Source organism: Teleopsis dalmanni, chromosome X (genome assembly GCF_002237135.1).
Source record: "Teleopsis dalmanni isolate 2A chromosome X, ASM223713v2, whole genome shotgun sequence".
Classification (NCBI taxonomy): Eukaryota; Metazoa; Arthropoda; class Insecta; order Diptera; family Diopsidae; genus Teleopsis; species Teleopsis dalmanni.
The window spans coordinates 41,702,965-41,847,143 of record NC_051848.1 but is presented as its reverse complement, the minus strand read 5'-3'; the positions used below and the strand labels follow the sequence as shown (position 1 = coordinate 41,847,143).

At 27.4% G+C, this 144,179-nt stretch overlaps 3 protein-coding genes and 1 long non-coding RNA gene across 10 annotated transcripts in view; 2 read left to right on the top strand and 2 right to left on the bottom strand.

Moving 5' to 3' along the window:
• Nucleotides 1-17,177, bottom strand: part of LOC119687208 (glycogen phosphorylase) — a 22,016-nt gene extending 4,839 nt beyond the window's left edge. Inside the window, exon 1 of the mRNA XM_038101460.1 lies at nucleotides 16,559-17,177. Coding sequence (XP_037957388.1) covers nucleotides 16,559-16,801 — 243 coding nt within the window. The 5' untranslated portion in view covers nucleotides 16,802-17,177. The remainder of the gene's footprint in view (nucleotides 1-16,558) is intronic.
• A 6,316-nt stretch (nucleotides 17,178-23,493) lies between these two features.
• On the top strand, nucleotides 23,494-24,441 carry LOC119690230. Its single transcript, XR_005253576.1, has 3 exons — nucleotides 23,494-23,517; nucleotides 23,601-23,732; nucleotides 23,790-24,441. It is a non-coding gene; the product is annotated as an uncharacterized LOC119690230 (long non-coding RNA).
• A 4,536-nt stretch (nucleotides 24,442-28,977) lies between these two features.
• Nucleotides 28,978-97,888, bottom strand: LOC119687047 (reticulon-1-A). Of its 7 annotated transcripts, none has more exons than XM_038101196.1 (6): nucleotides 96,209-97,888; nucleotides 81,922-81,957; nucleotides 31,488-31,695; nucleotides 31,219-31,427; nucleotides 29,396-29,501; nucleotides 28,978-29,334 (listed from the first exon to the last, which is right to left on the bottom strand). In XM_038101196.1, exons 1-6 carry the CDS (start codon nucleotides 97,431-97,433, stop codon nucleotides 29,268-29,270), a joined length of 1,851 nt encoding a protein of 616 aa, XP_037957124.1. In that variant the 5' UTR covers nucleotides 97,434-97,888; the 3' UTR covers nucleotides 28,978-29,267. The 7 variants fall into 7 exon arrangements, with proteins under 7 accessions (XP_037957124.1, XP_037957125.1, XP_037957126.1 ...); XM_038101198.1 differs by lacking the exon at nucleotides 96,209-97,888 and adding an exon at nucleotides 82,357-82,478 and having other exon boundaries at nucleotides 28,981-29,334; XM_038101199.1 differs by lacking the exons at nucleotides 81,922-81,957; nucleotides 96,209-97,888 and adding exons at nucleotides 59,532-59,756; nucleotides 60,846-61,033 and having other exon boundaries at nucleotides 28,982-29,334.
• A 5,930-nt stretch (nucleotides 97,889-103,818) lies between these two features.
• On the top strand, nucleotides 103,819-129,125 carry LOC119689426 (serine palmitoyltransferase 2). Its single transcript, XM_038104256.1, has 4 exons — nucleotides 103,819-104,191; nucleotides 127,217-128,323; nucleotides 128,391-128,653; nucleotides 128,719-129,125. The coding sequence occupies exons 1-4, from the start codon at nucleotides 103,886-103,888 to the stop codon at nucleotides 128,933-128,935; spliced, it is 1,893 nt and encodes a 630-aa protein (XP_037960184.1). The 5' UTR covers nucleotides 103,819-103,885; the 3' UTR covers nucleotides 128,936-129,125.
• The last annotated feature ends 15,054 nt before the right edge of the window (nucleotides 129,126-144,179 follow it).

The following is a 144,179-nucleotide window of genomic DNA, read 5'->3' as shown; positions in this document are numbered from 1 at the left end:
CGCCACAATCGATGAAATACTTCAGCTTTTAATGTTTTAAAATTGATAACGAATTTCTAATATAATTTTAATTTTTTTTTAATTTCGTGTTTTTTCTTGTTTTTGCTAAGAAAAGGGGTCAAATTATTGATGTTATTAGTTATTTTTATTGGTCGGCAATGTTTAGATTATATATTGTTTGCTTATCAATTTCGTTGTCAATTAAAATCCCATAAAAAACGTTTTGTAAACAATCAAGGAAAACTTAAATAAACAGAATTATAGCATAGAAACCTACAACTATTTTATGGAGAAATATTGTACAATCAATTTCTTTATATAGATGACCTTACTTTTACAATAATTCGAGAGATTCAAGTTGCCATGAAACAATTTTTTCAATAAAACTTCAACATTTAAGTGGATTGACTGGATTCGACTCATCTCGTTCAACTAATCACAAAGCGTTGGCAATCTTCAATATTAAAAAATTATTCAAAGAATAATAGTTTAACAGTTCAAAAGTTAAAAATAAAAAATTTTATTTTTACATCAAAGGTTTTTTTGCTAAAAATAAAACAAAAATAATATAAATTTCTTATTTTACAATTTTGCATTTCAATTACCATCGCAACAAAATTTTATTCTTTGCATACTAATGAGTTTTGTTGAACGTTCTGAACATTCGAGTAGATAGATAGATACGAAGAATAAAAAGGTTAAAAGGATAAAAAATCCAATTATTTCAAGATATTTAATCCTTAATTCATTAAACTTAAATCACCCTTTCTGCACACACCATAAAGGATACGAATCTATTTTGCGAAATAATAAAGGAATTATGGAAAAAAAACCTCATTAATATAAGTATCTTTTAAACTCAATTACTGCGTAAAAACATAGATATAAGATATACTACTTTTGAGAAATTAAAATTAAAAAAAAAACCAATGATGTTAGTTTTGGTTGCGCTGAAGCGAAGATACCCCTTCCACCAAACTTTGAATCTATATTGAAGTCTCAAGTATATTTAGTCCTAAGTATATTTACTAGTAATACTAATACAAAAAAAATTTGTATTATTAAATATATAATATAACATATAAAAACATATAATAGAATTTTTTTTATTTTATTATAATTAATTACAAAATATAAAATCTCATAACTAAGATAGTAAGAACGAGCGCTAGCTACCAGGACCTTCAGCTCGATAATAGAATATGTAAAACCAAATATATTTTTGAATATACAATAATTAAAAAAATAAATTAGAATATATAATAACATCTATTAAATACAATATAATAATATTATATATGTAGGATAAATCTGAAGAACTATATACTATATCCTTCTATATTCAAATCTGAACCGATCGATATAATTTTTATGACAAATATTTGGAAAAATTTAATAGATTTTTTAAGAAAAAAAAAACACATGCTAACTATAAACACAGATTGATTGCATTACACAAATTAAGTTTAAGTTCCCAATATAAAATGCATATATCAGAAAATGAAACAGTGTTTCTAACAAAAACATATATCTGAACCGACAGGTATCTACATAGTAACTTTATCTTAATCTGAACTGATGTAAATGTTTGACATTGCATTATATGAATATAAGTACATTTTATACATTATACTTTTATTTAAATATTTTAACGCGATCACACCCAATTGATCGGTTTATATGACAACTATAGGATATAATCAGATTTCGACCTATCAGACAAATAATCAAGACTCATTCCTGACATAAATATGTTCAAAGTTTCATTCGAATAGCTTAACAAGTGAGGGACTAGAATGAAGTGAAAAAAAAAGACGAACAGGGATAAATAAACTCAATTCGTCGAACTGATCAAGAATATATACACTTTAAGGAGTTTCCTTCAATATGTTACAAAAGCCTTAACAAAACTAATATGCCATTTTACTTTTTTTAAAAAAATGGATATAATTAATAAAGAATAACTTACACATTTAAGAGAAAATGTCTTTAAGGAACTAATTCAATGCAGAAATGAAGATATATAAATTAAGGGAAACGTTAAAGAATTCTTTATGGGATTTAATTTTTTAAAAAGTTGATTAATATTTCAATATAAAATATTAAACAAATTAATAGGTTATTATATATATAATATAGGACAATAAAAATATAATATAAAAATAAAAAAAATTTTTTTAAGATTATAGAAGTATATATAATACAACCGTTTACATAAAAACTAAGGAACAGTTTGCCACCAAATATTTTTACAAATAGATTTTTAAAACTTCTTCTTTCAGTTACACGACAATAAAATTATCATAAGATATAGATTCGACCTGACAATAATTTAATCGTTGAAAGTTAATGACTATAGTTCTTTTCTAAAACATTTTTTCCTTAGGAAATATTGATAATCATTCCCATTCACAAAATCAACAAAAAATTTACTACAGACAATTCTTTCAAGACAGATCTTGTAAATCGGGTTATAACTTATGAAAAAAAATGTCTCACCATTTATACAGCCTACTGAAAGATAAGTAACGAGATAGGCAGTAGAAAGTTTCTTTAAACTATTGAATATCTTTAAAGATTATAGGTTTTCTAAGCACTACAGTTTCTTTCTGGCAGAATCATTGTTATTAGAGAAGCTATAGTTCAACTTAAAGTCGGTTTTTTTTTTTAACTTAAAGTCGGTAACATATTGAATAGAACTATATGTATAATTTCAGACACACAATCTACTTTGGAATTTTTAAGTTTAGTTCAAACTATATTTTGAACAGTTTTTCTATGGTTCCCACTTCAGAAGCAGATACAGACGCAGTTCAACATTTTTTTTCTTCATAGCCGGTCATAAAAATAACAACGCAAATGACATAGCTAAACACAGGACCTTAGAAACATATTCAAATTATCTACAAGATCTGGTCCACTGCTGCATCGTGCAATTAGTTATTGTAATCTTTGCGTATAGAACAATTAAATACAAAGATAAATAAAACCAGATATCCCGTAATAAAACTATGTTATTGCGAATGGATTACTGACTAGGGTTTTACATATTCTTTAAATAATTCTTACCACATCTGTGAAGATGAAGAAAACGTTAAAGTTAATGTAAATACCATCTTCACTTAAAAGCATGGAACATAAATTGTTTGCGTACGATTGTTAGGTCTATATCAAAGACCTCAAGCAATCCAACCTCTCATTTGAGTCAACAATGAAAATGTTGATAAGTTTCTTAATCTAAAAAAAACTTTACTTCAGATTAATCCTTCGTGTCTTAACTGGATTAGTGTCGGTTCACCACAACCTTTTAAAAATAAAATTAAGGCTGATTGATGACACCTGCAGATTCTGTAAAATATAAAGTCCACCCAACTATTCTCAAAAAAATTAAGCAAAGATGAAAAAGATGCATAAGGACAATAAAATGATTAGGGAAGAATAGAAAAATTCAAAAAGTTATAAAAAAAAAAAAATTAATTAAAAGAGTAAAATTCAAATGTTTAAGCTCGTGAGGCACAATAGACATAAGTAAAAGAATTTAATTAATAGAACTAATTACACCTCTAACAGCACTGCTAATTAATGTCTTACATGAAATGAGACACGTGGACGGACAGACAAATAGACAATTAAGAAAAAAATTTACTATATATCCCAGTGTTGCCAAATACCCAGCATCAGTACCATTTGGAAATATTTGTTGGTTTTATTAGTTTCTTTATAATTATATTATACAGTAAGTAATAAGTAATTAATTTTTTTAATAGTTAAATTATATCTTTCTTTTGATTATTTTATAATACTAATTTATTTTTAATTGGTTCCAATTTTTAATAATAAGAATCTGTGTCAATTAATTAAATTTATGCAGTTTAAATATATTTTACTATTTTTTAATATCAATATATAGGAAAATGAAAGTTCTTGTCAGACTTCAAGATTTACTTGATCAAAATTAAAGGGAAATCCAACCAGTACTAACGGTGTCGATGCTGACAGATCACTGTGTGGTTAGAAACACACGCAATGAGTCTTGATCTATCCTATAATAACTTTTATCGCAGTTGTAGTTCTACAAAGGAAGAGAAAAGTGTATATCATCTTATATGTCAGTGCACGAACTTGGCCAGTAGAGGATTAAAATTGACTACTTGACTTGATATAACTATCGTACTTATCAACTAGAGATATAGCGAAATTAATAAACTTGTCTGGTTGATTCACTTTCACTTAAATAGGGCAGTTATGCTTTTGGAGACATAAGACATGCCCTGAGCACGTCGGTGTTTATACTTTAGTGATTATCCAGGTCTGTTGTATGATTGCCATTTGTTCAAGATATTACAATAGGCCATTTTTACACTCAAGTGGATTTTGTTGAGTAAGGCTAAACTAAAATTTTAAAATACTACTAGATACAGTTTGAGTATTTAGAGTATATAATCTTTATTCAAAACAAAAGCTAATTAATAAGAAGTGCTATGAATTTTTATCTGCTTCATAATTAATATTTTCAACCAGAGTAACAAATAACACCCTTTAGGTCAAAATTTTTGGATCGAACTGAAATTTTAGATATCAGGAATCAAAATTCGATTATTACACCAATTATTTATAATAGTAGAAATAATAATACAGTAAAAACTAACGCTCTTATAAACGTATATCCATCTTAATCCTGAAAATTTCTTAATTTCTGTTAATGTCAATGTCCGCTTTAAATAGAGTTTACTGTACTATAGTGTTACTAATTTTAGTATAGTTAATGGTTACAAATTAGAACTATTAAAAACTAGAACTTGCATTGATTAAACTAGAACTTCTACTTCTAATGTCAGCAAGTTTTCTTTTTTTTTTGTTTAAGTTACACGTGCGTTAGTGCTAAATAAAAAAATAGAAACGGGGAATCACAAGCACATGACTAATCTTGCTGTCCTACATATGTTTTGTATAAACAAAATGAAAATTAAAGTTAATTTTACGCCTTTTTTATTTTTTATGAGAAAAACGAAATGTCTTGAAATTAGATATACTAGAAAAACAAAGTGGCTTATACCAGTAAGCCTTAAAGTAATAAATAATATATATAACAATAAACATTTATATTGTTTATATATAATATTAAAAAAAAACTGTAATATGAGCGTCTACTGCATTATAAAAACAATTACTTAATAAACATAATTAAATAATGTATCAAATAAATTTTAATGGAAAAGAGAAATGTGTTTCATAAATAATCGGAAAGCAATAAATAATAAAAATACAAAAACAAAAAGGATTAAATATCTATGAAATACCTCAACAGTTATATATAAGAATAAAACAATTAAAATAATATTTAACTGTTTGAATATTAATCATATTTTTTCATTATTCATTATTATTATTTTAACATTATTCATTATTGTTTTTTTCATTATTAAATTTTTAATAAAAATTTATAAAATTAAAATTAAACATAGTAAGTATTAATTGATATAGTTATTATTCAGGATCTCTATTAATAATGTTTACATTTTTATATAAATTTAAGTGGTATTTCACTTTATATGTGTGTCATTTTAATATGTTTATAAGATTTATACTTTGTTTATATGTTAATGACATTTATTTGAAATCTCAGTGATGTTAGGGGCACTCGAAACATTGATGGCACTCGGAACATCAAACCGTTTTGACAACTGCCGAAAAAGGTCTTTATTTTAATATAATAAAATATTATGTATTATATTTTATTTTAATATAATAAAATATTATGTATTATATTTTATTTTAATATAATAAAATATTATGTATTATATTTGATTTTAATATATTATTACATTAAATAATATATGGAATAATATAATTTTAGGTTTCATTTAGTGCCCTTTTGCAAGTCCACCTAAGGCATAGTAGACCCTCTTGCGCTCTCTGGCTATGCCACACTAAATTTGCCGACTGTATATTACATTTTATTGTAATATATTAAAATATGTATTATATTTTATTTTAATATAATAAAATATTATGTATTATATTTGATTTTAATATAATAAATCATAACTCAATACATACAATAATATAGTTTTGGGTATTAATTGCTGTTCAATTCTATCTTGAAATCGGCGTTTGGAAAAAAACATATTTTAATATAATATAATATTATACTAATATATTATATTTTAAACACATTTAATAAAATATGATTATTTCAATATTTTATTATATTTATCATATATATTTACAAATAATTATATATAAGAAATAATTCCAAGACAACTGATGATGGGTATTTATGGTAGTAATACTCGAAACAGCTGTATGGTCAGTTAAAAATTCAATTAATTAAAATTAATTAATTAAAATAATATAAAAAGAATTTTGTTGTTGTAGTTCACTCTACTTTTCGAAACATCTCTATTTTATTATATACTATAATATATAGAATTATCTAGTTATAGGTAATATTTGATGCCGGTTTGTAAGTCCATCTAGGACATGATAAATCCTCTTTCGGTCTCTGACTATCCCACCCTAAAATCGGTGTTTGCCAAAAAACATATTTTAATAAAATATAATATTATACTAGTATATAATATTTTATATTAATTTAATAAAATATGATAACAAAGTTTATATTATTTCAATATTTTATTATATACTATAATATATAGAATTATCTAGTATTAGGTAACATTTATTGCCCTTTTGTAAGTCCACCTAGGGTATGGTAGAACCTGTTACGCTCTCTGTGGCTACACCAATAAAAATTTCAAACAAATTTATTTTGTTTTATACAAAATGACTTTGTTGTGATAATAAAAATTAAATTATTTAATTTAATTTAAATTATTTATTTAATAATAACAATAATATAGTACTAATAATATAATATTAATAATATAATAATATTATATTATCGGCAGGCGGCTAAAAAATGCTATAGCTTTAAGCTTTACACATATAATAAAATTGTTATTAATTTTTATGTAATAATATAATATATATAATGTAATTTAAAATGAAATAAAAATAAAGCTAATAATACTACTACTTATATATTATCATATATTATTATTATATGTTATATTATTATTATTAATTACAATTTACATTAAATTAATAATTATACCATATAATAATAATGATACAATAATATAATAATCATAATAATAATATATATAATAATAATAATAATAATATTATAATAATAATATAATAATAATAATATAAATAATAATATAATAATAATAATAATATAATAACAGAAATGTTACGTTTCATTTGTTATAAAACAATTTCCAAAATTCGAACTATTTTTAGTAGAAATGAAAAACACTGAAATATTTCAGTTTCGGACGGATAATTCAGTAGAGCAAATTGAGGGCATCTTTTCAGATAAATGCTCCAAAAATATCAAAAAACAAAAAAAAAACAAAAAAAACAAAAAAAACAAAAAAAAAACAAAAAAAACAAAAACGCAAAAGAAGAGAAAATCTCAACGAAATTCTAAAGTTCTATTCATTTTCACTTAATTTTCCACTACCCGGCAATAACCTTTTATTGACCTTGACAAATTAACAGAAAAAAAATTTAATATACAAATATTCTTAATAAAAAAAATTTTATAAATTTTATAATTTAAACAATATTAAAAAAATTTTTAAATAAATTAGTAGATATAATAGAATTTCAAGAAATGTATCTTTTTTTCTTCACTTTCTATTGTTGCGCTCGGTGAAAATTATGCATTTTTCATTGCTATCGTGAATTTACAGCCAAAATACACTAATTAAACTATATATTTATAAATAAATATAAACATATACAAATACATATGTATAAAGAAAGATACATACATAAAGACATTATTATGTATTATATATGTTAAATGAAAATTGATGTTATTGTTCAGTTGGCAACTTAATAAAAAAAATTTTACATCTACAAATGCACAATAACAAAATTAAGATACAAAAGCGCTTTACATACGAGTTTAATAATTCGAGATACTTTATTAATTGTTTAAATTTGTGTGATATCTAGAATAGAAATAAATTCATAGATAAGTTTGAATAAGTTTGAATAAGTTTGAATAAGTTTGAATTTTGACGTAGATGACGTCTTGAAATCAAAAGTGAAATAGAATTAATAAAATTTTAAATTGACTTTCAACTAAGGACAAATTTCGCAAAGAGAATCAATACTCAATATAAGCAAAAAGCAAAAAGTAAATTTAAATATTTAACACACTATCGCAAATAGTTGTATCTAACATATATAACATATGTACTCATATTGTCGATACACATGGGCAATTATTTGACAAGCGCGTGCCTTAAATACTATTTACATTCAATTCATTTACAAAAATAATAAGAAAATATTTTTTGTTAAATTACATTTTTATATCAAATTTGCTCCACACGTGAATAATAACAAAAATAAAAAAAAATTTATATATATATACATACATACTTATATATATACACACACCCACAAAATTGTGTAGGTTTTTGGCGGTGTATCTAGGAGGTGTATCTATGTATCTATGTATCTAGTACGGTGTTTACACACGTTTTGTGTATTTGAAGGGATAAAAACACAACTGTTACATAACAAAATAAAAACAAAATATTTCACAGATACACATATTTCACCTTTTGTCTATGGTACATTCTGCTCTGGCTCTGGCAAATATTTGATGTGCAATCAATTTTTATAACCGGGAAGAGTAGAACATAAATAACTCAATTTGGGTAATGTTATGATAAAGTTAAGGTAATAAAATTAGATTCGAACCATTAACAGATTGTGACTATATATATTTAACTACCACCAATAAATAGATAGATAAATAGATAAATTGATAAAAGGACAAGCTGAAATTTATTTCCATTATTCTTATCTATAAAAAAATATAGAATAATTTGATATGATTTGAAAAACTTCTGGGTATAATTACTGATTATCAGATTTTTATTTCTCATTACTTCGTATGTTGAAAACAGCAAATTATGGTTAAAGATATTTGAACTGGCACTGAAACATCTGTTTCGCGGAATTCTAAATAATTTGCAGTGCAGTTACACTTAAATCTAAATTGCAATTGTGGGTACGTACTTTATAAGGCCTCGTGCCTATGTTTATAAAGTGTTTGTGGTGGCCGAAGCGCATATCCATACAATACCGATCTATGGAAAACACTTGAGACAAATACAAGTTGCCACAGAAATGAAAAAAAAAGAAAATGGAAATGGTTTGGTCACACGTTTAGGACAGCAACATTCTGTATAACTTATATACATTATGTATATAAGTTCGAATCGAGAAGCCCCAGCTAAGATATAGCGAAGAACAGTGAACCAGAAGCTTAAAGATGCAGAATACTTCTGAAATCATATTACGAGAGAAGCACACAACAGAGTTAAAGCTCAGTTAGTCGGTACGTGTACCGTAGGAACTTTAACCAAGGCGAATTGCACAACCTACCACACCTGTGTATTTGATAGGAACGAAATAGACAGCTATGGTTGGTTGTGCATTTCGCCTTGGCGAAAGTTCGCTTAAGTTCTTATGATACGTACCGACTAATTGTGCCTTTAGATTTAGAGTAATCGTTAAGGTCCTATGCTCCCCACTAGAAAAGAAGAACAGCAGTAAATAAGTAAGTGATCAACTTTCTTTAGGTTGTTGCTGTTGTATCGAATAAACAACTTTTAACAAGAAAAAACAATGACGTAACAAACATTTAAAATAATATACAAAATAGAAAAATGTTCATAATAAAATAGACTATAACTAGACAACTATAAACAAACCATCAGACCATCTTCATTGTATAGTTGTGTCGCTTTTAGTAAGGCAGCTAAATCCAATCTTGAGGATGTACTAAATCTTAAAAGATCTAATTTTAAATTTTAAAAGTTGCCAAATTCTCATAGTATCGATTAAATGAGAAATTCTCATAGAAAGTAGTAATAGTTCTATTTGTGACCAACTCCATTTAATTATAATTCACTAAGAAGACTAGAGAAAAAGTCGAACGTCTGACGCCCTATATCTTTATTAATATTTTGTTTCATTTCAAAACTTCAGTCAGCTGACTAAACTAGCACCTGAAATAGAATGATTATTTCAGGTGCGACTGAATTTCCTGTGAATGACTAAAGAGACCTCGTTACGGTTTATATTATAGTAAATTATTAGAGAAATCAACAAGTTATAACAAAAAAAAATTTTCGATGACTATAACGTTCATCTCAAGTAGTAACACTTGAATCTTAATCTTAAGATTCACAGCTGAAATAACATTTATTATGGAAGTATTTTGATGTTAATGGCCTTTGTTGGTCTGTGTTATATTGTGAAGATTGAAGGTTTAAACTTAAATCTCTGAAACGTTTATGTTACAGCTAAATAGCCAAAATTATTTCTAATCATCAAAATTTTATTATTATATATAGAATAAAAAAAACATTTGCCTCATGTCAGCTTTTTAGTACTATAATGTACGATGTCTCTTTATTTATCTGGTTAGAATCATAAGCCCAATCATATAATATAGGGGTCAGCGTTTTAGGTGGTAAAGCCATGCAGCCCTTTTATATAATATAGGGTTCAACGTTTAAGATGGCAAACGTATGTACTCGTATAAAGAATCTACTACAAACAAGTGGCAAAATAAGTACATGGAAGAGTATCAATTGGACTGCGTGATAGAGGTACGCCGTTGATAAGATAAATGGATGATATAATAGATGTTTTTACAAAATTAGGAGTATGCGATTGTCTAAACTAATCTGAGTTTAGTTTTACAAAGAAAGTTTATTTTTATGTTGAAGGTCTTTGAGCCTCAACATAGGTATTTTCAAAACCTCTCTTTACGCCTTGACTGGATTAATGTTTATCACTTCATCAGACTAAGCAATAATTGACATCAAATATGCAAGATAGTTTATATCTTTATATGATTGGTACATAAGGTATACTAAAATTCTTACTAAACATGTTTACACTAAATAATAAAACTATAATTGAACAATCATATCATTGTGGATAAAGTTTATTGGTGATTAATTTCCATATCTCGTATAACTGTTGAATATCACTTCTTAAAGTATCTTTATGCAAAATTTCACGGGAGTAACTGGAAAACTTGAAATCATATATAATATATGATGTAAAATGTAATATATAAGTGGGTGTATTTGTATTAACTTATTTGATGTATATGATTACATATATAAAGGATATATAAAAGAGTTCTAATAAAAGATGTTCTAATTATTTACAACAATTTTTTTTATTTTGAAAAATATTTTGTATGAGATATGTTAAAAATTATATATTCAACATATACTAATTGTATACTAATTAACTAATAAATTATATTCACAAAGATGATGAATCTTTCTCAATTAAGAGACACCAAAACCATAAAGAATGACGAAACTTCTATTAATTTTCAAGAAAAAAAACTCGAATTTCGCAATGTCATCATTTGTCTAGTGATTAAAAAGTAAAATTGATATTTAATAGGAGTGTAAATTGAAATTCAGATTGAAGTATCTCAAATAATATTCAGAAATGAACGGATTGTAATCTAAAGTAAAAAGTTTGAAATCAGAAGTGACTGACATTGACTCCAATTTATTTAGATTATTTCATTGCATCGTGCGTATATAATATATTGAATTTATTTCATACATTGGAGATAATGCTCAAGAGTAATTATTCGGAATAAAAGAGTTTTATGTCATTAAGTGATTAAAAATAAACTAGAATAATATTAATAATTTTAATAATTATTTGCTTAAGCAACAACAACTACAGTTTAAACTATCCAAAATAGTATCGGATAACTTTTCTTAGGGATTAATATGTTCTATAGTTAAATTAAAAAAGTTTAAACATCTTCTTAAAAATAATCTATGGAATATAAAATTTTAAGATAAAATTTTTTAAATTTAATAAATAAAAAAGTTTATTTATTTTCTAACAAAAATTAAAACAAAAGAGATTAAAATTTATTTTTAATTAAATTGATTTTTATGTAATTTAAAAGAATTAATTTTAATTAACATCAAGTATTACCATTTTGTTTATTCTATATAGAATTGGTTTTATAGTATAAATTATTTTGTAAATAAAAATTGGCCTAGGCAATATAATATTATGTTTCTATAGATCTTTGCTTCGCTTAACCGACCTTAGATTTCAGCTATATACAAATCCCTTTAATAAAACTTGCAGAATGGAGGCTATCTAAAGCAGAAATGCAGAAATGTTTTCCGTAAACAATAGGAAACAAAAAAAAAACTATAATAGTAAAGTAAAAATATATAGCTGTGGTTTATGCGTTCAGTCTTAAAATTGCACAGCAAGTGCAATTATGGTTCAACAGTGAACAACAAAAACTGAATGAAGTATTCGTTGGCTATGGATGTTAACACGTGAGTCTATGACACAAATTTGGCAGGGTTCACTGCCTTAAATTTGCAGCCCAAAACATTATATACGTTCACTTGACACAAATTTGTCAGGGTTCACTTCCTTAAATTTGCAGCCCAAAACATTATATATGTTCACTTAAACCAATATATGTTTCCAAAATCGACTGATGATGGATATATGGAAACAGTTGATTATGAATTCATTTAATTTATAATTGAATTTTTTAAAAATTTATTTCTTTTTAACTCATCGTTTGCTTATTTCAAACTTATTATTTTTAATTAAATTAACTATCACACTATGAGTTAATTAACAAAGTTAATTGAGAAATATAAAAAAATAATTAGTTCTGAACTTAATTAAATAAAAAATTAAAATTATTTCAAGTATTTAAATTTAAAAAGTAAATTATATTTGTTTTATTTTTATATTTCAATTGGAAAAATATGAAATGTTTTATAGCTGCATTTGCTATGTAATTAAAGTGATTTTTTGATAACAGACCTGATATGGATCTGAAGTAAACGCTAGAAATATGTTCACTTCAAATAATTTAATAAGCAACAAAATAGTTTTTTTTTGTTTTTTGTTGAATATAAATATATTTTTAATAGCGTGAAATAGATTTGATAAGAACTAACCGAAATTGAAATAAGAGAGTCTTTAGTGACTCATAAATACATTTTAAAAATAAAAATAATAAAAATGTTCATTAATAATAAATTGAAAACAATTTCTCTAAAATTTATTCCAATTCCACAAATGAGTGTCAGATGCATGTAAGTAAATAGGTCGGAACGGTCGTTTCCAAGGTCAAACAAATGTTAGCACACAACATAATTATATATATGTAGTTCAAAAATATTTAGGGTCAAAAGTACTTGAGAAGTAATTATTAGTTAAAATCAGAAACATAAAGACAAGGGAATAATTTTTGAAATCAATTGTAAAATATGTGACATTTTTATTAAAAACTATATTTATTTTTCCAGTCGTTTTTTTTTTAACTTGACAGTCACATTATTATGAATAATTGTAAAAATGACGATAGTAACTAAAGTTGATGTAAAAGTGACTTAACATAGAAATATAATATAATATGATATAATATAATATATTGAGAACTCAGTCATAAGTGCTTCTCTCATAGAAACCATACATTCACTATATTAAATGTGGATTGGGATAGACTATTTTAAAATTTTTGGTAGTTGATTTGATTATATGATTGTAAAGCATCCACTTCTGTCCAAGTAGCGTCAGTGAGAAAAGAAATATTTATTAAATTAGACAATAATGAAGTTGGTCTATTCTGTGCAATGAATTCTATATTTTAGTAGTTATAGTCAATGAATAATCTAACACGTTTGATTATTACAATAAAAAAAAATATAGTTCTTAGAATCGAATGAAGTACTATAATCAAATGTTTAACAATACATTTTTCTTTTAATCAACAGAAGCTGGTTAGCAGAATATGTTTCAATGAATCATTCATTCATAACACATTATGCCCTATGTTTGATTAGAGGGACAGTTGCAATTTAGAAAATTTCTGTAAGCAAGCCCAAGTCTCTGTAGCCTATTCAGCTATCTATATTTGATGTTTAGTTATTAGAATAATTATAATATATATTATTATAATTATAATTAATATAATTATATAATAATTATAATTATAATACGGTCCAACCCGTTTAAGGGTGGATTCATTGATCATTTGATCTTCTAAACTGCAGCTGTCTCTCTAATCAAAACTAAGGCATTAAAGCATTATAAATAGAATAGTCTCTTGTTTAAGAGTTTTTCAATATCCTACAAACCGAACAAAATGTATTAAGGTTTATGAATGAAATAATGTTCCCCACTTTAATGATTACAAAAAACAATAGGACGAGTGTTATAAAAATCTAATAAATCGAATAACACAAGAACACATTGATTGATAAATAAAATATTATACTTTGGGTTTAACAAAGTATAATATTTAGCATTTTTGTATAAAGATTTAGCATCTTTGGGTTAGAGAAGACATGCCGTCTTACGTATGAAGGCCTATCTCACGTTTAACAGTATGTCTAATGCTTTCTCTCTAAACGAACAGAACCGAATTTGTCTTAACAATGTAGGAATATTTCTCGTTAAGGGGTTTCTTTAAGTCCCGATTAACCGAATAAGAAACATTTTAATTTACGAATGAAGGACTTTGAGAGTTTCTCTAACTTTTTAATTTACGAATAAAATACTGCGTTTCCTTTTGGAAGTTTCTGTAATTCTCACTAATCGAATAGTAGAAATTTTGACTTATGATTGAAGAGCTATACCTTATTTAGGAGTTTCTGGTATAAGAAGGAAGTATGATTTCCTGACCTAGAACCCTGCATACTGGCGCAAAGCCAAACCGCGTTACAAATTATGGAAAATATTTGTATGGTGCATAGCTAACAAGTGATTAAACCAAATTATAAAATACAGGCTATGCATACAGATTTAAATCTGGTTGTAACTGTAAATGCAAAATATATCCAAACTTTCATAACTCAGAGTACCATTTTACAAAGAAAAAGTTCGACTTATGGTGACTTCAAGTTAAAAAATTTTTTGTGATTGTATATAATTTGCTCTCTAAACCCTGTTGCACTCTATTTAGTTCGAAGTTTAACTGTATTACTTAAAAAACATATTAAATATAATTATAGCCTTAAATGCAATATTTCTACTATTAATAAATTACTTTTTATTAAAATATAATTTTGAATTATATGAAGCCTCTTTAAATATCAGCTGAAAAGTGGAGAGAGATGGGGAGAGATGTTTTGATTCATTTTGCTTTGGTTTTCGCCTACAATGGATGTAACTCACTTAAAATGCTTACATCATTTATAAAAATGCATTCAAGATATTTTATTTGTTGTTTTTTTTTTTTTGTCTATTTACTACTTTTCGTCTCAAGACTGCATATATGTGTGTATTGACAATGATGGATCGCAAGTACATAGGCCACTCACACTGACTGCATTTATCTAATTAAATCATATGGGCAAGTTTATTGGCATTGCTCCCATTTTCGGGTTGTCTATTTAACGTCTATTTGTTTAAACAACTCGAAATAGAAAAAACCAAAAACAAAAATAATAACGAAAATAAAAATAAAAACAAAAAAAAAAGAAACAAAATCGCAACAGAGTCGGCGAAGCATCAGATTTGAAAGTGCAACATGTGCAAGGTGACAATCCTTTTTTTAACTCAATTTTTTTATTTTTTTTTTTGTTCTGCATGCTCAACACAAACAACCTCGTAAATAAATTATTTGTATAAATAAAAAAAAGGTTGAAACAGTTGTGAGTTAGTTAAAATAAACAATTTATTAAGTAATAAGTTAAGAATAGATATAATTTTTTTTTAAAATAAGTAAATAAAAATTTTTAAAATAGTTTTAAAATTTAAAATTTTGAACTTGAACTACTTTTAGGTTAACTCTACGCATTTTCTGTTATAAAAAATGTAAGAGAACAGAAATTAAAAATCAATAACACCCGCCCGCATACGGCTGCTCCCATTTAAAGCTACGCTACTGTTAACTTGACTGATAAGAGTAACAGGAAATTTCTTTGCTTTAGGCCATACGTCACAGGTTACAAAAGCCATAACGAGAATAACACCTCAAAGCACTTGGCAAGAGCATTCAATGTCATTGCAGTGGGCCTCTAACATATACAGACTTATATTTACTAAATAACATACTTGTGTGTGTGTACGTATTATGCTAGAACATAATTGACTAACATAATTATGTTAAGAGCATGTCAAAAACTATTTAGCTGGTGGATGTGATAACAAACGTAGTGTAAATTGCACATCAACTATCAACTGCAAGCCTAACTCAAACTCATGAAATAACACTGCACTCTCACGTGCAATTCAACCGCAAATAACCTTAGAAATTGTTTTTTTTTGTTTTTTATTTGTGCCATTGAATTAGTTTTACTAACTGTAAAAAGGTGGCGCTATTGTGTTACACTTGTGCTCTGTTTGATTACGTTTAACAGTGGCGTTACGTTCTTAGAAGCTGAATTGAAGGGTTGGAAGGGTTGGAAGGGAATGGAACAATACTTACTTTTGGATCCTTCTCATAGTAATGTTGTTGCGTGCGTATCCACCTGCCGACCATGTTGTCCTTAACAGTGTTGGCCAAAGCGAAGTAGTAGTCGCGCAAAGTGGCTACATTACGATCCTTAACCAAGGTGTAATGCAAGTGACGATTGAAGTTCTTTTTCACTTCAGTTACGTTGCCCACCTCAGCAATGCCGCGCACACTGATTTGCTTACGACGATCTGCATCTGATTGCGGTTTCGACATTTTGATTTCGATTTATTTTTTTTATACTTTAACAACGTTAATCAAAATATGTGATTCAAAAATTTTTTTTTTTTTTATTTGAATTGTTTTTTGCCTTATAAAAGGAAATTTAAAAATTGCACTTAATTTGAATTCTTGGCTGTGCGCTTTTCGAATTTGAATTTTACGAACGAATTTATGCAATTTGTTAAATCTTTTCTTTTATTGTTGTTGCGTTGTTGCCTATTAAACTTCAACAATTCCAGAGCTCACTATTAAAAGACGAAGACGAAAAACAATAACCGACTGACTGCGACGACCGCCGTTTGCGAACTCTGGAGTACTTCTCAGCGCTTGAGCCAACTGCAAGCGTTGATATTGTGCCGCAACGACCGCACACTAAATATAAAATTTTCTACAAAAATTGAGTGTCACAGCTTTTTTTATTCGATTTTTTTCTTATTCGTTTTTGAGTATTTTCGTTTTGTGCTTTACGTGTTTTGATTTTCGGCTCTCCAAATCGAAGCGAATCGCTCCGTCCCTTGCCCTCCCTGCCAGAAGTTTCATTAACATTGATACTACAGAGCGTGCAATGCAAAATTTTTCATACAAATCCAAATACTTTCTGCATGATTTGCTTACTGATAAGCTACATAGTAAATTCACAAGATTTCAGGGTTTAGGGTTTGGGTTTTGTGGGTTTTTATGTTATGGGGCTTCGTTGCTGCTCTTCAATGCACACAAAAACTTAATATTTACTTAATATAATATTAATTAAACTGGATTAGCAGAGTTTCTCAGTCTTATAAACAATTTTACTGAGCAACTCTCGTTGTCCATAAGTTTGTGTGCTTTTCTATTGGATTGCTGTTATCAGAGCATTTTGGGTGGCATACACAGCTTCACACACTCCTACTCACACATTGCTCTCCTCAGAATTACGGTCACCTTGTCAAAAAGCAGAAGGTCATACATGCGTATACAAAGCAAGATGTTGTTTTTATGCTTTTGCTTTATTTTTACTTATGCAGCTGTTCGAACAGTTTTACTTGCACTGTAGTCCACAAATTGTGTAATTTGTATTAATTTGAACATTATTCTGTGCTGAGTGGTGCGCACTCTAACGTGTAATATTAGCAAAACATGTACAAGTGCTGCAACCAAAGTTTGGAATAGTACATATATAATTATATATGTATATAAAATAAACACGTTTTTCAAATAGTAGTGAATTACAACAATAAAAATTCTTTTTTTTTATTATTTTAATTAATTAAATTTTTGGCTGACCATGCAACTGTTTCGAATATTGCCAAATATCCATTATCAGTGGTCTTGGAAATAATTCTTGTATTCAATTATTCGTAAATAATATTTTGAGACTGCAAGTACCAGGAATCGAATTTGTGTCCTGCCAAATTTGAAGCTCAACTTAACCAACTTACCCAAAACCGTACTTGACTTTTAAGAACTTTATATGAAATAAACTTATTTTATATATATAGTAGAATAATATAAAATATATTAAATTATAATTATTACTGTGCCGATAACAACCAGATACAGAGATAGGGCAAGAATATGATGCGATGCGAACATGTATGGTGATGTAATAAAGATTGGAGTACTGAACTGGAAGAGAGTAACAGGAGATCGGGGCAGATGGAGGCAAATCGCGAGGGAGGCCAAGGTTCACACTGCACTGTAGTGTCAAAAATAATTATTATGAAAAATCCCAATAAACAAAAAATATATGGATAAAAAAGTTATTTAAGAAAAGTTATATATGAGTATATAAAATTTCATGAGTTATATATATGAAATAAATATATTTCGGATATATTGTAGAATCACATAAAATAAAATTTTATTTATTTATTTATTTTTTAAGTTAACACTAAAATTAATTTTAAAGTCTACTAGGTCCGTCGCCCTGTTTAAATAAATTAAATTATACTTATTTATGAAAAATGTCAATAAATGTAAATAGAAAATTTTGATATAAAAAAGTTATACAATAAAACTATAATTAATTATAAAAATACTAATAAACAAGAATAAAAAATAGTTGATTAAAAAAGTTATATGAGTATATATATGAAATAAATTTATTATGTATATATTGTAATATAAAATAAAAAAAATTAAATAATAATTATTTATGAAAAATGCCAATAACCATGAATAAAAACTATACGACTGACACAATTTAATAAGTGTAAATTTTTTATTTAAAAAAAAACATTTATAATTTTATTTATTAAATAAACGACTTAAGCCCAGTAACAATAAAAAAAAACTAATTGAATAATGGTCCTAATAATAATTTATTAAATAATATAAAATAAAATAAAAAAAAAAATAAATAATAAATATTTCTGAAAAAAATGAATTGTATTCTGTCACTTCGTAGTCTGACAAGTCTCTTACTAAAGTCTCTAATTTGTACGTATTCTCTTGCTCTAACAAACTAGTCAAAAAGTCTCTAATCCTTTAAAAAAGTCCAGAAAAAAAATGTTACCAAAGTCATAACCAGTCTAAATCTGTGCTTATAAACACACATCACGCGCATCGATCTCTATACTTACTCCCCCTCACTCATACTATCATCACCTAACCATATCTTAACCCTCTTAACCCAAGTTTTTATTACACATTCCCCGTAATTTTGAGCAGAAGACTAGGTGTTTCACAAATACAACTACTCAGCCGATATTTATGTTAAGAAAGTTGCGGAGTGAATTAAAGGATGAAGCAACCATATGCTTAAGCCTGAACCTGCATAATTTTGGACAGTGACACAATAGGTGTTCCGCCGTCACTTTCTTGAATGTCAGCGAACGCAAACCACGAAGTTATGCTAGAGCAGATCCAGTCCGCCTCACTGTCATCCTATAGTCCTCCTATAACTGTAACTATTTTTAGTATTTAAAATTTTAGATACTTCGATATTGTTCCTATGAATTAAGTCAGAAGTGCTGGATTTAGTTTATTTACGATTATATAAAAAACGATTATTATACACTAAAGTTTAATATACCTTTATTATATGAGAGGTGGTTCTATTCTTTTTTAATGGAATTAATTTCAATAAATATAATTAACAGGTATGTTTACAATTGTATGTATGGTATTGTTAATTTCGTAGAATATAGAATTTCTCTTATCACGTCCTTTAATAAATTTTTTATACTTGAAAATGAATAAAACACAATTTTGTTCCGTCTCAATCCATATATATCAGTAGTATCTTCACTGCATAAAAATATATCGGCGTTCAATTAAAAAATCAAAGGGGTCTAATAAGTAGAGATAATTGTTATGACCGCGAGTTCAAGTACAAGAAATTTCTTGAAGCGAATACCCTCTCTAAGTCAAAAATCTTAGAGTTTGACATGAAAGAAGAGAATTTCGTGTTTTCAATTGAATAAATTCTATTTTTTAGGGTTTCTTATCATAAAGTAAAAAAAAAACAGTGCTCTTAAAACGAAATAACAATAGTCTTATTAATCTTATCATCAAATAGATAAAAACATAATGAACAAGTTTTTCAATACACTTCGTTTTTAATTAAAGGATTTTACAGATTGTACAGAACTCAAGCAAAAGTTAGAAAATAAGTGGAATGATTTTACAGACCTCGCCGAATCAAGGACTTAAACCAATTCAATGATATTATACGGGTTGCAAAGCAACTGAATGATAATCAAAACATGGCTTTATAATCAATAGCAGGGCTTCGAACCGAAACCGAACCGAAAACCGAAAAGAACCAATATTTCTGTCAGAGCGAAAACAGAAACCGAACCGGTATTTTTGTTGGAGTGAAAACCGGAACTGAACTAAAATATATTTTGTTTTAAACCGGAATAAAAACCGGAACGAAAAAAATTCCGGCTGGAAGCCCTGATAAATTAAATAATCATAGACCACTCATTTAGAGTTTGAAAATAAACTGGGTGTTCCTAAAGGACTCACTAATACCTTGAGAACTACTTCAGTAATCCCAAAGAACTTTCTTCGTGTCTGGAAGTGAATTAAATGATTCTATGAACTTCACTTGGAGATTTAGAATCTATTGAATAATTCTACAGGGCTTATTCAGAAGTTTTAAATCAATGAAATGATTCTATTGGACTCACTAATGGTTGGGAAGTCAAGTAAACAACTCTACAGCAATATTTGAGTCAGTATAAACTGAGCCTAAGTATATTGACTTAAAAATCGGCAAAGACAAAAAACGATTCGCTGACGATTCGGAAAACATCTCAAATAACTGCTGTCGATAAATTACAGATGTTGATAACTGGTGGAAGATTATGCAAGAAATTAAGATTCACAAAGAACTGTAGTGTTATCAATAATAAAAATATGAATATGATATATTAATATCTATGACAATCATATGTGTCTATCAGATATTCAGAAGCCATGTATCAAATAACAAATACTGATGATTTAAAAATGATTAAATTAATGTGTAACTTTTGTACAATGATTTTTCTTGAAACTCTTAAAAGTGTTCCTGATTCTTCTACAATTCGGAATATTCTAAGCATTGCTTAGGACGGACAGACTGAAGACATTCGTTTAAAGAATTTTTGTTTATTTCACTTTTAAGAAAATGTAAATACCATGGCATATCTTCGTAATCATATAACGTTTATATTAATATTAATGATTTATATATAGATACATTATATATATATATTAATCATAGCCATATTTAAAAGCCTAATTCATTAAATAATAAGAGTTCTTTATATTCTCTTTCTATTTTTGACACTACTCTAGTATTTATTTAACAATATTCGACTATCTCCAATACTATCGGCTATAGTACTTTTATAATAGATTTCTTTTAAAGTTATTAATTGAACGATTGACAGACAGTTTTATATCTGTCTATATCTAGATATCTGGATAAAGATATATACGTAAGCAAACGCTGCAATCGTTATTACGATAAACACAGATCAATGCTATCTCCTGATAAAAACCTAGGTAAAGTTTTTATCCAAATTGGTATTCTGGAGAAAAATCCAATTAAATGGATATACTCGTTAATGATTCTAATTAACCATTTCAACGTTTAATAATAATATATAAAAATGCTTAAGATAGGAGATATAGTTTTAATTATCAACTTTTTAATTAAAAAAAATTTCATTTGCATTGCTATATTCATACATATTTATACCATATTATCCATATGAGGAACTTATAGAAAAAATTAGTCAATTTATGAATGACATTTTCACCTTCAAGAATGCAGCATACTTTTTGTGTATACTTTTTCTTCGGAAGAAGCTTTCAAAACAGCTTTCTCAGTTTAATGCATATATATATATATATATATATATATATATTTATATATAAATTTACATATTTAAATATATCCACATATATGTATATATATTTTACGATTATGCCAGTAAATAGCAAATAAAAAATTTATCAATTAAATCATTTAAAACATAAATTTATTTTGAAAATTAAAAAAAAAGAAATATGCTCCCTCTAGCGTGTAAAATTTTAACCATTAAAATCTACGGCTCAATGCTTAAACAACTTTCAAAATTTTTTATTATTTCTTATATGAGATATATGAAATAGCTAACGACTGACTTCTTTAAATATTTAAGCAATATATTTAATTAAAGTATTAATAAAAAAAATTATCCTTTTTAAATTAATACCAATATTAATAACAAAAATCTAACTAAATAAATGAGCTTTCTCCTAATCTAATTTAATTAGAAAGTATTAGAATGTCTGTTTACCAATTGGCTGGTGGTTCTTTTTAAGAAATTTAAGTATATTTTGCTTAGCACATAATTTTATTTAAATGATTATAAAAATATAAACAAAAGACAATTACATTATGTTGTTTTTTGAAATCTGAGCATTGATTATCATACCTATACCCCTTCCGTTGTGAGGTAAACAAGGTAAACAAATGATAATTAATAGGTGTATTTCTTTGTCATGAATGCTCAAAAAAAACAATTTTTGGTGCTTAAGAATAACTTGGCATCACTGCATAAACCAGTAAACATATATCAAGCTGGCTGCAGCTTTCCATTTTTTTCCAAAAATCATTCACAATAAATCAGTTCTATGATTTGGTACCATTGTAGTGCGCGAGAGGCTTATTCGTTAAGCACTTTTAGGAAAGTGAGCTTATTTTAGTGCATTTTGTTTTTTTTTGTATGTTAATTTTTGAGCACTGTGTTTTATTGGAGCGATCATGTCAAAAGAATACACCTAATAAGTATGAAAATAATGAAGTAGATAACATGTCAGAGACTGTGTGAACAATTTAATAATGATACGAAATATCAAATCATTTGAGTGGGACATAGTATTTCTTGTATATATAAGTAAAATAATAATTGTTTTTAGTAAAAAAAAAAATACTATGTAAATGCAAATAATCTTTGCATATGTATTTAATTAATAAAAATTGATTATTTAAATTAAATACATGATTATCAAAGAAAACTTTATTGTTTGCTAATTCTTTTATTGCGTTTATTGTGAATTCTAACAAACGTCAAAATTGATAAAATAAAACAATTGTGAATGACATTTTGAATCTACCGCTCTAAAAGTCAGGTTGCGCCGGCGCTTTTATTAATTTTGTTATAAATATTGTATAAAAGGTTTAAATATTTTACTTCCTCACATTTAGCAACAATATATTTCATGGAATTTTATTGAATTTTATTGAAACCGTAAGATTTCATTCAAATGCAAAATTGAGTGGAAAGATATAAACGAATAAAATATTAAATTATTAATCTTTTTTATTTCCTAGGTATTATTTTAATATTTGCTGTTTAACATCCGATTTTTATACAACATCGATATTAGAGTTATTCAAAATGTCCAGTTGTATTTTGGCTAACGAATTCAACGAAGACGCAGAACTTTATTCTGCTATGGAAATGTAAGTATATTAAAATATGCAATTGATTATAATAATAAAAACGATTTTTTTTATTAGTAAAAATTGAGGGTAATGAAATATACGGCAGTCAAGGAAAAATAATACTGAACCCAAGTAATTGAAAAAAAATTGCTATAGAATTTGATGACATTATTGACTTCATCACCTAACTTCGGTGTTTCTATATGTATTCAAGTACTACACATGGGTTAGGATATGTGTATGTAACAATGGATTAAAGAAAGATGGGATTTTAATTGAAATTCATTTGACTCAATGCAGAAAAACCTAGATATTTCAATGCGTCCGATCCAAAGATCAATTGGATTCGAGTTAATGTGTGCATTAAGACATAGTTTTATGACGGCCGGAGTACGACAAACAAGTGCTGTGCAACCATCAGCAGGCATTTCTAGCAATTGTTGTGATAGCCTGCGAAGATAGCATTTATAGTAGAAATGAGCATTTTTAAAAATCTTAACATATTTATAAACTTGTTTTGAAAAGGCACTTGACAAAAGGAAGGAACAATTCCGTCAATTATCCGTCAATTCTGCATAAAAGTTAATAATTTCTATTTTCGAAAAATTAAATACCTTGTGATGGTTGGCATCTATGTGGTCATCCTATCAAGTTAATTATAAGTATTCCTAACAGTAATTGTATTAATTATTCTGTAATAATAATAAAATTTAACATTATTTCCTTACTTTGCTGTCGTTGGATTTCTTAGATGTCCACATTTTAAATGCTGAATATGTAATTCATACCATCGATCTTTATAAATGAGATTTGTATTAATGAAAGAATGTATTGTAGACATTGGTTTCCTAAACTTCAAATAGTTAACGTCAACAAACAGTGACAATTAAAATTCTGGATCTTCATGTCCCTATCTACTTTCACACTTTCTTTACCTAATCATATTGTAAAACCCACGTATTCATATTTGAAATTCCTTTTATGTTATCTGCTAGTATATTTCTTGTACAACTACGTTGTTACAGTCCTTAAACATTTCTTGACGAAAACTGTAATCACAATCTATAAAAGTATCTCTACCACAGCAATAACGAATAGAAAGCCCGTTACAGTTCAAGCTTATCATAAATAGTGGGTTTCAGATATAAGAGCACGGTACATACTTACGACAACAAAAAAACGTTTTGCCCCACCAGTCTGCTGCATGAGCGCAATTGCGGAGCTAGACCAATTCTGGACGTCAGCGACATCAAAATTGCGAGGCCCCTTTTAATACCCAGTTATAAAAGTAAATAAGTTACATTCACTTCAAATTGAAATAAATGAATTTTCCTACTTTTAGTCTTAGTCAATTTTTTTTTAAATTATATCTGTTTATAGAATTGTCAATGAAGATAGTCTCTCTTGGATCATCATACTTCTCAAGTACGTCTTAATCAATTTTAACTTTGAGAAGCTTCTTTCTGTAGAAGTTATACTAACTGGAACTGTGAACATGATTCTGGTTACTATATAAACATTCGGATATACTTCGGATATGATTAATGTCATAAATGAAACCAAATGCGAGGCCCTTGTGGACACGAGGCCGTCGGAGGTCGCAGTTATCGCTGATGACAGTTGAGGCGCGTTATTTGCTGTGAATATTTGCTCGAACCTAAATACGTAACCACTTTGCCAAAATTAAAAACTTTTACGTTATTAAGAGTTTAATTTTATTTAAATATTGTTTTGTATTTTATTAATAAGTAATACAGAAATCTTTTCAATTACCCATTGTTTCTTTACATGTTAATTTAATTTTTTTCCATAATTTTCCTGCTGCAGATAAATTTTTATAAATACTTGAATTCGTGTTGTTGTTTTTTTTTTTGCATTTTTCTGTGTAAATTTATATAAATGTAAAATTTTAAATTATAATTTTTATTATGTCTCACTTTTACAACTAATGAATATAGAAAAAAATGTATTTTCTTCAAACACGTCATATGCCTAATAAATAATAAATTTTGAATTAATAAAATTACATGCACATATATTTTTTTATTTATTCATTTCTTTTTTTTTTTTTGTTGAATGCTGTAAAAAGTTAATATATCTTCAATGCTTATAGTAATAATAAAATTTACTAAAATAAGTATCAATTTTTAAATATTATAAATGATAATATTTATTAATTTATTACGCCATTTGTTTATTTACTATGTAATAATTAAATAAAATTTTTTTTATATTTAATGTTTATTTATCTTTTCATATGCTAGTTAAAAGCTTTGAGAACGCAAAAAATACTTATAACAATCTTGCAACATATATAAAATAATTTAACTTAAATAATATATTAATAAAATCTAACATAGTAGATAGTAAAAATAATATTTATATATATTATTTTACTTATACATATATAAAAAATAAACTACATAAATTTTTTTATAATTAATATATATGTTAAAACAAAGCTCAACATTAAGAATCTTATACAATATTTTTAATTATATTTAATTACGAATGAATTGTGTATAAGAAAAAAATAAATATTTGATAGTAAATTAAATAAAAGGAGAAGACAATTTAAATTTTTCTTTTATTTTGTAATTATTTTTTTTTTTAAAACAAATATAAAGTTCATAAATATAATGATTTAATAATCAAAAATAATTGAATTTTACAATGATGCCTGTGACTCCTTTATTAGTAAGTAGGCGTTGTTTACGAAGGACGAAAAGCGTTTGCAAATATATATTTAATAAAAATGTCTGCTTAAATTCTAATATAATTATTTTCTATTTCTTTATAAGCACACATTAAAAATGTTATCATTTAATTTATAAAATACCATTTATATTTTATTGATTTTTATTTTTTTTTTTAATTTAATGCCTAATTTATTTGTTGTGATAATTACTGTAGTTCTCTGTCAATGTCCAATGTCGGTAGAAATATACGATTTCTATATAATCTTTTTTTTTTGGTGTAACAGGAAAATTTTATTATTAAGCAATTGAAAAAGTAAAGTAAATTCTTACGATATTCTTTATAAATAATGTCAATGTTTTAAATGAAGAAAATTTCTAGAGACATTTCCTTCTGCATTAATAAAATATTTAATGCTTAATTGTTTTCACTCGTTCTACACTCTAAAATTTTGCAATTCTTCTATATTTAGCAATTTCACTGCAACAAAAGTAAAATTAACAACATTTTTATAAAAATAAAATTATTTATAATATAATTATAATAATTTAATTTTATAGAATAACAAAGATGTAGTAATAAAATATATAATTATAAATTGTTCTAGAAGGCATTGGGTTTAAATAACAAAGTGCAATATATCGGCATTGGCTTTGTAAATGGTATATTCTGGTAAAGTCCAAAACATAGGATTTATTAATAACTTCTGACATTAATAACTATAATCACCAAAACAAAACTTCTATCGATCTTTAATAAAATTATAAAAATAATATTTGCGGTCAGCTTATATAGAATGAGTTACAAAAAAAATTTATGTTGGCTTATTAACTATAAAAAATAAACAAGTAAATAAATAACGTTTATTGTATTTTAATAATTGTTTGCGATACTTTGATTTATCATTACTATATAATTATAAAAAAAAATACTTTAGAAATATTTTACCAATGCATGCACTCTTAGTTCAAATAATTATTATATTGAATTATTTATATAAAAAAAAATTTTTTTTTTAATAATAGAATTTTCTCTTATGATAAGAGACTAGCTAGAAGTTATTTATTAAAGTCACTAATTTAGTTAAATTTAAAAAGTTAACTTATTCATCCATTTTAAGACAACTATAACCAATTTAAATTTTTAATAAAAATTTATATTAAAATAAAATAAGTTTTTCTATTCTTGGTCAATGTTAAATAAAACACGAATTTTGAAATTATTTTAAAAAATATATTTAATTTGTACCAATATTTTAACTATTGTTTATTTTAGAATATACTCAAGTATATCAGTGCAAATGAAATATATTTTTTGGCACTAATTTAAAAAGTTGTATATTAATTAACCATTGACTAATTAGCCCATTCAAATGTATATAAATAGAAATTTGGAAATCAAAACAATAAATAATAAAATAACAAAGTAACATTTAAATAAAATACCTCCTTAAAGTTAAAAATTATTATAAAATATTAGTTAAAAATAATAATAATCAATAGGGAAAGGCTGATTTGTTGCATATAATAATATGGATATTAATTAATAATAATATTAATATTATTATTAATTAATATTATTAATTAATTAATAATTAATATTATTAATTAATTAATAATTAATATCATATTAATTAATTAATATTATTTGTATTATTTTAATATATAATACATACTTAACATATGTATATTAATGTATATTAGATATATATATTAAATATGTATATATAATAATATATAATTAGTATTATTTTCATTAATATTAATATTATTATTAATTAATATTAATATATATATAATAATATATAATTAATATTATTTTAATTAATATTAATGTTATTATTAATTAATATTACTATTAATATTAATTAAAATAATTTATTATTATTAATTAATATTACTATTAATATTAATTAAAATAATATTAATTACATATTATTATACAAATATATTCAATATATATATCTAATATATATATCTAATATATATATCTAATATATATTATTATACATATATTAAGTATATATTATATATTAAAATAATACATATTTATACATACAAATGTATAACATAAAAATATTATATATTATTATATATATTACATAATATTATATACTATTAAAAATATTACAATACATTATATATTATAATATATATTATATACAAATAATTAAAATTTATTGAAAATAAAAAACAAAAGCTTAATTTTTTTTATTTCATATTTTATTGAAATTTAAAGTTTTTGTTGTACAGAAAAATCAACAAAAATTAAAATCTAAAATAAAAAACTATTGTTATATTTAAAAATTCAATACACATATATTGGTATTTGTATATATGTAATTATTTCATACTCATTGCATATTTTATAAAAGGTTTCAAAATTTTTATTCAATTCATATCGTTCGTTTAAAAAAAATTCATATAAATATTCCAATCATATAATTCTTAAACTATAGTTATTAATTTAAACACATAATAAAATTAACTAAAAAATTTATTTAAATAAAAGCATATAAGAATCAAATTTGGATATATTTTTGATTAAATAAAAACAAACATTGAATAATTAAAGAAAATATTAAACTTCGTTCGTTTGATATAAAATATAATTATAATTGCAGTGTCTTGCTCCAGCTATCTGTGTCAAAATTTCTTTTTGTATTTTAATCTTTAAGAGTTACGATTATTCTATTTAATTTTTTTTTCTGTTTGTTGTTGTTGATATTAAAGTTTGTTGTCATTACTTAATTTTTTGTATATATGTTTTCATTTTTTTGCAAATATAACATTAATAAATTGTTCTTGTTTTTATTATATAATTATTAATCTTTTTAGTGTTATTTTTACAAATAATCTACTTGTCCTTATCTGTCTCTGCTGCGATTGGTTTCTTATTGACAATCGGTATGGCCACCTTAATTCTGAAAGAAAAGAGATATATTAATAATTTTCATATAAGTATAATAAAATTAATATACTAACTTGTCAGTCACTTCCGTCAGCTTGCTTCGTACCAAATCCAAATAAGCATCTATTGATTGTTTGTTATTTTCGTATACCTTTGGCAAAGTGAACAGTGTGACGAAAGCTAGAGGGAGAATATAAAATATATGAAAATAATTATTAATTTATTTAATAATAATGATAAAAAAAAATAGATTTAAAAAGATATTTATTAATAACTAGCTGTAGCCTGCTTGCTTTGTTACGTCTCACAGCTAATATATGATATCATTTTTGATCTCTTTTAAACATTATAATTTAAGACTTGAAATAAGGTCCATGATAGAGGAAAATTTTTATTTTATATAAAGAATGCTATCACTTGAAAAACGGTGCAGTGCATGATAGAGGAGAACTTTTATTTTCATAGAAATATTTCCAGAGTTTATAAAAGTTCTCATATTTAAAAATTAAAGTTAAATTAATTTTAAAATTAAATAAATAAGAATATTATAATATAATTCTCATAATTAATTAAATGAGAATTAAATAATTGTCATATTATAAGAATGATAAAAAATAGCCTTTGAACTTTTTATACTACTAATAAAAGGACTTTTAGATATACCTTAATAAGTATATATATATATATATTAATAAGCAGGCAAACACAATAAGGAAGTAATATATATAAGCCTTATGATTAGGTTTAATAAAGATATATTAAACAGTTCCGTTAGATAAAAAATGGTAATCTATAGCTACAAATAAGAAATTGTCACCAAATAATGATAGATGTAAAGACATGATATTAGCAAAAGTTCAAAGCACAATTTGTAATAAGATGTACTACAATCAAGTTTTTTTTTTTTGACTAAACATGGTGTTTAGAAGTCTAATGTGAACTCATTTAGAACTATACAAGGTGTATTTTTGAACATAAAATTTTTACTTAATATCTTTTTGTGTATCTATTTTATGTAAAACAATAAGCTAACTAATACAACTCATGCCATTTTCGATTGGTAAGACTGGGGTAACTTTTTCAATCTATATTTACTTTTACTTCAATTTTCATTTTTAATTGGTAAATCTCGAGCAAAATGTATATAACTTTAGATATTTTACCAGAGTAGCAAGATTACTCTGAAACACACAGCTGTTTTATATGTGATTTGATTCGATATATATATTTATGAATAATACAAATATCTACGAACATGACTAAAATAAACGTTAGATTACTCTAAAAATGTTTGATTGAACAACAAAATTTGACAGATTGAGAGTAAATCTATAGATTAAATACAAATTTACCAATCGAAAATAGCATAAATAGATCTAAAATTTTTGATATCTCCGTTTGTCTTAATCTTACACATATCGTATAAATACCTATTGAACACAGAATTATATTGATATAAAAATATAAGAACACTTCTCGGTTGGTATTTTAATCTTATTTAACACCTAGTCAAAGGACTCATAATGCATTCGATTAAACATTAAGAATTCAATTAAATCAATGTATTTCAAAATACGAAAGGATATTCTTATTAGCCAGTCAAAAGAATTATGTGTAAAGTATGTACTGTATACATTTATTTTATGTAAAAGTCTTACTACTTAGTTTAAGATACTATTGATTAGCAACGAAAACATTGCTGTATTGAAAATAAGAGTTTTTCTTTCGTTTATATTCAAAAAGGAGTTTTTAAAGTTTTTAAATAAAATATATCTACTACTTAAACTTTTAGCTATCTATAGATAAAATCTGTAATTAATTTTGCTTTACTTCTCTTACAATTGAAAATTTATTAGTTTTAAATTGATTTTTATTATTTATTAGCAATAACACATACCCAAAATGACTAAAGTCATGCCATTGAACCAAGCGCCAATATATGTCATAACCCACAGAATAACACCGAACTTAATGGAATCTACTAAATCTTCAACCAAGAATAATCGTCGAAGTTCAGCAGTAAAACCATTTAAATGGGCCACAGCCACACCAGCAATGTTTTGTACTTTATCCTGTGATAAAGTTAAATCAATATCCAAGTATTCCCTTAAAAAAACAAAAGACATTTAATTTTATTTACAAAAAAATGTATAATTATAAACTTACTTGAATGGATGTCCTTCGGATGTTTTTTGTATGGCTTGCATTACAGATTTATACATCCTGAATGCCACTGTGCCGCCTAGTAGAATAAGCGATAAATACGCAAATACGCTTATGACCGAAAAGCATGATATGGCCAGGAGTGTTACAAGCCCGGCTCCGAAAACAATACCTGATTTCTTTACATCGCGCCAATATATAAGGGATTCAACTGTAGAATAAAAGAAAAACATTTATTAATTATGATAAATTTAAATAATTAAAATAATATACGAATAAATAAGGCTAATAATATAATTTATTAAGAGAGCATTTAAGCGAAAAAGAAAGTTTTTTAATTTTAGAATAAATATTGAGAGAAAATGTTGATAGTGACATTGAAGACACAGTACCATGTTTTAGTTAGCGAAACCCTACTTTATAGCATTATTAAATATATATAAGCAGTTTAAATATTGATAAAATGACATCATTTTGTAAACTTAAAGATTTACATGTAATCCCTTATAATATTTATTTATCTCACATGTGAAGAAATAATTAAAAATAACTATTTTAAAAGTCATTTCTTCGAATAAAAAAATTTAAGTAACATAACTTTTAAAGCAAATAACTTTATTCTCCATATATATTATTAACTTTTTTCATTTTCTTACTAGAAATATAGCTTGGAAACTCTGTGTTTATATTCTGTCTTTATTCTTTATTATACGAGTATTAAGAATACGAGCAAAAATAAACATTTTGTTTATAAATTGCAAACAAAGGTACACAGAGCAATGACATTTTGCACGCAAGAACACAGTACTAATAAGGCGAAGACTCAAAATAAAATTTTACCGATTATTTTTTTAATGGAGTTTGGCTCATAATTTTGCTAAATAGCATAGAAAGAGAATAATTTGCAAAATTAATAGTAAATAGAATAGTAAATAGTAATTTAGATTTAACACTACTTAACATATACTGGAATAAAATAAAATATGTGTATCAATTTCAGTGGAAATATGATAATAAACTGTTTTATATGAAATCATCAATTTCTTATAATTGATAATAATAACCATGGAAATATAATAATAAGCTTTTTTATATGAAACCTTAAGTTCTTATTGTTTATTAGTTCATTTAGAAGAGCTGGGAGTGCGTATATTATATACAATATAATATTATATTATAACAGTTGGTTAAGGTACGCTGACTCTGAGCTGCAAATTTGGCAGGGCACGAGTTTGTTTCCTGGTATTGGTGAAGGATATTTGACAATACTTGAAACAGCTGTATGGTCAGTCAAAAATTCAATTAATTAAAATAATGTAAAAAATAATTGTTGTTGTTGTAGTTCATTAATTTTCGAAAAACTCTTTATTATATATTACATAAATATTATTTAAAATTGTTTCTCATGTTAATCGGCGATGTTTATTTTATGTTTAGGGAATTGGTAATATAATATTTAGATCAGTATAAAAAATGAAGTGAATCGCTATTTCTCACAATTTATTAACACACAATACTTTAATGACAAATAATATTGTATAATAATATACAACAATTAATTGACAATAGTAATATATTATATAAAAAAATTAATTGACAATAATAAACGTATTGTATTGTCAATACAATACATAACTTTAATATATAATTACACTTAGGAAAAATCGAAGTATGAGGCTCTATGCTTCACTGGGAGATGCGGATCACAGAAGAAGAAAAATCGAAATATATATAATTGTTAAGATGACTATTAAAAAATAATATTATATGAATTTACATATAAAATTTAAGTTTAAACCATATAAAAAAAATTTTTTTAATTAAGAATTGTTATCGTTCAAAACCATAAATTTTATCTTTAAGAATATATCGTTTTAAAACTTGGAAAAATTATTTTATTTTTTAAATTTAATTAAAGTGAAACTGGTATATATAATAAGTGTTTATTTCTTTATTACTTTTTTGGTATTATTTTATAGTAATTGTTTTCATTATTTTTTTAATGGAATAATTGTCGGAAATTGAACTTTTTGAGTAGTAATATTATTTCAAGTTCCATTACAAATATTTATTTGAAAAAAAAAAAGTTAATTTGCATTCTCATATATATATATATATATATGTATAGATATTTTAAGTAGTTGCAAATTAATTACAATCTAAGCAATAACAATAATGAGATAATATTTTGAAAATGTCTCCGCGTATAACAAATATCTATATACTTAATTAGATTTATTTACTCGAAAGGCAATAAGGCTAAAGCTGTTAATACTTAAAAGATTAAATTTAAAATCACTTTCAAGAAAACAGCAACAATAAAAGAATTTTAATTAAATCGAATATATCTCCCTAACATTAAACTATATATATTTACGCACGAATCTTAAACAAATTCAATACGAAATTATTTATGAGAGCATTTTTAAACATTATGCAATCTCTAAGATAATTCGTCAACTTAGCTAAAATTTTTGTTTCTTCTTTTTTTTTGCTGTTTTTTTTTTTATTTTGTATTTTAATATTCACAAATATAATTAATGTTTATAAATAAATCTGAGAGAAATTGCATAGATATAATACTGTAAATTACGTATGGATTTGCACATGATGTCGTTTTATGCACTTTTGTTTTAATTTTTCACAACAACAACAAAGAAATTCACTTAAAATATTTTATCAGATTTGTGTAGTTGCTTAAATAGGAGTTTAATTAAATTTATTTTATTTGAATTTAATTAAATCTCTATATGTATCTCTTTGAGTTCTTTAAAATCTTTCGAAAAATATACAAAAACTAATGAAAACCGCGCGCGGGTTTACACAAAAATAAATGCGTTAACAGTGACCACACGATGAAATCAAGAAATCAAGGCATCTGCCCGAACGTTTTGGGGGACAGCGACAGTAACAGCACCAATTTTATTTCTTTGTATCCGAAGAGATATTTTCAATTTTCCGCTTAAGAAAGAAAGATTTTTGTTTTATATTTGCGCTACTAACAAAAAAAAACAAAAAAAAAACAAACAAAAAAAAAAAAAAAAAAAAAAGAACAAAAAAAGAACAAAAAAGAAGAACATTTAACAAAGAAAATAACAAGCAAAAAAACGCAAAGTGAATAAGGAACGACGACGACGACAATAAATACAGGGTAATGTATAAAAAGCACAGTTAAACCTGATTGGGACTAACAAAGGTATGGTATACTGATATATTTTTTTATTATATATACGTAATCTCTTCTTGTTAGGTTGATGTCTATGCTTTAAGTGCAGGCCGGTCCTCAGCTAATATTTTACTTCAGTGGGTCTTTCAAATGATTTTAATATTTAAAAAAATTGTATTTCAAAATATAATAAAATAAATTAATAAAATAAATAAAAAATAATAAATAAATAATAAATAAATAATAATAAAATAACGAAATAATAATAAAATAACTAAATAATAATAAAATTAATAAATGAATAATTCTTTTAAATAAATAAATAATAACCTTTTAAATAAATAATAATTTAATTTAGAGTAATCTAATAAAAATTTGATTTTTTATATATAACATTTATTAATAAAAATGTAATAATATATTCATATTAATTATATATATGTATAAATAGCCACTCGATTTATTTCTGTGGCGTTTTAGCCCTAGTAAACATCTCCTCGGCGGAGAAGATTTGACAACGTCAAATATTAAAATTTTAATAGAGATTGATTTTAGATGGCATATATATATAACTTATATTTAGTGTTACACTGCATCACACTTATCATACTATCATATCATACTAAACATATTATATTAAATCTTATCATATTAAAATAAATCCAAGTAAATTACAAAGTAAACTCTAGTTCTGCAAGCAGTCATAGCTCAATGTTACTCATTTCTTAACACAAATATATTAAAAATCAAAGTGCTAGTTTAAAGCACTAAACTAAATTAAAATGAAAATACAATCACAAATTAATATTTCGTCAAAATCAAAATACTTCCTAACAGCTTAAAAAATGAGAAGAGAATAAAAGAACAATGTAAACTTTGACGAAAAAAAAAGTAAAGTGGCACTTGAAAATTAACAGCATCAAAAAAAAGTAAAAAGAATATAAAATTTGGTAAGAAAGTAAAATTTGGCGAATAAAAAATAAAAGTAGTGATAGTGAAGCTTTAAAGTTTTAGTTGAAGATCTCTATATATATAGTTAATAATATATTTAATAAATATATATACATATAATAAAAGAAATAATTAAAAATAATTTATATTCATAAATATATTATTTAAAATTTTATTATTACCAATAAAAATAGAATAGTGGGAGAAAATAAAAAAATGTATTGACTTAATAAAAAGCATAATAATGAAATATTAATAAAAATTTATAATTAAAATTTTTATGTCTATATATAATAAGATATAGAAAATATGGAGTAAATTCTAAATTCTAAATTTGAAGTTTTTACATAAATCTATGATGAATATTAAAAATAAAAAATAATAGAATATACCATATAAATAAAATAGAGAGAAGGAATTAAACAATAAAAAAAAAAGTGGAAAGAAAAAATAAAAAATCAATGTAATAAAAAATTGTGATACATATATTATGTATGCTAAAATATAACATTTTAAAGAATATAATTTATTATAAAAATAATTATTTTTTCAAATAATTTATTATAAAAATTATTGATAATAAAAATAAAGAAAATAAAAATTAAAAATTCACGAAATAATTATTGTGAGACAACATTTTCTTGAAAAAAACCTAATATTAAAATAAAATAACTACAATAAAAATAAATTAAAATCAAACACCTTCAAATAAAATAAAAATTGATATAATAATATATATTTATGATTATATAAATAAATTATGAAAACTATATTATAATAAAATAAAGATCATTTAAAAAATATAATTTAAAAAAATTAAAATAAATGGTAAAAAAAACACTAATAACAAATTTTCAAAATTAAAGAAAAAAATATTTATTTTTAATATAAACAAGTTAATAAAAAAAACAAGTTAATATATATGCAAAATTAATTAATATATATTATCAATAAAAAATAATACAAATAAAAGAAGCAGTTGTCAATAGAATAAAGAGTTCGCTACCAAAGAAACTATTGAAAAAATATATCAAAAGGTATTATTAAAATAAAATGATATAAAATTAAAGTTAAAACGAAAGCGATTATTTAAAAAAAAAATTGGAAAAAAAATACTGTAATAAGAAAATTGATCGACCTATATGAATTAAAAATATATAAAAATTGATTATTATAACATATAAAATAAATAAAAAAATTTTTTATTAGATATAAACTAAATCGAGAATTTAATATATAATGAATTAGTGTTTATTTGTATTTTTAAAAATAATTTATGAAGTTTTAAATAAACAACCTGTATAATAAGAAAAATATTACTGTGTGGGTTTTCTTTTTCAATGCTAGGTTTTCACAAAACAAAAAAATAGCAACAAATAATCTTGGAGAGGGCGCAATGGGTAGGCGTAGTAAATTGAATTTTTATTTATTTGTGAAATTATCGATAGATATTGTTCACAGCTGGCATAACCGCTGACAATACTTAAAACGATTTTAAGCAATTTTTTTTTATAATCTTATTAAGATTTCGTTGTAAAGCGGAAATTAATATATTGCGAAAACAGATTTTTTTTTATTAATAAATGTTATATACATATGTAAAAAATCAAATTATTATTAGATTACTTAAAATTAAATTATTTTTTAATTAAAAGATTATTATTTATTTATTGAAATGAATTATACATTTATTTATTTTATTATTATTTATTTTTTTTTTATTAGTTATTCATTTTATTATTATTTATTTATTTTTTTATTAGTTATTTATTTATATTATTATTTATTTAAAAATAACTAATAAAATTGACTTCATATCGTTAATATAAATACTGCAAATACTTATTGAAGTTTAGAAAATAATATTTTAATATTAAATACATATATGTATGTTTTAGTTTAAAATAATTGCGAACAAATTTAAAAGTAAAAGTGGAAGTGGAAGAGCCAATGCATTTTGTATAAACGCAGCACTTTTAAAAAAATTTTTGTTACTTAAAATAATTAAATTATAAAATGCTTCGTAATTGAAATAAAGTACGTAAAAGTATGTAAAATAAAAGGTAAATTTAAAACAATTTCAATTTAATTGGCTGAGTTGATTTTTTGTGAGGTAAAGTAAATATAATTTTTTGATGAAGAAATACTCGTATATAAAAAAATGTTCATTTAAAAATAGCAAAAAGCACATCACAAAAAATTCAATAAAGCAATTCATTTAGATCTTTTTATATTAAAAAATATAAAAACAAAAGAAAATATAATTAGTAAAGTCAGCTAAAGAATTTAAGTTTATTAGAGTTTATTGATGAGCCTTTCTAAAAATGTCAGAGAAAAAAGTTTCCAATTAAAGTTTTTATTATAATTCGAGAATTTATTTTTATTTATATAGAGTAAAATATATTAAGAATACCAGGAGAATTTTCATTGAGATAAACTTATACAAAGTTTCTGTACTTTCATAAAGAAAAACAACCAGTTTTTTGTAACATAACAAAGTCGGTATTATGGTTCTAAAGAAAACCATTCCAATCAGGACGAATAATAATTCCCAAACAAGTAATTTATAATAATTATTGCTCAAAGGCTTATTCCTAAAAAAATTTTTTTATTAAAATATGACCAAACTTAAAATATTAAATAAATATTAAATAAATCTATACTTAAATATGTGTACAACTTGAACTATATTTGAATAAAAAAAACTATTTTATAATAATAAGTTTAAGTAAAATATAATAAATAAAAAAATTTTATTTGGTATTTAAACATTTGTATATTATATATAAAAATATATAATGTAAAAATTATTTTTCTATGAATAGAAATTCAATATAGAATAAAATAATAGAAAATTAGTAAATTGCATTATTTCGTATTAGTTTTAGTAAAACTTTATTTCTAAATTATAACATTGTTATATCTCTATCTGAAACATTTGCCATATGAAATTCCATTCATTAACAATACAAATATTTAAATAGAGAAGTTTTTTTAGAAATTTTTAGGCATAACTGCTTTTTGTTTCACGTTCTGCTTGTTGCTCACATTTTTGGTGCTAAAGGGTAAAGCTTTGGCTTTTGCTTATTTTACTTGTACTAAACTAGCATTACTATGTGACAAATAGAACATTGAAATTATAAAAAAGGGTAAAGGTGCTGGATAACACTAACTTCAGGACATTTAAAATAACACAAATTACTAAAGTCTGCTTTGAACCCACTCTATAACAGCAAAAATCTACTGCACATGTTAATATAAGTCAATGCACCTAGAAGGTACTTTTTATTACCGTCCTATATTAGTTGATCCAAGTAAAAAAAAAAATGGATAAGTTCAGCATTGAGTGCTTATCAGAGTTCAATATATTCTATTTCGTAAATTTTTATTATTGTTTTTATATAGTTTTTATCCGGCTATAGCATCATGCCTTTAATTCTATTGTTTATAATGCACTATAGACAATATAGGCAATAGAATAAAGAGAATGATGGATTTTATTGTCTATATTGCAATATAGACAATATCGACAATAGAATAAAGAGGATGATGCTTAGATATAGATTTCATTAATATTAATTTATGTTAGATCATTTTCGAAATATAGAATATATTAAAAAATATTAAACAAATGTTAAAGTTTAATTTTAACAATAAGTCACCTTTAGCTGGATAAAAAATATATAAAAACTGCAATTTGAATTTAGTAGTGGAGTTTATATAAAATGTACCTATATATATTTATGGTTGCTTTACGAACTGTTTTAAATTTTTAAAGAGGTTTTTCGAATAGTAGTGAACAACAACAACAAAAATTCTTTTTATATTATTTTAATGAATTAAATTTTAACTGACTATATATACAGCTGTTTTGAGTATTGCTAAATACCCGTAATCAGTCGTCTTGGAATTATTTCCTCTATTTAATTATATGTAAATAATTTTTTGAGACTTCAAGTACTCGTGCCCTGCCCTTCTATATAAAATATAAATATATAAATATTGAAGATTTAATATTTTGTAAGTATTAATTAGTAAATAAGTTCGACCCGAGTTCGAATCCTGGTACTTGCAGTCTGAAAAATAATTATTTACGAATAATTAAATATAAGAATTATTTCCAAGACCACTGATGATGGGTATTTGACAATACTCGAAGCAGTTGTATGGTCAGCCAAAAATTCAATTAATTAAAATAATATAAAATTTTTGTTGTTGTAGTTCGCTACTGTTCGAAATAACCTATTTATGTAAATAATTTATTAAAAAGTAATAATATATGAAAATTAATTATGTATAATATATTAAATTTCAATACAATTGATAAAATAACATTTTTATAAAAATTATTGCTTTTCATAGTTTATCTTTCATACTATAACTGTCACAAATAAAAGATATTTGGTAGTCTCTGGAGTTATTTGGTTAGCCCAAAATAGAATTAAAGTAATAAAATATAGTATATTTTTTCATGTTTAAATTTAACACTTCTATTTTTAATTTTGATATTTACATTTTCAGAAACTATTTTAATATATAAAAAAGTATTTAATTTCGAAATGAATTTTTTATATATTATAATAACTAATGAAGAGAAAGGCCAGCTCTCCAAACAGGTAATTATATAAAAACTACAATTTTAGAGAAAAACTTGTTACTAAGCAGCGGATATTAACCGGGAAGATCTACCAAATTTTATGTAAATTTAAACAGTTTGATATGGTATTTTGTTGATTGTAGAATTGAATACAAAATGAAAAGAGCTCAAGGCTTGAAATATATAAACTTAAGTTTTCATAGCATAAATAGAAAATATTTCATAAAAAAAAAAAAATTAAATGACATACATTTTTTTTTTGTTTGAATAAAAAAAAAAACTGTAACGCAGTACAATTAAATTTGAACATTTTAGAAAGTTAGCAGCTCACAAAATTATTTTGATTGAGAGGTGTGATATAAATTTTTAAAACTATCTACATATATTTATTTAATACTTTTTAGATATTTTTTCTTTTTTTTCGTACACTTTTAAAATCAGAGTAACTTGTGCGTAGTGATGAGTGAATTTTTTATAAATCGATTTACATAAAAAATTGATACTTTAATGCATATACATGTATCGCATCTTCAATGTGCTATAAACTGGTTTACCTGCTAAAAAAGTATCTGACAGATTTAGTGTTGCAAATGAAGCAGAAATGATAGCAAAAGTGTTTGTAAGCGGGTAACCAGTCATCCTGTTTTTTTTCTTTTTAAATATTTAATTAGTATTATTAAAAAAAAAAGAAAAAAATGAATTTTATTGTAATTACATCATCCCGATTATGACTACATTTTGCCATAAGTAATGCGTATTTGCCGACAAAATTATTCGCATCACCGGCTTAAATTTTTGTTTTATATTTAATAAAATAACAAAAAAAAATATCTTTTAAAATATATAATATGTAATAATTACTATATAATTAATAGTATATATATATAAGTATATATTATTTATCATGATAATATATATATATATATATATATATATACAGCTTTAGAGTAACTGGCTCAACCGAATCTAACAATTTTGGGATCATTTCCACACACCTTTCCACTTAAAAACATTAAAACTCATGGAGCGGTTTAAAAGTACATGCACTTCCACGACTTCCATGTTTATGTATATGAAATAAGAAAATATGTATAATAGAACTTATATATAACAATATATCACAAATTGTTCATTATGTAATAAAATACAATTGTATGTTAACAAAAAAATACTAAACATTATTATACATAGTTAATATATAAAAATATATATTTAATATATATAATTTAAATAATATATATAAAACAAATAATATATAATATATATAATATAAATAATATATAATATATACAATATATATAATATAAATAATATATAATATATACAATATATATAATATAAATAATATATAATATATTACGTATGATTAAGATAAGATAATCTTTTTTTTTTAAATATATGTATATGCATGAGTATAATTAAAATACATTATAATAAAAAATCAAGTATTAGAAATATAAAAAAATCTAAAAGATGAATATATATTATTATAAATTATTTTATTCAAAAGTCAATAACAACAAATATTAACAAATATATATATATATATATATTTATTTATACAGAATAGCGGTATTGGAACTTTCAATCAGATATGTTATATCTTATCTTGAGGAGGAAAAATAAAAATCAAAGAAGATATGCATATGTCATTAAAAATAGCAGAGATAAATATAAGAAACTCTTCAATCTCAGAAAAAGTAATAGTTAAATCTAGAAAGATATGAAAGATATACTTCTAATTATGTAAACTCTTCTAATCTTAAAGCATAAATCAATAATATATTTTTAATATATTATAAATTCAAGTATGATAACATTTAAAAGAAATCAAGATAACATCTGTGTTAAAATTTTGAAATTCCAGTGAAATATCACTGAAATATCACTATCGATAATGTCTATCCTAATGAAATATTAATACATCAAATACATTCTGTATTAGACCTTTATAGTATATGGACATTTATTTTTTTTAATTTAGTTTTAAACTAAAAACTTTTTAGTGATAAAATAATGCACAATAAAATTTTAGATATTGAAAATCTTAACTACATCCAGAAGTAACAAATTAAGAGATATGTAATATGATATATAGTAATCATTTTAAGCGGTGATCAAAAGTTGTGAAATTATAAGGAATCAAACGAGCTATAAGTGCACTTAAGTAACATTAATTATAATAAATTAATAGCTAAGTAAAAAGCTATTTAGTTTTCACGTACATATGTTATATATATTGGATTTCCCTTTATTGCAAAAGAAATTTTATTCAAGCAAATATTTTATTTAACATAAAGCACCCATGTTATCGTGATTAAATTAGAATATTTTTCGTTTTATTTTACCTATCTGCTAACTGCTGTATAAATATATAAAGAAAAAACATTATATTTTTAAATTAAATATATTGTGAAAGTAAACAACTGTTAGGTCGACTACATAATAAAAAATTATTACTATCCGTGTTTTAAAAAAGATCCTAAAACACTAAAAAATATATTCATTTAATATCTAATTACTTGCCTTTTAAACTTATACATTTAATTAATTATTTATATATAATTTTATTATATATTATTAATATATATATAATTATTTATATATATATAATTATTTATATATTGTTTAAATATAAGACAAATCAAAATATGTAAGTTTTTTAGATAACTCGAATTTTATCTCCTTTTATTAAGAAGAGTTTATAATAAATTTATTTAACTTAACTTCGTATATTTTTCTAGAAGAATCAACTATTACTTAGACTACAATAACTCTTTAAATACTGTCAGAGATCATATTTTTCTTAACAATTTAAGATACCCACTTTATTTTCAAAAAAAAAAAAAATTATTTTGTCGACTCTTTCTCTTACGGACTATATTCAAATAATCTTGTGAAGGTCTCCAGTATCCAGTGCATACGTGATGTAATGAATAGCGACGTGCTTGAAAATGATCAAAGATTATATTGTGTTCGAACATGATTTGTTATATGAATTTGCATAAAACAAAAAAAAAAAATATTGCAAAATAATATATAGAGATCAGCTGTTCAATCAGCTGTTCTTTTCAAACCTTTGAAGTTTTCAAACGAAATGTCTGAATCCTCGTATATTCGAGTGGTTCGAAAATTGCACTATTCGAACACTTTAAAGCACTATTAATTACATATATAAAAATTTCGTTGACATAATTATATATATTAAATTGGTTTAATAAATATTTAGTAAACTTTATAGAGACACTGTCTAATTAATAGTAACGTTATGCTTTCGAATATTTGAAGTGCTTTAGCCAAAGCTCTGAATTTGAGTTTAGTCAAATTATAACTATAACACAAGCATTCTACTATTCGAATTGCTTAATCATTTTGCTATTCGAATTGCTTAAGCATTTTACTATTCGAATTGCTTAAGCATTTTACTATTACAATTGCTGAAGCATTCTACTATTTGAATTGGTAAAGCATTAATCTATTCGAGTTCCTTAAGCATTTTACTATTCAAATTCCTTAAGCATTTTACTGTTCGAATTGCTCAAACATTCTACTATTCGAATTGCTTAAGCATTTTACTATTCGAATTGCTTAAGTATTCTACTATTCGAAATCCTCATGCATTTTGCTATTCGCATTACTTAAGCATTCTACCATCCTAATTGTTGAAGCATTATGTTATCCGAATTTCTAAAGAGTTGCTGAAACATTCTACTATTCCTATTCGTATTGCTCAAGCATTTTACTATTCGAATTGTTCAAGAATTCTATTATTCGAATGGGTGAAGCGTTCTACCATTTGAATGGGTGAAGCATTCTACTATTCGAACGGGTGAAGCATTCTACTATTCGAATTGCTCAAGCATTCTACTACTCGAAAACTTTGAAGCTATTATAACAGCTATTATAAACTATTAATAACAATTAATACAGTGAAATTAAGTGTTCTTACTTTTAGTATAGCAATTAGGAAACTCTTCAAGTAAATATATTTTTATAGATTCAGTCTATGTTTTGCATTTCTGAACCTGTTAAAACGCTCCCATTCTAGGGTGCTATTGATTTATATATTTTTTTGAAAATTTTTCTAAATGTTAATACACTTTGACGATAAATGAAAAAAATATTAAAATTTAGTTTAAATATTTGCATTTAGTTTAAGAAACAAAAAAAAAGCGCAACAGTATTAAGAATGACCCAAAGTGATAACCTTGAATGGAATTGTTAATTGAAAATGCAAGTTTTGCTAAAATCCACATGGAATTTTAAATCTATTAAACGAAAGTAGAATTCCATTGGCACTAAGTGTTAGCAACAGAATGCTAACAAAATGCGAGCGAGAAATCAGTGCATGCGTGGCAACCTGAAATTCTAAATGTAAGCCATCGTTTCTCGTATGAACTTTCATAAACTGCACCTACAACAAATTTACCGAATTATGTGCGGGTCTTGGCTTTTTACTCAAATTTTACTCAAAACCAAGCAAAAGAGCCAAAAGAGCCACGTTGACGGAAAGTAAAAAAGGGCTAAGACTAGCACACGTTTTCGAAGCAAAAATTCAATTAAAAAAAAATGTTTACGTGGTAAAAGTTGGGTGCCTGATTAAGCCATAAAATAATTAAATTATCAAGAAAAATTTTGATTTTTCGATAAGAAGAAATTAGTTTTACGAATCAAGTGTTCACATTGTGGCTATAAAACTTTGAAATAATACCGGTAGCGTGGTAGCGTCGAGATAAGATGAGAGTATCTAACAACAAATCGTCTATTGTTGTCAGCACATTATAAACAGTGCACTACAACAGCACTAGAAGAATGCAATCCTTGAGGAAACATTAAGCAGAAACCTGTCTACAAATAATAACAATGTGTTTTGGGTTCTCGCTCTAATGGTATTTACCTGGGCCACGTTCGGGCAATTGAACTGCATTTGAGTTATTGCGTGCGTATCTTCGATTACCACCAGCCATTGTTATTTAAAATTTTTGTTTGGTATAAAGTTAAATATATAAATTGAGATATTTCGTTGGTGTACGTATAAGTAAGTCTCCTTCTCAGTTCCTTTTACTTTGTTGGCGCCTTTAATTTGCTTAAATGTTTACGTTTTCGAATGGCACTTGCTCGAATCAAATCGTGGTAGTAACTTTCCCGTTTTAGTTCATTAAAAATATAGAAACAAATAATTAAGTCATCAACAAATACAACAAAATGCAATCAGTCGACTTTTAATTTAAACTTAAGTGTAATTAGAATATAAAACAAAATAAAAAACAATGCAACCAAGTTAAATATCGCAGCGATACAGCAGACCGCCTAACGATTTTTATGTACGACGAACGCGCTAAGACTAAACGAGACGAAGAAATTCCAAACTGAACTCAATACTGAAAGTGGCTTTTGTGTTAACAATTCAACAATTCGTCGAAATATCTTCGTTTCTTTGCTTTTGAATATTTGTTGTTCTTTCAGTATTTCTGAGTTGCACTGTCGACGTTGTGGATACGTGTTACGGTTTTTAGTCTTCTCGTAGTTCTTGCTATTGTCTTTTTTAATAGGGATTTACGCTTTCAACATTTCGAAACGAGTTTCAAGTTTCAGGTTACTTTACTTACTTACGAGCACATTGGTTTCTTCCGCCGACAAGAAGAGACAAGAAGAGACCCCGAGAGAAAGAGAGTAAACGATTTTAGTGCTTGAGCATGAACGATACACAAACCTAATAACGTTTAGGTAGGGAACTCAATCAGTCTCACAGTGGTGAAAACGACAAAAAATCTCTTAAAAAATTGTAATTTGAAAAATCTGAAACAAAATTAGATAACAATTTTTAAATATTGTTTTTATTATAATGGGTCCAATAAATTTATAGGTACATCAATACATAAAATTCATTTCATATATTTTAACGAAAAAGTTCTAATTTTTAGATGACTTCCAAAAGCATTGAAAGTGTAGTATACAAAGCTTTTGATATATTGTGAATGTAAACTTTGGGTTTTTAAAGGCCCAATTTTTTGTAAATATATGGAAGAAAAAAAAATACTACTTTAGTTGAACACTCCATATGTCATCAAATGCTCTTTTTTGTGGGTTGACATACCCGTAGAATATTTGAATAATTTATATTAATATTAAATTCTTTAATAAAATTCTCATATATAATAAATACAAACAACAATAAATTTTTTTCGCAGTTTGGAAGTGATTACAATGTATCAGTTTTCATATTCCAGAAACTCGCACAAAATATACAAGTTAATTTTTTTCATAACCCCATGAAGGGTTACCCAAAGAAGTTAGGTTAAATAAGCTAACAGTGTTGTTGTTTCTTATGTCCTTCTTAAGATAAGCGGTTGTTTTTTTTGCAAAATCCTTACCAAAGATGACATCTATACAATATAATAAACTAAATTAAACTAACTATTATGTAGTCTTACAAAAACAATTTATATATTAAAGTTTACTGAATATCAAGTTAATGAGTTTGGTTAAAATAGCACTATTGTTATAACCAAAATACAGAAAAAGATACAAGATACACAAGATACATTTTTTTTAAACTCATTTATGTGATCAGTGTGAACGCTACTTTTGATTATAACGCATTAAACAAGTTTTATGTGACAGTGCTGATATAAGCTTATAATCTTTACACAAATGTTTAAGGTAGTGTGAAGTACGAGGAACCATAAAAAATTGTACAACAACACTACTAAACAAAATTACTATGATCAGTTATTAAGGCTATCGTCTAGACAATTTATATATAGATATTTAACACCAAAATCCATAATTTGTAAAATTAAAAACAGTTATAACTTAACCAAAGTTCATCTTACTAATATATTGAATTGTATTTCATTGGAATAGTTCAAATTTGGTGATTTGCTCTCTGAATATATAAGAGTTTAATTATTATATATAGTTTATTATATATTATATACGCTTTCATTTTCTTTGTCATTTTCTTTATATGATTTTAAGTTTACGTGTGAATGATTATATGATGTTAAGGATTGAATGGCGACCAAACGGTCAAACTCAAAATTTTATAGATGAGTTTTCGATGATTGTGGTAAGGAACAATTTATATATGAAAATATGTAAATGTTACAACTATATTAATGAATTATTAAATACTACAAAATATATTATTGTTATTTTTAATCTTATTATTATAATCTTATTATAGTTTAGCGATTAAGCTGAGCATCATCAACTGGAATATAAATTAAATAAATTTTGTGTTATGGAAACGATACTTTCGAAACTAATCATAAACAAAGATTTCATAAATTGGTGCCTACATTAGATTCTACAGATTTGGTGTATATAGAGAATATGTAATTTCAAGTTTAAGATTTTTAAAACAGTTGAAATAATAACTGCAAAAATCCGGTTATGAAAATGGACTGGACATATTCTCAGCAGACCGAACATAAAATATCATTCAGTAAAGATTATGGCCTTAACTAAGGAAAGAACTAAGTCTTTAACACTAGCTAAGACATGCAAAATAGTGCCGATATACTTTTGTTGCTGATTCATATTATAGAGTCAAATATAAACATAATTTAGAGTCACTATAATATATGCAGTATGGAAGAATGATATCATCATTATTAAATATGAATCAATGTTTTTATATTATAAATGAATTTTCATTTATTTTTAAAAAATTTTTTTTTAAAAAACAAATTTTTTTTATTATTGAATAAAATAAGTCCACTGTAAACTAAATGGATAGTATTATACTATAATTAGTGCTTAGTGATACAGACACCAGCATTTGTCGTCAATTGCTCGTAAAGCGTTATGTATTGAATTTACCAGTAACCCACAATCAAAAAAAAAATATATATATAATAACAAATATATACAAAAAAAATACTATCTATTTTTTTGACGATATGCAATCAAAAATAGAACTCACTTATCAAGATAGATGTACGCCACTGAGAGAATTGGATTTCATAATGAAAGTAAAGCAGTAAGCAGTAAGCAGTGAGAAGATAAGATGGAACAGATTTTAGAAAAGTAAAAATTTCATGAAAACATTTCTTTGTCAATCTCTTTTATATGACTCTTTCTCTCTCATGTGCCTGCCTGCATAATCAGAATATTGTATCTCCAAACTCGTACTATCTACAAACTGGCTTAAGAACCCATATGACAACAGACGCGAAATACGTAACACGAAGTAGAATAATTTGCAACGACAACGTGTCACAGCGCATTCGTGTATTGCGATTGTTATTGTTTTTAATAGAGTCGCGGGCTGTTTTGGCGGTTATTGAGCGAACTGTTGGCAATTGTTCCCATGTAAATGGAAGATAGAAAGTGGTGATAGGTGGTGGGTGCGGTTTGCCAAGTGTGATTCACTGACGGAAGAGTTCCCAATAGAATAAAAACGTAAAAAAAAATTTTTTCTTTTTTTTTTTTTTCAAATAAGAGAACGGTTGGTTGACAGTCGACAGATTGTCACATTTTATATATACGTATGTGACGTACTTTTAAAAAGTGATACGCTCTATGATAAGAACGCGGACAAATTTTTTATATGCGAAATATATATATACGTAAACGTAAATATGTTTGTAAAGGTTTTATTGATATTTCAACTAATACCTACAATAAATTGCTGGAAATATAGATAAGGAATAGATAGTTTACTTATAAAATATTCTTTACACTCTTGTAAAAAGGTACATTAACTTTGCATTGAGGTTTGTCACGTATTGAATAAAGCATGGAAGAATTATAAGATTTATGAATATTTATGGTGAGAAAGAAATTTTTATTTAAAACAATTCTACATAAAATAAATAAATTAATTAATTATTAATTAATTCTATACTAATAATAAATAGTATAGATAGTATAGCTTATATATAGTTAGAATTAAGAATATAGTATTATAATATTAATTAATTCTATTAATACTACTAATAAATATAAACAATTTAATCATTTTAGATAAAAACATTGCAATATTCTAATTTATGTTTCAATGATACAAATTATTAAGCTGCTAAAAAAACTTTGTATTTTTCTAAAAAATTACGGTCCAAGTATATAAAACTAACGAAACAATCTTAGTGGTAAATATTAGTAATGTATTATAACAATTCCTTGCTTAAGCATTATTCCAATAGATCACAATTTAAGCATATAGAAATATACATATACAGCTTACTATCCAGTCTTAGTGAGATATGTATACGAATGAAGTAAATTAGAATAAATATTTTATTAAATGTATTTTTTATATATATTAAATCCTTTAACTCCTAGGAGGAGCATAGAGCTACAATGTATTATTTAAATAGAAGATAATAACTTCTGGTTTAAATGTAGAAATCCAGATAATTGTTAATAGTTTTTTCTGAACTAGTCTCAAACAACAAATCTTTATAAATTTTCTCAAATATGTAGATACGCAAAAAATCATATATATATAATAAAATAGATTTATATAGTTCTTATATAAAATGACTATGCAATCATGTAATTAAATAAAGTATTAAGAACACAAATTTAATCAATTTGCTCAAACATGTAGGTCCAGAAAAATTCATATATAATAAAATAGATTTCTATAAAGTTTACACATAAATTAAAGGTTCGATCTTATTTAAATTTTTTTTTTTATATATTTACAAAAACTTATCGAATTGTACTGCAAAGCGTTTCAAATTGCCTCAACTTTCCAAATGGTGGCAACACTACTCCCATATTTGCACTAAAGCCAATTGATTTCATTATTTTCAAACAAGGGAAAGCGTAAGTACTTGCGTTTTAAGTTTTTTTGGAAAAAATGTGATCCATAATTAAATTCAAATATAATAGTATGATAAGTTTATAGGTATATATAAACTTCACCTATATATTGGAACTGTAAGAAGACACCTAACGGGTTTGCTGTTGTCTTGGATTGTTGAAACACCTTAATATGATAAATTTTTCTTCTCTCGCATCATATAATGAAACTGTCAGGTTATATCGAATAATGTCTATTATCGATAATCTGAATAACTTGTAAGGAGAATCTGCTTCACAGTACAAGACAAATGGTAACTCAATTAAATATATCATAAACAACCATGTAATGATTAATTAAAAACTAATTCTAAATAAAATTAAAGTGAAGTTCCAATAAAAAATAAGATTTAATCTATCTTCAAAAAATTACTAGGCTCAATAGATCGAAGAAGCAACTATAAAAAAGAAATTCTTCTGCTGTGTTGAGAAATATTTCTTAATTCAGCTTATAAAACGATCCCGTTTACTTAGATTTTTTGGACGAGAACATCAAGATTAATATGATTTTCTACTATGTAAAAGCTGCTGTGAAGCTATAGGTAACTAAACATTATGGTGAGTGGGAGTAGACGTATCAATAAGATTCAACGCAGTCATTTATAGAACTCCCATTTTAGTTCTACTGTACAGTGGGCTCGATGGTCACCACAACCAAAACAAGCTGGACTTGACGATATGCAACAAGCACAAAAAAATACTACATACAATATTAATGTGTCCGGGAAAGGCTTTCTTTGTATATGAACAAAGATTTAACAGGTTCACATTTCTATAATGTGGAATGCGCTTGTCGACCCACTGTAATAGTAAACCAAATCTAAGACAAATATCAAGGTTTACATTTACTAACTGAATGTGATGATGAGCTTGCTTGAATCTATGAGATCTTTTAAACTTTTTTCAGAAAGTAAGATTTGCTTCAATGATAATCAATGAGAGTAATTGTAAGTCTTATTAAATTATGATTTCTGTAAACTATACAACATCATTATATCATTATAAGAATTTGTATACTTTTAGGTATAAAGTACTTTCTTTATACTATTTATCAAAAGGCATGTCCTTCTGTCTGTTAGTGGCTGGTTCGCGATATCAATTTCAAAATTTAAATCAGTTTAGAATAATTTTTATTTGGAGAGTGTTTTATGACTCACACAAATCAATATAATTTATAAGAAGTAAATTATTATAATGATGAATAATGTAACTATTACTAAGATTAAAGGAAATCCATTTTGTTTAAGTGAACAGAAAAAATAGATACAAAAGAAACGGCGGTGATGTATTGGAAATTCGTATTGTATGCATTGTTGTGTTTCCATTTTCATTTAAAGATGAAAATAAATTTACGTATAAAAAATACGTTTAAATGTAGGGGAAAAAAAATAAACAATTTTTATATAAACAAATTAATGCACTTCGCACATTAGCAATTTTTTTATCAACTTTGGTTTACGTTATTTAAAGAAAATCTGGTCGTTGGCTACTTAAAAATTGCCATTGGATGGGCGATGGGCGAAAGATTGTGAGATTTACTGAAACGATGCAATGCATTCGCTTTACAAAGAAGTAAATACAAAATTGTCTGTCTGCATATAAAAATGCATTCACATACAGTTAAATTGTAGATAAGCGAAAGTAAATTGACTATTCAATGTAGAGTTCAAGAATAATAACAAATACAAGTGCAAATGTGTAGAAACCATATAAGTATGATTTCATTTATATACAGGGTGTTATTGGAATATTTTGTATATATGTGGGAAATGTTTCCATGGATCAAGAAACAACCATTATCGTTTCGAAGGGGCTCAGTCTAACATTAGTTATTAGGAATGTGAATAACTGTATACTAGGAAACGTTGATATTCCGAATAAATTCATTTAAAATTTAATTAAAATCATTTAATTTAATATATTTGTTGTTAAATTTGATGATTGATATACCTTTGTATATCGGAAATCCTAACGCTTCAAAGTGGGCTTTTATTACTCACAAAATTTTAAATCAATTTTACAGTAAATTTAATAATTTCAAAATTTTTGTAAAATTTATTTAGTTTATTTTTGTATCGCAATACTTTATTATATTGTAAAGATTTTTTATTGATTTTTATTTTTAATTATTTTTTATTATTTTTTTTTTTACAAAAATGCATAAATTTGCTCGAAAAAAGCACTTTTTAGTACTTTTATACTTTGATTTAAATAAAAATTACAGCAAAAAAGTATATGATAGATGAAAATTATTTTAGTCAAAATTATCTCTAATAATGATTGGAAATTTGTATAAAATTCTTTAAATATAAAGAATTATTAGTCATCAAAATATACGACAGTTAATGGACGTCGTAAGTGGTTTTAAGATCAAGCAAACATATTTAGAAATAATATAAATTTTTTGATTGAGGATTTTTTTTTTGAGGAACTTTTTTTTAAAGCGGTTAATATTAGTACTAAAATTTTTTTCTATTATTTACAAAATACAGGGTGTTAAAGAAAATTCAGCTCAAAGTTATTTTTAATATTTTTAAAAAGTTTCATTCAAATAGCTTAAGTCGTATGGCAGTTTTAAGTCCTTTTAATATCCTTTTTTAAACATCATGACTATTTTGTTACAAATCTAAATACAAAAAATAGTTTATAATAGTAAATAATTTAACAGTAATAATTAATAAATAGAATCCTAAACAATAAAAAGAACAATAAGAAATTAGTAGAATAATAAAAAATAAATAAAAAGATGAAAAATAAATAGAATAAGAAAAAAATGGAATAATAAAACAGAAATAAAATAATAAAAAATAAATAGAACGATAAAAAATAAATAGAATGATGAAAAATAAATAGAATAATAAAAAATAAATAGAATATTAAAAAATAAATAGAATAATAAAAAATAAATGGAATAATAAAAAATAACACAAAATACATAAAATCTTATATATTATATATTAGAAGTAGTAGTATTTTAGCTTTATTTTACTTAATTTTAAATTTGTTGTATTACACAGAAACTTATAATAATTATATTATATATATAAAGTTTACAGCTATGGTATTTTAGCCGTATGCCGAAAAAATATATATATAATATATATAAAACTTAACAAATATATATTTTAAGCATCAAACAGACTAAAAAGTAAATAAATTTAAACTTGATATAATAATAAAAACAGTAGGAATGGGTAATAATAATAATATAAATAGATAGAATTAATAAAAAAATTTTAGAACCGATTTTACTTTCAGTCCTAGTTAAATGTTATCTTTAAAATCGTAAAAATATTTTAAAATACTGAACTTAAGTATGACTTAAGTGAGCAAAGTTGATGACTTCAGCATAACCTAAGTCATTCAAGAAACAGCAGTTTATTATTTTAATTTATTGCATTGCTTGCAGAAATAAATTACTTTTTCCATTGAAATGAATATGTTTTGAAGAAGTACTTCAGAAGTATTATTTTACAATATCCATACAGAATTGAAATATTTATTTATATGAATTTCATTGTATAGATTTGATATTATTGCATTTTTAAAAAAATTTATAGATAAAAATTGCAGAAACCTTATGATTTGCAGTAATGTTACTAATTTTTTTTAATAATTAGTTATCAGATATTAGCTATAACGTCAACATCGAATTTAATTTAAACAAGACTCATTACTTATTTCAGTTATATGTAAGTTTCCATCAAGAAGTCGGTGCTTGGCAAAAAAAAAAATTGTAATTAAGAACATATATAAGATAAGAAGAGTATTTAAAAAAAAAAATTATAATTAAGAGTATACACTTGACTAGGATAGGTTGAAAGTGCCCGTATTGTTCAACACTTTCAATGGATAGAACTATTGTCCATAGTACTCTGGCGAGTGACACCAACCATTGTTTCTAACATGATTCGAGTTATGGTTGTTAAATCATTCGATCTCTAAGATGAAATCCAAGAGATTTGATTAATTTGATTTCGTGATTTCTATCTGGCCTTTTAATAAAATGGCACTTAAAATAATAAATAATAAAAATAAAATATTTTCAATTAAAAAAATAACTAAACTATATAAATTATTAGAAATTAGTTAGAATTACTCGTCATTTGTTATTAAAAAAATGACAAACATAATAATTACATACAATAGTCATCCATCCAATTGAATGGAAGATTTCTTGCGCAGACAAATAGTTAAATCGAAACATTCGTTAAATTTTTTTTAAGAGAGGTTTCGAAAAGTAGTGAAGAACAACAACAAAAATTCTTCATATTATTTTAATTTATTGAATTTTTGGCTAAGCATACAACTGTATGCTCATAATCTTTTTTCAAAAAAAAAAAACCTAAATTCATTTGTTTCTTATTCTTCTCTATAGATTTTTTAATACTTTCCTTTACCACGTGCATTATTTTCTTTAACCCCATGTATGGAAGATTTAAGTGTTCCCCAGGATTTTAGTTGTTATTTCAACGAGAGATTCCCTATAATATACGTTTGTGTTCCTGTAGTACTCGTTAAATTATTAACTATTCTTTATAACGAATTATGTATTCGTTAAGAATGATAAAATTTTGTTACTCGTTAAATTGGACATTTGTTATATTGAAAGGAAATTAGACAGACGAGTACGTTTGTACGTTATAAGTCTTTAATATCTTTAATTACTTGTAATAAATGTTTCTCTAAAAAGCTAATCAAATTTTCTGTGTAATTTTTATTTGAATTTTTAGTAAATAAAAAATTAAAATTGTAAGCAAACAAGGTCTAGTCACAGGAGTTGAAGCCACACCCGATAATAAATCAAACATAAATTCAATGTTCTGTTCAAACCACAAATATAGATACAGATATGTAATATGTAATGCTTTATGTCTTGTATTACGTAATAAAAAAGAACGATGTATGTAGTATACCTATGCTTTATGTAACCTAACTGTGTTCTCGTTTTTATCATGATAAAAAAAAAGCAATCTCGCAAAATGGAATATTATATTGAGTTAAATAATCTACTTTTTAAATAGTCAAAGAATTTATGACGATTTTTTTTGGAGAATAAATCTCAGTAACTAATTTGATGTGCTCAAAATTGTCTGGCAACTCCAAATAATATCAGCATAGTTTTCAGGATAACCGTATTAATATGGGTTCACGGACACGATGCTCTTGAAGTAGACTCTAGAGCTGACAATTTGGCCAGATAGAATATTAAACTTCATGAACTATTTGTATAGTCACGTTCTTAGGCTAACTATAGTCTTTTAAGAATATTTTAAAAGTTATTGAAATAAAAAGAAAGAAGAAATAAACGGATACTTCTTTTACAGCTGCTCGGCTCTAGTCAGATAAACACATCTTTAGCTCTCTCTCTCTCTCTCTCTCTCTCTCTCTCTCTCTCATTTAGCGTTTTATAAGAGTCTGAAAATGGTTCCATAACTAAAATACTTAACACCTTAACGACTTTTAATATCTTTTTTTTATTAGATTATTCAAAAACAATATCAGTTAGTTGCGATTTAATAAATAAACCCATAACTATAAAAATTTTTAAAAAGATTCTTTTTTACTTACTTTGACTTCATAACTGTTTTTTGTAGCATTATTATATATAGATTATACTGCTATAGTATATAATTTATATGCTTATTTACGAAAAGTATGAAAACTAACAAAGTTATATACAATCAATATCGAGTAGTTAGATATTAACAAAAACCAAAGCCAAAAATATTGGTAGGACAGTCAAACCTATAAGATCTATAAAAATAAACAAAGTCTCTAACTATAGAGTAGTAGTAAACAAATTGGTAGGATTTTTAGAATTAATACTTAACCTATAAGAGCTATGAAAACTATAATTTTAATTAACTTATTAAAAGTTATTATACAAAATTTGAAGTTGTAAAAACCGGCTGTAAGGCTTGCAATTTATTTATGTACTGAGAGCAAAGGTGGTTGCTTACATTTGGTTTGTATGACATCATAATAAAAACGTAGTTGCGCCTTCTAAATTCTGAGTTGCGCATTTTGTATTTTGTCATAAAAAAGTTATTTGCAAAAATGTGTTCACCCCAACAAACTGGTCAACAAATTCAATTCTATACACGCAATATTCATTTATATAAAGAAGAATAAAAATTTGAAATTATTTCTTTAATATTCATATTTTAATGACAATCCAACATGCATCTAGCGCACTTTCAGTACCAAATTTGTAACTTGGCTTCGATCGAATATACAAGTTACTCACACTTTAGGCTTGTTTAAGCAATGCTAATTTCTAAAGAGTGATTCACTCAATATATAAAAAAATGACTACCATAAAAAGGAAATCCATGTCTAAAATATAGATAAGTATACTTACCTACTGTTATATATATTACCGAGCGGTGAATGTATACTGCCTTTTTTTCATTTTTCATATAGAAAAATAACATAAATGTACTTCAAAAAATTTATTTTGGTATATAATTATATTATAACACAGACGAATACATCAAAATATCAAAATTAAAGTCATAGTCCCCCTTTCGAATTAACTATCATATTTCTTTTAGGTATTTACGATAAGGATTGCAGCGTCTGGAGTCATTTCAAAAACTTTAGTTAACACTCAAAAGTTTTTGGGTTTTTAAAGAACCGAAAGTGTCAAATTAGTTAGAAGGTTTTATATCCCATGAAAATCTCAATAAAGTAGTTTTTCACAAACGAGTAAGAGAAATACAAAACAAAAAAAAATTATTAATATTTGCCTGACTAGTAATAACAAAACTCATAATAAAGAGCTATGAATTAATGAGATCAACACTTAATTTTATAGGACGAAGCCTTACTGCAATATAAGTATGGTATATAAGTTATAAGTATATAAGTTGCAATATAAGAAACTTGAGATAATCGATAGGCTAAAGTGTTGGTGTAGTCCCTACTACAGTAGAGCATTTCTTCTTGATAGAATGAAACTAAGATTGTTGACAAGTAATCTGACGAGTCCTTATAACCTGCGTTATCACCTTTACAAGATGAATCTACATGAAGAGATAGAATGTTGATTTTGCTTAGAAGTGAATTTTTACCTACTATAATACATGAACTCGAGCAAAATGCGTTTTGAGTAGACAAAGAGGCTTTGACATTTTCGTCAACTCCAAAACCAACTATTGTTGTTCAGAAGAATTACCGCTACTTATTTGGATACACACTATCTCAATGGACACATATTTTACACATCCCTTTCTATATATCACTTACTCAATTTTAGGATTTCTTCATTTACAAAAGGCGTTTTTAGGTCCTCATAAATAGAGTACTGTGATACGTATAACGGACGTTTGATATTAGTAGTTCTATTAAATGAAATTATACTTAGAAAAAATTCATATGCTTATATTAGAAAACAATAGTAAAAATTTAGAAATGATCAAATAAAACATTATTTCATATGAATCTTGAAATAAACAAATTCAAATATTATAGCATTAATTATTAATGAATTGTTGTAATGTTGAAAAAAATTCTTATAACTAAATCTGAAACCAAGTTTATAATAATAATAGTTATCACTTAAACTGAAACTGAGTTTATGTTATAATATAGTAGCTAATATAGTATATTATATATATATATACATGTGTATATATACTATACATATTCTATGGTGTATATATATATACTATATATATATTATGGTGTATATATATATACTATATATATATTATGGTGTATATATATATACTATATATATCCATCAAAGTATTTTTTTCATCTTCTTCATATTGTGATGAATCACGTTTATCCTGGGATTAATCAACATTGAGAATCCTTAAAATTTCGTTTAACACACTTAATGGGTCACCCATAGATAAAATTAATTCAAATTAAAATTTATTAGCAGAATTAAGCTAAATATCTATTACGTTTGTTTCTTAATAAAGAGATTTTAATAAATAATTTGTGAGATTTAGTGATATTAAGCTTTCAATTGAAGACTTCTATCTGAAGTTGTCTATTTGTGTTGTCAAACCTTTAGTTATCTGCTAACTGGATCTCTGTCGCTGCCATGGCTCAATAACCACATACTCATTATTTACTAAATCATTAAACTTTAAAACATTTATATATAATAACTATTGATTCATATTACTTTTATATACTATATATAAATATATAATATAATAAATATATAATATATTATATAATATAATATATATATAATGTATCTAATAAAATCTAATAAAACTTGCAGTCCAAACAAATTATATATGGACCATAAACTAATTAAAAATTCGTATATTTCTTAAGACCACTGATGTTGAGTACTTGGCAATACCCGAAACGGCTTTGTATGGTCAGACACAATTTCAATAAAATTAAAATAAATTTTGTGTTTGTCCTTTCTTTCTTTCTTTCTTTGCTATTCGAAAACCCTCTAAATATAATATATATTTATATATATATTATATAAATAATATATATATAATATATTATATATATATTATATAATATATTATATAATATAATATATATATAATATATTATATATATAATATATTATATAATATATATATAATATATTATATAATATAAGAATATAATAAAAATAAAGTATATTATAAAATATGATATATATAATATATTTTATATAATATTATAAATATATAGTATAATTATATATTCAATTAATAAAGATTGAATTTTGGTGGGAGTCTTAAGATATCACTACATTATATACAGAAACACTCGCCGGTAGCACTTATATAAATTTTTTTTTGGATTTACAAGATTTTGCAAATATTATAAATAAATAACAGAAATTATTTTATATACTCATATTCTAGTCTAATACTCTCAACCTGCCATTAATCCCCAAAAGAAAACTTATGAAGCACGTGGCATGAAAAATCAACTGCTGTTCGCATTTATTGATGATTTATATTTGACATGTGCTTAGAGAGAGTGACAATGCATTGACAAAATTTTAAGTTATAATAAATAATAAAATAAAATTTTTATAATGTAATACATTGTTAAAAATAATATTAGAAAGTACATTATTAAAACTGATTTAAAATGATTGCAACCCGTATCAGCACAAGTAGGTAGGTAGGGTAGGTATGATCGCTGATAAAACTGCGAAATCGCTAAACAAAAATATAAAAAATTAAAATTAAAATGAAAATTAAAAACTAATGGTGATACATATAATTAAACTCATTTGATTAGTTAATTCATTTGAAATTATTATTAATCATTCTTCCACTTGTTTGGCATATTGAAAAGCATTCGAAGTAGGAATGTAACTAAAATAATCTCTCAGCGTTCCGGTATTTTCGTGCGTGTTACGTTACAGACATAATATTAGCAACTATAAGCGTATTTTTTTTATTTTTAATAATTATAGAATAAGAATATTTTGATATTATTTTTTTTTCGATAATTCATATGTTTGAAATACTTTACGAATATAATTATAATTTATTTTTATGCTAATTAATTCTCCCTTGTTTTCTGTACTTACATGTCTCTCGATTCAATGTCAAGTCTTTTATCTCGGACAGTGTTGCCAAAATACTTTGCAATGATTCTAAAGCAGCCATTTTTTAATGATTTATTAATTTTTTTCTTTTTGCTTAAATGTGTTTTATGTATATATAGTATATAATGCACTTATATAAAAGTTATTTTTAGTACTTTATCACAATTGCTTTGAACTGAACACACAAACTGAACTAAAATTATAATTCTGTAAAAAATTTGAAATAATTATGTTTTACTTATGCGAATCGAATATTAATCAAATAAAAAATTCAGAAAATGCAACTGCAGACATTCAATGAATTTCAAAAACTGGGCATTTAATATTTATAAATGGAAAGTAAAATATCACGTATTATTGTTATCACTAGAATTTAGCGTTTTTCGAACAAATCATAAGATAAGGCATTAAATTTTGCTAAGTATCCAAAAAAAAAAAAAAAAAAAAATTGGTGAAAAAGGGTGAAGAACTATTTTGCAAATAATATAGAAGTTATTGCAAAAATTTAAAAAAAAAAAAAATCCAGCCGATTGCGTGTTTTGGCAAATAAACAATCGCTTTCGGTTGGCTACGAAAAAAAAAAGTTCACAATTATAAGTTTAAAGTGCACTATTAAAAAAAATTAAAATATATATTAATTTTATATTTGATATTTAACGGCTTTATTGTTATTTTAGTATAATTTAAATCGCTCGAATAATAAACGCAAGTTGCACGCACGTATGTTAAGGCACAATTTCAAATCCCAAACTTTTTCTTAGACGAAACCACGGAAACTACCGATGCCAATGAAGGCTGCTGTTTCGTCTGCGTTCACTTCACCCAACGATAAATTGACGGCAGAATTGTAGAACCATTAAGATTTTTACAAAATTTAAACCAAGGCAATAAACTTTCATACACACTGTAAATTTACAAAGCAAAAAATAAAATAATAATAATAAAATGAAAACGAAAAAAAAAAACAAAAAAAGTACAACAAATCGTAACAATTTAAGTATTTAAAACACACAAACTTTTGTTATATATATATATATATATCTTATATTCATTAAGGCACAAATGTATATATAAATATATCGGATCAGAGCCAAGAAGTGCTCTGCGACAAAATTAAAGACTAAAGAAATTTTTGGTTTTTTATTTAAATTTGGGTTCCACAGCACTAAAATCACCATAAAATAAAATTCTGTATCTTTGCGGTACGTAACTAAAGAAAAACCTAATGAAAACAAAAAAATCACAAAATTATATTTTTAAAAATCGCAGAGCTGATGACACATTCCCGTAACGTACCGCCGTACTAGATGTGCACAGATATAAGGAAGCGCAGCGTTTTACAGTGCGTGAACAGTACTATAAGATATTAGCTATGGGCACGTAAATGACGATGATGACCACACTACCACACTACTATCGAGAAGAACTGAACACAATATATGTACGTCTATGTACAGTGTATAGTGTACAGTGTACAGTGGCTGAGAGATGACTGCGGTGTCAGTGAGCGAGTTCGGCTATAAACTAAATTATTATTTCGTTTGTTACTACAATTAATTCGAGATGATTTTGTCTGTTTTCAGCACTAAATCTAAATGTTAATACGTAAGCAGCACATGTTTAAATACAATATACTATATTTGCAACTCTTCAATATATGACCGCCAACAAACCGTACCCGTAGCGAATAACAATGTATACAAGACAGACACTCTCATATGAAAATGTCTAGATATTTAATGATACTCACATACGAAAATATTGAGGAAAATCACTGAAACGAAAGTAAAAACTCATTTGAGTCAATGGAAAATCATTTGAGTCGAACTCAAAACAAACCCTCATGAAAACACATTTTTCTAACTACACATCGAGGTATATACAATATATACCATATATACAATATAAACAGTATTTAAGTATTTATATCTGTACTGCATATGCAGACACAATCGGCAAAAGGTAACAAAACAAAACAAAAACAAAAAAAAAACCCAGAACGTTTTGTCCAATCTTTTGTTCAAAAACACTGCTTTCTTTATCAGGTAGCTTACGGACAGATTATATATATGAATGATTTCTACGAATTGCAAGAAGAAAAGTATATCTATTTATCTGCCTAAAAACAGATTTGCCCGTCTGTCTGTCCACAACGCAGAAGCACTCAAGTGCACTAAACACAATAACTATAGATGTACATATGTAACCGCATTGTACCCATATATATACATAAACATACGCTGGTAATGTCACGATTAAATTAAATGTATATTTTTGTTCCGAAACAATCTATGGTTGCGGGTTGCTTACTCTCCGGGAGCACCCACAAAAAAAAACTCTCACTCTGTACAATTAAAGATACTAAATAAAATTGTATATGGCGTATTAAAGCAATTAAGTGTTTGCATTAACAAGTGCAAATATAAAAACACTAAAGCACACAGACACACAGACACATACATACACAATTTCAATTTCGAATCATCTCTGAGATACATGGTAATATGACATTTATTTACGCTTTACAACATGTAAATGGCACATGATCAACTCAAATCACGCTAATTACTCATAATGTAATCAATAAACCATTCAAAGATTTAAACATTAATTATTAATTAAAATTAATTATATAGATTTATTATTATGAATTTTAAAGTTCAGTAGCCTGAACAGTAATTTAGAATCATTCCGTCATACTTATATACATATACATATACATATATGTAAATGCATATTTCCACAAAAAAAATTTAATATAATAAATTCACTGTGATAACTAACAGCAGCGGTGCGGACGAGGACGTCAAATTGGGTTCCATATGGTTCTAGCTAGTATTCTAGTTCTAGCCAACTAACCACCAAAACGAAACTTCGCATATTGAACTCAAACATAAAGTCGGGAGACATACTCTTACGAATTCTGAAAACAGATATCCAGCATAAAATTTCAGATTTAGGTGTTTGTAGACCGGTATCTAAGAAAAATTTTGCGGTTTTGATAACCCCAATGAATTTTGTACAATAATTTATGCGTACGTACTAAGCAACCACAACTACTAAGTATTGTATAAGATAAAACATCGCAAATGGAACTGGATCGGACACACAGAAAGACGATCAAATAATAACATCGCCCGACAGACTCTTCGCTGGAACCCACAAAGTTCTAGATGTCCCGGGGCGTTAGCTATGACATGGAGGTATAATACATGAAATGATGTCACTTTTAATGCTCGTAACAAAATTCGATTTAAGGTAATTGTTACGGATCTATGCTCCAATTAGGAGTCAAGAATTTAAGTAGTAGCATTTGCATAATACAGACTTTTCCATACAATATTCTATACTTTAAGTTTTATTAATGCAAACATAAGGGACAATTCCACCGTCTTAATAGTCATCAACTTTACTGACCTAATTTATACTTAACATAAGACAGTTTTGAGACTGAAGTTACGACCGTTGCGATCGAAATCGATCTTGAATATCTTATAAAGATAAACAGAAATATTGATTTTAAATTTTAACTGTGGATGTTGTTGCTATCCATATATGATGATAAGGTTGTCCAAATAATATCTCCATAATTTTTTAGTAGATGTAAGTATCTTTACTTAATAAAAGATGAATAAACCTTTATATTAGTAAACTAGTTTTCGTCATAATTGACTTTAAAAAAATATGAATGATTCTTATTTTCTTAATAATAATTTTTTTTGATAATAGTTTAGTTTATGGGGAAACTAAGTTAAACTCAGTCAGTGTAAGTTCCAGCATACAGACGACATAAATATTATTGACCCTTCGATACAATTTCTAAAACCGAGTTATTGAAGAAGTCAAAAAATCGTACTTGTCACCAATAAGCAGAAAACAAAGACATAGGAAACATGATTACAAAAATTACAGGGTCACATAAACATTTTAGTAGTGATTTCCTCGATAGAAGCACAATAATACCTCCATATCATAATTAATTATATATAAACGTAAGCAGAAGAAATAAATAAAACTGTAAACAATTTAGCGAAAGTTACGAAGAACATTTGGAATTATATCAAGGGTATAAGCATGTCTTATAAAGTCTGTATGAACTCCTAAACCTATTGACAGTCATAAAAATATATAAACTAAGCTGGGCATACTTAATCTTTCAATGACTATCTAAATATATTTAAAGAAAATCGTGATTATATTAAAGCCTCAGGTTAGATTGGAGGCTGCTAGTAATAGCTTTTTGTGCTAAATTCGAAAGACAATCGTATTAAATATATAGTCATTAAGTATTATAAAAACTGGATTAGTTATTGGCTTTCTAAAATATTCTTAATGAGCTGCTTTGTTTTAGCAAAGATAAGATATAGTATATAAAAAAAACTTTTCATTCAATATTTTTTTCAATAGGAATATATCAATAGACTTAACTAGGATAGTGGGCATGGTTGTAGTTTTTATGGCTACTTCTAATATGCGTCCATATGATGTAGTGATATCTTTAAAGTGTGCCCAAAGTAACATTTTATAATGAAAAGAGGATCAATATGGTAATAACACCTTGTCCAAAATATAATAGTTTGATGTCGAAGATATGAGCAGATGTGTGTACAGAAATCCTTTCTTGTCTGAATTTTTAAAAGGAAGTTCTTAAAACGTAGCCACTTGTCTCAGTGCTTGGTTACGTACATAATAGTGGTTATATAACTAAGACTGCTAATAGGTAAATAGTTCATCAGAAAAAAAACATCTTCATGAAATTTGTTGTGGGTTGTTTGATTCGAACTATCCTAAATTAAGAAATATATTAATAAACTAAATATATTGAGTGTAAATATATGACTGTGTACTTTTCTCATGTCCATCGCCAATTCAAAAACATTTGCTATACGCCAAACTTAATAGAAGTTATATTACTATTAATTAGAAATTCTACATAACATATTAATATATAATATTTAATGTTCAAAGTTGTTTCTGATATACTATTTTTAACAGCAAAAATTAATATTATTTTCAAATATTTAATTGATAAAGTTATTTGATAAACAAAAATAATTCCAAAATATTTCAGCAAATATATGTAGGGAAGCAGAAACTTTCTTTTTAAATTAAAAGATTAATTTTAATAAATATGTACAATATTTAAATAAACAAAAACAAAAAAATCTGTTTTTAAGTGATAAAAATATACTCTATTTTAAATTTCACTTATCGAATAAATGTGCATAGTGTATAAAAATAAAGAATCTTATCGGTATAGAAAAATTGCCGTCGATGTCATGGGCATTAAAGACTTCGCACAGCTGGAAAAATAATTGTGTCTACTATCTTTACTGATAAGGCAAAAAATTCCATTTTAAAAATATATTTTTTATTTTTTATTTATAATAAAAGTATCTGAATTATTAAAATTTTATGCCTGAAAAGCTGCAATATATTTTTCATATTTTACAACGTATAGCATTTGAATGTATATAAAATCATTCAAAATATAAAGACAAAATTGATTTGAAAAAAGTAATTGGAAAAAAATAAACACATTCTCTATATATGTTAAGAGTCCGTAACACCATATATATATACATTTATATACCTATATATAGTATATATAAAAAGTTCAATCAATTAATTTTAAAAGTAAAATATAGATGATATATATTCTTCAAGACACAACTTCCAAGTAGTAAGAGAAAACTTATGTAGAACACATGTTCCGCACCGAATAATATAAAGCCGGGTTCTCTATACCGTCAATCACAGAAGGCATGGTTACACTTATCTATATGGAAATTTAGATCGCACCCACAAAAGCGGGGTTCAGGCGTTGAAATAATAAAGTGAACACTCAAAACTTTCCACATCTCATATTATCATGACAACTAAATAATATCGGCATATAGCATGGTGGAAGAGGTTCGTAAGATTATGTGACTTTATTTAAGTCTGATATAAAATCGAGGGGCTGATATGGGAATTATTTATTTAGAATATTGTAAGTAATCAGAATAGAAAATAAGTTTTAATTTAAAATCGTTAACATATAAAATCAAAAATGATCAGATATTAAAAAAATTAACATAACAATATTTTCAACAGAATTTCAAATCAAATAATACAAAACCACAAATTTTATTGAATTGATAAAATAAATAAAAAACAATCAACTAAAATATATTTTAATCAATGAATAATTTGAAAATTTAATTCATAACAGAGTAAAACAAATTGTTCTGGTTTTGTCGAAGTATTAACACGCTACACACAAATGTTTTTTTTTTGTTGTTGCAAATCAAATACGAGTATTGTTCACACCCTACTGGAATGATGTTCACACAAGGTCCGGGTTCAAATCTTACTGATTTGGACTGATCAGGACTGATTTAAAAATATTCATTAAAAAATACTGATTTTGTCTCAGAATAATCACTTCTTAAATTCGCTGAAATATTTACTACAAACTCTATATAGATGTCTAACTCTATATATATGTCTTGTGGCATCTCATCTCTCATCTTAAAACATTTATTTATTAATTTTTTTTGCAAATTTATTTTTTAACAAAAAATCATATTTAAATACATATTTGATTTTTTATAAACTAGTTTTCATTAATTAATTATTTACCATTGGAGAGAGAAATAAAACTATTGGATGCATATATTCAAAAATGACCTGCTTTCTATTATCTTCTTCTCAGTTATAGGTTTGTGTAATTTATATGCTGCGATTAATAAAAAGTTCTATTATATGGAAAGTTTTATTCGTTTAGAAAGAAAGATACTCGTAAATAGACAGATAGATAAACAGACAGACAGAGAGAGATAGACAGATATATAGACAGACATATATGAACATAGATAGATAAACATATATAGATAGACAAATAAATAGATAGACAAATAAATAGATAGACAAATAAATAGATAGACAAATAAATAGATAGACAAATAAATAGATAGACAGACAAATAGACAGACAGATATATATTTACAGGTAGGTATACAGATATATATTTACAGGTAGGTATACAGATATATAGGCAGATAGATAGACAAACAGATATGGACACATATAGACAGACAGTGAGACAGACAGATAGATAGATAGACAGACAGACAGATAGATGACAGACAAACCAACAGACAGACAGATAGACAGACAGAAAAAAACACATTCAGATAGACAGTCACATACATAGACAGACGAAAAGGCAGTCAAATAGATATACTGATAAACAGACAGATAGTTAGACAACCGAGTAGACACAGACAGATAGACAAGTATATAGGTAAGTAGACAGATAAGTAGATGGACAAGTAGATAGATAAGTAGACATATAAGTAGACAGAGAGATAGGCGGACAGAGGGGTAGGCGGACAACTAGACATACAGACAGGTAGGCAGCCAGACAGATAGATAGATAGATAAACGAACAGATAGATAGATAGACAGATAGATAGACCGATAGATACTAAGATAGATACTTATATAGTGCTCTACATTAGCTTCATCATCCATTTCATTAGGTAACAAACAGTTTCACAAATTGATTGGACCGCTTTCACACAATGTGTGTAAGAGAAGCAGAGAAAGAGAGATTGTGCGAAATAAAAAATGAAAGATTCAGTGAAAAAGCAAACAAAAAACTAGGCAAAACAATTCAAGGTTAACTTTTTTTGTTATAAATTCGCGGTCATTGCAAAAAGAAAATAGCAATAGCAAAAGCAAAAGCCAGATTTGTTTTTTTTTTTTTAAATAATTTTGCAAAAGCTTCTCATACTAAAACAAATCAAACATGTATGAACGCTTGGCATGACATAAGTGCCACCAGCCAGCACCAGTAAAAATGCTTTATGCTTTTCAGATTTTTTTATGACTCATAAATCTTTCAATTTGTTGAGAATGGCAAATTCAGATACAAAAAAATAATTTAAACAAATGGCAAAAGATTTGAAATTGTTTAATTATTTTTGGTGAACAAATGACGTCACTTAGTTAAATATTTAAGTGTACGACTGGTATACTCTTATCATTGCTAAAAATAATGAACACAAATTTTATTATTTGCAAAATTCAAAGTTTGTTTACATTAAATTCCCGGTACCAGATAAGGTTGCTAGGGTTAATCTGAACTTCTAAATACACATTAACTTGCAGTTTAGTATTGTCTCTTATCAGAGATTATTTTTAACAAAAGTATACTTCTAAGAGATTATTTTGAAAATAATTTTTTTTCCATTATCAATTATCATTTTGACAAAAACATGCAAATTAGCTCTGATAAATTATATGAAAAAAGGCGAAAAATAATCCAGTGAGTGCATTTGTATTTAAATAATTTTTTTTGGCATATCTTCGCAAATTATGACCTAAACTGGTTAAGAATCCAAAAATATAAAAATAAGATATGAAGTAATTTCTGTTTGCAAAGAGAGTTGCGTTTGTAGCAAATTTACTGGAATTTTTTTAATAAAAAGTTAACTATTTGGGTAGCTGATATTGTTTGTATTAAATAATAGTACGAAAATAGATGTTAGGAAGCTATAAAAAAAAAAAATTAGATAATTACTTTATTTATACTTTATATAATTATTGTCCATTACCATTTCTAAGCTACTAAATTCATATGATAGTTAATGGGGAAAAGTGCGTTGTTTTTCATGGAATTTAATTAATTGTCAAGCATTACTGGTTCTATTTGTTTTTGGAATCCAATTCAAACTATTCCGGTCTTTAGAAGACACATGAATAGTTAGACAGAACAGAGCTTCTAAATGATACTAAATATAAATATTAACGTATATCAAAACCTTTTACACTGAAGTTTCTTGATCCTAAATTACTGTGAAACCAGAAAAATTGAAAAAATAATCAATATGTTTTAAAGAGATCGGTGGTACCAATATTTCCCAGAAACTAATAACGTAAAAGATGAAAATAAGAACTAACGACGCTAATATCACTGATTGGTGGTTCAAAAATGTTGCTTTACATCATTGACAAAAAAAAAAAATTATAAACCCACATTTATAATGTCTGGAAGAGATTATATAAACAATTTATATTGTTCAGTCTGACAAGACGAACAAATTTAGTGATTTCTGTCTTTGCATCTTTCACATTAAAGGTTTATTTATTATATGGAATGCACCTTCATAAACTATATGCATATTCTTTGTGACTGTTAAACTTTAATAACGCTTGTTTCATATGGAACTTCTATCATCAGAACAGATTAAGAACTCTTCTCTATATTCAGTCCTAAACTTTATTCACAACGCTATGTATAATCAATAGCGAAACTGATACAATAGGACTCTTCTGCCCGCAGTACCGGCTGTTGGCGATCTCACGTCTAAACTTTTAATAATAAATAATAATAATTATAAGGTATATTAATAATTTGTAGCTAAATCACCAGAATTAATGATAAAGAAGTTTCGACAAACCAGAAATTCATATTTTTTAGCGATAAAGTCTTCTACTATAAATCAAAGTAATGAACCGTGATCAATATCCAACTAAAAGTATGACACGTATTGGTTCTTTAGTAACATGACCATTATTCTAAAGTATCACAAAATATAATATATTATAGCTTTTTTTTTCTTAACAACAGTATTTTACCTTTCAATTGAACAAAGTCTGCATGTGATCCATTGTTACAGTCAGGCACACAGATTTTAATTTAAAAATAGGTTCTATACAATATTTCCTTAGATAATTTATAAATTCTCAACATAATTGCATTGTAGTTTTGTATTGAAGGTTCATTTTTTTACATAGAAAATAAGAAGTTCAATATTATTAATACAAATTTCTTACCAGATTAAATACCGAGTTAACACAAAAAAGATGGCATTGTTCTGCAGATTTAAAGTAATGTTAAATAATTCTCGCTGACCGAAATCGACACATAATTCCTAGGGATACCAAATGCAGCTTAACCTTCCTTAACCTGTCAACACTTTTATACAAACTTAAGAAGCGATTAAGCTGCTTTTTGGAGGCTGGCCATGAAGCACCGTTTAGAGTCTATGAATAAACTTAATAGTATATACATCCAACCTCATATATTATAGCTCCAGCATTATATTATCAGAGCGATCTTTTGCCAATTTATATATAAATAATTGACATTATAGTTTCTACGATCGAGGTAGACACTCTAATTTTTTTTTTAATTAAAAATTAATTAGTAAACTAAACATGGGCGAATTGACAAAACTCGTAGTGGTATTGACAAGTCATTGATCAATACGCAATCATATCAAGTATTATGTATCCCCTTTAAGTTAGAACTACATGAAAAAGGAGACATCTAAACACTTCTTATGCAAATGCCTATATGTGACAAATGTACGCTTTCTAAGAATATTCAATGAAGCAATAAGTATTATGCTTAATTAATACCTTGAAATACATCTTGCTGAGCAGGTTGGTTTTATGGGCTTCGTTAATCATAAAAGTAATCTCATTTGGGGCTTAGAAAGTTTTTAAAAACTTCGAAGAAAATGTATCCACAACATTTGGTGGGTATTGTAACTTTCACGGTGAAAATGTTATATCCCTACTTACCATTTTCTGTTCGTGAAATTTATTAGTATATTATATAGTATATAATATAATGTAGTATATTAGTATAGATCTAGTGTTTTATTGTATATAATGCTTTCAGGCACCACAAAACAAAAAATCTTATAGATAAATTTCTGTCAGTATAAGTATATTGATTTACCTTTCATATATGAAACTAGCAAAAGTTTTTGTAAAAATACTCGTAGATATTTTATAAAATTTACATTGACAATAAATCACTGCCTTTTTTGTTCAGTTTAAGTATCTAAATTGAAATTTGCATCCACATACAAAACACTTGAGATACTTTTGTCAGGTACTACAGACTCATACATATTTTGAAATTTTGTAGGCGTTTGTCTGTCAGTCGCAGTTACTAAGAGGTTTTCCCAAATGTGGCAAGCGTCGTTTCAAATGCCGGTACGTACTAATGAGTTCTTGAGTTCTTTGCTTTTTGTAATTATCATTAAAAAGTTAATAGAAAAAAGAATAATTTATAAAATATATAAGAAAATAAAAGAAAGAAAAAACAATTTCAGACTATTTTTGGATCATCGCTTTGTTGGCGAATGTACACAGCCGTAAAGCAAGTGGAAAAAATTTCTTGCGAAAGAAATTAAACGCAATTTCAAAATTTTTAATTCTGATTTCTGTTAAACAAGCTAAAGATTTAAAAAGTATCTAATGAGCAAACATTAGTCACCGCAATCATTAGAGAAAAAAATCAACTTTAAGCGGTTATGAAAGAAGAAAATAGACAGAGCGGTAGTAGCTAGTTTTTTACTGCTTTCGAGTAAAATTGATGAAAATTAGAATGAAATAGAATAACTAAAAACAAGGTAGAGGTAGGTAAGGTAGAGAAAAAAAATAATATTTTTACAAAAATTATTACTAATGCCTAGCAATAAGAAAGGAAAGAGCTTGCTTTCTATAGATACAAATCTAAAACCAATGCTTCATGAGTTAAGAGTGCTAGATAAATTCAATCCAGCCAAATTAATTGAAATTCAACCAGAAGTTTTCTTTAATATTACCTTAGGAAAAAATAAAGCAATAAATAAGAAAAAAAATTTATGGACAATAAGTAGAAATTCTCAGTGCAAAATAAGTTCCAACGTAAACTGTATAAAAAAACATTTTTTATCTAGTTAATTAAATAATTTATTTTATCTTTTTAGTTTCAAAAAAGTATATATCGATTTGAGATACCATCAATCAATATTATTTTCACAATTATCAGATATTAATTTCCACGTACATTTTTAATCCTAATTTGCTCATTTTCTATTAAGACCATAAGAAAACAAAAAAAAACCATCAACAAATTTTATTTAAATAAATAAATAAAACAAAAACCAATTTTAAATTTTTTAAAAGAAAAAAGTGAACTTAAACTACATTCTTCGTTCAGTACAATTTTCTTGCTGGCAATATGCCCGCCATAAGAATTTAATTTGTCAGATACAAATTACACGGAGAGAGCAATTTTGTGACAAGGAAGAAACATAAAAGTTTAGATAGATGGCATTTGCTTCAACTGCAGAACTATTTGACTTTTGTACATATTTAATTCAAGAAGCATATTTTTAGGTACATAAAAATACACTTACAACATTTGATTACATCGCTTTGGTTTTTAAAAGAATTTATTTAAAAAATTTAAAGAAATTGTCTAGAATTGCTAAGAATTCTTATAATATATTATACGAAGACAAGCCTAATATAGATCCTGGTGAAGACACTAAACTTTACCCACTAAAAATACTAAACTTGAAAACCTATAACATATAAGGCTGTCTTTACTATCACTACAACATTTTTCAGGCCCAAGTGATGACTTTTAACTATAGCTTGTTATATATCGGTTGAATAGCAATATACACATGCTAACAGACAATCAAGCTACTTTGAAACTCTTGCGCTCAGGATTGTTCAGTCGTCATATCTAGGACAGTTTAGGACTAATACGCATCGTTATGTCAAAGTAGTTATTAGTAATTTTTTGCTTTAAAAGGTTTCAATTTACTTAGCCGAAAAAAAAAAACAGTCAAAACGTGTTGTGGATCATTCGCAATCACCACTAAGCAAAATTCGTATTATGGAATTTGTAGAAATACTCACAACACGTTGTGATTAACTCGGAACGAACACAAAACGAAGTTTGTGTATCGATACCTGTAAAAACAGTCAAAATTCATTGTGGAAATTGAGAAATGTCACAATATGTGTATTCTGTATGGTATCTAATATAACAAATTATTGTATCTTAAATTAAATTATTCACGGTACTTCAAACTTCTATAAAAAAATTGTTATTACAATATGGATTTTAGTAAAACATTTATTTGATTTTATCAGGTTTACTTAATACTAAAATCAATTAAAGATTGCTTACATTTTAATTTTCATTAATTTAATTATATACACTTTGCATAATAAAGAGTAAAAAAATTTAATCTAAAAGTAGCATTAGACTTGCACTATAACAAAAATTTTTTAACATCATTTACTAATTTAATTAAGTCATAAATTGTTTATGTCACACTTCATACGTATTCCTCATATTAATTGAACACAAATGTATTATAAAGTCAACTTTTTTACTTTATAAAATGTAAAACACAAAATGCCAGCTAACAGCACCAAAAACGCGTTAAGTATTTTAAATATGAAAAATAAAAAAAGAAAGATAAGAAGCATAAAATAATTGTATCAAAAATTCGAAATAGAATAAATTTAAAAAAAAGACTATATATCGTACTACGTCTATATCAACATATTTAATGTTGAGAGAAAAATAGCATAGTAAAACAAAATCAATAAGCGTAAATATATTCAATTGGCGATATATTTCACTGATATTTTTACGGGCAATAGACCAACTAAATATTAAATAAGATATTCTACGCTGATAATAATATATTGCTATAGAGAGAGAATGGGTATATATTTATACTATCACATAATATTAATAAAAGTTAAATGGGGTAGTAAAAAGTCTTGTTAGGATTGATGTGATTGTTTACTAAAAGTAATTGCAAATATCTAATATATATATTTTTAGAAATGCTTATAGCATTATTAATAAATCAATAAAAATGAAATTTTATTAAAAAAATTTTATTGCTGCAATATAAACAAATAGCTTTGTGTTCTTAGGCAGCCGAAAGTAATGTATAGTATTTTATAAAAATATGTTTTCATAAAAATTCACTTAGTTTAAATATTTTTTTTCCATCAACATGCCAAAAACTTTTTTAAAGAGTACATTGTTTTGCTTATTTTTTTTTTTTTTTTGTTTTAACTAATTTAGCTTGAACTGCATGGAGGAATACACATAACACGTCAGTTGCCGACATTATAAATCAACGAAGCAAAGCCAACCAAAGTGTTAATAATTGCATATCCATACTAAGACCATTGGTACACATATAAAGTGCAGAGAAATAAAAAAATGAAGCTAAAATATGGAAGTGAAGTAAAACTTGTAACTATACACTTCCAACTTAAATAGAAAGAACTATAGTTGACGTTACTGCACCTACAGTCCGTCCGTTCAAATGAAGAAACAATATTAAATTGCCGTTCTAATGGTAGATTATGGGCACGACGTGAACGCTATCAGTTTACAAGACTACCTCAAGCACGCTAAAGTGACTTTGGCAAATCGCACATCGCACATCGCTGGGTGGAAAGGTGATTCACACAGAAAACAGAAGACGTGTCCCATATAAAATTTAACAATTTTTACATAATGTTTGTTAACTAATTAAAATAGGAATACACGTCACCCCACACCCTACTGCGAACGCAAACACGTCGCTAACTGATATTTGGTTCATACTGCATATTCAGTCTAGGCTAAGTAATATGCCGACAAACTGAACATCAATATGTTAAGCAGACATTCTATGGCCACAACTGCCCATTAGTCCATAATGCAAACTCAGATGGCGTGTGCCTGTAATTAACTTGGCTTGTAGATACATTTTTTCGTACCCAGAAAGTATATACGCTTTATTAATTGAAAGCACTAAACTAAACGTGACTTAGATTCGAAATAATTTCATTTATTTTTTTAATATTTTTTTAACGTTTTATCCATTTGTAAATTGAAAAGTTAGCACTCATCTGGAAAATGTTTAATGCCGTGTAACGTGTAGCTTCAGTTGCAAATAAAAATATATTGCACATTTCAAATGTACTTCATTTCATTTGAAATTTGCATTGAAAATGTTACTTTTACAACAAATAAACCGAATATCGAGAAACGACAGCAGATTGCCAGGTAGACTGTATAGAAAAGTTCATATACAAAATAAAGGATATGTTGTAGTTGAGGGCATTTCGAAAAGTTCATTCAACCTTCTACTTTCAAAAGAAACTAAAAAAAACTTTGCACTTTTCCATTATATAAGATAAAGCAAACATTATCCAAAGAATTTTACATTTCACCACAAAATTGCAACTTTTAGAATTGCGTTTAATACAACTTCAATCTACATTTCAATTAAATCTCTAACTATATTCCAAACATCAAGAATTTGCTAAATAGTTTGATTAAAATAACTATAGGAATCGAATAAGCTATAATTCTTTAATTGAAAAGAAGAAGCAAAAGGTCAGTAATTAAGTATTCCTGGTCTAGTATAGAGTACTCTTGGAAACACTATATGCTTTTCATATTTATATATATGTATATTTATATACATATCACAATATAGATATATATAAACTATGATATCCCATCACAGTCAAATTCTCCGACTATAGTGAACCGATCCTATTTATACAATTAGAAAAAGAAAATGATAATTTCGATCTTTAAAGAAAGGGGACAGGAATAGAAAATATATGTTCATACCCAATTATTAAAAGTCTACTGACAATAGAACACATTACTTAGAGACATCTTTAAATTATGTTAGTTTTAAAATTGTATTGTAAAATCTAGGTAAGATATTCGTAATATAACAAAGTTCCATTATTTAAGCTGAATTAGGCTCTGATTACAAGATCACCACTAAAGCCTAACCTATCAGTTGACTGGCCTTACATTACAGTACTTAAACTGTAAGGCGTGAAGAATTAATTTGGGCACCTAACCAATTACAATAATAATTTAAAATCTACAAATTTCGGGGAACGTGATTAGAAATATAGAAATTTAGGTACTTTAATAATGTTTGAACAAAACGCTATAAAAATCAAAATTCTTTTAAAATAGATATTCTATAAAATAAGAGTAAATTCACATATAAAGACTTGAGAGATATAGTAAAAATTGACAACTTAAGTTGATTTAACTGTTTTCATTTCAAAAAATGTGATCAGTTTAAAGATAATATTTCTCTAATCTATAAACATCATCAGGGTACTATGACTATAGATTATGGTAGAAATATTGGTTTAAATAAAATTCATTAAAAATTATTTAATTACTAATCAATTAGCTCGTTAGTTAAAAAACAAAACTATTATTAATAATCTATTTTAAAGAAGTATATATTTATTCTTTATGACCACATTCCCACTTTTCAGGTAGCTTTATACTCTATTCATTAATTCATTAAATTAGTTGAGCAGATAATCCATAACCAGGGATTCTCAATCACTGCACCACCAGGGTATAAACTATTCTATTTTCATCTTTAACAAAGATATTATATATTTTATCAATCTTTCAGTTGAAAAAAATGTTTTAAAAATTAATAAAACATAGTTAAAATTTTATTAACCATATGCCTGAAAAATTATTATCTATAAAATGTCAATAATAGAACTTGTTTGTAAAAAAAAGGGAATTACTTTTTTTAATGGAATTTCGAAACATTAAAATTATAGTTCTTAACTAAACTATCTCTGAACAGCTTCAGAATAACATCGAAACCGTCGGTGTGTCATAACGGCTGGTTCGCAAAAATATAAATACTAGAACATTTCTTATGTTAACACTTATACTTATATGTATATACATTCAAATATTTGTTATATCAAATATTCCAGCACTTAATAATATATTAAAATAATATTTAAATAAATATTGTAAAAATTTCAATTTACTCGGACATTGCAGTGATTTTAGTTGAGTTCTCGTTTAGCAAAATAAATCAAAGTACGATAATAGAAATATATTGCTTAATTTTGATCTCAGAAGAACTACTAATTCTGTCAAAGCCTCGCATAAGAGTAGTGTTGTCAAAACACACCTATGGATATAAAAAAAATGGGGAACATAAAAGGTAGTGCCCGCTATCACTAGTCTTTTTTCGCATTTTCATTGCAGTGTCATATCCAATTTTTCGGTATCACTCTGCATACCACAAAGCAGAGTTTCGTTATTTTAATTCTAGTTCTATTCAGAAGAATTTACTTTCTCTTCAATTTGTGGTTTTGAGCTTACCGTGGTATTTCATATATACGCTGGTATTTCTATAAAAAATATAAGTATGTTTAGAGCATTAATACCTCTCATTGCGTTTATTTTCTCAATGATAGATAAAGTACCTGCTTGGTTATTTATCTGTAGCTTTTATTTGGTTGTGTCTTTTAGTGTCTCAAAAAGTATATCAGTCAAATTTTAAACACTAATTTTCATTTCTTACAGGATTTGAGATGAGTTTTTAAAAGCAAGATTGCCTGACTTGTTCTGATTGTGTACTCATATTATGGAAATACTAAAACATAGTAATACAATTCTAAAATCTAATGTTATAGCAATTCGCTGATTTTGTAAGTATGCTTTTCAAATCAAATCAACTTATATTTGTGTAAGCAAAGATTTTGACTGAAAGGATACCATATAAGAAGTATATAAATTTTGAAGTATATAAATTTCAATACTTACTCCACATTCCTTCTTTAAACTCTTTAAATGCTATTCTTCACTGTGACTAGATCTTAGTTGTGGTCCAAGACATAGGTAGTAAATATTGTTAACATAACCCTACATGATAGGGTAATGTGAAGCTCTTTCAAAAGGACCTTAAATCACTTTTTATATGTACTTCTATTGTCATAATGTAAAGAACTATTTTTGTATTTTTTTTATATTTACTATATTTTGCTAATATTGTGTCGCATTTGCAGCACTGTTCTCTAGAATAGTGAGCCCAAGCAGAGTATTAACTGTATAATCACAGTATATGGACATGTACAGGGCTATTTTAGTATGGTGATCCCAGTTATTTTTATTAACATTTTTGCAAAATTCCAGTATTTCTACATATACCTTTCAATTAAGCTTTGAGGTAAATATAATATTTCATTGCTAAAATTGAGAACCTCAGTTGTTGACCACTCAGCCTTAGCAATGAAATAGAAATGAATTAATTGACTATATTATAATTTATTTTGTTAATATTTTTCTAAAATAAAAAATATAACAAATTAAAAAATATGAATGCAAAGAAATTTGAATCAATGAGATGACGTTCAAATTCATCTCTAACATTAATAAAAATTTAAGATGCTCGAAGAGTCCCGTAATTGTAATATTGGAATATGACTGTAGCAGGTATATTGAGCATAAAAGGTTCCAGGAATACCGATAATTATATTTAAAAGTAAGTAAAAATTCAATCCAGTGATAAAAGACTTGATTTTAAATGAATGGAATTTAAAATAGATTAACAATTTTGGAAACACTTAACCTACTAAGATTATAATAATAGGGCACAGATTGACCCATATCTGCCCAACGTTCGATTAATCGAACAGCAAATTTTATCACTTTTCATGGATTTTTTGTTTATATTAGAAAAACTTTCGAGTTTATATATGTCATTACTTTGAATGTATAAAGCTTTAGCTTTACAAAAATATTTGTGACTTCACTCCACACCCCCCACCCCTTACTAATTTATCTTTAAAACATTTTGACCAAAAATTCCAAAAAAATCCTTGGGCGGATATGGGTTAATGCCAATCAGTAATTATCCCCGATGACAAGAATAACAATTAAAGAAAATAAATTCACCAGTCTAGTGTTAAAGATACTTTATGTTCACAATGTCAACAGTAGATTAATAAAAAAAAAAATAAAATCTCATGCAAAAAAAGCATTTAAAATATTATTCATTATTTTTTTTTAATCCATTAGCTTTTAATTTGTATCTTTTTCAAACTGAGTTCATGCGACCGATTATAGCTACATGCTTTTCAACTTAACACGGTTTTTCATATGAAAAATTGTACAAAAAATTTCATGCGCTTGGAAAATTGATTTTCCTGAAGTGCTAAAAGCTAAAAGCGATGACTAAAAGTCAAATTAAAAAAGTATGAAGACTGCACATACAAACTGCCGGCAAAATAATAATAATAGATACAGATACAAATGCAGATACCACTATAAACGCTGCACAAAATCAATAGAGATCAAGTGTGTGACGACATACATTGCAAAAATGAGGAAAAAATTGCTAATAGTTTGAAAAAAGAAATATACACTTTACACTTTACATTTAGCTTTGCGGCAGAGTGAAAGAGAGAGGGAGTGTTCTGATTTCGTTTGTCAAGTGCAACTACATTTAGAGAATTAAGTATCCTAGTTCATACAAAGTGGCTGACACTTAATTTAAGTGATTCGAAATATGTGTTAATATACTTTCAGGCGATTAACAGCATTATTAGTACATTTTAAATGCACAATAAACTATATATTATTAACTTTATTTCGTCTTTTAACAATCTTAGTTATGATAAGAATAACAGAATACCCAAGGATATTTCATGATTTCAAATAGTCCAATAAAAAATATAAACTTTTCCAGAACTCAAGAGAGCATGTAACTATATTTATCACAAAACTTCACTTTTCACGCAAAAAAAAAGGTTTATCGGTGATAACTACTGCTCCTAACTTCCGGAGCTGAGTACAGTTGACATTATGATATAATAATTGTGTTCTAGTATATATATTACACATATATATTAATATACATACAAATATATTTACAGTATGTACAAAATTTGGTGAAAACCGTTCTCACTAATAATTGGAAACGGCCTTCCCAAGATTTGTTGATCTTCATATAATAAACGTATATTCTACATTTCCACCAATTACTTTATATTTCTACCCACAACTCTTCGTCTATGTTGATCTAATATATATTTTTATACTTCAAAAATAAAAAAAGGATTTAAATAAAATAATTTTTTTTAACTAAAATAAAGAAGTCAAGTAAAAAAGATGACACTGGCATAAGATCAAACAATCAAAACGACAACTATTTAATATATATATTTTAAATTATTAAATATAAAAAATAAAAAATAAAAAAATATAAAACAAAATAAATAAAAATAAATAAAAACAAATAAAAATAAAAGAAAATAAATTAAAATAAAATAAACAAAAATAAAATAAATAAAAATAAAATAAAATAAATAAAAATAAAATAAAATAAATAAAGTAAAAATAAAATAAAAATAAAATAATATAAAATAATTTATATTTAATATTTTCAAATATTAAATCAAATAACATATAAAAGAGTCTATACCACATTTGGGGCAATGTAATTACATAGCTTAATTTAAAATGTCACAATATATATATAATATAAGATCCGTCAAACACTATCAACATTCCTACGTTTATATATAATATAGCATACTTCCTCAAAAATAGTATTTGAGAATGAGTAAAAGAAGTATACAGAAGTATATTAAACTCTAAACACAATGGTGTGGGGATTATAAAAGTATAGATAAGAATAACAGGTGGGGAAAACAATTTTGTCAGATCTCTCGTCAAACAAAGTTAAACTTAGAAAAGCTCTCCACTATATATGTTAACGGTCAGGGTATACAAATTAATTGTTAAAAAGAAAATATGTTTTCGGATAAGCGTATAACTAATGTTCTTTAAAAACGAGTAATTCCGAATACAACCAAGTCTACCAGGTCTACCATCATATCACATATATTAGCGAGCAAATACTAGAATCGAGTTTTTAACTCAATGATGTTGTCACACGTGTATTAAAAAGTCGAAGTTACTTTTATAATGATTTTTTATTTAAAGATAATTGTAATCAGCCGATACTATATAGGAAATAATTTTCAATTTTATATATTCTGTGAGATTCCGTGAGCTTGTGGCTAGTCTCCATAATTATTCGAATGCTTTAAAGACTATTTACTAATATAAGTAAATATTTTCTTATTGTATTCGATTTTGACATTTATAATGTATATTATAATTATTCTTAAGTAAGCTTAGGTATTTTGCTGTTATGCACAATTTGTCTGTCTGTTAATTATAGGCTAAGAATACCAGAAACCTTGAGATCCTGAGAGAAAAATATTTAAATTTAAAAGAATTATTATTCATTTAATAAACAATATGAAAATATAGTAATCGCTCAAACATTAAAAAGAAAAAATAAAATCTTAAAAATCCAAAAAATAAATTATACATTTAGTATGTTCCAGTAGTAAGTTGGTTGTTTTTTATTTCAAATTTTTATATAAATAAAATATTTTTACAATTTTAGCAATGTTTAAAAATTCATAAGAAATTTACAAAGATATTTTGTAAAAGTTATATGTAATTTATTGTTTTAATATAATCTATAGGTGTCTATAGACTATAGTCGAAATATAGGTGTGAATAAAAGATATTCTTTCAAACTAATTTTAAAAATTGTGTATTATTTGTGTTCAAAAATATATGATTTAGAAACATATATGACTTTAACATATGCTGTCAGTATATATCAGAGAGAATATATATGGTATATACAATCCATTTAAAAGTAAATAGCTCTTATACTGTGTTTACACTTACGTTTATCTAATTTAAGTAACACGTAGTTTTACTACGATAATACTAATTTTTAGACCTAGGAGATAGACCTAGAGTTCATGCGTAAGATTCTAAAAGGTAAAAGCATTTTATTTTATACAGATTGTGAATAATTTCATAACTTTTCAAACTATAAAATATTTATAATTATCAAACTGTTATATATGTTAAATTTGTTTAAATATTTAACTGTATTCGATATTTAAATATGAAATTTTATAAATGCAATAGTGAAATGCTTGAATAACCCTTACAATTGTCGTTAGTGACCTTATTTATTATAATTTAATCTCTGAAATAACGTAATTCGTTTTACTTTTACCTGCACTTCGGCTTGTTCTAAATATTAACTATTCTCTCAGAACATTTATAAGCTGGAGAGCTGCTTTAATGCCAGAAGTGGCACGAGCAAACATTATCATCGGTAAAATGTGTAAATAAAATACGCAAATTTGTGAAAAAAAAATTGGGAGAAAAATGAAAATGGATAAACAAAGGACTACTTTAGTATTTGTAGTGTCATTGTTGCTAAGGATACGAAGCATACACATACGCAAAAACCTGGCATTACGGCTACGTTACTACTATTCGTTTGTGCCTCAATAATGGACGAGTTATTGTAGTTATTACGTGTACAGCGCCCAACACTACGCCAACACCCAGTCTTATCGTCATCTACGGTACGGGGCGTTTGTGCGCTATGACTGTAAAGCAGGTCTTTTAGGTAGAATTTTCATTATATTCATTATATTTTCATTATATTTTACACATCGCTGAATTTTAAACGCGCTGAGTGCTCACTACAGCACTACGTAAATTCTAATGCATGCATTGAACGATTGTCTTTGTCTGATACCTCTTGTACGAACGAACGTACGTACGTACGTACGTACGTAGATATATGGATGAGTGAATTTCGTTTAAGAATGTCTAGTGGAACTACATGTATAATATTTCTGTAATTCTTCCTGCATTACTCACCTCGTGGATGTAAGCGTTCCGGTTTAAACCAAGCATCTGAAATTAGCAACAATATTGATTTTTATTAATTATTAGTGCAGTTATTATTTAAATTATTAATTAAATTATATAACAAAAACCAAAGCAGTAATTAATTATTAGTATTAAAAAAATGTATTCAATGTAGTTAACAGTTTTAATTTTTTTATTATATAAAGCATATTAGTATCGGAAAATAGTAAGGATTTACATATAGCAGACTTTCAGTTAGCGAAGCACCGACTATTCTTAGTAGCACATATATTTCTATTACTTAATGAATATGATAAATAATGTCAACAGTGATGATGAGAGATATAGAGAAATAAGAATGAGAGTGCGAGTGCGAGTGCTAGTGCGAGTATGAGTAATTTAAATAAAGGAGCATATTAATAACAAAAACAAAACAAAACTTACTAGGATCTAAAATTGAACAAATTAATGGACGTTTCTTGTAAACGCCATTTTGAGCTGGTTCTCCGTTTGTATCCATTCCACTTTGTTAATTAAATATAAGCACTTTAAATATTTCTTATAAATTTATTAATATTTCTTATAAAATTTATTTAAATTTAAATTTCTTTTTTTTTCGCCTCAAGAAATTTCTATTTTAATTTATCAAACAACTTTAAATTGATTTAGTTAATAAACAAGCACTTCATTTATAATATTAAAAATTTATAATGATGCTTAATTTTACAAAAAAAATGTCTATAAAATTATTAATTAGAACACGTTATATATTATTTTAATGCACTGAAACGCAATTACAAAAATAATTTCAAATATGAAACGTCAGCGCCTTAAATTGGTAAAATTCCCAAGAGCAAGAAGAGAGCACCGAACAGTACCACGAGCGTTCAATAAACTGAAGCCATTCGAATTTGATGCTCGCGCGTAGGTCCTGTATGTTGTGATTTAATATATTATCCTGTACCTGCTAGCGACTATGGCACAAATAAATGCGCAGCGCAGTTCTGCACAATGGAGACCAAAGTTGACTATTATGTCGCCTGTTTCCGCACAAATTTTGACAGTTTTATGTAGACTTTTATGGAGTATTTGTCCAATGTTTTGAAATCCCTTCAAACTTAGAAATGGTTCGATATTACAAATAGGGTTAAAACTTATATCGCGTATGTCCGTCGTATTACATTTGCACTTGAGGTATTGAACTTGTACCCAAAACTTCTGCCGAAGAAACTCATTTAAAAAGTCTACAAACAATTTGATATTATTGATTTCTGTTTTCAGTGTGTGTAGACTTTTTGTTTTGTTATTATCGAAACTGACCACAGTGGTGAGGTGAATATAATATGCAATTAAGGGTGGAATTTGATTTATAGTAGAAGCATGCGCATTGCATGCGCACTGCATGCTTTCTATTGTCGGCATAATAATAATCCCCTAATAGAACTGGAAATTGGCATACCAAGACACTGTTGCGTTACAGAACTATTTCCTACTGCATAAAGCAGCTGGTGCAAGCAAATATGTTAAATTTTTGGAATATGCAGGAAACACCCACAGTTAAGATATGAAAGAGTGGCATTTGTATTTGGAGAGATCTTAAGTATGCTCAAAAAAAAAAAAAATTAACTACGGATTGCATGAATCAATTGAAATTTAATTAAAAATAATTAATAGAAATACTCAAAGAGAAGATAAAATCTAAAAATAGCAAATAGCAGAACTATATATTAAATTTATTACAAAGTTTACGATAACACCTCAAAGAAATTAATATCTCAAATAGAAGCCAATAATAAAATATATGTTATGATACACTGTTTTGATATTTAATATTGAATAATTATTTGGAATTGATATCCTAAAGAACCTATTTACTGCTATTGCTGCTATCTTTACCACTTTACTATCTTAAGGTTTTCTATAAAAATCTCAATTATGATGTATAAATTTTAATATGATAGTATACTGTAATATTATATTATGTTTCGTTATTGATAAATTCGTTAACAATGCCTCTTTAGATTTTTTTTTCAATAAATATGGAGTTTTGGTTCTCAACTACTTTTCAAGCAGTCCTATTGCTTTATCTCTGATTCTTTTTTTTTTTTTTATTATTTATTTGTTGCTTTAAGGAGTTTCTTTAATGGTTTATTTTAGAATATTTGAATATAAAAGAATGTAGATTTGGCAGTCTTATCACACATCCTTACAAAAGATATGGCTTTATGATTTGTTTAATGAAAGTATTTAATTTTTTCTATTGTTCTGAATTTATTATTATATAGAAGAGATAAAACAGCATAGATATCTGTGCAAAATGCTCTTCTACTTTCATTATGTGTCTTCAAATAAATTTGATTCACAGTCCATTTTTAACCATCTCGCGGTCTACCTGGAGAACACCACTTCACTAGACAGTTTATAAGACACTCTAGATCAAGACACATTATCAAGAGTTAAGTATAGATATTTTTTGGCTTCTCAACTTATTCTCCACTAAAACATTATATCAAAAAGACCTGCCTGCATAAGTTTTTTAAAGAAATTCTAAATTTTGTTCTAATGGAACAAATCGAAAATGGTAAACTTTTTTTAAAGAACATTAAACTTTTACTAATAAAATTATATTCTTTTTCTCCATTACTACATGAAAGCAATTTAAATATAGTAATTATTTATAATTTTTTATGTTTTTGTTTTAATTAACTTGAAAGAAAAATAAACTTTATCTATTCTAACTTGAAAAGTAACCCACTAAGACTTCATTAAGTAAGGTCGTAAACTTCTTCAACCTGTTGTTATTTTGCAGAAAGAAGTTAACATATAGAATGCAATTTAAAGTTTATGATAAAATTTTTATTATCACAACATCGAAAGTTAACATATTGAACTTTTCACACTAGGTTAATTATCTTTTGTGCCGCATTCTCTCTTTTGTATTTGAAACTAAGTTTTTGCTAGACAAATCTTAATCTATAACTATATGTATGTAACTATTATTTATAAACAAAAAATAAGATTTTAATATTGCACTTTCCTCACATATGAGAACGTCTTCGTCGTCGAACTTAGAAACTAACACCAATAAATTGCATAATTGAAGTATGTGGATTGGTTTATATTATTTTCGATATATTGATTATATTCAATAATAACCCTCCAGCAAGCAATTACTTTAAAATACTAATAACCCAACAATTAGAGGATTCAGGTAACTAGATTTCAACATGTTTTATAATGCAATTTGTGTAATTGTGTAATTTTTAAAAGGCACATTTATAATATTGCCTTTTAAAAGGCAAAAATTAGAATAATTAAATATTGCTGATATTTAATTAAATATTCAATTAATTAATTAATCTTTAAATATTTTATATTATATTTAATAATTGCGTTCCAATTATTTATGCACATTTTTATATATTTTCACAGAAATTTTGATCTAACGACAAAAATTATTTTAACATTTTAAAATTATATATTTATATAAATAAATATATGTGAACAGATTTAAACAGATTTAAAAAATATATTTATATATATATATATATATATATATATATTATCTAACTGCACTTATTTTTATATAAAATTATTGAAGTAGCAAGTAGAAAAAATAAATTCTTACTAAAAAAAAAAAACGATAAAAACGTGATTCTTTTCTCGGTTGTAAATAAAAAAATAAAAAACAGTTATAAAAGTGAATGCAATAAACAGAAATTAAAGAAAAAACTAACAAACTTTAAAAAGAATAGTAGAATGACATATAAAGTATTAGATGAAAATGACAATGAGTTGAAATAATCCCGCTTTTTTTTAATGGCCTATCATTTTTTATTAACCTATGAGAGAGATTTTGCAAAAAAAAAATCATTTTTGTCATATTTTTATTTATTAATTTATCTAAAACTATTTTTTTTTATAAACGTGAAGATAAAAAACAACCACTGTTACTTCAATAGATTTTATTTAGTTAACTTCGAATATAAACATCTCTAGAGCAACGAGGTTGTATTACTATCAAAGCCAAATAACAAGAGAAACATAAATAGATGTTACTCGCCACCAGGTCATTCTGAGTTATCTGAGTTATTAAGAAGAAAAAAAAATTCGTAATTTTTGGCAAAAAATATCTGACTTATTTCGCGATAATGTTGCCAAAATAAGTTAAAGTAAAAATAGTGATAAATATCACTAAAAAGATATTTAAAAATCAAACGGTTACCACATAGAAATCAAATATTTAGTGAATAGATACATAAATTTACCGTAATGATAAACCCCTAATTAACTTTGATGACCCAGCACCGGTCACCACAACCGTAAAGGGCACCACTGTAAAAGGACATGTCCATATAAGAACACAACTTAAAATCACAATATTGAAGTTAAAACAACCTCGAGAAGTAAGGATTGTAATAAAAATAAACGTCCAAATCTAAACTCTCCAAAATATAATCTAGAAGAATTATAAGAAGTAAACACTTGAGGAGAACCTATTGAATTTATAAAGAAACAAAGAAAAAATAAAAGTAATAAAAAAAAAGAAGCAATTAAAACAATTATTAAAGATATAGAAAAAAAGTAGACTTACACAATTTTATTCTTTATGGGGTCTATAGGGTCTACCATTTCCTTCAAAGCATTACAAAAAAAAACACATTCTTAATCACTTCTTTGTGGAAGAGGGTATATATATATATATATGTAGTTTTAAATGAATTACTTTAAAAGCCAGTCAATCCATTCAACACAACACCCCTATACATAAGAAGAATGACTAGAATATAACACATATAGAAACCACATATAGAAACTTTAAAAATATTTTACAGAAACCTATTCATACATTGTTCAGTATACAGTAATTAATAGATCATAATACAATCTCTACAGAATTTAAAGCAGTGCCGACTCACCAATTTTCAATTAGTCATATCCTTAAATAGTAGTATAATGTCTACAACTTGACGTAGAATATTGATCTAGGCGTACACTCAACATCTCGTTTTGGAAGCGTTTAATTTTCGAATTATAAATAAATATATTATTAAATATCAAAAAAATGTTTAGAAAATCTAAATTATAATAAATATCGTTTAAAAAATTTATTATTATCTCGTAAAGGAATACCAAATAGCGTATATAAGTTTCTTAATAGCTCACAAGTAGAACACTTACTTTCGAACTCTGACCTTTCATATACGGCATTTATTTAATGTTAAACAGAAAAATTTTCTATTTGTTGTATATACAAGAAGTAAAAGTACTCATAATAAAATACAAGTTCAATATAAAAATGTGAGGTACTAATAGAGTGTGAGGTAATACGTATAGTTAGGTAGGTGTAGCAGCACTGACTGATTTTCTCCCAAAGCAAAATTTTATATATTCATAAATATTCTTTAATGTCTTAGAATAATGCAAATAATATAGGGAGTATTATTCAAATAAAAAATGAAAGAAGTTATAATTAATAAAAAAAAAAAAATAGATTAATATGTGTGACACATCTAAGAATCCAATAAATCCAATACATTAAATAAATAAAAAATAAAAATCGGATATTGCGAACGTTCAGCTTTTTCTGTTAAAAGTTCTTCTTATAATAACAAAGGAATGTTCTAATGAGATCTTCGTCCAGATCACAATATAAGAACAACAGCAGAAAAATTAAAAAGATTTAATATATATCATATATATATAAATATATGTATCGTAGTGTATATACACATATATTTAACATAATAAATCATATTAACTTACTCATAATGGAATTGCTATATATATATACATATATATATATAATTATATACATATTATAATAAATAGATCTTAATCAAAAATACTATTAAAAAGTTATTTTTTGGACACTTTCTGAAATAAAAATAATTTTGAATATTAAATAATAATTGCTGTATTTTTCGAGGACCCGTTTTGGCTTAATAGATGTCAATCCAGTAAATAAGTAGTCTTCAGTTCATTTAAAAGCAATAAAATTTAACAGATCAAAAAGTTATAACGCTGCTGGTCGCTTTGTCCAAGCATTATTTAGTCAGAAATATTGCTTAGTCTTAAGTATAAGTACAAGCATCAGAAAAAAAAACAATACTTTTATGTAGTTTTAATGGATGTTAAAGAAGACCTATAAAATCTTGAAGTAGAAAACTAACTACAAATCTTAAGTTATTTAGAAAAACATTTGAAATACGATTAAGTAGGTTTTTAATTGAAAATAATGTAATTTAAAATAGTAATCTAAAAGTACTCGCTTTTACGATTTTAGAGACGGCTCTGTAGTAGCACATATCTCAATAGATATGAAAAATATATATTTTTTTTCACATTTCGATGTGAAAGGGAAGCACTATGTATACCATAATTATAAAAAAAATATTTAATAATAATATTTTGTTCCTAAACATAAGATCTTAAAAATACAGTTAAAACTTATATCAAGCCATTGGAATAGATCAATGTGATGTGTGATGCCAATGTGTGATACGATATAGTTTAGACTTAGTTTAAGAAAATGTATATTGCAAACTGCTACGATTTCCGACAAAATATTGTTTTACGATACGAAATAATATTAAGCAACTTTCTTATGCCGTTCACTAAAATTCTTAACTACAGAATTTAAACAGAATTTAGTACGCGGTTAAGCTTGTTGGAGATACAAACATGACTTGCATAGCAAATGCAAATTTTATTAAATTAACAAAACTAATCTTAACGTTCATAAAATTTTACTGTTCTGTTGATAAGTCGCTAATAACCCGCTCATGCACTGTAAAACGTGTACACTAAAATCGGGGAAACAGCCGTCACCATAAAGTGAAATTTAATATGAAAAATCATCATCGGAGCAGTGTGCAAAGTATATAGCATCGAAAAGGGAACATATATTACAAGCAACTGTACAATTTATAGAAAATTTACATCAAAAACACAATAAAAAACGTCATAGATAAATCCATAATACGTTTGAAAGATCTATTGTGTATGGACGACAAGCGCACAGCTTATTAATAGTTATAAATACAGCAGCTTATTTGAGGGCTATCAGAGTGCGGTCTATTTGGTCCAGCAAAAGATAAAACGCAATTTATCTGTAAAACCAATGTAATACTTAAAATCGATAAGCAATAAAAACTAAATTAAAAAAACAGAATTTTATTTCATATTTTTTTTTTTTAATAATTCTAATTTCATTTCCATATATATGTATTTTTTTTTAACTCAAAAATGTGAATACAAAATGTAGAAGACAACAACTCTTACTGTTTCTAGGACCATTCATTTTAACGAACGGTTTAACTTCAAGAACAGTGCTGAGTAGCACTTAACCGTGATTAACGAAATGAAGTCAAAACTCTTCATAATATTATTTCGAAATTTAGTGAACGAAATCTGAACCTATCTACCTTATTAAGCACTAATGTTGACAATAATATAATACACTACCCTTAGAAATAAACTTAAAGCAAAGAACTAGTACTAGTACACATAATGGTTAAACAATTGTGCAAGAAAAAACAATTAAAAATTATTTGGAACCCGTTCCAGGAGCCATTGAATCTGCATCCTAAAAGTAGTCGTTAACTATGACGATCTGGTGATCGTCTAAGATCGGTCGTATCTACGTCCCGAAGTCACTCGTCAATTTCGACGATCAAGTACCGTTCAAAATTAACCAAAGAGAACTGGCGACGTTTATAACTCCCCACAAAGACTCTACCAACAGATCTCGACGGGCTTCGACCACAATAACATTTGGATATTTCTCCCATAGATTATAGATATAGATATGGATTATAGATATGTATACAAGATAATGATTCATTACATCATTCAATATTCAGTTCTTAATTAATGTATCTAAAATAAAAGCAAGATGTAAGAAAGCAACATCTGTTAGCATCTTAAATATTTAATTAATAGGCAATAGAAAGAAGTTAAAATATATAAAAACTATTTTAACGTTAGATAAATATACAAAAAACGTTTTAGAAATGTAAAATGTTTCTTATAGACGCTCAAATCTCCAACAGTTTTATATCTGAAGGAGGTTTGTTACCTCTACTCTGCTTGCGTAAATCAAGAGAGATTTACTCAACCAGAGTCTACGGAGAGTCTACCACTAATATTGACCTCCGGGGAACAGTTTTTTTTCGCTGTAAAATGTTTCTTATAGACACTCAAATCTCCCACAATTATGTTAAAAAGTTGAGCAGTTCCCTCAAACGATGACAGAATGATTAGAGATTAGGATGATTATTGGATGATTAGAGCGCGGAACATTCTACGGCAAAGGACTTGCACTGAACTTATAGATAATCTGTGCCTAATAGGGCTATAGTTCAAAATGTTTTGGCGTCAATTATAGCCATAATATAGAGACAGTCATATGACGAATGGTCACGATAGTTTCACGTTATTTTTGATCTTTATTAAAAGGCCTGTTTTACAGAGAGTCATATCACAATAGTTAATTTCTTACTTTTACTACTATTTTAATACTTTTTCGTTGTGTCTTAATTTAAAAGGTAATATTTGTTGAATGAATATGCAGACATATGTATTTATAACTATTATACATATAATAGTTAAAGGTTTGAAAAAATTGTTCTAGATATGAACGATGACCGAAATCAATGAAAGTATTACTTTGCTAAATAAATAGTACATAATATTAAAGTTTGTAAAGCAACTTTTAGCAGAATAATAAATATTGAAATTTATGAATAGATAAATAATTATAAATTTTAAAAATAAAAACCAAAGCATTTGCAATACCAAAGCGTTAACAATCCAACGCTGGGTAAACCGCAATGTGGGTGATCAAATGTTTTACAGATGTAAACGTTCGGTGCAAATTGGTATATATATATACATATATAAAGAATTTCTGTCACCAGAGCAGATTAAGAACTCTTCTGTAGATTTAGTTCTAGACTTTATTCACAAAGCTTTAAGGGGCTTTGTTTAATCAATAGTGAAACTGGTACAATAGGACTCTTCTGGCCGCAGTACCAGCTGTTGAGCAATTTTCACGTCTACTCTTTAATAATAATTTAATACATATATATATATTTTAAAAGAGACTAAATTTTAATCTAAATTATGACTATGTTTGGATATATATAATTAAGCATATTTAGTGACCTATCTATTTTTTTTATTGGTTTATAAAATAAAGAGCATTCGGTCATTATTTAAAAAGTATAATCACCAATGTTAACAGCATAAGTGATTTTAAATATATAACCGGATGTGGATATTATTTCTAGATCCATATTATGATATTAGAATAAATAGTGTTTATAGTGTTTAATGATGTATATGAAGAATCTAATGTTGAATCATTGCTAGCTTCGACTGTCAAATAATCGCTTTATTTTTAATCTAAAAATAATAAATAATAAAAATAAACTTGGAAATGAATGCATCGCTTCGTTTAAAAGAAAATTATCTGAAATTTCTTTTTAATCATTCAAAATCATGTATTTCATTTAAAATATTGATAACTCTTTAGGAAAATATTAAAAAAAAGCAAAGATTCATGGAAGCAAAAAACGTGAGTCATTCGATTGCGCAGCATTTATGGCAAATTGAGTATGAAACACTGGCAGTGGAGCGGAGCAACGGCAATGCCGGCACAAACTAATATAAAAACGGGCGTGAAAAAAGCGGATTTTGAAAGTCAAAGTCATTTACTTGGCGGCTTGATGGCTTAGTGGTTTGGTGGCTCGTTGACTAACGACGAGGCATCCAAGCAACGTAAGCGAGCAGCAAACAAATTATTCTGTGGTACAACATTTACCATCAATAATAACTAATTTTTCACCTTTACAAGTGAATTAGAGAATTAAACAGAGCGATAAGTTGGTTGGATGTGTGGGCGGACAATGCAGTATGGACACCGTTATAATATATGTTTTGAAATATTATTTAATTTTTCCTTTAAGTCTAATATTTCCCTTCATTGGATTTTTCATTTGGAACTTCATTTTCGCCTTACGAAAAACTTGGAACTACAAACAAATTATTCATCCGAACTGGAGTAAATATAAATCTTAGATTGCAAAATATTATGAACTTTTATTCAATTAAAGCAAATATTCTCACTTATTGTTTCTAACAAATATTTCTTATTTATATTGAATTATTTGAAAGTAATTTTTATTTGAATATCTAATATTAAAAATGCTATAAGGCGTACAAAGTGTTCAGTACCTGATGACATCATGACTCAAATAATTTCACAATGAATAATGCAGAACGACAAAGTACGCTCGTTTGTTTAAATATTGAGAAATTCATATATAAACAATTAAAAATGTGTATAATAAAAATGTTTATATTAAAAAGTAACGAAAACTCATTTTTGTTTAAAAATATTTTTTTTTTTGAAAAGTATTGAGAGAGGAACGAAGAGTTTCTAAAGTATTTCGCATGCTACAGCTAAAAATTGTTGCAAAAATTAATAAATAATTTTGAGAAAAACTAAAACAAATAAAATTAAAAAAAAAAAAATTAAAATCAAAACAAAAAAAATTAAAATTAAAATCAAAAAAAAAATTAAATTAAAAAAATTAATAATTAAAAAAAAATTAAAATTAAAAAAAATAATTAAAATTGAAATAATTAAATTTAATTATAAAAATATAAATGTGTACCGTAAGTGGATTCAGTCTATGCAACTAAAAACAAAACGAGTAAAAACAATTAACTTATGGGATCGCTGGTCATGCAGCTATCACGGGTAATGAGTAAATCTGATTCACTCCGGGCACCATTACTTAAAATTATAACTCAAGGGAAACAAAAAAAAATATTATTTACATTATTTTTTCCGCTTTAAAAAATTTTAATATCAACCTCACTCTCTCTTTACTCCAAACCAACCACGTTACTCTAAAATAAGTTCACATAATATTCAGCCCCTTACCCATCCAACTCGTCACAAAAGAAATTAAAAAGCTTCATCTGTGTCCATCTGGAACATTTCCAAATGACTTGTATGGCATATATCCCCTGTTTTATGTAATATGAAATCACTTTACGCAGCTTCCTTTCAACTCTTTCTTCAGATTTGAGAAAATTAAAATAAGTGGATATTTTTCTGTTATTTCTTAAATATTTAAAAAGATTTCACTTCTGACACTCGTTCGCTATTTTAGGTTTCAATGTCAATACAATAGAATCATACAATGAATGTACCACATATACAGTCAAACCTTTCTATAACAAAATCGTTGGTACCTGCCAAAAACTTCGTTTTAGAGAGGAATTCGCTATAGAGAGGTTCAAAACTTTGATATAGGGAGGAATTCGTTTTGGTCAGAACAAATTTTTTTTTTGAAGAACACTATAGAACTATAAACTATAAACAGATAACAACAATAACGAAAAACAATTTGAAAAGCTTTCAATAGTATCTCTCCGCTTTAAGATGGATTTGCATAAAAACTTATACAATATACTAGTTAATAGATATAGTAGTACAATATATCTAAGACATAATACTAGTATTTAAACTAACCTATAATATTGCAGTATAATATATTACAATACTATAATTTATAGATATTATCAAAAAATAAAAAAATATCGCAGTGGGTCGTTCCATGAGCGTTGTGATGTAAAGCAAAAATAAGAGGAATAGGGAAGAATACTGAACCTAATCTTAGTGTAGGAGAATAATACTTGCCACCTTAATGAGCTCATGTCATAAACTAAAAGGTTATATCCATTTGAATATAAAACCAATGGGCGACGTTACGAATATAGCAGCAATGACGGTACACATTGGAGATAGACATATATATGCGAGACAACTAACTGTTTAACACGTATCTATCTCCTGATGAAAAGTGATCAAGTTACCTATTTTCACAGACAAAAAAAGTGTCAAACACTTTAAAAGCATAACGATGAACGTCTTGACACCATTTATTTATAAACTAGTGGGATTAGCTATTCTTATTAAACAACCAGAATTTCAGACAGACTTTCAAAAAAGTAGAGTCTTCCGGTCTTCAAACACATCTGATAAGAATTTGACCAGTAAAATGACATTTGTATTTTTACTAATCAATCTAAATATACTAATCAATAATATACTAACGTGTCAATCTAAATTTAATTTAATTGCAATATTCTCAAGATGTAGTGAGTATTGAAGAGACTTCATAGATTTCCAAAGGAAATCAGTTAAAAGTCAGTTTTTACAGCTACAAATAAATTAATAAGAAAATCAAAGCAGAAACTGATATGACCAAATTTTAAAAACAATTCATAATTAATAATAGCTTAAGAATATTGGTGCAAAAACACATGCTTCAAGCTAAATCCTTGATTAATATAAAAGTTGATTATAATATGACAATATCAGAAATGCGAATAGTATAAATCACTAATATAAATTAGTGATACTATGAATGTGCATAATTTTAACATAAACAAAAACACAGACAAAAACAACACATTAATGAATCAAAATGACATAAATTTTTAGAGAGCATTTAACCGTACAAGTTTTTATACAACCAATTTAAAATTTAATAAACGGTGCTATTAATATCGAGTATTGCGTTGAATGATATTGACCCAATTCCACCCCTTATCTATCTTGATTATTCTAAACAACCCCACTGCTTCTGAGTTTTTTCCTACCCAAGCAACATCTCAATTTATTTTGTAATTCCTTTCATGATTCTTGCAATATAGATTTCTTCGTGCTATAACAACAACAATAACACTAGAAAATTATATATGAACCATCGAAGACAACATTATTGAATAGTTATAACTATATATAAATATACAGGTATATGGTGCGATATATCTATCACAAACTGTTAAAGTTTATAAACAATAAAGCAAGGCAATAATATCTCTGTTCTGCTCTGTTCTAACAACATTTATAAGCTACTAGCTATATAGGACTTATACTTAGTTGTTTATAGGAAAACTAATCACCTATTTGCTTTACTATATATGTACTTCATACTTCATTATTATATACACGTGATATATATCGTGTACCAGACTTATCGGACCCTTCTCACTGAACGTTAATTTGTAAATACATATGATAGTTTTTTTTTTTTTTGTTTTTGTTGATTTCATTTAATAATATACCATCGCAACTATAGCTATTCTATAATATTATTTTAATCATATTGTTGTTGTAATCCGCAACGAGAACGACTAAAAACAATTGATCGTAAATACTGACAATTGGTCTCGAGACTTTGATTTGATTCAGTCCAGTTGGGAACCACTTCTTATATTTACTTAAACAATATAAACTGTTAGATAGCAAAGCCTTAACTTTGTTCGCAATTATGACGCTGAAAAAGTGGTTATATCTTATATTTCCAAACTACATTTAATATTTGTAGACCCTTGGACATTACTGATAGTTTTGCATTTAAATTGCAGCACGTAAAGCAATGTTCATATCAAAGATTGATATGCGGTCGCATCATTAGATATACAATTTTTATCAGCAAGTGAACGTTATAGGCACATCATTCTAAATGACTATCTACTTGAATGTCCCACTACGTATACAGATTTGACTTGTATTCAATTACTATTTTCCTTATTTTCAAATGTCTAATAATTTAATTGCAATTTTATTTAGATTGTGAGTGCAAATGGACTGGACACAAAAATGTATATATAATAATCTACACTAGGTAGTTTATATACTCTAAAATCAGTGGTTTATTTTCAATACTAGGAGCAGAACTACGATACATATATATATATGAAAGCACACGACTTCATTATATATTATATTGTATTATTTTTATAACACATAAATCATTGCATGTAATATATAAAATATTATATATAATAAATATACATAAAATACATAAAAAATATATTTAATATATATAAAATATTATATATAATATATTATATTTAATATATATATAATATATATATACAAAATATTATATAAAATTTATATGAATATAATATATATATATATATTATATTATATATATAATATATTATATTATAATATATAAAATATTATATATAATACATAAAATATTATATACAATATATAAAATATTATGTATCACATGGAATATACTAAATCACATTATTCTATTTTTATATTACATATTGCACTTGATATTTTTTAAATATTTTTAAAATTCGATTAAGATTTTTTGTAAGAACTGAATTTCATCACAAACACGTTTAAATGCTCTCAAAACAAAACAAAAAAAAAACAAAAAAACAAAAAAAAAAGTGATTTCTGACTTACCGAGTCCATACTTGTAGAAAATCTCTTCAACTGATATGATTTTTGGCTGTAGTCCCTTAGTATCCTGTTCAAAAGTAGTTGGCACCTTCTTGGCTGTAGCTTCAGTTGGTTGCGGTTTAATTGGTACACTGGATGACTCTGCTTTAACAGTGATTGGAGTTGGAGCTGGAACTGGAGCTGGAGCGGTAATTGTTTCAATTTTTGGCTTCGTTTCTGGTATGAAGGTGGATTTAGTATCGAAAACTTGCTTGCCTGCATCAAATTTCGATGAATCATCTTCAGCTTTGTACGTGCCCTTTGCAATAATTTCCACGTCATTGTCCTCATCAAGATCAGTTGTAGGCACAATACCGAAGGACGAAACTTTATTGGTAAAATCATTTATGCCAGAGCTTGCAAATGTCGGAACTCCAACAGTTGGAGCAGCATGAAAATCTGGAGTAGGATTGCGTTCTTCTTTAAAATCACTAAGCAAATCCTCAGATGAAATGAATTTTTCGTTTTCTTGTTCCTTAAGTGCATCGGCGACTGGATGTTTTTTAGCTGGAGACGGATTATAAGATATTGATGGAGAATCAGTATCTGAATCTTTGTTGGTTTGTGCTATATCTGCTGATTTATTGACAGATGCAATAATTGGTTCGTCATAATAATTAGTCATTGGAGCAAGTGGTGCTGTTGGAACGTTACCGATATTAAACAAATCATCTTCGGGAACAACATATTTGTTAACAGCTGGTGCTGGTGCTGGTGCTGGTGCCGGTGCTGATACAGGTGCTACTGGAGCTGGTTTTAGTACATCTCCCTTTAAAACATGGGTATCGAAAAAATTACGTTCAGCATTCATGAAATCATGAGTCATAGCAGCCATGCCTTGACGGCCGTCCTGTTGAATTTGTGCACCAATATCGTGAGTGTCCTGAAGAAAATCCAAATCTTGTGTTTTTTGTGCGAACTTGGCATCCAATTCTTCTTGTGCTTCCTTTGCACCAGCCGACATACGCTGTACAAACGTTTGCGGATCAACATGCTCGAAATCAAAGTCCTTCATTGCAGCCGAATGGAGGTTATTATCATGCGGTTCGGTTGAGACATCATCAATCAGATTTTGAGCTGCGCTCACTACGGAGGTGGCCGCCTTTTTACCAACATCAGTAACATGAGTGAAAATATCCTCACCAGTAGCGGCAGCCTCCTTTTTTAAATCAGCAAAATTAAAATCCATTTTTTTTTGTTTTTTGTGCAACTATCAAGGATATGAAATTTAAAAAGGAACGTTTGAATTTTGTGTTTCCAACAGTTTTTAGGGTATCTTTCCCGTACGATATTTTCTTGCCAAAAAAATATTTCCAACTGGATTTTTAAAACTATTTGACACTTGTTTTACACACCTTGTTCTGCTCACACTCACTGTATACTATATTAAAATAATTTTGTCCTTTTTTTTGTCCTTCTCGTAAATTTTCTTTAAACAAGAAAATTGTGTTTTTTATAAAAAGTCAGACTTCAACGTTCCACAGTAATTTTAGGCTTTTATCACAAATTAGCTTTTTAATTGCACAAAATCTATTTGTTTACAATTTTAAGTAATTTTTTATTTTACTCCAGCAAACTATTTTCAAAACAATATAGCAGCGCGGTCGCCCCGATAACGTCGTCTCGATGCAAAGCACAAACTGCAAATAAAAACTTAAAATCTTCTTTGTGTTTGTGTGTATGCATGTGAAGCCATAGAATAACTCGATTAAACAAAAATTTCGAATATGAAAAATGAAATTTTATTCCACATCCCATTAAACACTCATATCACTTATATAGCAATATATGATTAAATAGATTAAAATTACAGAATTTTACACTGCATTATTAACAGTATATATACAAGCAATATATATTGAAGAAACATATATATAAATTAATATTTGGAAGACAATAAAATAATATATTATAAATAAAGCCAAACTCTACGTTATTAATACAAATACTAAAAAATGAACTTAAATTAATGTATATAAACCAAAGTAATACCATTACTACTATTTTAAGTTGAACTTATATTATTATTGAAATATTTATTGGAGCAATTATATATACGATATATATATATATATATATATCTGATATTACGTCTGCTCCACCAGCTACTCGTAGTAAAACTCAAGTAAAACACAAGTAAAGAGCAAACTCAGAGCGTAACACAAGTAAAATGCCAGGTTACAGTTCAGATTACGCACTTGTGTACGCACAGAGTTACTCGAAGTTACTACGAGTAGCTCGTGGAGCAGACCTTTTTGTGTGCACATAAAATTTCACAATTTCCTTCACGTTATCTCATTCTTGTGTTATATGACGCAATTAATTTTGCTATGCAAAAACAATACCGGTGCGTAGATACACAAAAAGAGAACTTCTGATAAATTTTGAACTATTGTGCAATTAAATTGTGCCTTTCAACATGAAGTTCAGATGATATATGTACATATATTTATCTCTAAAGTGAAGGATTCAGCAGTCCAGTTCCTTAATCATAGTTTACTTTAAAATTGCTTTTAGTGTTAACTCACAAATAAATTATTATATATATTTTTATCTCTATTATATATCAAAATCTCATGAATATGTTAAACTAAATAATTATTAATTTATAAATTTTTAAGTATATTTAATATTAACGTTCAGTTATTTACTTAAAGGTTTGTTTAATACTTTTCTTAACACTCAAGATTAATTTATAACACTCTAGATATTTTGCCAGAGTAGCAAGATTATCCTGAAATAAACAGCTGTTTCGTGATTTGACAAATAATATGTAATTTAATTCAATATATATTAATAAAAAATATAAATGTCTACTAATGCAACTACAGTAAATTCAGATTAAATTCAGAATTACCAATTAAAAATTTTAAAGATAACACAAAATGAATATGATTCAAATTTTGTCATTTGAAAAGTTCGATTAATTTGGTTTTATATCTGCTTTTGAACTAAACCGGGCGGCGCATGCAATGACATAACCTGGACCCGCAATATTTACTGATGAAGCTTGTACAGACTCTTCATAATTTTATTTTATTTTTTACAAACATTTTTAAACATTTTTATATTAGAATATCATATTTTAAAATCACATATATATACAATTTTAATCGTATCAAAATTAATTCAAACGAAAATAATACAGAAATTTTATAAGGCAAAATTTTTATCACTACACTATTTTCTTTTTATTATTAGAGACTTGGCAACTCTGTTTACACAAGAAATATTTTTGCAAGGGTTGTTTTTGCAATTTTTACTCTGTGTACATATTTTGACTCATATTTATGACTTAATTTTTCTGAAGAAATCAACATATAATTTCTTTCTACATAAATATGATGATCAGTATGACTAGTTGAAAAAATTATTATTAGAAATTCTTAAAATACATTAGCAACAAATTTTTGGTTTTAACATGTAAAATTCTAACTTGAATATAAACCCCACTGGCGGCTTTTATTTTTATGAGTTTGGAAATATGCAGCAAAAACAGCTGCTTACAGTGGAATCGATTGTTAGCAAAATTAAAAATTTCATTAGTATTTACCGCTTTAAAAACACATCAAATCTATCTATCTATAATTAATTTTAAATTAAATATATTTTGAAATCGATTTTAAGTGGTTTTTATACAAAACCTTGTATTATTGTAAATATGTATATGAGAATTATACGGCGTTTACATTGGCCGAAAATGGCTCATTTTGAATGACTCATTTGAAAGTGTTTACATTCGTTGTATTTCATTCGTTCTCATGGTAACAATTCAAACTGAAATAAAACTACTAAACATTTGTTTATCTTTTTTGTAAATATGTCAAAACAGCTTTTACAAACTGTCAAAATGCCATGAAGAGCTTTCATTTAGGGTATGTTCAATAGATTCCTTTGCATTTGGAACATATGTGGAATGCATTCGAACGTCATTCATACAGAATGTGAGAAAATTGCTCATTTTGTGCTTGAAATTTTATATGCAAGAATGAGCCATTCGATACTCATTTTCGATTTTTGACCAAAATGAGCCATTTTCGGCCAATGTAAACGCCGTATAAAGTTTGTATTTCTTTTCTTCATATTAATTTAATTTATTTTAATCAACTATATAACGAATATCATTTAATTCAATATATATATCATAATGTTATGTACTTTGGTCATACTATGTGAAAACTATAGGGTTCTTATAAAGATTTAATAGACGTTACGAATGGTTCTTAATAAAAACAATTATTTTAAAATTAAACAAAAATATTTTTCAGTTCTTAATACTAATGATTTTTATTTTCTAGTATTGATTTTATGTAAATATCTTTGATAAACTAGATGTCATTAGAGTAATATATTTTTCATAAGATGATTAAGTACTTTTTTTAAAGGTAAAAGTCAAAAACTGAAACCCCATTTCAGTGATTAGGGAAAATACAGACATAGGAGTACAGAAATAAGCCAAAAATAGAAACGAGTGATAATTACTAATTTGTTTAGTAATAATTATTAAGGGTAAACTTTGTGCAAGGGATTGTTGCAACCACAATTGACCACGCAGAGCGGGATTACAGAAGAGACTTGGACAATATCGTTCAGATAAAAACGATATTTAGTCAGCAATTGAGGAGACTTGCATATCATATAATTCAGTAGATTAATAAGGAAATGAGTTGGATATATAATATCAGGATAATTTAATAGGTTGGATATATAATATCCGGTCAAAAACTAAATTAATTAAAAGAACTTATTATGTGCTAAGAAAATGTACAATTAGAGTCATGATATATGTTCAATAACTTACCACGATTACGTCTTGCAATTTGAATCAGTTCTATTGCCAAACAGATAATTTCCTCCTAAATAGACTCCTTTGAATTATAGCTTATTTGATTCTTTAGAATATTTTCTTATAACAAAATCTTATCCTCAAGTGAGGACGTCAAAATTAATTGGATCAGTTTGTAGTCAATTAAGATTAGAATTCTTATAAACGTAAAATCAAACTGTAGACAAAAGTTTGCAATCAGTATGAAGCAAAATTGAGAATAAATAATTCAATAATATATATATATATAAATATATATAATGACAAAATTGGTTTTCTTTTTTTTACACATAAATAGTGAGGGCAGCAATTTCTTCAATATCAAACATTAATTTTAAGACTTACTTTGTTTCACTTATGTCTTCTAAATCTATTAAGGTTGCCTCCACCATATAATAGGTTTATGCACTCTATTTTAGGTCGACTAATAAGATAGAATCCTATTAAACCACATTATTAACTGTTTTATACTGTAAACATATATCGTAAGTGTGCTAGAGCAAAATTCCCTGATACATGCACAGAACATGCAAACCCATATGTATCATACGATATCACAACCAACTATTTTGCATAGATTCATATAATCCGTCTGTCAGTCCTCAATATAATCTGTTGAATTTTATTAGAAAGTGTATGGAAACAATATCAATGATTTTAATTATATAAAAAGTTTATATTATTTCAATAAAAATCTTAATGTACATTAATTAAGCATTAATAATATTAACTTTTACGCAAATTGCAATATTATGAAATATTTATATTAATGCAAAAATTCATATTTTTTACGATATATTAACATTGGTTGCTGTCTTGAATAAACAAATAGTTGTGGTGCTGTCAACAAAGTCCGTAATAATTTAAAATATTATCGAATTCTGTAAACAAATAAACAGCTGACACAATTTAATGATATATATCATTAAATTGCAATTCACTTTTATTTTGCGTATTTAACTAAATTTTGTGTATTTTATATATCTATAGTTTATTAAAACTTATTGATTATTTAGGACAACATACCCAAAACATGATTCAAAATTGTTTAATATATTATATTTATATAAATAAAGTATATATAAAATGAACATATTAATTTTATTTATATTATATTTATTTATTTATATTTACATAAATAATATACATATAAAATAATGTATTAATTTTTTTTGTTTGCGAAAATTATTATTAAGTTCTCTCCGATCTTGATTTAGCACGCTAAACTTGTGCTAAATTGCTATAATATTAGTTTTGAAAAATTTGTTAAAAAATTTATTTGCACCTACTTCACTACCAGTAGCGTGACGCTTGAAACCGGTTTTTGGTAGAAGAGGCGAGACAAATATATCGAAGTTATCAGTTAGTTTATGATAGAATAACAATTGGTGTATTTACTTTTTAAATTTAATAGTTATCTTTATACGCTGTTCAGACACACTTTAATTTCATCTCCGTTTCAGCGAAATGACATTGTTTTTTTCCATACAAAATGCAGTTTTAAGTTTAGAACAAAATTAAAGAAAATTGCCTTAATTTCGTTGAAACGCGGAAGGCTGAAATTAAGGGACATTTCCAATGCAACTATGCGTTAAATAAATTTTAAGCAAAAGATAAAGTTGAGATAACGAAAAGTAAAATTTTTTTTAATAAAATTTCAATGAAGGTTGACTTTAACGAGACCGGGAAAATATTTTGATTTTAGTGTAAATGTTTAAATTTGAATGTAGAGAAAAACTGTAATTGTTATTAATTTAAAATAGAATGAAAAATAATAATTTACATACCTGAAATCTATTAAAGCTAATAAAACTACTAAATGCCATCTTTTATAGTTATAATAATTAACTTTTAAAATGATGTTTGGAGCAAGTAATTCCTAACATACGATTTGTACACAAAAAACATATGATTTCCTTAATTTGGGGCAGTATGAACACTTTATAAATTAACTTAATTTAATTTTTATGAAATCAAGGAATTTTGGCTACCTGAACATAGTATATAACCTTTATATATAAATAACATTTATATAAATTTATATTATTTATTTATTATAATTAATTACAAAATATAAAATCTTATAACTAAGATAAGAAAAACGAGCGCTAGCTGCCAGGGCCTTGAGCTCGGATATTATTAATTAAATTTTATATATTAGGTTACAGGCTTTAATATATTTATACCATACATCAAAAGTATATTTTCAACAGTATTTGTTTTTAATAGCCTGGTAGGTAAGATATTACTACGAATAGAATTAAAAGAAAGGCAATCGTTAAGAATATGATGGTGTGCAATTGCAGAATGGATAGTTTGATGGCTGATCGCCACTCAAAAAATGTTCATGAAAAAGCTTTGAATGTCCCATTCGCAATTGGATGAAAATCTTACATTGTTTACGAATGCATGATTACGGATATATAGCTTTTAAATCATTCCACCATCGCTAGATGGTTGTACACTGACCATTCCATAACCAATTCGTCTTCCAAACGTTTGTTTATAAAGTTTAAAATGTCTTTTCTTTTTTTTGACAATATTTTTGCATGTGTAGTCAAAATTGATATTTGTGCTTTGTATATTTCCAATCTGGTTTAAGTCTACGATATACCGTCAACTCTAGTGGTGAATAGTAGAAGTTTTAAAAAGCAGGCATATGCTGTCATCTCACTCGTTCAAATGCTAAATTAGCTGATATAAAAATTTCTCTTTTTGGTAAATAAAGAAAATTTAAATAAGATAAAATTTGAAAAAAATAACACAATAATGCCAGTTGTTAAGCAGCAGCAGTGTTCATCGAGTAGCGAGTTAAAATGGGTAGTCTTGACGGTAGTGTTGACGGCACAAATGAAAATCACCAAGCAAAGTGCTTCGAGCACACCGAGCAGGGCGGCGAGAATTGCCGCTCAAGTGTCAACAACACAATAAGCAATAACCAATCAAGTGAAAACTATATAAGCGCCGATTCGCAAAGTTACAACAACAAACACATGCACAACGCTGCAAGTGCACACGATTTGCAAAACCAAAAGAAATTCTCATCGCCGGCTTACACGGAAATTCGCACAAGAAAAAACGGACTCAAGGCTGCTGCTGCAGTGACTACAAACGGATTCAAGGTAAAGAAAAAATAGAAAAGAAAAGCAAGCAAAAGTCAAAAGCAAAATTCAAATCAAATCTGAAAAAAAGTGTGTAAAAAAAAGCAAAATATTTCTTGTGTCAACATCGCCTCCAAGAACACAAAACACAAAAAAAGATCAAAATTTAAAAATAACTGCAAAAAATCATAAAATCAAAATGACAAATAATAAATAATAAACAAAATGAGTGTGTCAAACGGTCAAACGATCAAAATTCAAGATTCAAAAAAAAAGCAACAAAAAAAAAAACTCAAGAATTCAAAAAATGGGTGGCCTGATTGATTTCAATTGAAATTACTTCATTTTCGTGGCCTCCGCCGCTGCTTGCTTCTCCAGCACAAAATAAATACAATAGGAAGGGAAGCCATAAAAGAGACTAATCTACTGGCTGGAAGCGAACGCGTGTGTAATGCGCTACTCACTGGAAGTGCATAAATCCGAAAAAATGTGTGTGTCACACCCCTGCAAAAATCGTACGCGTGCTGCTTATTAATGTTGTATTTTCTTTTTGTGTTTTGTTTTTCAAATAAAAATTCAAATGAAATTTTTTTTCTTTGCAATTTTAAAAAAAATTGTCATAGAATTGACGTGCAATAAAAAAATAATTGTTGATCGAATATCGTAATTTGTGCAGCACTGTTTTTGCTATGATTTTTTGCTGTGTGTTTTTGCCGCCTTCCATTTTTTTTTTTTCTTTTTGGTTGGAAGTAACTGACGTTTTGGGAATTGCGCGTGTTTTTGTGTGTTCTTTTCTTGTGATTTTCGCTGTTTATGTCAAGGATAAACACACAAAAAAAAAAATAAAAAAATTCAGTTGCAGTTCCTTAGCTTTTTTGATTTTTTTTTTTGTGATTTTTGTTTAATAACAGAAGCACTGTTTTTTCTCTATTTTATCAAGTTATGTGCAATTTTATATTGAAATAAATAAAAAATAATGTCTGTTTATTTTCATTTGCAAGTGACTTGGTCTTTTATGTTCGTATCCATGCCTCGTCACCACAGCAACTTCCTTCCACTTTTGTTTTTTTTTTTGTTTGGGAATTACGTCAAATGCATAACATGCAATTTCTCAATTATTCAATTACTCAATTTCTGCTTCAAAATATTGATTTTTAATGACCCAAGTGTGCCCGCGGCTTTTTTCAACTTTTTTTTTGGTGAGGCCAAAGTGAAGATGTAATTGGGTTAATAGAACTTTTAAACGTTTTGTTAAAGAAAAATAATAAAATTGCCACTTAATGTCATATTCGCTTAATTATTTTAAATTTTATTTATTAACATTTATAATAAATAATCATAATCATTCATAATTTTAGATCTTTTTATTATTTTTAAAAATATTTGTTTAGAGGTTTTCTTTAAGAATTTTAAAGCATAATCCGACATTTCTTCATATTATCTTTCGTTTTTAGTGCAGTTTTGTGCGCTTTCGCTGCACTTTTGTTGCTTTTAGTGCAGTTTTGGAGCATTTTATACGATGTTAGTGTGGTTTTGTATGCTTTTAGTGCAGTTTTCTAGTCTTTTTGTGTAGTTTTTTAAGGTTTCGGTGCATTTTATATGCTGTTCGTGTACTTTTGCCTAATTTTGTTCTATTTTAAAGCATTTTGTACTGTTAGAGTACATTTTTGTACACTTTCGGTGCATTTTTGTTGCTTTTAGTGCAGATTTGTACACTTTTGGTGTACTTTTGTTGCTTTTAGTGCAGTTTTGTACACTTTCGGTGCACTTTTGTTGCTTTTAGTGCTGTTTTGTTTGCTTTTGAAGCGTTTTGTACGTTTTTGATGCACTTTTGTACGCTTTTAGTGCAGTTTTGTCTGATTTATATGCTTTTAGTGTAGTTTTGTACATTTTCGGTGAATTTTATACTATTTGAGCTTTTAGTGCACTTTTGAACGGTTTTGGTGCTATTTAATCCGGTTTAATGTTGTTTAATCCATGTTTGGTTTTGTAAGTGAGCACTTTTACTGTTTTTTTAGCGCTGCTCTTGTGAAATGAAACTTGTTTTCGTCTTTGTGATTGGTTTTGATCGGTATTTGAACTGTTAATAGTACAAAAACTTAAGTTTAGCAGCACTTTTGCAGCATTTGTTTAAACAGATTGTTAATTTTAAACAGAACTATCATTCAAGACATCGAGATGGCATTGCATTGTTTAACAATCTCACAACATGTAAAGACACTATTGAATTTTATATTTTTCATTGAATTTTCTTTGGTCCCTCTTCCGTCCAAGTAGTCCATAAACGCCGTTTTGTCACTACAAACCCGGTGATAAAAGTATTGGTTTTACATTTAACCTTCGTGGTTGATAAAGCAAATTATTTTTTGAAGATCAGCTTTTAGAATGTCCGCCAGGCTCATTAGTCCATAAACTATAATAGTGGAATGTCTTAATCTTGTAAATAGAGTGTCTAGTTGTTTCTTTTTTTTTTTTAAGAATTTTCTTCAGTGTTAAAAATGTTTCAATTGTAATCTCTATAGTTACAATAGCTTTTTTTGACGTTAATTTAGATATAGATATGTGAAAGGTATGTCCTTTCAACAGGATTTTGTCAACGCTTTTTATTTTCAAATATAAGTGGTGTGAATTGCTTACTTACTGTTGTCCTACTCTCCTAGTGGAGCATTGGGCCTCAAGTGATGTGAATAGGCTGCCAAAATTAGCCGATTTGTAAATATTGGATTTTTTTTCTTTTGGTTAACGCTAAAGATTTTGTTTATGCAGGCAATCCACATACTCCATGAGGTGAAAACGAGCATTCATTAGCTCTATGATGTTATATTTCACTCTTAATGGCAAGGTCCAAACCATATACTGAATAAAAAGTTTTGGTTAAAAAGTTTAACCAAAAGTTAAAAGAAATGAGTTATTAAAACAAATATATATATAAAGCTGTTAGAGAAACTTATCGTTTAGACCTAGTGCCTTGTATGGGAAACTCTTATGTAGAATTTAAAACTTCTCTTCAATCGATATTGACTGATATTAAGAATACCGTGAGATAAAGAGTTGTGATAATTGTATTGACGTATTGCCTTTACATAGAAGTCTAATGTTTTATTATTGTTAGAGTTCGGATTCTACTTTTGTCTTTGCGAACACTTGTTTGCCAAGAGTGGAATTTCGAACTCACTAACTCATCTGATACATTTCTGATGGTACTCATCTGATACATTTGCGAGATTTGGTACTTTGCCTTATATTCCTTATTCATGTATTGTATCAACTGAAATAAGTTATGAGTTTCCAAAAGTACCTGGAATTAAGTCCCGGAACCTCTTGCCTAATCAAATTATCAAGCACCACTCACCATTCCCAATAGCGACAATGCTATATCGTCCTTTTGTATTAAAAAAAAATGGTTCTTATAAGTTTTTTTAAGTACCGTGTGTAGTGCTGTCAGTTCCTCAAAATAAATACTGAATCGGACAGTCACATAATATATGTAAAATCATTTTCTTCAATTTTTTATCTTGATAGTTTCTATAGAAGCCTCTACTGGGGGCAAACTATCTATTCGCTATCAATTAGAGTGCACTGAAATTCTTCATCCCATTTCTCCACTTGTGAGTTTTTAATTACAGCTTGATTATCAGTGAAAGTAAAGATATTGCTATAAAATACCTTATAGAACATAGGCCGATAGATTGCTTTAAGCAGTGCCAAGTTTCAATATTGTTTCTTATAAATATTTCTGGTTGGATTGTCCTATGAATTTATAAAACAGTTGCTGTTTCTCTCATTAAAAAAATCAAGTTTCATCTCTTTGCTTTATAATGTCACTTTCTTGATAATAATAGTGACTATATCGCAACAATAGTATTGTTCCACAAAATTGATTAAGAAATCCAAAAAAATAAATTATAATCGATCTGCTTTTAGAGCCTGACTTGCGTCCCGGTAGTTATATATATCATTTCGTTGATAATAATAGTGACTATTTCTCTATAATGGTAGTTTCACACTGCAATTAATTAATTAATCCAAAAAAAATGATTCCCTGGCCAATGTGATCCGCGTGTTCTTGCAATGTTTTGACACTTGAATCTATCATTTTGTTTAATTTATATGATAAGTTGATCATAATAGTGACTATTCCTTTAAAGTGAAAGTGTCATACTAATATTGAATTAATAAATCCAAATAATCCAAATAAATTCCCTTTCGGGGTCTAAGTGATCCGTGTGATCTTGCGAGATGTTCTGACACTTGAATCTATGATTGTGTTAAATTTATAAGATAAGTTGATTATGATAGTGACTATCTTACTATAATGGTAATATTAAAAGAGAATGAGAAAGCTAAAGAAAAAAAATTATAGTGGATCTCTTTTTAGGCTCTTAGTGAGAAGCGTCTTTTTGTGACTGATTGAATTTTTGAATAAAATGTTTGGGAAGTGTAAGAGTGGATAAATTTTTAAGATCTTTAAATTTAGATATTTTTTTAGGTTAGTCGAATAGTTGAAGTACTGGTTAAGTGTTCTAGACAGGTTGTTAGATAAGTGTTTGAAACATGTAAGTAGTTGAAATTTATAAGGGCATATAAGACCCTTAGTTTCTTGTCTGTCCTTTGGATGGCTGGCTTTATTGATCTATTGAAGTAAAAGTTTTAAGAAAGTTTTATCATTCTAGAAACATGTTTCTAGATTTCTTAACTCGAACAATTTTATTTTACATGTTATAAAATAATCATAGTTTCTACAGTTAGTTCTTAACAATGTTTTGTAATTTTTAGTTATATGTTTTGTAATTCCTAAATAAGGAATAAAAACACTGTTCTGTGAATAGAAATAATTTAATTTTTAACAAAATCTCAAAGAGTCGAGCACTTGAACATACATTTCAAGTTTAAAAGTCCACTGAACACATATTTAAAGCTCACTTAACAAGCCCCTCTTCATAGTTTGACGTCATATATTTGACGATTTGGAAATCATATATCTCAATTTAAAATTTCAGTACATATTCTGTTTGTTTAGTTGAAGTAAAAGTTTTGTTTTTATTTTGTTATCGATTGCAATTTTAGTTATACAATATATTCAAACCCACTTTTCGATGTTGGCACACATCAAAATTTGCCTTTAAATGGATTTGTAAGCAAGTACCTTGAGTAAGTTACTAAAAAATTGTCTTATCAGTGTGAATTTGTGGCGTGATAAGTGCCAAAGCATTGAGTAACATGTTGTCATTGTTATCTAAAAATTTTTCCAAAATTACACGGCATGAGTCATGTTCCCATGCCCTATGGGGGTTAGGGGATTTATCAAAAAACTGCAATATATGCGCTACCAACAAACCAAAATAATTAGTCACGAGTTTAAACTATATTTTGTTTTATATTTTAATTTTTTTAATATTATTAAATTGTTTTTCTTTTCTACTATAAAATTCCAATGTGTATATATTATATATATTATGCAAAAAAAAATAATAATAAAATTCCACACATAGTTTGGAGGTTTAGAATAATAAAGCATTAATAATTTGGGCTGATTAATTTTTTATTGTTTCCGTACTATTTATATTTCTTGTTTTCGAAATTCTAATCAATTCCCATGATTGTAATAGATGATTAGAAAATTAATCTTCTTGAAGAATTTATTATTAAATAATATCGCCGAAATTATAGACTAACCGTCGAATCTGAGGGTAAACTCTCGAGACTGTTAACTAACAATTTAAACTACAGAGAGGAGAGGTACAGATGCGAAAACAGAGAAAAGAAAAAATTGCAGATTTATTAAATTATTAAGAGAGGTTTCGAAAAGTAGTGAACTGCCACAACAAAAATTTTTTTTATATTATTTTAAATAATTGAATTTTTTCCCGAACATACAGCTGTTTCGAGTAATGCCAAATACCCTTCATCAGTAGTCTTGAAATTATTTCTTATATTCTTATATAAACTTACTTATTTGGTCATAACAACCCGTTATCGAGTTTCAACCTGACGAAGCATGTTTCCCCAGGCGCCGCTGCTGCGTGCGCGCCTTCTCCAGTCCCGTACATCAAGTCTAGTTAGTGCTCCCTCAACTTGATCACTCCACGGGAGACACGGTCTACCTCTATGTCTTCTTGCACTAACTACTGCTTCAAACACCTTTTTCGCTGAAGCATCTTCATCCATTCTCTCGACATGACCAAGCCATGTTGCTGAATTATATTAATGTCGTGATAAAGCTCGAGGTTCATTCGTATGCGGTAGTCGTCGCCAACTCGTAGAGGACCAAAGATTTTACGAAGAATTTTTCTTTCGAACACTCCCAGTGCTGCTTCATCATTCTGTGATAACGTCCATGCTTCTGCGCTATACAGAAGCACAGGCAGGATGAGCGACCTATAGAGCGTATATTCTTATATATAATTATGCGTAAATAATTTTTTTTTTTGAGACTGCAAGTGCCAATTTGTGAAGTAAATAACACACCTAGATCCATAAATAAATAGAATGAATTATAATTTTTTGATCTGCTTTCAAAAGTATTGATGGTTTTTTAATTATGCAAGTTTAATAAAAATACTTTATTAGAAACATACTAGTTTTATATTGTTATAATCTGTATCATTTTATCTCTCTTTCCTGTATTGTATGGTTCTGGTCGGTAGATTCAATTACAACTGGGACTATTTCAATATTCACCCTTTGATTTTGGTTAAATCTCTTAAGCATTTTTTTTTTTGTAAGTTTCTCATTCATAATAAATTCAATTAAAATTTTTAACTGTAATTATCATGAAATATAATCTATATAAAAATATATATATCTATATAAAAAATATATATCTATATAAAAATATATATATCTATATAAAAAATATATATCTATATAAAAATATATATATCTATATAAAAATATATATTTATATATAAAATTATATATCTTATATAAAATATATATATCTATATAAAAATATATATATTTATATAAAAAAATATATATCTATATAAATATATATATATATCTATATAAAAATATAAATAGCTATATAAAAAAATATATATCTATATAAAAATATATATATTTATATAAAAATATATATATCTATATAAAAAAATATATATCTATATAAAAATATATATATATCTCTATAAAAATATATATATTTATATAAAAAGATTATGAATAACGTATTTCGTTAAGAATGGTTTATGGTAACATTTATGAATCAGAAATATTGTACAGTCACGATGATCAATATAACTTAAAATTTAAATGATAATGATTTTATGGGGTAGAAGATAAGTTTATTGGTATGCAAAAATTATTAATGGACTGCTGATAACGAGAAAGTGCTTAACTTATAAGTGGGCACATAGCAAGCTACGAATCATGAAGGGTTCAAGGCCCACTTCTATAAAATGAATCGTAGGACCAGATTTAGACATTCATTTATTCATAACTAATTAAAATGAATTATTGTTTAATATGATAAAACTGTATTATTAATTTTTATTGTTATTATTTATTGACCGTCTTCTATCAGGAGCATATGTCGTTTATATAAAATCTCTACAGCTAGGTTCTTTAAAGATAATGCGTTTTTCGTGGGTCTGCTACGTCTTCTGCTGCCCTGCAGGTTCCATTCCAGAGTAGCGTGACTGATTTCGTTATTAGGTTTTCTTAGTGTATCGCCCTATCAGGAATATTTTCGCCATCTAATTTGTGTGTTGATGTTGTCACAGATTATCGTTCACAAGATAATACTTGAAATTTTTAAAAACAGCTGATCCGTAAGAGTACAAGACTTAAATCGTATAACGCCAGTCGAAATGAAATGCTTAAGAGAATATGTCAATAAAATTAAGAGGGATAAAAGATTTTGTTTGTTTCCATATTTTTCAAAACAACTTTTAAATAAAGTCCTAGTAAATTACTATGGATGTAGCCAAGCGGGGACGTATAGACCGTTGCCGCTCTCGAAAAGAGTGACTGAAGTGGAATTTTAAAATTTTTTTATTATATTTATTATCATATTTTTTGTCATATTTTTTAACATATTTTTATATATGATAAAAACTTATGAAGTGATATTTTATGACGGCTCATAGGGTTTTACGTCTTTCATAATGAGACATATCGATGGGAACGGTATAGACTTATATTTGCGAGGAGTTGTGAATAGCAATATATTACTGTATATTACTGATATAATAGCTTTTTTTTTGGCGAGAATTGATTTTAATTATATTAATACAAAAACCGGTTTCTCAGTTTATGTTAAGGAAGATTTACTCACGTATTGTTTGCCTTAGCCGTCAATTTGACTGCATCCATATAGATAACATTTACCTTTTCTTCTTCTTACCGACTGTTTCGCCACTATTAAGTAAAATACAATTCAATTTTGTATAGTATATACTGACATTTCGCTGTAATTAACTGTTTTTTGTATAGAAGAGTTGGCACATTCATGAAAACCACCCCAGTTCTGTGAAAGAAACCAGGTGTTATTGTAAAGAAGTAGTAGAAGAATGGACTTGTAGAGCTTGTATATTGTTGATAATTATTTTATTGCAATTTTTTTTAATTCCCTGAGTTCATTAATAGGGTTGTTTCCAGCTGTCGTTTTTCCGAATTGAAAAAAGTTGCAATATTAATTATTATAATGAAAATATTACATGTTTTAGTATATTTTTACAACTAGTTAGCTGTTAGTAGGTTTGATTGATTTTAAAGTCTTAAAGAAATCTGAGGTCAGATTTTTCACTAGTTCGTAACTCGACATCTCGCTTCTTTTTAGTATCAATGTTCCAAAATATAACAAATAAACCCCGACATCTGCAGATTCTCTGAAATTCAGAGTGAAACATTCGCCGAATAAAGACTATGATATTGAATCAGTTGATATCATTAAGTTTGTCAATAAGTTAAGATTATGTTATATATTTAGGTTACCTGAAAAGACTTTCTTCAGATAGAGTACTATAGACCTTGTTTTATAAATACTTACTTGACTTTGTTGACTCAATTGTTCATAACAACCGATTTTGGGTAACGGTTTGACGCAGAGATATTGTCCAGGTCAGAAGTTAAAGAGATCAATTTAGATATGATGGAATGCCATGGATTTTGTACCAACATTTTTTTGTTAAGTTTGTTAATAGTCTATCTGTGTTAGCTTAGGAAACTTTTTGCAAGGAAAGCATTATATGTTTTTTTTGGGCCACTGTATACCATTGTTTCTTCTAATAATACTAATAATATTTAAAATAATTTAACAATATATTTTCGAGTTTCGGCGCTCTCCACTAAGCTCTGATGCGTAAGCGTTTTTTTCAGACAGATTTGCATATAACTGCAATGAAACTGAATGGTTTATTTACCTTATTTTATGGTATAACAATATTATTATTATTATTATTATGTTTGAAGATTTGTACCGAAACGTAGGTATCTATTGTACTCCATACATGGATTTCTCTAAGTCCAACATCTTCTATAAATTGTAGTATTAAATTTACAATACTGATTCCTTATCCGAGATGAGGATTTTATTATCTACATAGATGTACCTTTCGTTTATGCATCGGTGCCGGGTAAGCTATCAACACGTCTTTTAAGGCCTCATTCTTTTCGCAAATAAAATCTACAAGTTGCAGTTTTGTAAGTTCGTATTTTAACCTACAATGTCTTGTCAGGATTCAAGTAATAATTTTTAAATTATTTTTACTTAGTCGCATACAATGGTTTCGGAGTTACTTCTTTCCGGAAAATTGTTTATCCGTTCGGTTCTGATTTTATGTATATTAGTGATGTTCATGTTGAGTCTTATTCGAGTTCGTGCATCTGGACATTTTTACTCTTTGATAGCTGGGGGTTTCAGCTGAATCCCACCCTATTCTCTAACTAATTTATGTATTCTTCAAAAGCTTCGTGATTATTTGATGACTGATCTAAGATCTGCGTAATGCCCCGTGCGACTAGAGATTATTCTGAGATAGGATAGAGCGGGTCTGAGATAGAGATAGATAGTGCGGGTTTTTGAGCGGGTCTATTCTAAGGTCTTTTAGCATGTCATTTGTGCAGATGTACCAAGGCACTTTGAAGAGTCTTCGGAGTGCCTGATTTTGAGCAACTTGCAGCTTCTGGATAGTAGGGTTGGCAGCTTTGCTATACGTGGCACAACCATAGAGTAGTGCTAGTCTGATTATCTGCCTGTAGATCAGATTATTATACTATATAACTTTTTAATTTTATTCTGAAACCTGTTAAAGAGTTTACAATAGCTCTGTATGGAATCTTCTTGCGTTCGCAAAATTTAAAATGTACTTTTTACTTCTTTATGGAATAGGTAGATATGAAATGAACTTTTCAGATACAGTTACATTTACTAATAAGAAAAACTTATACGTAAGTTTTGGTAAAGCTAAGCTAGAGTAAATTTGACTTTCACTTTTTACTGTTTTTATTTTTAATAAAATAATTTTTTTTTTAAATAAAAGTTTTTATTATTTTTTTTATAATTATTTCATACTTTCATTAAAAATTTAAATTAAATGAATGTATTTTTTTTTCATATTTTTATCTTATTTCTCATTCTTGTTTTGTTTTATGTTTTCAACTTAAGTATGAGGTTTAAAAAGTTCAAAGAATTAAAAAAATTAAAATAAAAACTAATTAGTTGAATAAATCAAAATTTAGTTAATTTAATAAAATTAAAATAACAATTTTTTTAATAAATTTAAAAAAGTAATAAAATTGTACTGTACTGCCAACTTTTTGAATTTGCTGATACCTAATATTTTAGTAGTTATAAATGCCTGCACGTACCCGCATGTAGGTTTTGTATCTCCAAACTTATTTCTAATAAATTTACTCACTCACTTATCGCTTTTAATTATTAACATTTTCTTTTGGATTCGCATTCCGTAGAAGTAAGTTTATATCATCTCGTATGGAACGTTTATCTAATCGCAAACTGAACACGTTTTTCTGACTTTGAGAAATATTTTGTGGTATATGAGTTCATTTATTTAATATATACACTATATAATACTTATAAATATATATAAATTAATTTATTTTCTGTGTATAAGTTAATTGTTTGAATTGCTACACCAGAACCGAACCGAACCGAAAAACGTCATAGTCAAGCACTACTTCTTGAACGCCCATGACGTAGAGAATTCGTTTGAATCTTTTAAATTCAAAATATTTTTTATTCTTAAATCATTTAGCGCGTTTTGTATATATTTCAACGCAGAGCTGCCTTTAATTCCAGTGGGTTTTTTTTTTTAAATAAAATTTATCATAAATAAAAATAGTATTAAATTAATATTAAATATATATATATTTGATTTTGCACAGATATATAAATTTGTGGACTATATTAATGGAATCAATTTCAAACATAACTTACTTCACCAGTAAATCAGTTGTAATTTTCGAAAAGATACATAAGATATTTTAACCTTTGTCACGAAGATATATCAGATATTGCTTAAATAATACAATAAGTTCACAGTCATAACATAACAGTCAATAATAGTTGATGTCCCTGGTGTAGAAACCAAGCTTCAACTGAATTTTTTTTCTAATAAAAAACAATGTTTCATCAACACATAATATTCTTTTTTATTTTTTGTTTTAGAAAATAAAAAATTACGTCACTAAATCCACTATAAGAAGTTAATTAATGTTATCCTCCTCAAATCCTATGGGTATGTTCACAGTGTTTACTAGTATTTGTGTCTTAGGCAGGACATTTATTGAGTAATTTTTTATATATATTTAAAATAGGCTAGATTAGATCTATCTATCTTTTTCAATGCAAATTAGTCTCTTTAAGTTTTTACGAATGAGATTTAACAAATAGTGTATTGGAGAAAGGACCTTGCATTTTTGTATTAAAAATTAAAGTCGGTTAACGACTATATTCCATAGTTTTCATATAAAACTGAACAATCAGAAATAATTTTTTTTGATTATTTATATAAATATTTAATTCGAATTTGTAGTTGTAATTAAATTATAGTGACGACCACACAAATAAACGATTTACACTTAAGCTTTCAAGTGTTCGAAAATAACGTTGTTGAAGTAGCTGTATTATATTCGAGTTCGATTATTTAGGCACCTTAAATGTTTGAAAATATTCGAACTACTCAAATAGCCAATTTGTGCTTTCATTTCTGTTTAATTATATTTAAATACATTTATCAATAAATGTTTGAAAAGAATATGATCTTCAAAGATTTTCGAACAACTTTCGAACAACATATACGAATATTAAAATGTTTGGAACTGCTTTAAGTTCGAATTATATTTAAATGCATTATGCTTTATAAATATGTACATATATATACAGTATTATATTAAGTCTGTTCCACAAGCTATTCGTAGTAACATTGAGTAACACTGTGTTCCATCAGCAAATTTGCGAGTAAATGAGAGCATCTGAGAGAACGTAACATCCCTGTCGAAATTTGAAAATGCTACACAGACTATACTCGTACATTTTATTTCAATTAAAGTTTGTGTGAATGTGTGAATCAGCTGTTTTGGGTGACACTGGTGTTCTCATCAGACTACACAAAGCTGTTTCATGTGTTACGCTCTCAGTTAAGACTTTACTTGTGTTTTACTTGAGTTTTACTACGAGTAGCTCGTGGAACAGACCTATTATCCACATTATTTTTCTATTATAAAAAAAAAATTATAAAAATAGAGTAGACTTTCGATTAAACGAAAAAGATACAATGTCAGAGACTTTCGTCATTTCGAATGCATATTATATGCAATATTCTTTATTTAGAGAGAATATTTTTGGCATTTTTGTTATATGTAATTATTTGATTGTTAATAATATGAAGGGTTCATTATTTCGTTTATTCGTTAAATCAAGAGTCTACTGTATATGTAAATAATATAGAGGTTTATTCATTTCATTAAATTTAAATTTTATTTGTTAAATTTAAAATTGATAACAATTCGGTGTGACTCATAGAATTAAGTACTTTATTTGATAACAAAAATTGTTGAAATCATAAATAATTATTTAATTCAATTATTTTCTAAAAGTTTGTTTTGTAAATATATTTTTTAAATATATTTTTGTAGTAGAATTTTTATCTGTTAATTAAAAATAACTACTTCCCCAAATCAATTACATTTTTCGAGTATTGTCAATGCTTATTTAACTTTGTACATTAAGGCTATTTTTGTAATCTTTGTTAATAGCTAAAATATATATAACTATAACTAACATAATAAAAACTACCATAATAAAAAATTATTATAGAAATGGAAGTTATTCACTTTTATTGTGGCGTTTGAGAAAATTGTTTAATATCATAATTGCGATGTTCCATGTAATAAAATTGTTGGCACATTAAACTAATAATCTAGATACTCGTATACATTAACATTTATATTAACATTCAAATGCAAATGTTAATAGTGACACCAAAGCCCAACGTTTTGGTTTCATAAATAAAGTATAAGTTGATATATCTAAACACGAATATGGTATGTGACCGGCTTTATCCAGCAATTAAATATAGAATTGAATTAGCTTTTTAATAAAAAATACCTGCCAGCAATAATTGCTAAATACGAGAATAATGTATAATTGAATTGTACTTAAATTAGATAAAAAGATATAAAATTTAAAACTGTTAACCTCAATCTATTACGCTATAAATAGGACAGTGGCTTTTTATTTTAAAAATAAGTTTATAAAAAATAATAACGCAAATTTGTTTTAACTTTGAGAAGTTTAAATGCTCTTATTATAAAATAAAATCTAAACTAACAGATCTCTCTATGTACCATAAAAGCAGAAAAAGTGGTTAAAAAAGTAAATTCCAGAACTAAAATTCCAAAATGAAAGATAAAGATAAACAATGCAACTCAAATTTAAAAAAACAATAAACACTAAACTCCATGGAGAGAATATCGGTTTCTCTAATAGCTACAGAAGAGAATATTCTACTGAGCAAATCGTAAAAAAACTAATATAATCAAATTTATTTAACAGAGAAGTTATACGAAAATTTGATTGTGACCGAAAAGTTTTCGGAAATTCTCATTTAAAATTCGCGCGCTGTATATTTTTCGATATTTTAAGTTTATGTAGTTTGGCAGCAATTAAGGACAATTACTATGCCAAAAATGAGCGCGATCTGTCAGACAGTTCGTTTACGGCAGCTGTTGAAACCAGTTCACCTCAGTAGTGCGTTGCGAAAAAAACAATGGAAAAAAATATTGAACAAAGAGTTTGCATCAAATTTTGTGTTTCGAACGAAATTTCGTGTGCAGAATCGTTGCGAATGCTACAAAAGGCTTATGGGGAATCAGTTTTATCGAAAACTCAAGTTTATGAGTGGTACAAAGCCTTTCAGGACGGTCGTACGACCGTCGAAGACATGCCGCGTTCTGGACGACCTTCGACCTCTACCACCGACGAAAACATTGAAAAGGCAAAGGAAATCGTGTTCCAAAATCCTCATGTGAGTGTTAGAGAGATAGCACGAGAGCTAGGCATCGGTCGTGAGATGGCTCGTTTGATTTTGGCCTCAATTGTGGAAGGATAATTCATGGATTTTTCGTGACGATAATGCTCCCTCGCACCGAGCCAACATTATCAACGATTTTAAGGCCAAACATTCAATAAATACCATCGAACAGCCACCGTATTCACCTGATCTTGAACCGTGTGACTTTTTCCTGTTTCCCAAACTCAAATTACCACTCAGAGGAACGCGTTTTGAATCCATAGAAGACGTAAAACAGAATTCGCAGAGGGAACTCAAAGCCATATCGGAAAGCGCCTATAAAAAATGTTTTGATGATTGGAAGAAACGTTGGCATTTGTGTATCGCTTCTAATGGAGCATATTTTGAAGGAGATAAAATAAATATTGATGAAGATTAAGAATTTTGCGTTTTATTTAAAATTTCCGGAACTTTTTCGGTCACAATGTATATACGAAAAACTACATAGAACATTTGGCGAAGCATAAATTGCTATTTATTGTCAGATCCTGTAATCAAGGTCAAGGTTCTCAAGAAAGGGGGCTCCTAAAGTGTTAAGTTGTAGCCGTGCATGAGCTGAGCAAAAACATAGTAGATGAGAGGAACCTCTCATCGTCTTCCCCACAGCTGCGATAGATTTGATTGAAAGGAAGATCTGATCTTCTACCATGGTTCCCTTGTTTAGAGTGACTTGTAAGTAAACCTACTAAAAGACTGATATCTCTACGTGGTATCTCTTCATCACCATTACCGTTTGTGATGTTTAGGGCTGCTGGAAGCCAATAATATATTGCTGAATGAGGTATGACTTTAAAGTAGAGAATTAGGTCATTCTGGATTTAATTGCTATTATATTGCCTGACTGTCTTAAAAGATAGTAATGTTTATAGGTTGAACACTGTAGTGACTTGTTTTTAAACTGCATATATTTAGACATGAAAAATGTTACTATTGTCAGAAAGTCACTATAACTTTTTTACCTGAAAGCTCTACGAGTGGATACCCGTTCTCTTGATCTTTCTGCTTCAAGTTATCTATTTAGATGGTAACAGCAGTGTAACCTGTAAGAAATTTCGAATCCCAGCTTATTTTCGTTGGATAAAAATTATGAATTGTAGTTTAAAAATCTAAGATTGGTGTCATATAATCTGTAACTTTTACCCAAGTCATGACGTCTATATCATCTAAAAATATGCAGAATCTATAGTTAATTGATTTGCACAACTTAGAGTCCCTGTGGATAGATAGGTTTAATTTATAATTGATATGAATGTAATATGGAATGACAATTAAGTGTGACAGATTGTATGATTGAATTATTTTATTAAATTCATTACAGGAGTTTTTTATTGTTTATTATTTATTTTTAATATTTATTTTTCATATTTATATTTTTTATTTTTAATTTTTATATATTTGTTTTCTATTTTTTTTTATATTTATTTTTTATATATATTTCCTATATTTATTTTTTATATTTATTTTTCATATTTATATTTTTTATTTTTAATTTTCATATATTTGTTTTCTATTTATTTTTTCTATTTATTTTTCGTATTATTTTTTATACTTATTTTTTGTATTTATTTTTTATATTTATTTTTCGTATTTAGTTTTTATATTTCTTTTTATATTTAGTTTTTATATTTATTTTTCATATTTAGTTTTTATATTTATTTTTTAAATTTATATTTTATTTTTAATATATTTGTTTTGTATTATTTTTTATATTTCCTTTAAATAATTATTTTTTATATATTATCAATGCATTTATTTTTTGTTTTTATTTTTTATATAATTAATTTTTTATTTTTAAATTTTATATTTATTTTTTATATATTTTTATTTTTATTATTTATTGTTTTTTTATATTTTATATGTATATGTTTTTAATATATTTTATTATTTTCTATGAAATTCTATGAATTAATCACAAGAAGTCTAATATTTTTTCTTGTAAATATTTTTGCTGTACTGCTAGATATCGGGTATCTATGTGAATATAATATATCTTAAACAGCTCTCAATAATATAAGTAAGTTAATTAATTCAAAAATTTTCTACTATCGGTATTTTTAGCGAAAATATTCAGTACTACGGATAGAGTTTCATTTATGATCAAAGAACTTAAATTATAAATTCAAGAACAAAGATGACATAAAATTAACTGGAATTCATGCACTCTGACATTCATAAATCAATTCAATTTAGTCAGTCTCAACTATGAGGAAATGTAGAATTGAACGCAGAGCTAATAAAGTGAACGGTTCGAAATGTGTGCCAGTCAATCAACCGCAAGAAAGCGTCGTCTACGTCAGTTCTTCTCATATCCGAACTGCGGACCTATGGAGCTGCGGAGCAATTCTTAATTGATTCAAGTGCAATTGTACGCATTTCTAGTTATTCACTAGAAACTTTAGCTTTAAAAGTTTAGCTTAGGCTAGTTACCTTCAAAGATACACCTCCAAAGTTGACGTGCACGGATTTGTGCTCGTGCGAATGCACTGCGTTATTTATAATTTAATAAACAATTCCAAACACGCACCCGATAATTTTTTTTTTTTGAAAAAAAAATAAACTAATATTAACGATTATTTGACAATGTCGGCTGGGGTGTTTGGGTGTTTGCATTATGCAATACATGACTGAGTAAATTAATTTCCTTGTTTACTTCGGCATATGGACTCAAAACATATAATTTTAGAAATTATATTATAAAATTGTATATTATCTTCATATTACAAATATACGAGTGTATATACTACAATGCGGTATATACGTATTGTCTTAACTTATCAATTGAGTTTATAATACCTTTATCTTTTGTATGTAATCTCTTGCATTAACTAAAAATCGCGCCATGCTCTAAAAAATTACTCATTAAGTAAGCATTTTTTGTCTAACTTGTGTTAATTAAATTTTTATTTAATCATTTTTTATGTTTATTTTGTAATAGAGCAAGAATATTGATTATTACTCACAGATATACATACATGCGATGTACACACTTACATAGATTATTAGATTTTAAAACATTATTTATAATATGCACAGGTAATTTTTTTTTTAAACCGATTATGATCGCACTATAATATGAAGTATTTCTCAATGATAACAGACGTTTACACTCGCATTAACATTTTTATCAAATACTAGATAGTGCCATTGTTCTTTACGACGCGCCATCTATTTCTCAATTAGTGAACTAAAACTTCAATGCCATATAAATATCTGATCTTTCATTAGAACATAGCTAAACATAGTTATTTAAATTCATTATTTTGTTTACCTAAGTGTAAGGTTTTAGTAGTGAGAACGATTTGATATATAATTTACTTATATAGTTAATATTAGGTTGTTCGGAAAGTAATTTCGTTTTTTCCCGACAGAGGATGTAATTGTATTTATTTTTTTACCAGCAAAGACCAAAAATTTTATAGGTGTGGAATTATGCTACTACCAGATAGATGGCAAAAGCTATTGGACCAGAACGGCCAATATATAATTTAATAAAGTATTTGTTTATTATACAAAAACTGTTTTTCATTTCCACAAAAAAAAACGAAACTACTTTTCGAACAGCCTAATAATTTTATTTATTTAGTTTAAAGGGATTTGAAATTCATACCCGAATGTTTCTTCAAGAACAATGATTTGTAAGTGGACTGCTTTGTTTCAAAATAGTCGTATAAGTTCTGAAGATGATCTATGGGGTGAACATACAAAAGTGTATAAATAACAGCAATCATTTTTAAAATACAGATTTGGGTTTTAGAAAATAAATCGAAAATAATAATTATTTTAAAAATAATTAAAAAATATATAAATATATTTTATATATGTATCATATGTATTATAAATATGTATCATATGTATTACATATATGTATCATTCTGTTGATTTTCATTCTTAATATTATACAAGCTCTATATGCAAACGTGTTTGGAAATAAAACTTAAAAAATAATAATTAAATTTGCTTTATATATTGTACTTTTCAAAAATAATTATTATTATATGCCTTTCACTTTTCCACGCACAAAAAGCTCATAAACTCTGCTATTTATTTTAAAACTCACAAAATAATAATTTTTTTATTATTTTTCACATTTTAAAATGGTCCCTGGTTTTAGGAAATCTTCGATTGGTTTAGAGAGATTTAGTAGAAGTTCTAGTTAACTCATTAGGTACACTTAACCCATATCCGCCCAAGGATTTTTTTTTTTGGAATTTTTAGTCGAAATGTTTTTTTTTTAATTTAATTAGTAAGGGAGAGTGGGGTGTGGGGTGATGTCACAAATATTTTTGTAAAGCTAAAGCTTCATACATTCAAAGTAATAACATATATAAACTCTAAAGTTTTTCTAATATAAACAAAAAATCCATGAAAAGTAGTAAAATTTGCTGTTCGATTAATCGAACGTTGGGCGGATATGGGTTAAAGGAATATTCAAAACTATTAGAGAATATAAGTACCAGAAATTTTCGTAAAAGTTAAGAATATGTTTATCGAAGAATTTTCATTGGTCAATAGAGATTTAATAGAAGGTCTAGGTATCGCAATATGTGTGTAGTTAGCAATATTTTATTGCTCACTAGAGAAGATAACTAAAAAGTAAAAGCTGCGTCGTGAGTATAACCGGCACACCGATGACAATACTTTTAGTGAATCTTTCATCGCAGCCTTGTCTCAGTAGTGTCTATAGTATGGTTAATCCATTTTCCCTTTTTCGTATTACCAAAAGGGCAAAAGGGTGAACAATTGTTGGATCAAAAGAATCAAGTTAAAAGGGTTTAAGTTAATCATTCAAAAAAAAATGTTGTTATATGTTTTAATTTTTTTTTTTTTTTAAATTTATTGACTTGCCTCATATCTTGAGGTTCAAAATATTTGAAAAAAAAAATAAATGTTAAAATAAAGAAAGCACAGTGGTGCTTTGTTTTATAGTGCTATACTGATATTTAATGTTGAGCCTTTTCCGAGTTAGTGCATCTGGGCACTTTTACTCTTTGATAGCTGGGGAGTTTCTGCAGAGTCCCACTCATCTCACTGATTAATTTGTGTATTCTTCATAAGCTACGTGATTATTCAATGACTGATTTAAGATCTGCGTACCGCCCCGTCCGGTTATTAATACCCTGTTCGTAATATCAAGGCTAGTAAGTAGTGGTATCCATTTTCTTAGCGCGCTTTGCTGTTTGCATTAAAAATTGTAGGTGTTAGCTTTCTCAGCTTGTTTTATTTATACGGTCTTTTAGATTAAATTATTGGTTTATTCACAGATTTCCATATTAAGCGCCAATAAATGTGTAATTTTTTTTCTTTCAAAATAAATTAATAACTTAAACTGAACGATAATACAGCTTTACATTGGCACTATTCAAAATTTATTCATATATTCAGTTTTGTAATTACATAGCAATCGTTTAGCACTTCAATTTTACCCTCCATTAATTGCTTTCAAATTTATATTAATAGTTAGTATTTGTTTTTAAACTGTGTTTAGCTACTATTTAGCATATAAGTGTAAGGTGTATTCGATGAAGTACTTAAAAAAATTGGCGAAGCACAGAGCATATGTGTTATATCTTCTGTAGTTGGATTGATGAAGAAGTGGGTTGGGGAAGATACGATATCGGGTAGAAACGAAGGTGTCAATTAAAAACTCATTTTTTTCCCTCTATTTTATTATAACTATGTTAGTTACTTTATGACTACACTGCTACAAGTAATGTATTTGTCGTTTTGTTCGACATTGATTTTTATTTACGATATATAATATTTTATCTAATGTTTTTTTTTTGTTGTTGGTGGTAGAAATCAATAAAATGCACATTTATCTATACTTCGTATGAAATCGGAGCTTCCTAATCTAATAGTTCTTCACACTTATAGACTTCATTTTCTGATACGCGCTATTAGTGTTTTCTTTTTGCTTGGCTTGTAACGAGGCTAGTGACTTTGCTCATAATTATTACAAAAAGTGGAGAAAAGTGTGTCATTTTTTTTTAGTATTAAAACATCGATATTCATTGAATATGGTTAGTACAGGTAATTTGTAAGTAAATTCAACATTAATATGATATTACAGTCCATTCACCTCTTATCTGCTCTATTTACTTGTTTAGATTAACAATCGAGAAACTATTTTGGAAGAACATTTAATGGTCTTACATAACTTTTACTTTCTATATACTAGCATTTATTATATACTTTATTTGTAAACAACAATATATATATTATTTGCTTCAAATAATGTTTAACTGTACTCTATTCATCGTCTACCAATTGTCATGAATATGAAGTAATAATATTGTCATCCAATATTGGAAGACATAATTCAAATCCTAAATTGTCTCTAAAGCACTGAAAACATACCAAAACAAACCGGGCTTTCTATAAATAATACTAATAAGAAGATTTGTTAAGTAAGCACGATTTATTTAGTTCAATATAGTTTCTTTTTGCATCCATTCAGCGATTTAAAACAGAGTTGTTCAGCCTATAGCTCTCGTAGCCATCTTTTTTTTCTATGAGATGTGTGGTATATTTTATACTTTCTTACTATTTGAATCACTCATTCAGAAAGGATGGGAGAAACTCAAAACTATATATTGACTAAAACAACTTTCACAATTCAAATCACTTATAGAGACTTTCTACCTACACTGCCTAAAGGATTATGTCTAATTAAAAAAAACAACTTAAGAATCGTTATAGAACTTCTGAAAGTGCATTGTAGGTTTTGTAATCACTTTACTAGACTAAGAACGGAAGTAAATGTAACCTCAAAGCATATGCTTTGAGAGTCTGTCGTAATCAAAATATGCATAAACGAAGGGAATGACTCGTTTAGTTCAATAATTTTTTGTGAAAGTCTCACTAAGAAAAATACTCTAAATCCATTAAGGGAATTAGATTTCTAGATCGCATTGCTAACTTCACTGACTTAATAATAACAATATTGTTATTTAAAAATTCATATATAATAAATCAAAAATTATTTGGTATACATAGGGATGCAAACTGTAGATTCTGTAAAGAGAATGAGGAGTCAGCCACATATGTGCTGTTAGAATGCCGTGCGCTGATACACATATGGAATAGGCTCCTGAGAATGTATATACTTACGAAAGAAGCAATAAAACTCTGTAAAGTAGGTCCTACACTACTTTTTATTGACGCAACAGGGCTTTGAGACCTACTCTAAACTCAGTAGGGGGCACAATAGACCTGATGGTTACAGTGTCACATCCCCTAACAATAATAATAAATTAAAAATTATTTCAAGACATGAAATTCTATTTAAAATACTACTGGGTTTCAATAGTTGTGGTTTCAATATATTTTTTAATATTCTATTATATGGATTGGTTAAACTTCCTCATAAATATTTCGTGGTCAGTAATGGTCTAAAATCAGGCAGAGTGGGTGTGTTATATCTTTTGTCAAAATGTTTACTCGAATATTGGGTTTTATGTTTTTAAAACGTCTTATGTATTTTTCTAAAAAAGTAAAAAAAATCCATGGTGCCAACTCAGGTGCCAACTGAGTTTTAAGACCCCACAGACTTTAATAAAGTCAACAATTTTAGTAATTTTTTCTCGCTACGCTATAAACTGCTATAGTTTAAATGTCAAGATATCGAATTTTAATATTCATTATTACATTGATTATACAAGTAACAAATAGTCACGGCATATATGGTAACGATAAAAGATTAAATTTTTGCAATGATTACACAAGCGACGATTAATAATAATTAGGCACGCTATTTGATGTTTTGTTGGTACTTTTCAAGTAAACATATAAAATTTTAAAGGCCAATATAACAATAATAGTACTATGTTGATATATGGGCCAGTAGGAAAAGACGCTCAAAATTAGGGACAATACGTATATTTATATTATATAGAATTAATTATATAGAATTATATTTCGATACTCGTTGCTTTCTTCATATGTTTACTTAGTATCTTAAGAAAAGTACTTGGTTTCGAAATACAAGTATCTTAAGTTCACACAACTTCTATTGAAAATATGATTAGGATTTAAAAATAAACATATAGTATATATATACATATATATATTAAAATATATTTATAACTTTTCTAATATTACTTTTTAGAGTAGGGATAGCATGATATCTAACAGTTTCAATATTATTGACATAAATACTCATATGAGTACTTTGAAAGTATCGATACTGACTTGTATTCATGAGTACTTTTGTACTTTTAAATACGACATAAGATCAGTATTTACTGTTACTCATTAGTAAAAGTTTATAGGGATATTTCTAAAGTACTAATATGAGTACTCATTTATTAAGTATCCCTGACAATAATTATTGATACTGTTAGATATTGTGCTAACCCTACTCAGAACAGTCGATTTTAACGAAATTCGTCACAAAGCGAGATAGTCGCAAATCTTAATCATATCCTTATAATATTTGTTATTGTATATATATAGTATACTTAATATATTAAAACCTTTACCAATATATTTTTCTATTCGATATTTTTAGAATTCGATTGGAAATGGATTATATCAAAATCACAAAATCAACGGTAGCAACGGTAGCAAAACTTCAAATGAGTTCAAACCATCAGCAGCTGATAGAATTTTACCTCCTGCTCAGGAACACATTCAAAAAACCTCTTTCGAAGAGGTGCCACTACACACAGCCTGTCTTACATATTTAGGTTTTTATTTACTTATGATACTAGGCTATATAAATCAATTATTATTTGTACCAAAAGTGGCAAAAGAAGAACATCGAGATGGTTATGTTACACTGTACGATGCTTTCGAGAGTTTTTACTCACGCTATGTGTACAGGCGAGTGCGAGATTGCTGGAATCGACCTATATGCAGTGTGCCGGGTGCAGAATTGACATTAAAGGATCGTGTAACACACGATTACGGTTGGAGTTTTGAATTCACTGGTACAGAAACACGCTGCCTTAATTTAGGTTCATATAACTATCTGGGCTTTGCCGCAGCTACTGGGGCTTGTGCTGATAATTCAGAAAAAACTGCACGAGAGGATGGCTTGTCATTAGCTAGTTCGCGTGTTGAATTAGGAACAACACAGCTTCATAATGATTTAGAAAAGCTGACCGCACGTTATTTGGGTGTCGAAGATGCTATTGTTTTTGGCATGGGTTTTGCTACGAATGCACTTAATTTGCCATCATTACTAACCCCAGGTTGTCTTGTGGTTAGTGATGAAAAAAATCATGCCTCAATAATATTGGGTATACGTCTTTCTGGCGCTACTACAAAAGTATTTAAACATAATAATATGCGCGATTTGGAACGTGTTTTAAGGCATAACGTTGTGAATGGTAATCCTAAAAATGGTGGTAAACCTTGGAAAAAAATTTTAATCATAGTCGAAGGTGTCTTCAGTATGGAAGGTTCTATTGTTCGTCTTCCGGAAATTATAGCACTCAAAAAGAAATACAAAGCTTATTTGTATTTAGATGAGGCACACAGTATTGGTGCGATGGGTCCAAATGGTGGAGGTGCTGTAGATTATTTTGGAATAGATCCACATGATGTTGATATTTTGATGGGTACATTTACAAAAAGCTTTGGTAGTGCTGGTGGTTACATTGCTGGATCAAAAGTAAATAATCATTCATTTATATTCTTATAATTCATTTAAAAAATAATATTTTTTACAATTTTATTAGAAACTTGTTGATTTCTTGCGCGCCAACAGTCATGCACATTGTTATGCTAGTACAATGTCACCGCCAATAGCTCAACAGATTTACACTTCTATGCGTATTATAATGGGACTTGATGGAACAGATATTGGAAGAAGAAAAATCAATCAATTAGCGCGCAACACACGTTACTTCCGTAGGCGTTTGGCACAAATGGGCGTAATCACATATGGTCATGAAGATTCGCCTGTGGTGCCGATGTTAGTATATTTGTTTTCCAAAATCGGGTAAGAAATAGATTTTGGTTATTCTATATAATTAATATTAACATTGCATTATTTTTGATATATAGTGCTGTCGTACGTACTCTAACTACCCGACATATTGCTGTAGTAGGAGTTGGATTCCCTGCTACACCTATTATGGAAGGACGCATACGTTATTGTTTGTCGGCTGCACACACCAAAGAACAATTGGATTATGCGCTTGATGTTATCGATGAAATAAGCGATAATTTGGGTTTGAAATACTCAAGAAAGAGACGAGACCCATATCCAATTGAGTATTAATATAAAATACAACACACAAACACATACATTTACACATATACACATATACATGATATATCATACATATTTAAATGAAGGAGAAATATGTAACGAGAAGTATAGAATTTAACTATATATACAGCTATAGATAATTAAAATTTTTCGGATCTTTAAACTGCTAACTTTTGAATACAGCTTAAAATTCTTTTAATTAAAATTGAAATAATAATTCCGTATTTCAAAAATCTAGATTTATAAAAGAATTTTGGGTGCGTTTGCATCATTTATTTACAAATAAAAGTTATTAAATAAAAATTATTAAATAAAATTTATTTAAAATTTATAATTTTTAATTTAAAATTGATAATTGATTTTCAATTTTGAATTTAAAAATATTTTATTTCGAAATTACTTATTATTTGCTTTATATAAAACAAAAATTTAAAAAAAATGAGTTATTAAAAATATATGACTGATTTTAAACTCTAAAATTATGAATATTTTATTTCTAAATTGGAATTAGAAAATTTTAATTTAGTATTTAACTTTTTTTTGGGTTTTTGTATGTAAGGAATAATTTTTAAAAATTAAATGTATCTGCAATATTGTTAATATTGTTAAATATTTTAAATTTGTCAGATTTTCATACTCAATTTGCAAACCACCCAAAACTAAACAAAATAAAATCGCAAGATCAAAATCTTTATACTAAATGTATTTACAAATCACTACTCAGTTTTACTTTAGTATCAGCAAAAACGTTTAAATAGATACAATTCAAGACGAGCTACTTTAATTGTTAAAAAATTTAAAACTAATGTAAAGTTGAGATAATTAAATCATAAAAAAATTATTTTAAGCTTTATTCTAAGTTTATACAATTATTTGCTGAAAATATATTTAAGTGGTTTATATAGAACTCAATGCCTTTTTATAAAAAATTAAGAGAACTTCATTTATAAGTGAAATGATTGTAGCTAGTGCTTCAAATACTATTCGAGCTCTTTGAAACTTCTAGCATTTTATGTTCGAATATTTTGCGTCTACACTGGCTTCATTTTCGAAAAGATTTTTTTTTGCACAGACTCACATTTTTTCACTCAATCCTAGTACTCTAATAACTATTTCGCACGAAAAATTGACATTAAAAAAAATTCCAAAAAATGTTGACATTGTAATAAATTTTTTTGGAAGTAAAATTCGAAAATAATATATATTTGCTTTCGAACATAAAAATCTTGCTAAAATCTAGCCAGAGCAGAACATTTCGAACACCATATATTAACTTTAAATAGTTCGGGCATATCTGACGGTTCATGGTGTTCGACGCAAATGTTCGAATTCGAACTGCACAAACAGTTTGAAGCACTAATTTTAATATAAGTTTTGGTTCTGTTTACAACTTATTTAAAATTAATTTGTAAGTCGCACTAAAATTTATTTTTTATATTAATATTTAAAGAAAAATAAAACATTTATTATTCAAAATATGTATAGCATTTATTTTAAGTTATTTACACAAGAGATGTTTATATATACCTGCTTATATATTTTATGAATTTTTTTTATTGTTAAATAATTATAAACAATTTTTTTTTCAATTATAAACATAAGCTGCAGAAAGATTTCCGTTATTATTTAAAGCAAACACTGATCCTCTGTGAATATTTATTATTTAAAATTACATTTTTTATTTTATTTTATTATTTGTATGTATTTAAAAATTGAGCTTTAGCTTGAAAATGTACGCGAATTACGTTTAACAATAAAAGATAACGTTTTTCATTTGTTAAAAAAATTAAAAAAAATCATGTTTTAATAATTATTTGTATATAAAATTAGTAATTTTCGTTTTTGTATAATAAACACAGTTTTCGTGCTTCGAAGATAATCTCAGGCCTTTCAAGTGGTCATAAATTGTTGAATTGGATAAATTTAACCTCAATCCGATCTCACGCTGGTTCGCATCAACTAATGTCTTTTTTACTTCTTTATCAACTTCAACCGACCTTCCCGAACGTGGTGCATCTTCGACATTAAAATTGCCGGATCAAAATTTAACGAAACAGTTCTGGTATTGGCGTACTGTCAACACACCTTCTCCATACACATCGGTCAATTTCTTGCTGGCTTGAACAACATTTTTACGCTTTCTGTGGTAAAACTGTAAGATATGTTGAAAATGCTGCTTATCGCTCTCCATATTTAAAAGGGCACCAACCAAAAACTACTACGTAGAATTAATTAGAATTTTTCAACCAAGCCTTACTATATGAGCTCTCAAAGCATATAAAAATTATACGGCTTAACTGTGAAGTTGGGTGCAAAAAAATACAATTACATCCTCTGTCGGGATAAAACGAAATTACTTTCCGAACAACCTAATATTATATTTGTTAGACAGGTTTCAAAAAGTAGTGAAATACAAGTACAAAAATATTTACATATTATTTTAATTAATTGCTAAATACCCATTATCAAATATCTTAGTACTTGCAGTCTCAACAAAATTATTTACAAATAATTAAATACATATATGAAATTGTGGCGACCCAGTTGGCTGTGCATTTATTGAATTTAAAAAGTAAAATTCAATTTCAAATATTTTTAAGTTTTTGTTTTGATTGATGAGAACGTTTCGATTTTTCTCTCTGTAAAAAGTTGAATAAAAGTTTATTAACATTGAAAATTTTTAGAGTTTTATTAATTAGCAAGGTGAACAGATCATTGCTAAATTGGTGACCCCGACGTGATCTCGAAAAAGTTTAAATTTAGAAATATTAACTTCTGAGCTAAATATCTAATTATCGAGCTGTGATGTCAGTTGCAGACGAAGGTGTAGTAATGGCTTCTGATAGTGGAAGTGTCGTAAACCGTGTAGCAGTGAAGGTGCCACCGTTTTGGCACGAGCGACCGGAGATTTGGTTTGCTCAGATCGAGGCGCAATTTGCAGTAGCTGCCATTACGAGTGACATCACACAGTTCAACACGGTAGTAGCAGCGATTGAGTCAAGTGTTATCGCCGATGTAAGTGATGCAGTGCTTCATCCTCCTGAAACTGGAAGATACGCTAATTTAAAGGCTTGCATCATAGAGCGGTACAGTGAGAGCGAGCAGCGGAAGATTCAACGGTTGTTGTCAGAAGTTGAACTTGGTGATAGACGCCCAACACAGTTGCTAACGGAGTTGACAGCGTTAGCTAAAGACAAGGTGAGCGATGAGTTCCTTAAGTCTCTTTGGCTGAAGCGTTTGCCACCACAAGTGCGCGCTATTCTGCAGGCATCGAACGTGGCACTAGCAGAATCTGGCGAAATTAGCAGATCGTATTTGCGAGGCGGGTGATTTTCAACAGATAGCTGTAGCGTCAGCCTCTGATTGTCCAGCCTATTCTGAGAATGCTGTGATTTTACGAAGGCTTGAGCAAATCGAACAGCGTCTGAGTCGTTTGGATTTACGTCGTAGTGAGTCGGTGCAAAGTCGATCGTCATCGAGGAGGCGTAGGCGAACTCGTTCCCGACCAGGAAGTCATCCAGATTGGTGCTGGTATCACGAAAGGTTTGGTGATAGAGCTAATGCTTGTCGGCAGCCCTGTAGTTTTGTGGCAAGCTCTCATCAGTCAAAAAACTAGGCACTCCTTCTACGTCGTCGAGCCGAGAAGGGGTTAGTGTTCGTATAGCTCGACTTAGTATTAAAGATCCCGCCACGTCGACCGTTTTCCTCATTGATACTGGTGCGGACATATCAGTTTTACCGAAGTCGTTCTGTCGTTGGAAGCAAAGGGCTAACAGTGTTGCATCAGTTAATTTATATGCCGCTAATGGTACGCCTATTCAAACATTTGGCGAGCGTCGACTGCTTTTGTCTTTGGGTTTGCGTAGAGATTTCCCGTGGACGTTCGTGATTGCGGATGTTAGCTGTCCTATTGTTGGAGCCGACTTCCTTAATCACTATGACTTGTTAGTGGATTTGAAAAGGAAGCGGTTAGTTGATTCGAAGACGACTTTGATGATGAAGGGTAAGGCTGCTGTGTCTCAAGAAGATACTGTGCGTGTGTGTGGTTCAGTTTCAGCTTATGCTGAGCTGGTTAATGAATACCGTGATTTAGGCATTATGAGTGCAAATCGGATGGGTTTAGTTACTAAGGTTGAACATTGCATCGAGACATTTGGTGCGCCGTCATTTGCTCGTCCCCGACGTTTAGTTGGAGCCAAACTTGAAGAAGCCAAGAAGGAATTCCAATTTTTAGTCCAGACAGGGATTTGTCAACCTTCGAAAAGCTGTTGGGCAAGTCCACTTCACATGGTTCGCAAAGGCGATGGAAGTTGGAGACCGTGTGGCGATTATCGCATGCTCAACGCGCAAACTAAACCTGATCGGTATCCGATTCCGTTCATTCATGATGTGACGAGTATTCTTCATGGTAAAACTATGTTTTCGAAGATAGATTTGCAGAAAGCGTATCATCAGATACCGCTTGCACTGGCAGACATTCCGAAGACAGCTATTACAACTCCGTTTGGCCTGTTCGAGTTTCGCTTTATGACTTTCGGTCTCCGTAATGCTGCCCAGACGTTTCAGCGTTTTATGAATGAGACTCTAGGTGATCTTAATTTCGTTTTTGCGTACATCGACGATATTTTAATTGCGTCAAAAGATGAAGCAGAACACAGAATGCATTTGCGACTGGTTTTAGATCGACTTAGAGAAACTGGTTTGACCGTGAATTTTGCCAAGTGTAAGTTCGGCTGTTCCGAGATCGAGTTCCTTGGGCACGTTATTAGTGCAAAGGGTTTACGTCCTCCGGAGAGTAAAGTTCAAGCTGTTCGTGATTTTCCTCTGCCAGCAACGGTTAAACAGCTTAGACAATTCTTAGGCATGGTGAACTTTTATCGGCCGTTTCTGCGTAACGCTGTGCAGAATCAGCAGCGGTTGTTTCATCTTACACCAGGTAACCGCAAGAATGATAAGTCGGTGATTTCTTGGACTCCAGAAGATGTAGAGGTTTTTGAGGCTTGCAAGAATGATCTTGCCCAAGCTACGTTGCTTAACTTCATGGCTCTGGATGCACAATTGACGCTCACGACTGATGCTTCAGACGTTGCGGTGGGTGCTGTTCTCCAACAAGTAGTGAAAGGTGTGACTCAGCCATTGGCATTTTATTCAAAAGGTTTGAGTCCAGCGCAGACTAAGTATAGTGCTTATGATCGTGAGTTGACTGCTATCTATCAAGCTGTCCAGCATTTTAAGTATGCATTAGAGGGACGTGATTTCGTCATTTTTACGGATCACAAACCATTAACGTTTGCGTTCAGGCAAATAAGTGAGAAGGCATCTCCTCGTCGTGCAAGACAGCTGGAGTTTATTAGTCAGTATTGCACTGATATTCGTCATCTGGCTGGTGCAGATAATACGGTGGCTGACTCTTTGTCTCGGGTTGCTACGGTTCAGTTGGAGGCAAATGTTATTGAGTTAATTGCTGAGGGGCAGAAGACTGATGCAGAGTTGCTCGCTCAGCTGAAGAGCCAGTCTGAAGATGGTGTTGGGTTGAAGAAGTTGAGATTGCCGGATTCGAGTATTGAACTGTACTGTGATGTGTCAGGCAGTCGTGTTCGTCCTTTTGTTCCCGCAAACTGTCGGCAGCTGGTACTCTCAAAACTCCACGGTTTGGCTCATCCTGGTATTCGAGCAACGCGGAAATTGGTGCAGGCTAGGTATGTTTGGCTTGGTTTGGTTAAGGATGTAGCTGTGTTTGTGCGTAGTTGCATTGCGTGTCAGAAGTCCAAGATTCAGCGGCATACTAAAACACCAATTGGTTCGTTTGCTGATATTGATAGTCGGTTCCAGCATGTTCATGTTGACATTGTGGGTCCATTGCCTTTGTCTCAGGGGAAGCGTTATTGTTTGACTTGCGTCGATCGTTTTTCTCGGTGGCCTGTTGCTGTGCCTCTTTCGGGCATTACGGCAGAAGAAGTTGCAGCGGCTTTTATCGACGGTTGGGTGGCAAGTTTTGGTTCTCCGCAGGCTATTACCACTGATTTGGGTCGGCAGTTTGAGTCTGCTGTATTTCGGGAACTGACGAGATTGCTTGGAGTGAAACACTTTCATACCACGGCTTATCATCCTCAAGCAAATGGCATGGTTGAACGTTTCCATAGAACATTGAAGGCAGCCATTCGATGTCATTCCTCAAGTAATTGGACGCAGTCTCTTCCGCTTGTGTTGTTGGGATTGCGAACGACACCGAAACTAGACCTAAATGCTAGTCCTTCAGAGATGTTGTTTGGAAATCCTCTTTGTGTTCCAGGGCAGATGCTTTCGGATTTCAAGCAGAAGTCGTCCGAGACTGATTTTGTGTCGGCGTTGCGAAGGGCTTTAGCTAAGGTTAAATCCGTTGAATCAACAAGACATTGTCATCCATCTGTGTATGTTCCGCGTGACATTATTAATTGTAAGCACGTTTTTCTTCGAGTGGATCGTGCTCGAGCTCCACTTGAGCAGCCTTACGAAGGTCCATTTGAGGTGCTGAGTCGTAGTGAGAAGACGTCTGTTATTGTTTGCCGTGGGAGAGAGGTGACTGTTTCGAATGATAGGTTGAAGGCGGCGTACTTAACGTGTGATGATCTTGAACAGGTTGTTCCAGAAACGCGTCAGCCTTCAGCGCTGTTGAATGGTGATCAGTTAGTGACTTCTGGTGATTGTAGGCGTGAATCCCTGTTGCCGATTCCGAAAGTGACACGAGCTGGTAGAGTAGTGCGTTTCCCAGCAAGGTTAGCGGAATTTTGTGATTAAGAGTGGTGTTGTCGACTTAGTTGTGGTGTCGCGTTGTTGCTAGTACTCCATCGCTAGGAGGGGGTACTGTGGCGACCCAGTTGGCTGTGCATTTATTGAATTTAAAAAGTAAAATTCAATTTCAAATATTTTTAAGTTTTTGTTTTGATTGATGAGAACGTTTCGATTTTTCTCTCTGTAAAAAGTTGAATAAAAGTTTATTAACATTGAAAATTTTTAGAGTTTTATTAATTAGCAAGGTGAACAGATCATTGCTAAAAAATAATTCCAAGATCACTGATGATGGGTATTTGGCAATACTCGAAACAGTTGGAATCAAACTGGAACTGAACCGCTAAATAGAACAGAAAAGAAAATAATATATCGGGACTAGTTGTTGATTTTGTTGTGCTAGAGTTAGTATTTAATTCATTTTTGATTACCTTATGGAGGTTAATACTTAAGAAAGTTACTAGCAGATATAGATGTAGGATAATTTGATTATGTTGATTGGATGTACTACATCCTTTTCAATGATATTTAACTTTAAAGATCAACATATCTGCCACTTGTGACAAAAGAATTGCTCGTTTTTTACGAATTTAACTCTATATTCTGATGATTATTTACAGTATCACAGAGCTAGGTTCCATACCTGATATATATTTTCGAATGTTTTTAACTTTGATATTTTTACGTATAGCAAAGTTACTAAGATACAATGTGGCTTTTACCAGTCTCTTCTTAGCATTGTATTTTGAAATTACTGAAGTTTGTTTTACGTAGCCTGATAAAAGACCGATAACATCTATATATATTACGATATTGTTTTTGATACTCATTTTCAGGTCACATGAAAATCTTCTTGCTAATTCGAAGTATTCTGGAGAATAAATCTATGTTAGAGTATTTTAAACCCCAGTATTTGTCTTCAGATTATCTTCATAATACGAATAAGTTAACAATAAACATAATTTCACATATTCCATTTTTGCATGGGCATACCCTTTAATATTCCATAACACTTAAACTACTGATGCGATTGGAAAAGAATATTGGAGTGATTATTGTAGTTTTAATATCTTTAGCGACCCAGCAGATGTTCCTAACTGGAGATAGAGGCGTTTTTAACTAGAAATATGGACATTTCTAACTGGAGATTGAGGAAGGTTGTCTGAGAACTGAGAAGGTTGTTTCCGAAAAAAAAAAATTTTCAATTAATTAACGTCCTGATATTAAATGTCCATTTTTATTCCCAACATTTGTAAATCGAAAAGTATATTAATTTAATTAAAATTATTGTAATTAATTGAAAATTTCAAAAATACTTAGAGAAATTAACTCATAGTCTTATTTTTTGTGAATAAATTTTATTATACATGAAAAATTTTTATTAAATAAGCCTTCTAATTTATATGATGGGGCAAAAGTTTTCTTTGTTCACTTATAAAATTTATGAGATTTTTTTTAAATATATAAATATGCATATATATATATATCCGTAAACCTTTAGAAATATTACCGATGCCCCCATATGAGGAGACTTTAATATATTAACACGAAAACAATTCTTACATTGCATTGGAAATGCTATTTATATACATTTATTTAACTGAAAAGCATAGATTGAAAGCATTACTATGCTAACTCTAGCACTACTTTAGTAGTTCTTTTTTAAATTTACAGTTTTTATGTTGAAAAATTTTATGGGAGACATATTAGTTTACATATATATTTTCATCTTCAACTATTTTCTTCTTGATAATTTCACTATAAGCTTCAACCATAATTAGATTAATTAATATTATTATTATTGTTAGGGAATGTGGCACTGCGACCATCGGTTCTATTGTGCTCCCTTCTGGGTTTAGAGTAGTTCTTTTAGCTCTGTTGCGTCAATTAAAAGTAGTATAGAATCTACTTTACAGTGTTTTATTGCCTCTTCCGAAAGAATATACATTCCCAGGAACCAATTTCGTATATGCATTAGCGTAGGGCATTCTAACAGCAAATGTGTGGCAGATTCTTCATTCTCTTCACAGAATCTACAGTGTCCATCCGGTCTTGTAAGGTGGTGTTTTAGTCTACAGTGCCGTGTTAGGATTTCTGCGATGATTTTAAGTTTTTCTTTTGATAGGTTTATACAATCCTGGAATCTATTATTATTGTAGATACCAATAAGTGATTTGGATTGTTTTAATCTTGGTTTATTATTCCAGTAATCCTTTTTATTCTGATTCTTCCTTATTTTTTCGAGAGAAAGGAGCGTACTATATCCTAGTCCACAAAATGGTTCCGATCCCATCATCGGTGTGGCTGCTCCTTTCCTGGTTAGTTTGTCCGCATATTCGTTTCCGCGTACGCCAGTATGTCCCGCTAAATAGATTAAAGTTAAATAAAAAAGTTTTTTGAATATATTTGAATTTGAACGATTAGAATTTTATGCTTTTGCAAAAGGGATTTATAGTTCTAATGTAAGTTCAACGTTCATATTAGTTTGTGCTAAGTGATGAAAAAAGATAAAAGACAAACGAACTCATTACAAGTCTTATAGATCTTAGGCAATCTAAATTGCTGCTAGATATTTATTATATCAAAAGATTTAGATTCTGTATTCAAGAATAGATTAAGTATATAACCTATAATGCCAATAGGCCTAATGTATACGTGAGCAGTAAATGCATTGCACAAAACTCTATGTTCAGATATTACGATGAGATATTGTATCACCAAAGCACATATGGAGTGATTTTGATTTGAACATGTTCTAGAATACAATATTACCATTTCTTAAGGCTTAGGGGTTTACTTCTCTTTAACTATAAAAAAAGTCAATTTCACTAAAAGAATTTAACTTTCACTTTCCTCAAAAATAACAAATGATTTATTGTTTTTGCTTATCTTAAAACAAAAGCTTTGGTTTAAGTTCTAAATAAAGTTTTAAGGAAAAGCTTTAAAAGGGATGCTTAAATTATAATAGTATTTGCCTTTCAAGCTTTTCACAAGCTTAAATTATAAAAGCTTGTACTACTTAAACCCTATCCAATAAATAAAATATAATTAATAATTTGACATGTAGAGGTAGCTGTGACATTTTTTTTTCATTGGTAGAAATACGAGTTTGTTTATAATATATAATAAATAAAAGTATTGCTATAAAATTATAGCATAAAAGTGAAAGTAATAACTGTGGTATGTAGTATATCATTCCAATTGCCATTTCAGTTTTATTATATTGTTAGAATAACTACCTCTTATTTTCATATAAAAATAATTGGTAGTAATAAAAATAGTAATAGCACTTTCAGTATTTATTTCACTAAATATATATGAGATTTACTAGTTTATACCAAATGTTTATTTTTACAGATCAATTTACATTTTACTCGAGTAATTTGTATAATGTAAATTATTAGCCAAGAAATTTCGGACGCAGTCTTGATGAAAATCATCAATCATTTGTGGTACTTCGCAGAAGAACTCAAGGCTATGGCTTTCTTTGATAAAACTGTTTTCGTTGAGGAGAAAGCAAAAATGATTGCAAATCTTAGTCGTTCATCATTTAAATACGTTCAAAAAAATATTAAGCTTGCTCCTTAAGATATTAGATAATTTAAACAAACACTGAGTGAGTTGATTCTGTTTTCCTCAAAGAACTTTAGTGATTTTGTGAAAAGACAATTCCTTTTTTTTGAACGTTTATGTCTGTCAACAAATATTATCAGTTTCAATCCTACCACATGGATGGAAAGACAAGATTATACGCGTTTAAACTAGCCATGAAAGGAGCAGCCACACCGATGATGGGGCTGGAACCATTTTGTGGACTAGGATATAGTACGCTTCTTTCTCTCATAAAAATAAAAGAGAACCAGAATAAAAAGGATTACTGGAATAATATAACAGGATTAAAACAATCCAAATCACTTATTGGTATCTACAACAATAATAGATACCACGATTGTATGAACCTATTAAAAGTAAAATTCAGAATCAACACAGAAATCCTAACACGGCACTGTAGACTAAAACACCACCTTACAAGGCTGGGTGTACTTACGGATGGAAACTGTAGATTCTGCGAAGAGAATGAGGAGTCGGCCATACATGTGCTGTTAGAATGCTCTGCGCTAAATGTTCTATATTACTCTAAACCCAGAAGTATAAAATATTTGTGGCAAATTCGGGTGTTGAAGAGTTCAACTTTTATAATTGTCAAACACAATATATCATATCATATATGTATATCAATTGGATTGATATATATGTATAAAGTGGCTATATCAATGTCGAGATTGTTTTCTGAAAAACTTTCGTAAATAAATGCTAAGTGTGCAGTTGCTTTATCTAAGAATCAGCACACTTTAAAAATCTTTAAAAATCAGCAAACATACTAGTATTTGTATATGGAATAAATGATGGAATGAATGACATATATCATATATCATTTATATCATTTCTATTGGGTTTGTTAAATTAAAACATTTAAAGAGTGAACACATATAATCCTTTAACATAGTTGCATTACGTGTAACTTTGGATCAGGGGAGGAACTAAAAATGTGAAGTCATCAAAGTAACATACCTAAGTTGTTTAACAAAAACTAGAAGAGAGCCCAAAAGTCATTTAGATTGTAACTGCTTAACCCAACTTTTTTGTTTAAACATTGTTTATATCTGCGGTCAAAAGCAATTAAAAGGTAAAAAACGTAAAACGAAATGAACTAAAATTAACAAATTCACTTCAAAAAAACTGCCAAAATCTGAGCAAATGTAGCGTAAAATTCCTAAAGGGATTTGCCCCAATCCTGCGCTCCACTCACCGAAATGTACGAGTAAGTAAAAAGTAGGAAAAATAGGAAGAATATGTTGTTGTGAAGTTAATTACTGTGGCAAGAAGGACCAACATTAACTTATGTTGACAGTCACTATCAACAGAGCCATCAGCAGCTAAAGCGGCAACAACATAGCCTGAGAAAAGCATAAGACAAAATATTTGAATAAAAAAGAAAAAAGAAAAAGTTAAGGCAAAGTTAAAGCTCAAATATAAATTTAACGAAGGGAATCTTAAGAGACAAACAACGTTGGAAATACAAAAGGGTAACGACATGTCCTTGCTCCAGTTAGAGCAGCACCTTTCGCACAGCAAAGAACCTTTTTCTAAAACAGTCATAGCGTAAACAAAAAGGGAAAAAACAATCGAGAGAAAAGTTTTCCATGTGAAAGGCACTCACATTAAAAATTTTACGCCAAAGTGCAAAACGTAAAAGGCAACGGACAGAAGGACACTTTAATCACAATTGTTACAGAATCGCTGTCACTCCTGCCACTCTGCCACTCTGCCACTGTTGATGCTGTCTATATTTTTTCCCTATTAAATTATTACACAATTTATGTCGACAGCAAAGAATTTTTCCTAAAACGGTGGTTTAAGCGCAACGTATTGGAGATTCTTTCACTTATGGCGCCTGCAAATGGCAACAACCATAGAGTGGAATCCTCCAAAATAGTTATTCAGTTGTTGTTGGTACCTTCAGCTACAGCTATTTATATAGACTTACTCAGATGTTCAAACATAAAGATACCGAAACTGGGTTGTCATTCTCAGCAATAGTAATTGAGCAATGTTTTTTCGTGAATGTTCCGATACTTCAAAATCTGCCATAATGTAGCGTTACGACAGAAAAATTGGACTCATTATTATTTATAATTCTATGTTTATAATTCTATCTATTTGATTCATAATCGTTCTCATCACAATCGTTCATAATAACATCTCATAAAAGAATGCCGTTTAACATATCATATATAATAGAATGACAGATGAGTACAAAGTGATTATATAGGAATTGGTACCGAGTTCTCAAAGTCGGATGACACTTTTTAAGCAAATAAGTATATAACAATACGTTTTTGGAGTGCCATTATTTCTTTTCTGTGCAATAGGAAGTTTACACATTCGAGAAAATGTTTCTAGAAATATCTTTCATATTTACAATCAATCTGTATGATTGCTAAATGAGTTTATTTTTATAATCTTATTTATTTCATATATTTTCACGTTATTCCAATAATGTCTTATAATCTTAATTTTTTGTCTGCCAGGCTCATTAGTACATATTTTTTCATAATGATTTTGTCTTGATTTCTTTATTTTATCAAATCTGGCAGTTAGCATAGAAAGTTTTCGGATGTCTCTTCTCTATGTCTAATATCTCTATGTCTAATATGTCTAGTAGGATGACTAATTTTTCAAAATGGGTGGTTTACCATAGAAGCAATAATCTGTTAGCATCACTAAGAGTTTGGTCACTTCGATACTAGTCTTATTTTGTTTTCTCTGATTTTGTCTTGATTTCTTTATTTTATCAAATCTGGCAGTTAGCATAGAAAGTTTTTGGATGTCTCTTCTCTATGTCCAATATCTCTTTGTCTAGTAGGATGTCTAATTTTTCAAAATGGGTGGTTTAGAAGCAATAATCTGTTAGCATCACTAAGAGTTTGGCCACTTCAATACTAGTCTTATTTTGTTTTCTCTGATTTTAAGAAGTTGTAGTTGCTAAACAATTTGTTTAGATATTTCTTAACCACCCGTTATCTTCTATTTATTTTTACTCGAGTTGGTGTCAATCAGCAACTATCAATACCGATAAACCATGGTTTGACAGCTGAGAATGTCAAATTATGTTGACATTTCTGTTCGTTAAGTTTTAGCAATTCATCATGTATTGTTTAATGCCAGAACAACGTTTCCATATTGGGGAAATAAACTTTGAAAAAAAAAGATGTGTTCGTAAGGTTTATAGAGCACTTTGTCGAAGAATTGTGTTTAGTGATAAAGCTCATTCCTCATTTGTAAGATTTAAAACATCTCGATTATTTTTAAGGGGTCTATGTTCTATGTTAATTTATTGGTTTACGCCGACAACCGATAAACCATCACCTCTTGAAGCATTGGAAGCCAATGTTCATGTTATCATTGACTGCATACGGCCATATTTATTGCAAAAAATAGTAAAAAATTGGACTGATCGAATGGACCATGTAATTTGTAGCCATGGTGGACATAAATAAATAAAAAAAATAAATATAAATAAATATATATAACATATATTTTGACTGTTGCCATATTAAGACCTACGGGAAGATTTGCAACTTTTAAATATTTTCCCTTATTATACCTCGTTAGGTCATTCTTGTTGGAAAAAATGGGGTGTAACAATTCATACATATAACTACAATATTGTTTTCATTTGACCCAAAACACTTAATTAAAATATATTGGTTCGAAATATATGTAGTAAAATTGTTTAAGTATTTAATATTAAATGAGAATACAGTCAAGTTTTAACGTTCATGGGATCAATCTATAATACATGTAAGATTATTTCGTAGTCCTCTTTTCTGATTTTTCGATCAATGGTATAACATAATGCTAGTGAAATGGAAACAGTTGTTAAAGTCTTTTTGTATTTAGAATATTAACACGTGGATGGAAGATTCAATGATAAGTTGGCCCATCTTAAGTTAAAAAGTCTTAAGAAGATCATCTTAAGACAATCTTCTTAAGATGAGAATAATCTTGTAATAGGTTTACTGACAGAATACTGTCGATTAGAAATCCATTCTGCAATACTAAATTTTCCTTTTAATGACTAGCTACGATTATGACAAAGAGAGTTCTTTAAATCTGCTCAAATCTCATGTTCGAGTATATTTACAACGAAGATATGTTAGGGATTTATGGTACTTTCTAAAAGGTCTTTGTCAGTTGTAGGGTATCTCTTTAGCGAGCATTTTTAATGTTGTCAGATGGTTTTAAGTCCTTGAGTTTTATATGGGAATAAAATCTTTCATTAAGATTTTTAAGTAGATTTTTAAGCTCGCCACTATAAGCTCATCTTATTGCTTGTGCTCTAATGTGCATTGCATTTGGTTTTCTTCCGATTATAACCTGAATATGAAAAATATATAAATTAATTTCACAGTTACTTTATTAATGTTCTTTACTATTTAAAAAAAAATATCGAAAAGCGGTAAGAAAGTTTTTAATAAATAATAAAAAATATTGAAATTACTATGCATTAACCTGATCATAGGTTTAAAGAAGTCTGCATTCTGTAATACAGAAGTCTATTTGCTAAATGTGAAAAAAATTTAGAATCAATAATAATTTAAACTCTATTAGAAGAAGCTCTGAACCATGTATTCCAGTAGCTCTTTGATCAACTTCAAATTAAATTTTTAATCAGGCTTGTTCAATTTTATTTCAATGAGATCATAGCTAGATAATAATTACATTCAATAACTATTTTGATTAGATTAGTTGAGGTTTAAGTAGCAGTCTTCTGCACCAAAGTTGCCTTGTTATGATACCATGGATGAGCCACAGTTCGACAGAGCGGAAGGCGAATGGATCTTAAAGACAGAAGTTTGAAGTATCTATCGCACGAACAGCATCTCTCTGAGAACTGTCGATTACTACACAATCATTATGA

Excerpts from the sequence above, each read along its gene's own strand:
- LOC119689426 (XM_038104256.1), top strand. The coding sequence starts at position 103,886 with ATGGGTAGTCTTGACGGTAGTGTTGACGGCACAAATGAAAATCACCAA. Across the intron at positions 128,324-128,390 it reads GTTACATTGCTGGATCAAAA|AAACTTGTTGATTTCTTGCG; the intron begins GTAAATAATCAT and ends CAATTTTATTAG. Across the intron at positions 128,654-128,718 it reads TATTTGTTTTCCAAAATCGG|TGCTGTCGTACGTACTCTAA; the intron begins GTAAGAAATAGA and ends TTTGATATATAG.
- LOC119687047 (XM_038101196.1), bottom strand. The coding sequence starts at position 97,433 with ATGGATTTTAATTTTGCTGATTTAAAAAAGGAGGCTGCCGCTACTGGT. Across the intron at positions 31,428-31,487 it reads TCCGAAGGACATCCATTCAA|GGAATACTTGGATATTGATT; the intron begins GTAAGTTTATAA and ends TGTTTTTTTAAG. Across the intron at positions 29,335-29,395 it reads CTGACGGAAGTGACTGACAA|AATTAAGGTGGCCATACCGA; the intron begins GTTAGTATATTA and ends CTTTTCTTTCAG.